Source organism: Hyperolius riggenbachi, chromosome 4, assembly GCF_040937935.1.
Source record: "Hyperolius riggenbachi isolate aHypRig1 chromosome 4, aHypRig1.pri, whole genome shotgun sequence".
Classification (NCBI taxonomy): Eukaryota; Metazoa; Chordata; class Amphibia; order Anura; family Hyperoliidae; genus Hyperolius; species Hyperolius riggenbachi.
Window position 1 is genome coordinate 146,209,595 of NC_090649.1, and position 144,179 is coordinate 146,353,773.

Below are 144,179 nucleotides of genomic sequence, written 5' to 3' on the forward strand. Positions count from 1 at the left end.
CGAGATTTGCATTCGGTGAAATGGGTACCAATGAAAGGAAGGGACAATCTCACAAAGGGAGAGAGAGAAGCTTTAGAAAAATTAAAACAGAGGGAAGATATCGTCATAAGGGGGAGTGATAAGGGTGGTAATGTAGTAATCCTGACCGCTCAGTACTATGAAAGCGAATGTCTGAGGTTGCTGAGTGATCGGGATACATATCAAAAATTACAGGAAAATCCCTTTTTGATGATCAAACAAAAAATTAATGCACTGATAAAAGAAGGAAAAGCATTAGGAATCCTTACCAAGGAGGAGGCTGCATTCTGTGAGGTCAACACATTTCGTATACCAATTTTTTATGTCATCCCCAAAGTCCACAAGAACCTTGAACGCCCCCCAGGACGCCCGATTGTTTCGGGCATAGGGGGACCAATGGAGAACCTAGGTAAGTTTCTCGATGAGAAACTTAAAGGGATGGTGGAGGAACTCCCATCATTTGTAAAAGATACTGGAGAAGTGCTGTTGGCACTTGATGGGTTCACCATCACTGATGATGATTTATGAAGCAGATAAAGATAGTCCGTTGGGACAACACTTTAAGGACTTCCATGGTGGAAAACCAAAGGGATTACGTTTTAAGGGAATATTGAAGCAAAAGATTCCCAATAGGGGGGGTGACATTGAGAACGAACTATACAAAATAGAGACCACCTGGATCTATAGACTGGGCACGAGAATTCCGTATGGACTCAATACAGATCTGAATCTAGTCTATTTCTTGCAATAAGGTCTAATACACAACAAGGAGAATGAAGTGCACTGTGGACAGAAATAACGAAACTGAGTTTGAACCAGTTTGGTATGACTTTTTATTGAGATATGATAGAAAATGAGAAAGTGATAGAACCATGATTCAAGAGCTATACTGCAAAGATTGAAAAAGATTGGAAGAAGAATTGATATAGATTGACTCAGGAAAAGGAATTTGTATCCGTGTAAATACAAGGGGGAGTTTCTGATCAATATGAAAGAATGTTTTATGCATGAGGAGGTGGACCGATGCTCGGCCCGCCCAGCCATTTGTTAAGATAAGAAGGCCGTCACTGCACTATCCCACAACCCTCCACTGCTTTGAGAAAGCCCCGGTGGGAGGGGCGAAACGCGTCAGCAGGGGGGAGGAACAGGAGTGAGCGCTCACGTGACCCCAAGCCGGCTGGAGACACGAACGCATGCGCAAGAGCAACAAGTTACCGAGGGAGCCCCGCGGACCAGTAAGGACAAAGTCTGGACGCCAGCACAGCCGAGATGGTGATGGCAGAAGCTCGCTGTATCAAGCTTGAGCACTGCTGAAAGCTGGGATACATCAGCCGAACCTTGGAGCGGGAGGCTCCTTCCCTGGAACCGAAGGTCTCAATACAAACGGGAGCAGTGAGTAAATGTATGACAGCTTGGCGTCAGCCATACACGCTAAATCTATCTCCCAGCTACAGCCCCAACGCAATGCATTGGTTACCTTATTGAGCAATACTTCAACATCATAGACCTAGACTGTTAGAGTTGTTGATACACGGAATCCGTATTATCCGGAATTGAGAGACAGTTTGGTATCACTCCTGCACACAGGTCTTATACACGGAATATGCCCACTAGTAACTATGCACAAAGTGTTCATCAACTGCTGATAACTACATCATTTTGAGTACCTACGTTTTTGTTGCAGCTGCTTTTTGAGGCCTCTGAGGTGTGCGTCGGTGGCGGGTCCACACATGGTCAGACCAGGACGGTGGCAGACACCATATGCATAAGCTGAGGCTGGGCGATGGTGTTGTGCATTGACTGCATGGTGACCAGTGGAACATTGTAAGGGAGCGCTCCCTCCTGTTCTTATGTGGTTTTAATGTGTTTTAATGGAGTTTACCCAGCTGTGGATTGATCCATCCTTTTGTACCAATAAAGATTGTTATATGCACATGTAGGACTCTCTGGATTTATATATTTTTGAGTATGATTAACCTCCCAGAGAAGTCCTCCTCGATTGAGTAGTGCAGTTGTAAAGAGGATTAGCTCGCAACTTTATTTCCACTAAAATGAAAGTCTATAGACTTTAATTTCACCTTGGGTAACGCAAACTTTACCCGTTGCGTTGAAACGCAGAGAATCTGCCCTAATGTGAAAGAGCCCTTACACCATTATTCTCTATGAGACAGTAGTTTCTTTCTGATCCGCTCAGAAAAGCGGTGCATGGGCCATTTTTTAGGAGATTTTGCCTCAATGGCGGGTATAGGAAAAACGCTTACAAAATTGCTTTGTGCAGCGAGTGCGTTCGCCGCTTTAAGAATCCGTATTATCCGGAATTGAGAGACAGTTTGGTATCACTCCTGCACACAGGTCTTATACACGGAATATGCCCACTAGTAACTATGCACAAAGTGTTCATCAACTGCTGATAACTACATCATTTTGAGTACCTACGTTTTAGTTGCAGCTGCTTTTTGAGGCCTCTGAGGTGTGCGTCGGTGGCGGGTCCACACATGGTCAGACCAGGGAATCGGAAATAAAAATCGCCTAAAAAAAGCCAAACGCGGACACAGGAATGTGAATAAGGCCTAAAGCTGTCCATACATCTACCGATATTGTGGCCCGATTGACCATCTGATTCGATTATTTTATTAAATCGGATGAAAATTGGTGCCGCAACAAGCATGCCTAATCAACAACATCAGGCCAAAATTGCTCAAATGTATCGATTGAGCAAGCTGCAAAATCTCGATCTGACTTGGTTGATCAGGTGGGCGGCCGTAACGACGTGTGATATTGTGGTGACCGATTAACGCAATGCCTGTATGTTGTAAAAATCGCTGTCCAGCTGTGACGACTTTCGGGCTCCTCCACCATCTTCCCCAACGGCTGCCAGGTGACATTAGACATACATGCCACGTGGTATGTGTGGGGGGAAGGGGCGGGATTGGGAGACCTAACATTTTGGGGCCAGTTTCTGAGAGATTTCAAGCTGAAATTGATTGGGACTCGGCCTGCAGTGTATGGGCAGCCAACAGATCTCTCTCTGATCAGATTAGATCAGAGAGAGAACTGTATATATATATATATATATATATATATATATATATATATATATATATATATATATATTCAGAAACCAAGTGCGGCACTGAAATGTGCGCAATCTACACAGAAGTCCTTTGCAATCTACGGGTAGATCACTATTTACACAATAAGCACCCATGATGTACACAAAAAAATACTGGATTTGTGTAATGTGACAGAAATAAAGGCCACCCACCCTCTGTTTGCAGTCAGGTGACACATGCAGAAGAAAAAGGATTAATCATCATTGGAAAGTTTGACTAATTTCTACCTGGAGTATTGAGCAGCAACAGGTCAGACAAGTCCTGCTGCTTTTATCACAGTGGAGAATGAGAACTCATGCCCCACAGATGCACTAAGGGTTTTATGACAGGAAAGAAATACAACACGTCATACAGATTTAAAGGGACTCCGAGCAGTGCAGAAACTATGGAAAGATGCATATCATTTTAAAGCTCCCTTTCTCCTCTTTTCAATGCTGAATGGAGCTGCTGACTTTGAGAAAAAGTCGCCCTGTGTAATACAATGTAACTATGGAAACATGGATATCATTTTAAAGCTCTCTTTCTCCTCTTTCTGACGACCTAAATCATTGCCCTACGCCTTTTCGTTTTCTTTATTTTCGCAATCAAAATCGCAACTGCGGCAATTTCAATCCCAAAAATAGCGAAAACTAAAAGGCGTAGGGCGGCAGTTTATATATCATTGGAAAGAGGAGAAAGAGAGCGTTAAAATGATATGCATCTTTCCATAGTTTCTGCACTGCTCGGAGTCCCTTTAAAGAGGTATTTTTTGTTTTGTTTTTTAAGATATAAATGGAGGGAATGGAGGAATTGTAAGTAAACATTAGCAAGATGTATTACAGCAGCACTGAAAACTTTACATCTCCCCTCTCCTTTGGAACTCTTTCCCACAGCCTATCCGTCTTGCTACAAGCCTGAAAATTTTCAAACGCACCCTTAAAGGGAACTTTAACTGAGAGGGATATGGATGTTTCCTTTTAAATAATACCAGCTGCCTGGCAATCCTGCTGATCTCTTTAGCTGCAGTAGTGGCTGAATCACAGACCTGAAACAAGCATGCAGCTAATCAGGGCCGTGCAGAGGGTCCTTAAGTGGGGGGTGCTCAAATTTAAAAAAGGGGCCTGGCAATGCCTTCCCCCGCATGCCCCCCCCCTCTTTGTTTCTGGCTAGAGGGGTATTGATTGTCATGCTGCTGAATGCAGATGCTGGGTGCCATGTGGATTCTGGGTGTGAGTACAGAGTGCAATGTGGGTTCTGGCTGTGGTTGGGTATAGAGTGTCATGCGGGTGTTGATTGCAAGAACTTAGTGCCATGTAAGATCTGGGTGCATGTACTGGATGTCATGTGGGTGCTGGGTGCAGGTACCGGGTGCGACATGGGTGCGAATGCTTGGCGACATGGCTGTGCTGGGTGCTGGCTATGGGTAGGCTTTGGGCATCACATGGGTTTTGAATGCAGGTACTTTGGGTGCGGGTACGGGTTAAGTGGATACTTGGTGCAGATAGTGGGTGCCATGTGGAAGCTGTGTGCAGGTGTGAGTACTGGGTGCAATTTTAGGCCTGGGTGCAGGTACTTGGTGGCATGTGAGTGTGAGTACTAGGTGCCAGCTATGAGGGGAAGGGGTGGATGCTGGGAAAAGTAGAGGTCAGTGTGGGTGCTGCAGGAAGGGGCAGGGCCATGCAGAGGATCTTCAAGGGTGTGGTGCTCAAATTTGAAATCGATAAATCGTGCTAAATTGTGTATATAAATAACCCCTCTCCAGAAAGCATAAGGCAGTCTTAACCCCCCCCCCCCCACACACACACACACACACACACACACACACACGCACACCTTTATAGCAGTATCAGGCAGACTTTGTGTCTCCTTCCAACTCTTTTGGTGCTACCACCCTCAAATCAGCAGTGATTGGTGCCCACTGTTAGTGGGTTAGAGTGGGCACAGTGGAGCCCACTGTGGAGGCACAAACTCACCTTTCATTACTGGGACTTCTGTCCCTCTTGATCAGCACCCAAGCCTCTTTTCAGGCAAAAAAGTGGTTACCAATATGCAGTGGTTGCTAAGCATTAGTAGATGCAAAACTGCAGTAAGTGCCAAGGTGCAGTGGGTGCCCAGATGCAGTAGATGGTAAGACGCAAAGGTTCACTTTGTGGTAAGTTGCAGTGGGTGCCGAGATGCCAAAGTAAAGTCTGTGTCAAGCTGCTTTGGGTACCAAGGTCCAGTTTGTATTGGGTGTTTATTTGCAGTGGGTGCTATGCAGTATTGGGTACTGAATGAGTAGCAGATGGTGATAAACAATAGTGGGTGCCATGTGAGTGCTAATTGGTACAGGGAGCCATGTGAGTGTTGGACATGAGTGAGTAGGGAGTGCCATGTGTGGTCTGGATGTGTGCCATGGGAGAGTACTGTGTCTCATATGGGTTCGGACCAAGCATGGGTAGTGGGTGCTATTTGGGTGCTGGCCATGGACGGGTACTAGGAGTATATAATGGCTTTGGAACTTGGTGACGCGTGAGTACTGTGCCATGTGGGTGTTGATTATGGGGGTATGTGGGTCTTATGTGCAAATACTGAGTGCCAAGTGGGTACTGGAAGTGAGTACATGGTGACAAATGGGTGACGGGTGCTGGCTAGTGGAGTATTTGTTGTCATGTGGGTGCTAAAGGCCCATGCTGGGTGCCATGTGGGTTCTGGGTGCTGGCACAGGGTGTCGTGGATTCTGGCTGTATGGGTATGTATCAACCATCATGTAGGTGTTGATTGCAGGTACTCAGTCCCTTTTGAGTTCTGGGTGCAAGTACTGGATGTCATGTGTGAGTGCTTGGTGTGGGTGCTGGGCACCAAATGGAGGCTTAGTGCAACTGGAACTACTGCAGATTAAACATGTGGGTGTTGGGTGCAGGTACTGGGTATCACATAGGTGCAAATACTTGGTGCCATGCCTGCACTGGGTGCTAGCTCTGGGTGGGTGTTGTGTGTCACGTTGGTTCTGAGTGCAGGTACTTCGGGTGCTAGTACTGGTTATGTGAGTGGGTGCCATGTGGAGGCTGTGTGCAGGTGTGAGTAGTGGGTGCCATGTCGGGGCTGGGTGCAAGTACTGTGCCATGTAGGTGTGAGTACTGGGTGCCAGCTATAGGGTGAAGGGGTGCAGGTATTGGGTGTCATGTGGCTGTTTGATGCAAGTAGTAAGTGCCATATTGAGGCCGGATGTGAGTATTGGGTGCAGAGTGCTTGGTGCAAGTACTGGGTGCTTGCTATAGTGGGGGTTACTGGTTGAGTGTAATGAGGGTGCTGAATATTGGTGGGATTGCTGTGGGTGCAGGGGGTGGGAGGTCACTGTGGGTACTACTATCAATGGCATAGTTGCTGCTAGGGGAGGTTGAGGTCAGTGTGGTTGATGGGGGAAGGGTAGGTCACTGTGGGTGCTGCGGGAAGCAGTAACTGTGGGTGCTGTGGAAAGTAGAGGTCAGTATGGATGCTGGAGGAAAGGGAGGTCACTGTGGGTCCTTTGGGGGAGGTCACTGTGGGTCTCGGAAGGTAGAGGTCATTGTGGGTGCAGGGGGTGGGAGGTCACTATGGGTGCTGCTATAATTGGCATAGTTGCTGCTAAGGGAGGTAGAGGTCAGTGTGGGTGCTGGAGGAAGGGTAGGCCACTGTGGGTGCTGAGAGAAGTCAGTGTGGTTACTGGAGGAGGGAGTGGATGCTGGGTGTTGGGAGAAGCCACTGTGGGTGCTGGCAATGGGAGAGGTCACTGTAGGTGCTGCTTTTGGGATGGGAGGACCCTGTGGGTGCTGCAGGGGACAGGAGGGTAGCCACTGGGGGAGGGAAAAATCACTGTGGGTGCTGGGGGAGGTATAGGTCAGTGTGGATGCTAGGGTAGGCAGGATTACTGCTAGAGCTGGGGAGGGAGAGGTCACTGTGGGTGCTAGGTGGAGAGAGAGATCACTATGGGTCCTAGGTGGAGGGAGAGATCACTGTGGGGGCTAGGTGGAGGGAGAGGTCACTGTGGGTGCTGGGGGAGGGAGAGGTCACTGTGGGTGCTGGGGAGGGAGAGGTCACTATGGGTGCTGGGGGAGGGAGAGGTCACTGTGGGTGCTGGGCAGGGAGAGGTCACTATGGGTCCCAGGTGGAGGGAGAGGTCACTGTGGGTGCTAGGTGGAGGGAGAGGTCACTATGGGTGCTGGGTAAGAGAGAGGTCACTGTGGGTGCTAGGTGGAGGGAGAGGTCACTGTGAGTGCTAGGGGAGGGAGTGGTCACTATGGGTGCTGGGTAAGAGAGAGGTCACTGTGGGTGCTAGGTGGAGGGAGAGGTCACTGTGAGTGCTAGGGGAGGGAGTGGTCACTGGGTACTAGGTGGAGGGAGAGGTCACTATGGGTCCCAGCACCCATAGTGACCCCCAGCGGAGGTAGAGGTCAGTATGGGTCCTAGGTGGAGGGAGAGGTCAGCATGCCACACTAGGATTCCTGTCTGGGCCTCTTCACTTGAAAGTGTCCCAGTCGGGGGCGGAGCTTCCCGCGGGTGGGCGGGGCTTATCACAGTCGGGGGCGGAGCTTATTTTGCGCGGTGAGAGGGGCCTTTTTTGAAGATTTTAAAAAGGGGGGTGCCTGGGCACCCAGAGCACCCCCCTGTGCACGTGCCTGCAGCTAATCCAGTCTGACTTCAGTCAGAGCACCTGATATTCATGCTTGTCCAGGGGCTGTAGCTAATGCTGGGAATACACGGGTCGATTATGCGCCGGAATCGAGCCAGCGGGTCGATGCCGGCGCGTCCCCGCGGCCGCCCGGGTGGATTCTCGCTTGTCCCCGCAGGCATTTCTTATCTCCCATACGTTTATTCTTTTGTTCTCCCCGCCGGTATGGAGCGCGGAATCGATCCGGCGGGGTATTGGACAGGTCGGAAATTATCAATCGAGCCATCAGCGGCTCGATTGATAATTTCTAACGAACCGTGTATTCCCAGCATAAAAGTATAATGCTGGGAATACACCATACAATTTTTTGTTATGCTGACTACACACGGTGTGTTCCCGCACTCGATGCGCCGCTCAATTCCCATTGATTCGTTTATTTTTGGCATGTCCGATTTGCGTTTCGATGGATCGTTAGGTCGATTTGCTATACTTTACATGGCAATTAACCTAAAAATCATCGAAATGCGTTCGGAAATGCTAGGAAATTAAGGAATCAATGGGAATCGAGCGCCGCATTCGATGCGGGAACGCACCGTGTGTAGCCAGCATTAGATTTACCTGCCAGATAGATAAAGTCCAACCTGTTGGAAATGTATCTATCTTACCATCTATCTGCCTAGCAATTAAGCTGGCCATACACTGGCCCGATTTCCCGCCGATCGACAGCAGATTCAATCACTGGGATCGAATCTGCTGTCAAATAGTTCGCGCTAAACGCACCCGACCGATTGATTTCCTCCGGATCTGCAGATCATCATACACACATGATTTAACGGACATTCATCTGCAGATCAAGCAATCATCTGCAGATCTGAAAATCCATCCTGGTGGATCTGATCTGCAGATGAATGTCAGTTAAATCATGTGTGTATGATGATCTGCAGATCTCATAGACTATCATTGCAATTTGCAGGAATGGATTTTTGGCAGGAACAGATCTTTTGCAGATACTGATCTTTTGTGTCTGTACAGCAGCTGTGTGTGCAGCATCTTGCAAAGATTTTTTTCTGATGTGGAGTTCAGCTCCATAGAAAAGACTGTGTAGAGTATGGCTCTCATACTACATGAAGGGTGGTAAGATTGGTCTGTGATCTTTCAGTTTCCAAAGACTATAGTCTGATGTGTGTATGCACCTTTAGACACACGTGTTCAAACAAGCCTATAATTTGTCATAGGTATTATTTAAACAATGATGCTGGCAAGCTTCCCTGCTCGCTATACAGTTTTTTGGCAGTTGGACAGAGCAACTGCCACTCACTAAGTGCTTTTGAAAATAAATAAAACCCTATGAAGAGATAGACTAGTTCAACACCAGCCGCTTCTGTCAGATTTGCACATAATTTAAATTTTAAATTTTTTTTGCCATAGTGTCCCTTTAAAGAGACTCTGAAGCGTGAATAAATCTCACTTCAGAGCTCATAGTTAGCAGGGGCATGTGTGCCCCTGCTATCTCGCGGCTAAATGGGGGTCCCTTACCCCCCGAAATCCCCTCCGTGGTGCCCGGGGATCTCTTCCTGATCGAGGCAGGGCTAACCACCGCAGCCCTGACCCACGCGCGTCTGTTAGCACATATCTCCGCCTCTCCCCCGCCCCTCTCAGTCTTCCTTTGCTGAGAGGGGCGGGGGAGAGGCGGCGATGCGCCTCTGATAGACACGACTGGAGGCAGGGCTGCAGCCATTAGCCCTGCCTCTAGGAGCAGCAAAATCTACGACCAATTTGGTCGTTGATTTTGCAGGGGGGGGGGGGTGTTTGGGGGTGAAGGGTCCCCGTTTAGCCGCGGGATAGCGGCGTTTTAGCTGGGGCACACGTGCCTGTGATAACTATGAGCTCTGAAGCGAGAATTATTCTCGCTTCAGTGTCTCTTTAAAGGGAATCTGAAGCGAGAAGTATATGGAGGCTACTATATTTATTTCCTTTTAAACAATACCATTTGCCTGTGCCTGGCAGCCCTGCTGATCTATTTGGATGCAGTAGTGTTTGAATCACACCAGAAACAAGCATGCAGCTAATCTTGTCAGATTTGACAATGTCAAACACCTGATCTGCTGCATGCTTGTTCAGGTCTATAGCTAAAAGTATTCGGCCTGGTGCACACCGAGCGGTTTTAGCAGCGATCCGCCAACCGCATCTGCCTGTGAAAACGCTTGGCTAATGTATTTCAATAGGCTGGTGCACACCGGCGGTTTGAGGTTTTTAGCAAACTGCAAACGTGCCTCCTGCTGCACGTTTGCGGTTTGCAGAAGTGTTTCTGCCTCAATGTAAAGTATAGGAAAGTGAAAAACACTAGATCAGAGCGGTTTTCCAGGCGTTTTTGTTACAGAAGCTGTTCAGTAACAGCTTTACTGTAACAATATATGAAGTCTGCTACACAAAAATGCTCCAAAAAAACCTCTCTAAACATGCCTAGAATCGCTCTGAAATCTGCTCCAAAAACCTCTAGGGCTTGATTCACAAAGCGGTGCTAACCTACTTAGCACGTCTAAAGTCTTTAGACGTGCTAACCAGGGTGCTAAGTAGGTTAGCACCGGATTTCTCGATCACATCGCGCGCTAACTTTGCGCGCGCAAAGTCCTATGCGCGCTAAGTCCCATAGGCTTTAATGGGCACTTTGCACGGAGCGCCCTGTGCAGTGTGCACGCAAAACTTTATGCGCATAAACCCGTCCACCAAACCTCCCCTAACTTGGGAATGGGGCATCGCATTGACTCGGGACCCAGTGCAAAGGAAACCAGGGACTTTCAGCTTTCCAAAAATGGTTACCGTAGATCTGGCTACGGGATCAAACAGAACTTTAACAAAAAGCTGCCAAACTTTCCAGACGGGATACTACATAAGTACCGAAATAAATTTGGTAGCCTCCACATAGTTTTCACATCAGGTTCCCTTTAAAGCTCACTGCCTCATGCACTTACCCCTTCGTCTACAACCCCTTTGTCTACTCCACCCCACTATGCCATAAAGACGCGACACTGGAAGTGGCGTTAACCCATGCTTATCGCCGGCTCGCGACTCTGCAGGGAGGGAGAGTGGGAAGAGAGGAATCTGTCCACCTAGCAATTCAAAGCGCATGCAGGTCGAATAGGGCCCACGGGCCGTCCTTTACCCAGCGCTGATCTAGATTGTATTCTTGCAAGGGCAGGGACTTCTCCCTTGTGGTTTCTGTTTCTGTGCATTTTATCTAATGAACATATATCACTATTGGTGATGTTTTTCAAACTAGATTTCAATTGTATGTATCAGGAGAGTAAAGCTGGGTCTACACGTGCCGATGTATCTTATCATTCCCTGCGAGCAGACAATAGCGGGTAATCGAGCGGAAAATAAGCAGCGCCGTCGGGGACGAGCGGGTATCGAATCCGACGCACGCGCGGACGAGAGGGGACGCGGCAGGTACACACGGGGATGGGGAAGAGTCGATCCGGCGGCTAATCGAGCCGCCGGATCACTCCGTGTAGATTAGGCTTTAGGGACAAAACAATGTACTCTGTACAGCGCTGTGGAAGATGTCAGTGCTCTATAAATATTAAATAATAATTCATTATTGCCAATTCCAAGCTGACTTAAAGGGGTTCACTGGGGGGGGGGGTGTTGAAAATAAAAACAGACACTTACCTGGGGCTTCTACCGGCCCCCTGCAGCTGTAATGTCCCACGCCATCCTCCAATGATCCCCCGTTCCCCGCCGCCGGTCTAACGGCTGCATGCGTGCGTGCGTGCGTGCGTGCTTGCTCCCACGCGCGTAATCAGAAGCTTCCAGCACAGGTGCAGTACAAGAAAACACCGGACTGCGCCGTAAATTCCCAATAACGCAAGCGGGAGCATTCATCTTGTTAGACGAATAATTGCCCAGTGCCGGCAGCAGGGAAGGGTGATCGCAGGACGACAGAGCAGGACATGACAGCTACAGGGGGCTGAAGCCTCAGGTACGTGTCAGATTTTATTTTCAACCCTCCCAGAGAACCCCTTTAAAGAGAACCCGAGGTGGGTTTGAAGAATATTATCTGCATACAGAGGCTAGATCTGCCTATACAGCCCAGCCTCTGTTGCTATCCCAAACCCCCCTAAGGTCCCCCTGCACTCTGCAATCCCTCATAAATCACAGCCATGCTGCTGACAAATAGCTTGTCAGAGCTGGCTGTGTTTATCTCTATAGTGTCAGTCTGCTGCTCTCCCCGCCTCCTGAAGAACTCCAGTCCCCGCCTGCATCCCTTCCCTCCCTGCTGATTGGAGGGAAGGGATGGGGGCAGGGACCGGAGCTATGCAGGAGGCGGGGGAGCAGCTGAGACTGACACTACAGATGTAAACAGAGCCTCACAGCACGGCTGTGATTTATGAGGGATTGCAGAGTGCAGGGGGACCTTAGTGGGGTTTGGGATAGCAACAGAGGCTGGGCTGTATAGGCAAATCCAGCCTCTGTATGCAGATAACATTTTTTAAACACACCTCGGGTTCTCTTTAAATCTGCATGCAAGATGGAATTATTTGAATGACACCATCTCTACAACCTGAACAGAGGCAAATTCCTGCAGCTCATAAGATCCGAATATTCCTGGCAAAATCTTGCTGGATCCATAACACGAGTGGAAGTTATTCCTCTACTTCTCAGGGCTATTTAATCTCCCTGCCAGGAATGTGGAGCTTGCATAATCCTGTATAGCAGAGGGGGCCTCAGGCTATTCATAAGATGCTGCAGCCCTCCCCCACCCATCGCACGCAAGCACTTCATACAAGGCTCCCACTTTGCTTTCATGTCATGGATCGAATTCCAGGATTTCTCCTTCCCACTTCCCAATACAAGGAGCGCCCGCTGCTATTGACGGATGCCCTACCCATAAATCCTCCCCCACCGCTCGGCAGCTCTTCATGTTTCTATTTTGATTGTTCTCTCCTCCTCCAAGTGACGTGCGGACTCCTCCCGGCTCTAACCTGCAGCTCACACATGCCTGGCTATTTACTATAGGACCAGAGACAGAAGAGAGCGATCATCTGAGCTGCGCACCAGGACAGGTGAGTGATGAGCTGAGGCTGGGCTGTCGGTAGCGGAGGATATACCTGCAGGCACATGGCTCTCATTATTCTGCATCCCATGTGATTGCAGCGGGCTCATTACATCGCTGCTGGATTAGCAGGTGGAGGAGCTTCTGTGATTACTCGGGGGCATCTCATATGCACAAGGCTCTTGTGTCTCTCTGAGCTACTCGGCGTGAAGACCTGTTGCTGCTTTCCTGTGATCAGGTCTGTGCAGTGATGGGCTGCCACTGATGCAAGAATTGACTTTAGCAACCGCTTTGGAATTACCTGGAAACTGTTAGTCTGTGGGGTGTGTGTTTTTTTTTTTTTTTTTTTTTTTTTACTATCTTCAGGTCCGCTCTAAGAACTCCAGAAAATCCTATATAATAATCCTCGTGTGTCCCTGTGTCCATGGGTTTTGGCTACTGCGCATGTGTAGCTGTTGGGACAGGAGGAGATAGGGGCCAAAGCGGGTGGCGGTGAGCGAGGTCGTGCAAGCGTGCGGCGGGGAGTGCGGCCGTGCGCCCTGGGATTGCGTCATAACCCTAGTACCCGTTATTTAACGGGCAGGCTAAGAAGCTAGTAATGTAATAAAGTGCTTAATTTTTACAATAATTATGTATAAATGATTTAGTCAGCATCTTCCCATTGTAAAATCTTTCCTCTCCCTGATTTACATTGTGACATTTTAACTGCTGGCAGGTGATGTCACTGGAAGGAGATGCTGCGCTTTTTTTTTTTTTTTTTTTTTTTTTTTTGGCAGTTGGAAACCGCTGTTATTTCCCACACTGGGCATAATTCACAAAGCTTTTTCACCTGTTTTTTTCACCTTCTCTGTTAGGCCTCCTTTCCACAAACTGTTTAGTTGTGTGCTCATCAAGCAGTTACCAGGCAGCAACAAGCAGTACTAGGCAGCAGTGAGCAGTTGAGAGAGTTTGAGAGGCATTTCACTGCCTGTCAGCGGTCCGTGGAAAGGAGGCCTTACTTTTTTAATCTCCCAAAGAGCATAAATATAATATAATTAAGGAATGAAAAGTAATATTGAAATTAAGTTAATCAGAAACAACTTACTTTGAGTGATTATTTTGCTTGTGCTGAAAGGTTATTTTTTATCAAATAGGTGATAAGTCATTTATGAGAAGTTTTGTGAATAGAGCCCAATGCAACAAGGGTCCCACAGTGTGATGTCAGTAGTTCAGTGCTGTGAGGTGCTGACATCACATTGGGCTCTATTCTCAAAGAGCCAAGAGTACCGCAAAATTTTACCGCTAAATTCCCGCCAGCGGTAAACTCCGCATTTTTTCAGCATTCACTAACATTTTCCGCATGTTTGCCGCATGCGGGAAAAAAGATGCGGAAACAGCCATTATTCATGCGGGAATGATGCGATAAAAAGGTCGCATGAAAAAGTGTTTAAAAAAAAAAAGTTAGTCCAGCAAGCACAGCCCTTAAAGGGAAGGTTCAGGGACTATCCAAAAAAAATAAAAATCCCCATCCACTTACCTGGGGCTTCCTCCAGCCCGTGGCAGGCAGGAGGTGCCCTCGGCGCCGCTCTGCAGGCTCCCGGTGGTCTCCGGTGGCGCGCCCGACCTGGCCAGGCCGGCGGCCAGGTCGGGCTCTTCTGCGCTCCAAGGCCCGGCACTTCTGCGTCCCACGCCGGCGCTCTGACGTCATCGGACGTACAGCCCGGAGGACGTCCGATGACGTCAGCGCGCCGGCGTGGGACGCAGAAGAGCCCGACCTGGCCGCCGGCCTGGCCAGGTCGGGCGCGCGACCGGAGACCACCGGGAGCCTGCGGAGCGGCGCCGAGGGCACCTCCTGCCTGCCACGGGCTGGAGGAAGCCCCAGGTAAGTGGATGGGGATTTTTATTTTTTTCGTATAGTCCCTGAACCTTCCCTTTAAGCCTCCACACTTCATTAAAGTCAATGGGATGCGGAATATATCACCTACTACTTGTAGGTGATAAAAAATCGGTAATTAACGACGAAATGATGCGCCTGAACAATTTTGAGAATTGATCTTTTATTGCGGAAAATACCGACTTTTGCGGAAAGTTTTCCGCATGAATCCCGCACTTTTATCACACTTTTTCCACATGCGGAAAAAACATGCGGAACATTTTGATAATTCCAACTTGACGGTATTTTGGGTGCAAACTTTCCGCATGTACTTTACAGCATGCGGGAAGTCTTTGAGAATAGAGCCCTTTGTGGGAGGTCTTTTACCACAAAATCAGCCATGCAGCACCTCCTGATGATCTGTTTGAGCAAAAGAATCGATTTCTCATGTAAAAGGGGTATCAGCTACTGATTGGGATGAAGTTAAATTCTTGGTTACAGTTTCTCTTTAAACAATACCAGTTGCCTGGCAGCCCTGCTGATCTCATTGGCTGCATGAGTGTCTGAATAACACACCTGGAACAACCATGCAGCTAATCGATTTGACAGGTGTCAAACACCTGATCTGCTGCATGCTTGTTTTTTCCTTAGTGAATTGTGATTTTGAGAAAAAATAACGAATACCTATCGCCTATTTATCGCAGGAATTTCTACCTGTCGGTATTTAACCCTATACTTCTGTGGTATCTCAAAATAGCAATTCTCCAGGAGGTAAATTTGCTATTAGGGCTCTTTCACATTAGGGCAGATTTTCTGCGTTTCAACGCAACGGGTAAAGTTTGCGTTACCCAAGGTAAAATGAAAGTCCATAGACTTTCATTTTAGCTTTCACATATAACGCTGCGTTTTTGTGCGTTGCGTTACACTGCACCCAGGCACAGTTTTTCGGCCCGACGCTAGCTTTATGCGTTACAATGTTAGTCAATGTAAAACGCACACTATGCGCGTTTTTAAACCGTTAAACGCAGGCAATCAGTCCCAGAATGCAATAGAGGAACAATGTAGAAAGTTGAAAACTAAAAGAAAAAAAATTACCTGCGTTTTCCTATGTGCTGTAACGCATTAAAAACGCACACTCACTGCAGTGCACTGCATATTAAAACGCATACAACAAAACATGTGCTTTGAGCGTTCTCCAACGCAAGCTCTGATGTGAAAGAGCCCTTAACAAAACCCAACATGCACTGTAAATGGCATGAAGGCAACAGGAACATTTTGTATCTGCAGTGACTGCGGTCTGTTATGATTGTAATTGTGGCTGAAGGCTGCTTCTATTACAATGCTGATTTCCTGGATTGCAAAGGGTGGAGCTCTTTGTGTTTTGTAGTGATTACATCTCTGTGCTGGGTGGAGCTCCTGTGTGTGGAATTTATTTTAATTGAGTGATTTAGGCCAGATGTGTCTGTGCCTCAACCCCTTTGTAAATGTGCAAGGAATGTAATCAAACTGGCGTAGGTGGGGGAATACTGTAATGCAGTGTTCTGTTAGTGTTTTCTAGCTAGTATATCACTATCAAGTGTGAATAAGTAGACTAGGGAATAAAATAACTTACTAGTTCTCAAACCAGATCCTTTTTTTTTTTTTTTTTTTTTTTTTTTTTTTGTGAGGACAAGTATCAGAACATCTGTGGGATTTATTCCACACTAATATTTCTCCCTTCCTGCCCTTTGTGTCTCTGCAACTGGCACAGGAAACGTGGGACAACTTAATTACATAATTATGAAGTGTAAACCGATGTTACAGGTTTTCTGTTGGAGAGATTTCTATCTAAAGGCCGCCTTCTCTAACCCCCCCCCCCCCCCCCTCTAACCCTTCAGTAACCCCCCCCCCTTCATCCCAGCTGGCAACAGTACTCTCACCTGTCCAGCTGGCGCGTGTCCTCCTGGGTCCGGCGCATTAACTTCATGTGGCGGGTCTTCTCGGGGACTAAACCTGCTGTATAATGATAGTCAAATCTACTAGTGTATGGTCTGCTTTATTGTAACATAAGCATGCTGGAGGTGTTCTTCATCACAAGCTAAACCAGAAATGAAAACCTCACAGGTCTCCTGTTTGTGTGTTTCTCCCAGTAGCTCTAGTTTCGTGCTGCAGCCTCCCATTTCATATATGCAGTTATTAATGGTATATATTTTAACACTACACATGTAGACAGGTGTGTCCATGGTCTACCCAACTACCTCTCAGTGAGAGTTTTTTAGAGCCGGTTTATGCTGGCGACTGCTATGCGTCCCGCAGCATCTTGATCAAATGCTTTTCTGCAAGTGTGCAGAAAAGCATTTGGTGGCTGTCTACAGTATTTCTGTTTTTTACCCCCGCAGGGGAACATGGAGATATAGTGCTAAATGACTCTTGAAGTTGCATGTTGCTTCCAGGGTTGGCTGAAACGATGGGAAAAATCGGGATTGAAACGTGGTGTTCACACGAATGATGGTAAAAAGTATGAAACAAGCACTACCGTTAACTTGAATAGGCAGCGCGTAACTAATGAACACCATGGAAAACGACTATCAATCACCCCTGTGAACCAGCCCTACAAAAGAGGTACCCGAGGTGAAGGACCTGGAGGCTGCTAGATTTCTTTTTAACCTCCTTAGCAGTATGCCTGACAATGTCGCTCAAGAGGTTTTACTGGTCTCAGGAGTCTCCGCCCGCTAAAACTAATAGGTTATCTGGCTGTATAAGATGCACTAGGCTAGCTAGTACATGTGGTCGGCACCCCCCCCCCCCCCCCCCCCCGATTGCCCGTAGTACATGTGGTCGGCACCCCCCCCCCCCCCCCGATTGCCCGTGATCCCCTCGGTCAGTCCGCTTATACTTTACTCAGCCAGGCTCCAGCGATCGCCGCAGCTTCCTGTCACAGCTCCGGCCTTCTCAATGGGGAGGATCCGGTCTGCGCATGACGTCATGTATGATCCTCCCCATAGAGAAGACCAGAGCTTACCGGGGAGGCTGCGGCAATCGCTGGATAAAGTATAAGCGGACTGATTGAGGGGATCGGAGGCTATCTGGTTAGGGGGCGGGGTGCTGGCCACGTGTACAAGCTAGCATAATGCTAGCTATGATCTTATACAGCCGGATAACCTATTCCTTTAGTGGGGCAGACTCAGGCGTTCGGGAGGGTAAAAATGCCTGGCTGTCCTTTTCATCTTTCTGGTCAGTAGAATCGCACACCTAAAACAAGCATGCAGCCAATTTGCCCAGACTGCAAAGCCTTATCTATATGCTTCAGTTTCCTCCCCAGAAATTGTGGCATGAAAAAGTAGCCGGATGGGGCACGATGGAATGCAGGGCTGGTGCAACTCTGCTTACAGCATAGTAGGAGGTGAGCCGATGTCAGCCAGGTGGTCACCAAAATTAGCTGGGTGGAGCACCCGGTTAAAAGACCCTGGGGAGAACACTGGGCATGGTCTATGGCTAAAGGCGGCCATACACTGATAGATCTGCAGTAGATTCGACCATCAGATTTCTGTCAGATCAAATCTGACAGGATTCTATCTGATGTATGCCCCACAATTGCAGAATTAAATCTATTGAAAATCGATCTAAATGCATTATTGCACCATTAGATCCAACGCATCTCCACGGGCCATCGATCTGCTGCCAGCAGCAGATCGACCTAAATTTTCCATCCTGTCAGATCAAATCGACCGGCCATCGATTTCTGATCGATTCGATCTATGGCTGAAATTGACCAGTGTATGGCCCCCTTAACCTCCCTGGCGTTCTATTAAGATCGCCAGGGAGGCTGCGGGAGGTTTTTTTTTTTTTGTTTTGTTTTTTTTTTAATAAAAAAAGAAACTATTTCATGCAGCCAACTGAAAGTTAGCTGCATGAAAGCCCACTAGAGGGCGCTCCGGAGGCGTTCTTCCGATCGCCTCCGGCGGCCAGAAGTAACACGGAAGGCCGCAATGAGCGGCCTTCCGTGTTTCGCTTACCTCATCGCCATGGCGACGAGCGGAGTGACGTCATGGACGTCAGCTGACGTCAGCCACCTCCGATCCAGCCCTTAGCGCTGGCCGGAACTTTTTGTTCCGGCTACGCTGGGCTCAGGCGGCTGGGGGGACCCTCTTTCGCCGCTGCATGCGGCAGATCGCCGCGCTGCAGTGGCGATCAGGTAGCACACGCGGCTGGCAAAGTGCCGGCTGCGTGTGCTGCTTTTTATTTGAGCCAAATCGGCCCAGCAGGGCCTGAGCGGCAGGCTCCGGCGGTACTGGACGAGCTGAGCTCGTCCAGACCGCTCAGCAGGTTAAGTGTTAAGGTAGCTATACATCTACCGATTCTTATTCAGTTGACAAAGCGATCAACCTTATTAAGGAATCGGCTTCAGTATGGTTGATCGAAAGTCAATCGACAAGTCGCCCATACACTACAGGCAATATCCTATGCACCTTTACTAATTGATGTATGCTGGACTTGAACATGTTCTCACTGTAATATTAGCAGTGAGCACATGTACAAGTCCTACATACAGCTGACTGGAGATTTACTGTACTTAAAATGAGCTCTGCCTGTCATCAGCCCATAATCCTATCATATTTGTAGATTGTGAACTTTACTGCTGAGATCCCAGAACTTTGCATTTACTTTGATTATTGAAACTCCGCTGCTGCATTTCCTACCATCGGCTTTATACGCAGGTCATTCATTCCCCCCCCCCCCCCTAATTTGTGAAGGAAAATGTACCTCGGGTTATACGTCGGTCGCTTTATAAGCGAGTATATACAGTAATGGAAAGTGTGGTCCCATTTTCCACTAAAGCAGTTTGATTTAGCTGCAAATGTTGTGCATGTTGCATTTTATGTAGTTTTTGCATTAGTCAATGGGGGGTGCAAGAAAATCACCTTGTCTTGTTTTATTTTGACTTGTCTATTAACACACACGTGGTTACAAACGCTCCCATTTACATTTTATAGAGCAACCAGAAGTGCTCACTCCTGGCAGCTGGGCGAATTATTGGCAACTCCCCATTTTGATGTCCATCCGAATGAGTCCTATTGGCACACTAAAAATAAGCAACTCCAATCGATCACAAAATGCTCAGAAAAGTGCTTCTAGTGTGAATAGACCTTTAGGGCTTGTTCACACCACAAGAGCTTTTCTGAGCGCTTGTGACTTTTTTTTTTTTTAAACTCTTGCTAATGTTATCCTATGTGAGTGTTCACACTGGAGCAATGTGATTTTGTAAAAATCCCCCATAGGATTGCATTAGCAAGAGCTTTTAAAATCTCTTGACGTCTAAAAAGCTCTCGTAGTGTGCATGCATGAAAAAGGGCGCCTGTGGGGGGGAAAAAAAGGGGTGGGGGGGAAAAAAAAGGGGGGGGGGGGGGCCCGGCTGGATAACGAAATAGCGCCGGTGGATAACAAAATCTGGTAAAGATAACCATTGTTGTCAAACTTGGTTAACGATAAACACCATTGTTGAAACAGACAGGAAATAACGAAAAGATATTAACGTTAATCATTCCGTAATTTCACAGTACAGCTTAACCCAACCCTACTCTCACACAGAACCCTCCCCTGGTGGCGCCTAACCCCCCTGGTGGTACCTAAAACTAACCACCGCCTGGGTGGTGCCTAACCACTCCCCCTGGCGTTGCCTAACCCTAACTACTCTCTGCAGAAACACCCCTTTCTACATAGAAACGATAATATCTTTGATAACATAAAATTTGTACATACAAACAAAATATGCTAAAAACTACTACAAGCTTCTAAAACGATAACCTACTTCAAAAACTTTAATGTTCTAACGTCATTTATCGTGGCTTTTTTTTTTTTTTTTTTTCCCCTGCTACCTGTAGTGTACCAGAGCTAAAAAAACAAAAAAATATTTATACATACCTGGGGTTTGCTCCAGCCCCATCTGCTCGGATCACTCCCACGCCGTCCTCCGCTACCCGCAGCTACGGGAACCGGGTCCCGTCACTTGCTTCAGTCAACGCAGCAGAAGTGCGCCCTCACAAGTGACGGGTCCCGGTTCCTGTAACTGCGGGTAGCAGAGGACGGCGGCGTGGGAGCGATCCGAGCGGGTGGCGCTGGAGGAAGCCCCGTGTATGTATAAATCTTTTTTTGAGCTCTGAGTCCCTTTTTAAGTGGCATTTTGCAATCGCTGGTGATATAAAATGTGCTAGGCATATTAAAGTCAATGGAGCAGAGCCCACAGAGTGATTTACTGAAATCTCAATAACATTTCCTGCAAAATTCCAGGATGATTTTTGGAGTGTCAGTAGTGTTTGCACAGCCAAAGGGGTATTTTGGCCTCTACTGTATTTACTCTTTAGAGCCTGGGCTGAATTTGAGTGCCTTATTTGCATAGATGAAAGCACTTTTACAGCAGAAAACCTCAATTATTTGTAGAAATAGGACTAAAAGTACCCGTGTTTAGGTAGCCGTACTTCTAGCGATGGTAAGCAGATTCGACCAAGAGACAAATCTCTATCGAATCTGATTGGAAAGAGTTCTGTCGGCTGCCCATACACCGCAAACCCATTCTGATCAATTTCATGCTGAAATCGATCAGGAATTGGCCTTGTGACGCCACATCCACTGAACACCCCCACAATTCCAACGTGCTCAGTTGTTTACATGTCTGACTCCGTGCACCCAAATTGCATTGGTGGGTGGCAGAAGGGATGCTGAACAGCTGGGAAATGCGTTATTCAGCATCCTGTCTGAAAGAGATCTAAGCATGGCTCGAGCACTGAGGAACAAGCGCCACCCAGTTGCTGCTCAATGCAAGAGAATGGCAGTTTATAAAAACACTTGTGGCAGCGGTTGGCACTAAATGGTTGCTGCATGGTTGGTAATCGCATGTAATGTCTGGCAGATGGCTGCCCTTTGCTCAGATGCAAAATGCATGGATCTAATGCTGCATACACACTTGAGATAAAAGTCTTTGGAAAATGAAAGATCACAGACCAATTTTACCCCCTTACATGTAGTATGAGAGCCATACTCTACAGTCTATTCTATTAAGCTGCACTCCCCATCAGATACAATCTTTGCAAGATGCTGCACACAAAGATGCCCGTACACACTCAAAAGATCAGTATCTAAAAAAGATCTCTTCCTGCAATAGATCCACTCCTGCAAAATGCATTCATAGTCTATGAGATCTGCAGATCCTCATATACACCTTGTTTAACAGACTTCATCTGCATATCTGGCAATCATCTGCAGATCTGAAAATCCATCCTGGTGGATCTGATCTGCAGATGATTGCCTGTTAAACAAGTTGTGTATGATGATCTGCAGATCTCATAGACTATGAATGCATTTTGCAGGAGTGGATCTATTGCAGGAACAGATCTTTTTTTAGATAATGATCTTTTGAATGTGTACTGGCATCTTTGTGTGCAGCATCTGGCAAAGATTTTATCTGATGGGGAGTGCAGCTCCATAGAATAGACTGTGTAGAGTGTGTCTCTCATACTACATGGAAGGGGGTAAAATTGGTCTGTGATCTTGCCTTTTCCAAAGACTTTTATCTCAAGTGTGTATGCAGCATTAAGTGTACAAATTTCAGACTCCATGAGTTGCCTCTAATAACTTAAAGGACCACTATCGAGAAAATCGTAAAATAATGTAAATCCATACAAATAAGTGTTTCTTCCAGAGTAAAATGAGAAATAAATTACTTTTTCTCCTTTATTGCTGTCCCTTAGTCGGTAGTACAAATCAGACAGAACTGACAGATTTTGGATAAGCCCAGCTCCTTATGGGGGATTCTCAGGGTTTTCTTTTATTTTCAAAGCAGTGAATGGCAGTTGCTCTACTAAAACTGCCAAAAAAGTGTGCAAACATAAAGACCATGCTAGGAATCCCCACGAATTGATGTACTTGTCCATAACCTGTCTGTTACAGCTTACTGTAAGTGACAGCAAAATAGGAGAAAAGTAATTTATGGCTCATTTTTACTCTGCAAGAAGCACACTTCTTACTTCTATGTGTTTTTTACATGTATTTAAAATTTTCGTGATAATGGTCCTTTAAAAAAACAAAAAACAAAAAAAAAAACTAAAAACTAAGGGTAAGAAAAAACTCTCCTGGGGATACTTTGAGAGGTGGAAGCCTTTGGATATTAACCACTTAAATACCAGCGGGCTCTGCCCCCTTAACCACCTTAGCGGTATGGACGAGCTCAGCTCGTCCATTACCGCCAGAGGGTGCCGCTCAGGCCCTGCTGGGCCGATTTGGATCAAATAAAGAGCAGCACACGCAGCCGGGACTTTGCCAGCCGCGTGTGCTGCCTGATCGCCGCCGCGCTGCGGCGATCCGTCGCGAGCAGCGGCGAAAGAGGGTCCCCCCAGCCGCCTGAGCCCTGCGCAGCCGGAACAAATAGTTCCGGCCAGCGCTAAGGGCTGGATCGGAGGCGGCTGACGTCAGGACGTCGGCTGACGTCCATGACGTCACTCCGCTCGTCGCCATGGCGACAGGAGAAGCCAAACACGAAAGGCTGCTCATTGCGGCCTTCCGTGTTACTTTTGGCCGCCGGAGGCGATCAGAAGAACGCCTCCGGAGCGCCATCTAGTGGGCTTTCATGCAGCCAACTTTCAGTTGGCTGCATGAAATAGTTTTGTTTTTTTTTATTTACAAAAAACCCTCATGCAGCCGCCCTGGCGATCTTAATAGAACGCCAGGGTGGTTAAGGACCAGAGACTGCTGGTACAATACCGACGGAATCACGACGAATTGCTGCGCATACCAGCCACAACCGCCGCACGCCGGGAACCTCCTGACATAGACTCTGCCGTCTCTGTGATCCCAGAGTCGGGAGCCGGCCAGGAGCCGCTTTCATTGGCTCCTGACCATGTCTATCAATGTAAGCCAATGGGAGCGGCTGACCGACTCACACGTCATAGACAGACAGCTAGTGAGCTGCAGCGAGACGTCAGGTTTGAACAGCGCGATCGGCGGGGAACGACGGAAACGGCAATCGTGTGTCATGCAGCGGTGATTGAAATCTACGCCCTGCCAGCAAGGAGCCCACTAACACAGGGCGTAGATTTCAATCACCGCGGTCCTAAAGTAGTTAAAGCTTCCCTGTCCCAGTGATCTCCCGCACCCAACAATCCCCCCCCCCCCCCCCTCCACCCCCAAATTTTTCCAGTTGGGTGGAGAGCCAGGTAAGGTAAATATTGCAGGGGTTACTGAGCCACAGCTGACATCCTAGTTGGCTGTGATTTCAGGGGCTTCCAGCACTGGGTCGCTGGGACGGAGGAGGATGTGGGAAACTTTATTAGGATCTAAAGGTCTTACCTTCCCGCGGTAAGGTGTTGGTTTTTGTTACCTTACGGATGTAAAGGAGTTATCAGGCAAATTTAGTAAAATAAGGTTTACTCACCTGGGGCTTTCTCCAGCCCCTTGCAGCAGACTGTCCCTGCGTGAGCCGCCGCTGTCAATCATCGGCACGTGGTCCACTGCGCACTGTGGGACAGTCTGTTGCAAGAGGCTGGAGAGAGCCCCAGGTGAGTAAACCTCATTTTGCTAAATTTGCCTAACTCCTTTTTAAAAAGAATCTGTACTCTCTAAATGCTTACAATGAAAAGCATACCATTCTATTCATTATGTTCTTCTTGGACCCTCTTTGGCGGTTTCCGCTGCTCCCCGCCACGATCCTGGCTTTTAATCGCCAGTTTTTAGGCAGTGTTTACAAACAAACATGGCCACTAACCAGGAAGTGATGTATGTATCTCCTACTACAAGTTTTTATTACATAGAGCATTCTCTGCACTCCAGTCTGGGATTCTCACAGTTCTCAGCATGTGACAGGCAGCTCCCTCCCCCCCCCCCCCCCCCTTCAGAGAGCTCTGTCTGTGAGGCGTAAACAAAGCACACAGAGCCTGGAGGGGGCATGCATAACTTCTCCATATCGCAGCAGAAGCAACACATTCCTCTGTGTCGACAAACCTTGACAAAGAAAAGATTAGATATGTTACATATACTAGAAAAGGCTGCAGTAATCCAGGCCACATTAGAACAGGTATAGGAACTTATAGGATAGAAGAAATAAGACTGAAAATGTTGTTACATTACAAACAAAATGGTGTCTCTATTCTAATACAAGCTTGCATGTAGTGCAGATTGCATGTATCCTATTTTGGTGATGCAAATCAGATTTATCATGGCCTTTGTAAAACCATAGGGATGGGCTATGTCCATACTCTTATGTATAAATTATTTAGTTGGTGTTTTCCCATTGTAAAATCTTACCTCTCCCTGATTTACATTCTGACATCATATGGTAATATGACATTTTTACTGCTGGCAGGTGATGTCAGTGAAAGGAGATGCTGCTTGCTTTTATTATTATTATTATTTTTTTTCCCTTTGCCAGTTGTAAACAGCTGTTCTTTCCCACAGTGCAACAAGTTCTGACATCAAACTGTGGGAGGGGTTTCACCACAATATCAGCCATACAAAGCCCCTTGATGATCAGTTTTGTGAAAAGGAATAGATTTCTCATGGTAAAGTGGGTATCAGCTACTGATTGGGATGAAGGTCAATTCTTGGTAACGACGGCTGTATGACTTCTAATGACTATGGAATGGTCTGCAGTGCAGCCTCGAGTGTGATGTGTGGTATAGGGTGGGACATTTTAGGGTTAACAGCAGTGTGTTTTTGTTTTTTCTCTCAAGGAAAATTACATTCATACAGTACACTTAAGCGTTTACAGATGAGGTCTTGCTGAGAGGCCCTCAATCAACATGTGTGCTGGAAAGGCAATACAGCAGTGACTGACACTATACATTCATACAGAGCTAGGTAAATGAAGTCATTGGCCTAAATAAACACTAGCCTATCTGTACACAGTCGCGGTTACTTGCCTGGCTGTAGCTCCTCAGATTGTTTCACACGTAAAGGTAGCCATACACTGGTCGATTTGCTATTAGATCGACCAGCTGACAGATCCCTATCTGATCGAATCTGATCAGAGAGGGATCGTATGGCTGCCTTTACTGCAAACAGATTGTGAATCGATTTCAGCCTGAAACCGATCACAATCTGGCGCTGCCGCCTGTCTCACCCCCCCCCCCCCCCCCCCCGCACATACATTACCTGACGCTGGCTCCTGGGCATCTTCTCCACATCTTCTCCGCGCTGCACCAGCTCAATCCCGGTGCTTCCTGTGTCACTCCGTGACCAGGAAGTTCAAATAGAGCGCCATCTATTTGAACTTCCTGGTCACTGCCGTGACAGGAAGCGCCGGGATGGAGCGAGTGCAGCGCGGAGAATACGCCCGGGAGCCAGCGTCAGGTAATGTATACCGGATCGGCCGCCGCTAGCGACGCGCTCCCTACCCGCGGGCGATCGAGCGTGAACGATTAGCAGCAGATTCGATCCCAGGATCGAATCTGCTGTCGACGGCCGCGAATCGGGCCAGTGTATGGCCACCTTTACTGCTACAGTGTACTAGGGCTACTTCACACGGGATCATGACTGGGTGGCTCATTTGGGCCTCTTTCATGGACTGTTGAACTGTGTGCTCAGCAAGCAGTTACCAGGCAGCAACAAGCAATTACCAGGCAGTTGTGAGGGCTTTTTCACATTAGAGCCCTTTTCCTGCGTTTCGACGCAAAGTTGAAACTTTGCATTAACCAAGGTAAAATGAAAGTCCATAGACTTTCATTTTACCTTTACCATCCGACGCTGTGTTACGGTGTGTTGCGGTTCAACGCACCAGGGAGTGTTGAACTGCCGGGAACTGGCATTTTCCCATCGGGTTAATTACTACCGCCGCTAATCAGTGTCGCACCGCTACATCCCACCGACACGCCACAGGCTAGACAACGTGTGCAGGAAACTGCTGCTGCACGCGTTGTGTAATGTGAAAGAGCCCTAAGGGCCCGGTTCCACTAGCGCGGAAACCGGGACGAATTCGGAGAGTTACCCCGCGGGGAAACTTTCCCATAGGAAACTATGGTGCCGCTGGCCGAATTGCTTAAACTAGCGATTCGGCCGACACTGGCCACAGTTTTCGCGTGGGAGGCTGCAAATCCCATAGCTGTGCATTTTTTGTTTTTTTTATATATGTAGCTGGATTTGTTGAATGGGGCACCTTTCTTGTGCTTACAGCATTTCTCTGAATTGCACAACACTAATGGCCGTTTCCACTTGTGCCGCACGCGTCAGTACTTCCGGGTCTGCGGGATTGCAGGCGAATCCCAGAAGCCGTTCCATGCACGGCTATGAGATTCACAGCCTCCCGCACGAAAACTGTGGGCAGTGTCGGCCGAATCGCTAGGGTAAGTGATTCGGCTGGTGGCGCCATAGTTTCCTATGGCAGTTTCCCTGCCCAATTTGCTTGCGGGGAAACTCTGCGGATTCAGAGCGGTTTCCGCTCCAGTGGAAACTGGCCCTAAAAATGTGCCACACCTGTTCTAATGCCTTTTTAAGAAAAAAGTGAAAATCTGATTCATCGTAAGCACTTATCCACTTCTGCTTATAATTTTGAAAGCCTTTCGAACCTAAATGACAGAATTTAACAAACTAATTTGTCATGCAGTTGTGCTTTAACTACCGGTGCCATGTTTTCACATAATATCCTAGAGCAGCAGTGGAGCCCAGCCTTTTTCAAGTCATGACACGCCAAAAGGCTACTGTGGATAGTGGTGAGATACTGGAATAGTCAGTGTTTTGCAGATGGCAAACTCTACAGCAGCCTGTATCTGCATACACGTGGATTGTTACTTGGTTTAAGTGCGCTTTGAAAGACCAATTTTTTTATTTTTTTTTGTGTCAATAAATGCCTAACAGTTTTACACTATGAGAGGCCTTTTTATTGAGGGTCTGGGAGACGAATAACCCATACAAGGAAGATAATCAACCAGTTGGTGAGCGAGACAAGTGCGATCTAGTTATATGCCTGAGAGGTGGGGGACGACCCGGTAACGGTCCCAAGGCGTTATTAGACCTGTGTGAGGGTCTCAGCAGACGGTGAGTCTGGCACAAAGGGTGTGGTGGAGGCCATCTACCCATAGGAGAATGAAGTATTGAAGATATTGCAATCAAGCTGCCATTAGAGACTGTTGTCATATTGTATTGGACATTTTTCAGATAGTGATGTGTATTCTGAATCCCTAGTTTACACAGCTGAGCCGATGGTTCTTCTTTGCTGCTGCAGGATTGTACTTCATCTGAGTGCAGGAACTGTACAACATCACATTTTCACCAAATCCCCCAAATGGGAAAATGCAACTCACTCGCTCTATCTTATTATATTTGTGTGCATATGTATTACAAAAACTCATGCACCCAGACCTCCACCCCTCCCCGAAAACAAAAAAATAAAGCGGTGTGAAAAAGCCCTACGTAAGTGCGACATAATCAATTGCAGAGAACTCTGTAGTGTCGCTCAACCAATACAACTTAATTAGCCTGTTTTTACTTGTCAGGAAAACTGAGCGTTTTTCTGTGCAGGAAAAATCCGCAGAGCATTCAGAATTCGCACACCGCAAGGCGGTATGCTATTTGCATACAATGTAATTAATAGGAAATTTGTGTGCGTTTTCGGATGCAAATTTTACTGCAAATTCGCGTACGTTTTCGCCTAAAATCAATGTAAAAGCTTACAGGCACTGACATGGTTAAATTTGCATACTCAAAAAAGCTAAAGGGTATGCGAATTGGCGGTAAAATTTGCATCCACATGCAAATTCGTTTTCCTCGTTTTACGCAACAAATTTGCACGGCACAAGTGTAAACGGGCCCTTATTGTTACAAAGTCTTGGTTATAAAGCCAAAATGGGGCGTTTTTTTTTTTATTTTTTATTTAAATGCTCTCATGTTAGACCAGGCATGGGCAAACTTGGCCCTCCAGCTGTTAAGGAACTACAAGTCCCACAATGCATTTGCCTTTGAGTCATGACTGTGGCTGTAAGACTCCTGCAATGCATTGTGGGACTTGTAGTTCCTTAACAGCTGGAGGGCCAAGTTTGCCCATGCCTGTGTTGGACCTACCATCTCTGTTTTTATCTAGCAGTTTCTCCATTATGAAGAATGCTGGACGGGTAGTATTATGAATGGTATACAATAGTGCAGTATTAGGATATTTTTTTTTTTTTTTTTTTTTTTACTTTTTCATGACTAGACAAGACACAGAACATTTATGTTGCGCTTTTCTCCCGGTGGACTCAAAGCACCAGAGCTGCAGCCACTGGGACGCGCTCTATTGCCAACGGCAGTGTTTTGGCCAGGGACTCCTACTGAATAGGTGCTGGTATACTGAACAAGGAAGAGCCGAGATCCCTTGTCTCCTGTGTCAGAGGCAGAGACCTTAACCAGTAAACTATCCAGCAGTCCAAGTGAATGTGACCATTGGTGGATTACAAACCTCAAGTCATTGCACACAGTTTAAAGTGGACCTGAACTCTTGCACAAGACAGAAGGAAAACACAGAGAAATGCACTCTGTATTTATTTAGAGAGTTTAGCCCAGCGTTGGCGAACCTATGGCACGCGTGCCCGACCCGGCACGTGTAGTCGAATCTGCTGGCACGCCAACGATGCTGCGCTATGAACTGGCCGCCGAGCCAGTTCATAGCCCGCAGCCCCGCTCCAGCCCGCAGTCTCCCGGGAGGCAGAGCAGGGCTACGGGAAGATGGCGTCTGAAGCCCTGTACTGGAGACTATTTGTGTCTCCAGTACAGGGCTTTGGGCGCCATCTTCCCGTAGCCCTGCTATTGCATTCAGCGTGGGAGATATGCGGGAGGCTTGTCCGTGTGGTTTTTTTTTTTTTTTTTTTTTTTTTTTTTTTTGCAGGTGAAATGTTGCCCATTGGGCTCTATTCATAAAAGGTTACCGCAAGTTTTCCGCTCAAAACAGCGGATTTTCCCGTCCATTTAGCAAAGTGGGCATTCATAAAAGCTGTTCCCGCATGAAAATCTACAATCCCCCAGCAGAGCGAGAAATTTCTGCCCTCTCCAGTGTTTTTCTAGATTTATCTAGAAAAAAGTAACAAAATGGCCATTCATAAAGTTTAGAGGAAGCGGTATGTGGACGGGAAATACTGCTTCCTCTGATTTTGCGGATTACATACAAGTGAATGGGACAGACCTCCCAGAGAGAGCAGTGCACGGAGGGACTCTGCCGGCTGAAGTGTTTCCGCATGCCTTCCGACAGCTTACCGCCAGCCTTCAGCGGGAGATCTCCGCACTTGCATCGCAGCTGGCAACATTTTTTTGAATGACCACCCAGAAGTCTAAAATACCACTGTGGTATTTTCCCTCCAGGAGTTTTTTTCGCCACAACTTTATGAATAGAGCCCAATGTGTTTTCTGGTGAAATGTGGCCCACTGTGTCTATTTTCTGCTGATATGTTGCCCACATTGCGTGATTTTCTGCTGATATGTTGCCCACATTGCGTCTATTTTCTGGTGTCTGGGGAAACTGTTGCTGCATTTATTTAATGGTCATAGTTGGCTATATTTGCTGCTTTGGGGTTACGGCGGTCTCTGCACACCCATGATGCGAATCCTCGTTTCACCACATCATGGCGGAAACGCTGCTTTCTTATGCCTCACTGTTGCATCATTGTTGGCTCCGCCCATGCAATGTCATAGCCACGCCCATTTTTCGGCATGGCGCCAACACCCCCCATTGGCACTCAGTGATAAATAAGTCTGTTAGGTCGCAGTTTGGGCACTCGGCCTCTGAAAGGTTAGCCATCACTGGTTTAGCCTGTCTAATTAACCCTCATTGTTACCATTACACTCATTCATCGCTTCTACCCATGCATGCACCCGATTCACCACCCGCCCAAGATTTCCCAGCGCTTCCGGACTAAAATAGGTCAAATCCAAAATGGTCAAATGTTTAGACTGGTCACACTTGCCAAAACTAGTGAGCATTTTTGCAATGTGAAAAGGCTTATCATAACACAATTGCAGTGCGGTATTCATTTTCCAGCTGCAATGGGGGAAAAAAATACCAGCTCTACTGCACCCTTTTTTTTTTTTTTCGTCGAATGTCGCATGCGATTCCCTATTACCGACAGTTGGCTGCTGTTGGCCAGCAATACAGATTCGTCCCATCAACTCATGTGGACCCTACCTAAGCGCTGGAACCCACTAGAGTGATTTTGTGAGCGTTTAGGGAAGCGATTCAAACCGCTAGAGATTTTCCCTAAATGCTCAGCTAATGGGCCAAATTCCACTGGCGCGATTGCGATTTACCAAATCGCAAAACGCAGGACATGCAGCATTTTAGCGGTTAGCGTTTCTGCAATGTAAAATATATAAACGCTGGCATAATCGCTCGTCAAAACCTACACAGAGCGATTTGCTAGCGCTTTTACATTACTGCACACTGTAACAAAGTTACACTTAAGGACCAGTCAGAATTAAAAATGCTAAACGCTTACACTTTTTAAAGGAAGCTACCACAATCGCTTACAAACCGCTCATACAAATCGATAGCGATTTGTAGTGGGTTCCAGGCCTCGGGGCTCGTTTCCCTTTGGGGTGATTCGCAGCGATTTTGCCACACACTAATCCTAAAGCCTGGTACACCCATCCAGTTTTTCCACTTCATGTACTGAGAGCTTACCTACAGTGTGTTCATAGGATTCAAATTCTGTTGGCCCTCATACTACTTGGAGGTGGAATAAAAATTGGACATATATACATATGGGGAATCGTAGCCCATTGAAATCTATGGGCTGCTTCTGAATCTAAGAAACTAACACTAGTACAAAGGGAAAACTTGCCCTTAAAGGAGAACTGAGGAGAGAGGTATATGGAGGCTGCCATGTTTATTTCATTTTAAGCAATACCAGTTGCCTGGCAGCCCTGCTGATCCTCTGCCTCTAATACTGTTAGCCATAGCCCCTGAACAAGCATGCAGCAGATCAGGTGTTTCAGACTTTAAAGTCAGATCTGACAAGATTAGCTGCATGCTTGTTTCTGGTGTTATTCAGATACTACTGCAGAGAAGTAGACCAGCAGGGTTGCCAGGCAACTGGTGTTGATTAAAAGGAAATGAATATGGCAGCCTCTGTATACCTCTTTCTTCAGTTCCCCTTTAATGCGTGACTCGCATGTACGCCCGTCCCTCGCTGCTGTCCGAAATCTGGCCGCGTGGTGTGCGCCAGGCACAATGGAAACAGGAGGGGGCAGGGCTTTTATTATATTGGATTAAGATGGCCATACACATAAATTATACACATACATTTTCTAATTTGATTCATTTGCTAGGACTCTATTCCCCAAATCATCAGATCAATTGATTTTTGATCATATTTTTTTTTTTTTTAAACAAAAATGGATAAATTGATTGAAAGAATCGATCAGAACAGATGAAAAATGTATAACAATTGGAGGCATTGGCAGATCGATAGCTTTGCACTGCATCGAACAGTGCAACTCTGTAGTTGATGGTTTTGTGTGGTGTGTTTTTTTTTTTTTTTTTTTTTTTTTTTTTTCAATAAATTCGCTGCGGGAATCTATTGGAAATTTAAAGTGCAATGTGTGGAAGGAATCCATTCTTATCGGAAAGGAGTCGCTCGTTTTGGAAGATTGGGTGGGAAATTGGTGTATGCCAGCTGAAGCAGCTTTAAGCTTTTTTTTTTTTTTTTTTTTTTTTTTTAGCACAGAAATACGTTGTACCTTTTTAAGTGCAGTCGTAATAGATTAGGTCTGAAATACTCCAGTCTGCCATCAGACAATGGCATTGTTTTACTATAGAACAAATGTCTAAATTGGATGTGATTGGAAGTACAATGAGATCTGCAGTGTGGCCTGCTAACCTTCCCATATAACCTGACATTTAGCTGGAAAGGCCATGTGTAACCTCCCTGCCCTCTGGCTGTAACCCAAGCATACAAATGTGTATTGGTGACACACGGCTTATGGATGATGAGTGGCCATCTGTGCTTTCCTGGTATAGCATATCAATCAGTGCATTGCAGGAGAAGATTGCTAGGAAGAAGAATGGGGGGGGGAAGGGTTGGGCTGTCCTGTTGTCTTGTTTAAAAAAAAAAGTGGGTGTGTGTGTATCATACCTGTATCTTAATTTACAGCATGTGTAGGCAGCAAAAAGTCCGTGTTTTTTTTTTTTTTTTTTTTTTTTTTTTTTTTTTTTTTTTATATATACAGTGGCCCTGTAATGGTAACCGCCTCCCTGCTTGTGATGACAGCTTGCTGACTGCTGCTATACATACTTACTGCCAAGCTACCTATCCATCATGGCACTGTAATGGGTGGCTTGGAATGTCAAGGCAACTCTCAAAACAGGGAAACATCCTTTTGTTAACCCCTTCAAAGCCCTGGCAGCATGCATGTGACTACCAAAACTGATACAAAAGGTAGGTATTCACTAACCTTGCACAGTAGATTTATTTATTTTTGTAATCCAGATCTTGGCTAAAGAGCACTCTCAATCCAGGAAAAAAGATCCCAGCCTTGTGGAGATATTTATAAAGCGCCAACATATTCCGTGGCGCTATATAGATATAGGGATGTATGATGTCGCCATCTTCTCCATTGAGTACTCGCACAGTATTGCATTTATTTGCCCCAGGCAGTGTCATTGTGCGTATGCTTGCTGCAATGCATTCAGGGAGAGGTGCATGCAGTAAATGGCGCAGGGGAAAAAATGGTGCACTGTTCCACCGATAAATGTATCATAAAACGCTATTTACCGTTTTAATGTGAATACTTTAAAATGGTAAATGGCGTTTCAAGATACATTTATCGGGGGATTGGTGCGCCATTAGAAAAAGCAGAGGGGTTTCACTACAGCTACATTCTCACGTTTCCGGGAATCCTTGCTAGCGTCCAAATCCATGGCAACAGAGAGGAATCCGAGGCAGCCTCTGCTAGATGTTTCCCCAGTCTGGCCAATGAGCACAAAGGAGGAGGGCAGCAGAGACGTTCCACAGACACTCCCTACTACAGACACCAGTACGTAAAGGACCACTATCGCGAAAAAAAGTAGGCAGGTAAAAAATTTGACAGATGACAGGTTTTGGGCCAGTCCATCTTTTTAAGGGGGATTTTCAGGGCTTTCTTTTTCAACAGCATTTCCTGAACAGTTGCAAAATCTAACTGACATAATAGTGTGCAAGTAATTAGGGAGGCCGGCTGGTATCTTGCTATTTTGGCAGTTAAACTGCTGTTCAGGAAATGCTGTTGAAAACAAAGAAAGCCCCCAAAGCCTGTCAACTGTCACGTTTAACTGCCTACTTTTTTCGCGATAGTGGTCCTTTACGTACTGGTGTCTGTAGTAGGGAGTGTCTGTGGAACGTCTCTGCTGCCCTCCTCCTTTGTGCTCATTGGCCAGACTGGGGAAACATCTAGCAGAGGCTGCCTCGGATTCCTCTCTGTTGCCATGGATTTGGACGCTAGCAAGGATTTGATGCTGCGCAACTTACCGTAATGCCCCGTTATCGTCTCATACAGGCAATGAACAGTATGCTTCCAAGTCATTACTGAGCATGTGCAAACAGTCTAGCGCAGCTAATAACGTGTATAACGCACAGTATGCAGTACTTTCACTTAACGTGCAGCGTTCGACACCAACGCAATGTGTGCACTGTGAACAGGGCATTGAATTTTTCATTGCAGTGAGTTATTTTGCGCTAAATGTTTTAACATCGCACTGTGAAAGAGACCTTAAGGAGGAAAAGGCTTGCTATACGATGACTATTGCTGCATTTATCTACTAATTCCTATATATGGTCTAATTTGCGAACGATGCACACAAATGATACTAACTTTTTACATGCTGCTACCTCTGTGGAATTATTCAATTTCTCATAGCCAATTGATTTTTTTTTTTTTTTTTTTTTTTTTTCCTTCCCTGAATCCTTAGATACATGGACTTAGGTGATACCACCTGTTCTATTCATTGAGGTCAGGTTGCATGCAGAGTGTATGCGTGTGGAGTGCTTTGATTAGATTAAGCTGGCCAGCTATGTGTAATATGAAGCGCTGCTGCTTGCTCTTGCGTTTAACATATTTTATGGTCGTATTAGTAATAAAGTTTTTTTGTGCAGGCTCTTTGGGGAAAATGGTCCTCCATATGGACAAGAGAGTAAAAAATGGCGCCAGGGGAAAAAATGGCGCATGGTTCTGAAGCATAATGCTGATAAAACGATATTTAGCGTTTTAATGTGATTGTGTTCCAAACGCAATTTTTCGTTTTGAGTGTTGCTAAAGGTTTTTTTTTTTTTTTTTTTTTTCAGAAGATACAGCGACAGTCTCCCCAGGCTGCCTGTGGTGTGGTGGAGTGGGAGAGTGCATTGCCCGGCTGCCTGCCGTGGGGCATGAGGAGGCAATAGCTGCCCGGGAAAAAGTGTAGCAGATGTGCGCAGGGAGTGGGGGCCAACTCCTACCCTCTGTTCCTCACCTCGGGAGCCCCCTCCTTTTAATGAGTCAGCGCAGCGGAAGATGCAGCTGATCAATCACCTCCCCAGTATGCAGCTCCGGTCTTCAGCAAACGTTAGAGCTGCAGGTCTACGCTGTTTCTTGTAATCGCCATCGATGCCACCTGAAAACGGTAAATTACGTTTTCCATACATTTGAATGGCGCGCCAGAAAGTAGCTGCGGAGCTATGCGCCAGATTTTCCTGCTTCCACAGGAACAGCCCCGCATAGGTAATATCGCTCATTGCAATCCTTGTGCACGTTCCCTCAACTGCACACTCCATTAAAGAGAAACCGTGACTAAGGATTGAATCAGTAGCTGATATCCCATTTCCCATGAGAAATCTACTCCTTTTCTCAAACGAATCATCAGGGTGCTCCGTATGGCTGATTTTGTAGTGAAACCCCTCCCACAGTGTGATGTCAGCACCTCACAGCACTGAGGTACTGACATCACACTGTGGGAGGCTTGTTGCAGTGTGGTCAATAACAGCTGTTTTCCACTACCAAAAATGCAAGTAACCTCTCCTTCCAGTGACCTCACCTTTCATCAGTAAAAATGTCACAATGTGATAAATGTCAGAATGTAAATCAGGGAGAGGAAAGATTTTACAATGAACAAACACTGACTAAATCATTTATACATAATTTTTATAAAAATTAAGCACCATTTTGACATTATTTTCACTGGAGTTCCTCTAAGAGTGTGCCCAGATGCCTTTACACCAAAAATAATAGAGCATTCCAAGAAAAGTCTTAGTATTTTTTTTCTGATACAGTTGATTATAACCTTATTTTCTATTCAAGTTTACTGTAAGTTGACTGGATGGCATTAGTGAGATGTGCTGAAACTCTAACAAAAACAGGACCTCAAACCTGATGTGGTAGGGCCCTTTTCCATTGAAAATCGCAATGGCAGCGCTGAGATGCAATCACCATTTTCTTCATGTAAAATATGCTGATTTAGCAGCACTTGCGATTGGCTGCTTATGGCTGTCAAGCCTATGAAAAATGCAGCAAGCCGTATTTTAAAAAGTTGCAAAGTTAAATTTGCACTGGTGGAAAACCACTTCCACAATTACCATTAAAATCTGGTTACCATTGGGATCGCAGAATCAAAAGCGTTTGCATAAAGGCAACACAGCTGATAAAGGACCTTAATGCAGTACATATGATATGCTTATTAGGATCAATTAATTGAAATGTACATAAAGGGAGAGGAGGATACAATGATGCATATAGCAGACACACACACACACACACACACACACACACACACACACACACACACACACACACACACACACACACACACACACACACACACACACACACACACACACACACACACACACACACACACACACACACACACACACACACACACACACACACACACACACACACACACACACACACACACACACACACACACACACACACACACACACACACACACACACTAAACTGATTTCCAGTACAATTTTTGAATGTACTTATTGCATTTTTTGTTAGCTAAAAGAAATACCTGAACATGGGCTATAAAGAGGGTGGTTTTTAAAAAGAGGAAAAAAGTTGGCTGCTAGACGCAGCTGTCGCCACATGACTGATGGAATTACAGTCTGGCATGCCACACAACCTGTCTCCCAACTCCTCCAACTCCTTACTGGCTACAGTACACAGTTATCCTCCTTGCCTGATTTTTGACCGAGTAATGTCATTTGTTTGATGATACTCTGGGTCCTCCCTCCCCCATCACAGCAGCATGTGTGGAAGTTGATCTGTTCTGTAGTAAAATGTAAATCTGAGAGAAGCAGTTTCATTGCTAAACATTCTTTTCAATGACTATTTCCCTGGCAGCCTGAAGAAATCGATGAGCTCAGTGCAGATAACGCAAGTATTGTACAGACATTAAGGCCTCTTTTTCGCAGTGGGAAATTGCGTTCTGGTGCGACGTTAAAGTCGCACCGCAAACATGCGTCACGGCCAAAAAGTCGCAACATAGCGTTACCAACGCATACAGCATATACAGTAGAAAATAGAGGCGATGAATAGTATGTCTCAAAGTCATTACTGAGCATGTGCAAACAGTCTAACACAGCTAACGTGTATAACGCACTGCATGCAGCACTTTTACTTAACGTGCAGCGTTAGACACCAAAGCAACGTGTGCACTGTGAATGGGGCATTGATTTTTCATTGTAGTGAGTTATTCTGCGTGAAATATTGTTTTAACGTGCGACTTAAACGTCGCACTGTGAAAGAGGCCTAAATGGAGGCTTAAGTCTAAATTATAAAAAAAAATAAAAAAAGTTGAACTTACCTGAGGCCTCTTGCAGCCACTTGGAGTCCTCCTGTGCCCACAACGCAGGTGCAAGTCCATCCGGTCAGCAACTGTGACCCCCTGCTAAGCTGGCCGATCGCTGCAAATCGGCTGCCACGCCCACACTAATCGCACTCCCATGGACAGGAGAGCTCTGTGCAGAATATTGGCCGCCGGAGTACAATAAGGATGTGCATGGCCGGTCAGCTTAGCAGGGGTTGCCGCTGCTGGCTGGAGGGGCTTATACCAGCATCCTGGGCACAGGAGAACTGGAGGCTGCAAGAAGCCCCCGGGTAAGTGTAATTAAAAAAAAAAAAAATAATTAAAATGGTGGTGTTGTAGTACAAAGCCTGCATACAGCGAGTTAGAATAATGTGATCAGTTATGCCCAGTGCACACCAAAACCGCGAGCAGATCTGCAAAACGCTAGCGGTTTTGGGAGCAGATTTCAGAGCGATTCTAGGCATGTTTAGAGCGGATTTCTAAACATGCCTAGCGGTTTTGGCTGCGTTTTTGTGTAGCAGATTACACAAATTGTTACAGTAAAAGCTGTACTGAACAACTTCTGTAACAAAAACGCCTGGCAAACTGCTCTGAAGTACCGTTTCAGAGCGGTTTGCATTTTCCCTATCCTTTACATTGAGGCAGAAACGCTTCTGCAAACCGCAAACTTGCAGCAGGAGGCACTTTGCGGTTTGCTACAAACCTCAAACCGCCGGTGTGCACCATCTCATTGAGATGCATTAACCGAGTGGTTTGACAGGCGGATGCGGCCGGCGGATTGCATCCACAGCCGCTCTGTGTGCACTGGGCCTTAGAACTTGCTGTGAACAGGTCCGTAGAATTGTATAGGCAGAGAATTTTTCTGCATTGCAACTGACAATTGTGAACATGGCCTCAAGGTGCACATACACTAACCTGCGGGCCATCGGCAAGTTCTGCTGTCCCATCGCTACAGGCCATTGATCTACCGCCATGCCCCTAACACAACCTGATCAGGCTGCCACGTTTGGGTATCCATTTATGCCAGATTTGATCAGTGATATATCTGCTCGGGAAAATCGACTGGTGTATGGGCATCTTTAATATCTTGTGGCACAGGGAACAAAAGAAAACGGGAACAAGTGTGCTTGTTTAGCAATCTGCCATGAGGACATGGGGCAGCTGTACACAAGCTAGATTCTTCGTACAGGTGGCTAAGAATAATCATTTCTTTAACCTCCTCCCTAACGCCGATCGGTCTGGAGAGGGTGGCAGCCCCAGGACAGCGGGGTTTTGCAGGACATCTCACGTGCCGATGCGCGCATCTCTGCTTGAATGACGGCGCTCCGCTCTGTCAACAGTCTCCCAGCGCCGATCTCCGCTAGGAGACTGTAAATCGATGGCGGTTTCACCATCTAACAATGTACAGCGATGCGATCTATGGCAGTGCTGCACTGCAGACAGCTGTGGCACTCAGCTGTCCCCTAGAGAGGCTCAGCAGCGATCAGCTCTCCTAGGCTGATACCTATGACAGCTGATCGCTGTCATTGGCTGGGAGAGGGAGGGAGGGCAGGGAAAATACATTTAAAAAAAATAGGGAATTTTATTTAAAAATAAACAACCCTGCAGCGATCTGAGCCCACCAACTGAAAGCTCTGTGGGTGGGCAGAAAAGGGGGTAGGGGTCTGGGGATTCATTTGTGTGCTCGGTTGTGTGGCTCTGCATCAAGCCATTAAAGCTGCCCCTTATATTGTGTTCAGGGCTTAGAAGGAAATAAACTAACATACATTATACTGAAATTGATATAAAAGCATTAATCTTTGAAGAAAATGCATATAGTGGGACTAGGTCCTTATTATGGTGTGGCTAATGTAATAAAGCAGATGGGGGAATTCCGACTCTTTTGATGTAACGCTGCTTTGGGTATGGCAAGCTTCTCTCCCTCCCCCTCATCCCAAGCAGAACGCTCAATCAGCAGGCAAGAGCATTGCTTCCCATTCTGATACTGTTATCTAATGTTGCAGTTCTCAGAACTAGGAGCAAATTGTATCTGGCTAGAATACATTTCTACACAGCTACAAGACTGCTACACATAAGCTTGCATGGAATAATTTGTAACAGTGTTCCTTGAATAGTATAGAGATCACCTACAGAGTTCTGTTTTCCATAAGGAAATAGTGTCTCAAATTTCAGTTAAATGTTCAAGGGCCTTCTGGAAAGAAAACAGTGTCTGCTGTTACCTGCCACACCAGGTATTCACATGCATCTGTTGGGTTTAGCCTCTTCTCTTCCCACACCACTTGTCACATCAATGCAGAATGCTGGTAACAGTTTGTTCAGCACCCTTAACATAAAGCCCCCTACTCCGTGTTATACATTTCTCCTACCTCTAGGTGAGAGTCTGATGCAAATACAACAAAGAGATTGATTGGAAAAAAAAGTATACACTATAAAAGAGTTGATTGTGTCACATGAGCTGTTTACTCAATTGATAAATGGCTATTATCCAGGGCTGGATTTACCATGAGGCACTGTAGGCACATGTCTACAGGTGCCTGATGATGGAATGGGGGCTCACTCCTCTCCCAGAGCGCCTCCCTCCATCCCTATGCAGAGTCCTGAGAGTGTAAATCCGTGTTAAGGCTCGTACACACGCCGTCACCTCCCGCCCGGCGGATCGTTCAGAAACAGCCTTATCAGTCCGCCAACAGACTGTACACACGCTGTACTGTCTGCTGAAAACCCGCCCAGCAGGAGGTGACGACGGACCAGTCGTTGCCTTTAGTACGGCGTGTGTACGAGCCTTTACTCACCCAGCTTTCGCCATATCAATTGAGTAACCTTTACATTATGCATCACTCTTAAGCCCCATACACACGCTCAATAGCGATCTTTTATGCAGCACAATTGAACAACTTTTGTTGTGAAACAGCTAAAGTATTTTGCTATTGTTCAAAAAGCTGATAAGACTGGTAAGGACACAAATGGAGAAACTCACTCCTAAATAGTTCTCTGCTGCTTTATAAAGCCTGCAGGCTGCTTATAATGCTTCATACACACTTGAGATAAAAGTCTTTGGAAAATGCAAGATCACAGACCAATTTTACCCCCTTCCATGTAGTATGAAAGCCATACTCTACACAGGCTATTCTATGGAGCTGAAGTCCCCATCAGATAAAAATCTTTGCAAGATGCTGCACACAAAGATGCCCGTACACACTCAAAAGATTATCTGCAAAAGATCTGTTCCTGCAAAAAATCCATTCCTGCAAAATGCATTCATAGTCTGAGATCTGCAGATCCTCATACACACTTGGTTTAACAGACATTCATCTGCAGATCAGATCCACCAGGATGGATCTTCAGATCTGCAGATGATTGCCAGATATGCAGATGAAGTCTGTTAAACCAAGTGTGTATGAGGATCTGCAGATCTCATAGACTATGAATGCATTTTGCAGGAATGGATTTTTTGCAGGAACAGATCTTTTGCAGATAATCATCTTTTGAGTGTGTACGGGCATCTTTGTGTGCAGCATCTTGCAAAGATTTTTATCTGATGGGGACTTCAGCTCCATAGAATAGACTGTGTAGAGTATGGCTTTCATACTACATGGAAGGGGGTAAAATTGGTCTGTGATCTTGCATTTTCCAAAGACTTTTATCTCAAGTGTGTATGAAGCATAAGCCAATGAGAAGTGCACACATGTTACACTTAGCTTGCAGTGATTAATCAAACAGAAGCTGAGCAAGTCAGCAAGTCGTTGGAGAGGGCTTCAGTTGCATATAGACAATGGCTATATGACCAGCAGGGGGCACCAGCGTGCAGGATATTCCCTCTCATCTGCCCCCCTCCTAAGTAAACTGCATGGGATACTACAATAAAATTAAAAACAATGGTGCATGAGCCAGCCTGGGGCCCCGGGAACTCTTACTGCCCGGGGCCCCAGAACCAGCATCTAACACCATATGTGAGCACAGCCAAACCCTTGGAGCTGCCACCCCCAAGGCCTGTCTCCAACTGCTCTAAAACTTACCAAACACACAAATGGAGAAACTCACTCCCAAACAGTTCTCTGCTGCTTTATAAAGCCTGCAGGCTGCTTATAAGCCAATGAGAAGTGCACACATATGTTACACCTAGCTTGCAGTGATTAATTTAAAAGAAGCTGAGCAAGTCAGGGGGTGGCAGCTCCAAGGGTTTGGCTTGGAGCTGCCACCATTGGTGGACACAATCGATTATGAACGAGTGAAAAGTCGCCCGAATGAATTTTCGTCAAATGATCTTGGTTGTGATAGGAAGCAAAGATTGGTTAGTTGATGGTGTAGTGAACGTTTTTTCGTCTGATCAGAATTTCTGATCGCTCAAACGATTTTTTGCTAGAAATTGGACAGTTAGTGGCCACCTTTAGTGTACATTTATTCCCCTGGTAAATGACTGAAGCAATGCAGCATTGAGCCTGTCTCGAATTGAATATGGCTTAGCCAAAGCTACATATACCCTAGAGTGGTCACCTGACATGATTGTTCCTCTTTGTGGGTGGCATTTTTAGGAGTGAGTGTTGTACTGATTGTTTGGCCTCCTGCTGGCATCGTATACTAATCCTATAGAGATGAGCAATGAGCAGAACTCTGCTGCTGGACCTTCTATTGGTGTCCCTTGCTTATGTGGAAACGTCAGTCTGTCCCACCAGATTGCTGAAGAGAAGTCCACTTATACCAGGAGGCACCTATATACCCTTTCATTAGGGACAATAGTTTTGCTCAGGAAAGTGTAAAACGTGTATTAGCTGTTGTGTTTTTTTTTTTTATTATTATTTCTAAGCCATCCCCTTTGTGTCCACCCTGGGCATGCCTCCTTCTGCCCCACCCCACTGTGAAGCAGTCTTTGGTGATCTCATCTGCTGGTTTTGTTGTGATAGTTGATGCAAGCTGCATGTACAGGGTTTTTTTTTTTTTTTTGGAGGGAGAGGAGATGCAGGAAACTTGCTGTGTGGTTTACCAGTGCAGGAAACAGCTCACTGAGGTTGTAAACTGTGCTTTCTATCTTGTGATCAAACTCCTCCAAAAGTAAGAAGGCACTCCACAGGCTTCAAACTTCCGTTTGTTTTATTGTAGCAAAGGACACATACAGGTTACGGCTCACCTGACCCTTCCTCAAGTGTGATCAAACTCCCCCTGTTGGTGCTCACAGGCATGAAACGCATAATGGACAACATGATAGCCCATCTAGCTTGACTACTGCTGTCTCCCTGACACTGGTGGCCTCCTCTTCAGCAATGTTAAGTGTTGAATAATAATTGGCCAACTGCATAGCTCACAACTGTCCCTCTTTTGGAGCCCTGTCCCTCTTTCCTCCTCATTTGCCCCTCTTTCCTCCTCATTTGCCCCTCTTTCCTCCTCATTTGCCCCTCTTTCCTCCTCATTTGCCCCTCTTTCCATGTAAATCTATATATAAAATCGTGTATGTGTGTTAGTGCAGCAATCACTCAATCGGCTTGACCGATTTGAACGAAACTTGGTATACAGATCTTACTACCTGGAATAATATGTTCTGGGGGTATCGCGTCCCCCCCCCCCCCTTGCACACCTGGGTGGAGCTACAAACAGCAAATGAAGTTTCCCCCATTCATGTCAATGAAAAAAAAATGTAAAAGGCTGCCATTCTCACAGTAAACAAGCCAGAGTCCCCACACTTGGCACAGTTGGTCACTTGGTGACCAAGGTTACAAATCCAGGAAAAGTGGGCGGAGCATAAAACAGCCAATCAAATTTCAGCCATTCATTTTAAATGGGAAAATGTAAACTGCAGCTATTCTTACACTGTTAAAGTGAACCGAGCACCTTTTTAGCACTCAGGACATTTCTATAGCACATGAAAAATGCATGCCAACAATCTGTTTCATTATTAAAATAAACGTTCATTTACCTTTGTATTTTACAATCAAAGTAGTATTTTTAGCCTGTTTCAGCAGACCTGACCGTCCGCAGAGCTCTCAGGACGCTAATTCTTTTTTATTGCGCTAATTACCCAAAAGGACTGTTTCTTCAAAGACATAGTATGTGTCAAACAGTCCTAATTACCCACCCCCTTTGTTGAGAGAGAAGCTATTGTTTACTTATGGGTAATTGGCTCAATAAAAGAATTAGCGTCCTGAGAGCTCTGCGGATGGTCAGGTCTGCTGAAACAGGCTAATACTACTACTTTGTAAAATACAAGGTAAATGAAAGTTTATTTTAATAATGAAACAGATTGTTGGCATGCATTTTTCATGTGCTATAGAAATGTCCTGAGTGCTAAAAAGGTGCTCGGTTCACTTTAATCGGAGGGTTCTCAAACTTGGCACACTTGGTCATTGGGTGAATGAGATTAAGATTCAAGAAAGTCGGTGGAGCCTACATCAGCCAATAAAAATTCGCCTATTGATTTTCAAGGGGAATATTTAAAGTGCTGCTATTCTTACACTGTTAATGACAGAGGCTTCAAACTTGCTACAGCCGGTCATTGGGTGACTGGGGTCCAAATTCACTAAAGGGGCGGGGCCACATACAGCCAATCAGATTTCCTTGGTGGATAAACTGCTTCCATTCACACATTCACTTGAAAGCTCACAAACTTGGTCATTGAGTGACTGTGTCCAGGTTACAAACAGTGGGCGGAGCCAAAAACCAATTGTACTGGGAAAATATAAACTGCAGCTATTACTGTTAATAGCAGGGTTCTCAAACTTTGCACAGTTGGTCACTGGGTGAATGAGATTAATATTTTGGAAGGTGGGTGGAGCCTACAACAACCAATCAAAATTCACCTATTGATTTTCAAGGGGAATATTTACATTGCTACCATTCTTACACTGTTAATGGCAGAGGCCTCAAATCTGGTACAGTCAGTCACTGGGAGACTGGGTTTTAAATTCTTAAAAGGGAGCGGGCCAAAAAACAGCCAATCAGATTTGTTTAGTTTCAATGGTAAAATGCAACTTATTTATGCCTAAGACCCCACAGCTCATAAAATCAGTCATTGAGTGACTGTATGTCAAGGTTAGAAATAGTGGGTGGAGCCAAAAACCTCTAACTTTATACAGGGGAAAATATAAACTGCAGCCATTCTTACACTGTTAATGGCAGGGTTCTCAAACTTGACACAGTTGGTCACTGGGTGACTAGGATTAATATTCGGAAAAGTAGGTGGAACCTACAAGAGCCAATCAAAATTCACCTATTGATTTTCAAGGGGAATATTTAAACTGCTGTCATTCTTACACTGTTAATGGCAGAGGCCTCAAACCTGCTACAGTCGGTCATTAAGTGACTGGGGTTCAAATTCACTGAAGGGGCGGAGCCACAAACAGCCAATCGGATTTCTTTGCTGAATAAACTGCTTCCATTAGCACAATTTTGATGCTAGGGACCCAAAAGCTCACAATCTTGGTCATTGAGTGACTGTGTTAAGGTTACAAAAAGTGGGTGGAGTCAAACAGATTTTTGCAGGGTTCTCAAACTTTGCACAGTTGGTTACTGGGTGACAGGGATTAATAATCAGAAAAGTGGGTGGTGCCTAAAAAAGCCAATCAAAAATCACATGGTGCTTTTCAAGGGGAATATTAAAAGTGCTGCCATTCTTGCACTATTAATGGCACAAGCCTCAAACCTGGTACAGTTGGTCATTGGGTAACTGGGGTTCAAATTCAGAAAAGGGGACAGAGCCGCAAACAATTAATCAGATGTATTTCATTTCATGGAAAAATACAAATTATTGATGCCAAGGACCGCAAAGCTCACAAAATTGGTCATTGAGTAGTGACTCTGTGTCCAGGTTACAAAAAGTGGACTGAGCCAAAAACAAATTTCACTGGGAAAATGTAAACTGCAGCCATTCTTACGCTGTTAATGGCAGGGTTCCCAAACTTTGCCCAGATGGTCACTGTTGATTTTCAAGAGAAATATTTAAATTGCTGCCAATTTTACACTGTTAATATCAGAGAAAAACTTGTCCAGTGTTCAAATAATTGAATCAGCGCAAGCCACAAGTAGTTATCCGCTCCAGTGGAATTTGGTCCATCCATTAACATTAGCTGAGTGTTTAGGGAAATCGCTAGCATTTTGAATCGCTCCCTAAACGTTCAAAAAATCGCTCTAGTGGGTTTCTCTCCTCAGGCTGGATTCACAGTGGTCAGTTGCATAACACGCCTTTAAAATGAGTGTGAACTGCAATGGAGACTGTACATAGACTTTGATGCATAGCCTGCATGCAGCAAGTTAAAATAATGTGAACAGACCCATAGAATTGTATGGGCAGTGAGTTGCCATGCAGATTTTTTTTCTGCAATGCAACTGAGCACTTTGAACCTAGCCTAAGGCTGGATTCACAGTGGTCAGTTGCATAACAAATGTTTTATGACTGATCTGCAATGGAGACTGGCCGTAGCCTTTTTTTTTTTTTTTATTAATTTATTTATTTTTTATTTATATATTTTTTTTTTATACAAAGCGTGCATGCAGCGAGATAGAAAAACGCAATCAGTTACTGTGAACAGGCCCATAGAACTATATGGGCAGTGAGTTGACATGCTAAATTTTTCTGCAAAGTAACTGAGCACTGTGAACCTAGCCTTAGGGTTAGTTCAGTTCTCGGTTGCATTAACTCGGGCCCCGTGCACAACGAGCGGTTTTGGATGCGATCCACCGGCCGCATCCGCCTGTAAAAACGCTTGGCTAATGTATTTCAATTAGATGGTGCACACCGGCGGTTTGAGGTTTGTAGCAAACCGCAAAAGTGCCTCCTGCTGCACGTTTACATTGAGGCAGAAACGCTTCTGCAAACCGCAAAGTATAGGAAAAACGCAAACCACTCTGAAAAACGCTACATCAGAACGGTTTACCAGGCGTTTTTTTGTTACAGAAGCTGTCCAGTAACAGCTTTTACTGTAACAATGTGTAATCTGCTACCCAAAAAATGCACCTAAAACCGCTAGGCAAATTTAGAAAACCTCTCTAAACATGCCTAGAATCGCTCTGAAATCAGCTCCAAAAACTGCTAGCGTTTTGTGGATCTGCAAGCGGTTTTGGTGTGCACTGGGCCTCAGGGCCGTGCAGAGGGTCCTTAAGTGGGGGGTGCTCAAATTTAAAAAAGGGGGCCTTGAAACGCCTTCCCCTGCATGCCCCCCCCCCCCCCCCTCATTTCTGGCTAGGGGGGTTTTGGTTTTCATGTGGGTGCTGAATGCAGATGCTGGATGCCATGTAGGTTCTATGTGTAAGTACTGAGTGTCATGTGGGTTCTGGCTATGGTTGGGTACTGAGTGTCATGCGGGTGTTGGCTGCAAGTACTTAGTGCCATGTAAGATCTGGGTGCATGTACTGGATGTGACATGGGTGCGAATACTTGGCGCCATGCCTGTACTGGGTGCTAGCTATGGGTGCGCTTTGGGCATCACATGGGTTTTGAATGTTCCCTATATGCACCGTGGGGTTGTCATGAAAGTAATTTCGTTGTGTTACACAATGACAATAAAGTGAATTGAATTGAATTGAATGCAGGTACTTTGGGTGCGGGTACGGGTTAAGTGGGTGCTTGGTGCAGATAGTTGGGGCCATGTGGAAGCTGTGTGCAGGTGTGAGTACTGGGTGCAATTTTAGGCCTGGGTGCAGGTACTTGGTGTCATGTGAGTGTGAGTACTGGGTGCCAGGTATGAGGGGAAGGGGTGGATGCTGGGAAAAGTAGAGGTCAGTGTGGGTGCTGCAGGAAGGGGCAGGGCCGTGCCGAGGATCCTCAATGGGGTGGTGCTCAAATTTGAAATCAATATATCGTGCTATACTGTGTATGTAATACCCCCTCTCCAGAAAGCATAAGGCAGTCTTAATCCCCTAATTGGTACAGGGAGCCATGTGAGTGCTGGACATGAGTGAGTAGGGAGTGCCATGAGTGGTCTGGATGTGTGCCATGGGAGATTAGAGTCTCATATGGGTTCGGACCAAGGATGGGTACTGGATGCTATTTGAGTAACTGTGGGTGCTGTGGAAGGTAGAGGTCAGTATGGGTGCTGGAGGAAAGGGAGGTCACTGTGGGTCCTTTGGGGGAGGTCACTGTGGGTCTTTGGGGAGGTAGATGTCATTGTGGGTGCTGGAGGAAGGGGAGGTCACTATGGGTGCTGCTGTGAATGGCATAGTTGCTGCTAAGGGAGGTAGAGGTCAGTGTGGGTGCTGGGGGAAGGGTAGGTCACTGTGGGTGCTGGGAGAAGTCAGTGTGGTTACTGGAGGAGGGAGTGGATGCTGGGTGTTGGGAGAGGCCATTGTGGGCGCTGGCAATGGGAGAGGTCACTGTAGGTGCTGCTTTTGGGATAGGAGGTCTCTGTGGGTGCTGCAGGGAACAGGAGGGTAGCCAATGGAGGAGGGAGAGGTCACTGGGTGCTGGGGGAGGGAGAGGTCACTGGGTGCTGGGGGAGGGAGAGGTCACTGTGGGTGCTAGATGGAGGGAAATTCTAAAGGCTTATACACCCATCAGACTATAGTCTTTGGAAAATGAAAGATCACAGACCAATCTTACCACCCTTCATGTGTGTGTATAAGCCTTAACTCACAGCATGCAGGCTTGGTGTTAAACTCTGTCCAGTTTCCATTGCAGTTCACACTCCTTACAATTATGTGCGTTATGCAGCTGACCTCTGTGAACCAAGCCGTGTCCGGCTGAATGTTCAATTCCCATATATGCATGACACGAATGGTCTTCCATGTACACCAGTCAGACTTCAGGCTATGTTCACAGTGGTCAGTTGCGTTGCAGAAATATTCTCCATGTCAACTCACTGCCCATACAATTCTATGGGCCTGTTCACAGTAAATGATCCCGTTACTTTTACTTGCTGCATGCAGGCTTTGCAATAAAGTCTATGCCCAGTCTCCATTGCAGTTCACACACCTTTTAAGGTTTTCAATATGCAACTGACCACTGTGAATCCAGCCTTAAATATTAAGTATGAATTAAAACCGGCCTTTTTTTTTTCTTTGCTTGTGCACATTTATTTATTTATTTTTCTGGGCTTAAATGTGTAATTTCCAGCATGTTGTGGTGTGCTTTGGATGTAAAATGCATGTGTCCTGAATTTCTACATGTGCCATCAATTAGCCTGTGGAAGATGTGAGTGCTAGAGTGGAGACCACATCTAAATTACAGGAAGTGTTTTTGTTTTTTTAAATGCATTTTTGTGTAAGACTGAGGGGTTTACTTGTGGGTAGTGTTCATGTTCTAGTGGGGTGAGGCTGGCAAAGTGTTCATCTGCTGGAAATGTAGCTGGTCTTGTAGGTTTCGGATGCCACAGCTGCAGATGCTCTGATCCTCTGATCCCTCAGCAGATGCTTGATTTCATTTTCTCATAAACGAAACTTATACTCTGTGATCAGAGGCAAGCTGTGAGAGCAGTGCGTGTGTCTGTGTTGCATATTAACATCTCCTCTATATAATCTGAATCTTCATGGGACTGGCCATTGGTAAGTAACGGTTCCCTTCTTGAATACATTCTGCACTGTTGCTTGGCTATTTTCTGTGCAAGTTTGCGACCCGAATCTTTTTTTTTTTTTTTTTTTTTTTCCGCCCTATTCTGCACTCGATCCTCTTATCTTCATTTTGTTTTTCTTATCTTTTTATTCACTGCTATTAGAAATCAAGCGCAGAAACGATTGGGAGCAATATCGGACATGACTGATCCATGTATTGCACAGAAAATCGTACTGTGTGTATTAAGCATAATGCCAGGCATACACGGCTCGTTTATTACGCCGGATCGAGCCAGCGGCTCGATGCAGCCGCATCCCCGCTCGTGTGCACGGATCGATTGCCGCTCGTCCCCACCGGCGCTTCCTTATCACCGCTCGATTCCCTGCCATTGTCCGTCGGCGGGAATCGTGCAGGAGCGGGTCGAGCGGCATGATCGGGCCAGCTGAATATGATCAGCTGGTCGATACACGGTACAGAAACGTATTGTGTATCCCCAGCATAAGGGGGAAATGTCAGGATTGGAGACAAGATGGTCAGAATGGAAAATGCCAAGAAGGATTTTCTATTTTTCTTACTATAGAAAAATCACTAAAATCAAAATTTGTGTGTGTGTCTGTGTGTGTGTCTGTGTGTGTGTCTGTGTGTGTGTCTGTGTGTGTGTCTGTGTGTGTGTCTGTGTGTGTGTCTGTGTGTGTGTCTGTGTGTGTGTCTGTGTGTGTGTCTGTGTGTGTGTCTGTGTGTGTGTCTGTGTGTGTGTCTGTGTGTGTGTCTGTGTGTGTGTCTGTGTGTGTGTCTGTGTGTGTGTCTGTGTGTGTGTCTGTGTGTGTGTCTGTGTGTGTGTCTGTGTGTGTGTGTCTGTGTGTGTGTCTGTGTGTGTGTCTGTGTGTGTGTCTGTGTGTGTGTCTGTGTGTGTGTCTGTGTGTGTGTCTGTGTGTGTGTCTGTGTGTGTGTCTGTGTGTGTGTCTGTGTGTGTGTCTGTGTGTGTGTCTGTGTGTGTGTCTGTGTGTGTGTCTGTGTGTGTGTCTGTGTGTGTGTCTGTGTGTGTGTGTCTGTGTGTGTGTCTGTGTGTGTGTCTGTGTGTGTGTCTGTGTGTGTGTCTGTGTGTGTGTCTGTGTGTGTGTCTGTGTGTGTGTCTGTGTGTGTGTCTGTGTGTGTGTGTCTGTGTGTGTGTGTGTCTGTGTGTGTGTGTCTGTGTGTGTGTGTGTCTGTGTGTGTGTGTGTCTGTGTGTGTGTGTGTCTGTGTGTGTGTGTGTCTGTGTGTGTGTGTGTCTGTGTGTGTGTGTGTCTGTGTGTGTGTGTGTCTGTGTGTGTGTGTGTGTCTGTGTGTGTGTGTGTCTGTGTGTGTGTGTGTGTGTGTGTGTGTCTGTGTGTGTGTGTGTGTGTGTGTGTGTGTGTCTGTGTGTGTGTCTGTGTGTGTGTCTGTGTGTGTGTCTGTGTGTGTGTGTCTGTGTGTGTGTGTGTGTGTGTCTGTGTGTGTGTGTCTGTGTGTGTGTGTCTGTGTGTGTGTGTCTGTGTGTGTGTGTGTCTGTGTGTGTGTGTCTGTGTGTGTGTGTCTGTGTGTGTGTGTCTGTGTGTGTGTGTCTGTGTGTGTGTGTCTGTGTGTGTCTGTGTGTGTGTGTCTGTGTGTGTGTGTCTGTGTGTGTGTGTCTGTGTGTGTCTGTGTGTGTGTGTCTGTGTGTGTCTGTGTGTGTGTGTCTGTGTGTGTCTGTGTGTGTGTGTCTGTGTGTGTGTGTGTTATATAAGTAGATCAAGTATTTATCTACTTATATGCATGGTGTTTTGTTTTTCTGAGATAGTATGACTGACAGTTCCTCTTTAGTATTCAGTTTTGAGCAGGCAAAGTTGTGTTTATGGGTTATGGTAGTCTGGTGGATAGATATTAGTGATCTCTTGGTAAATAAAAACCTTTTTTGCAGTGTACCAGCAAACGTGACTTCCCATTGATCTATAAAGTACAGCTTTGTACCTTTCTTTGCCTTGATATTTGAAACCTACACACACCTGTAAAGAACAGGTAGGCTTCCATATACATCAGAAAAGGAGCAGCTGGCCGTAATCCAATTGGTACCGTATGTAATGACTTGTATGTCATCAAATGAGGAAATTGTTTGTGTGCAATACGCTGAGATGTTTGCTTTTTTTTTTATACACTTACCTAAAGGATTATTAGGAACCTGTTAAATTTCTCATTAGTGAAATTATCTAATCAACCAATCACGTGGCAGTTGCTGCAATGCATTTAGGGGAGTGGTCCTAGTCAAGACAATCTCCTGAACTCCAAACTGAATGTCACAATGGGAAGGAAAGGTGATTTAAGCAATTTTGATGGCATGGTTGTTGGTGCCAGATGGGCCAGTCTGAGTTTTTCACAATCTGCTCAGTTACTGGGATTTTCACGCACAACCATTTCTAGGGTTTACAAAAATTGGTGTGAAAAGGGAAAAACATCCAGTATGCAGCAGTCCTGTGGGTGAAAAATGCCTTGTTGATGCTAGAGGTCAGAGGAGAATAGGCCGACTGATTCAAGCTGATAGAAGAGCTGAAATAACCACTCGTTACAACCGAGGTATGCAGCAAAGCATTTGTGTAGCCACAACACACACAACCTTGAGGCACATGGGCTAGAACAGCAGAAGACCCCAAAGGGTACCACTTATCTCCACTATAAATAGGAAAAAGGTGCTACAATTTGCGCAAGCTCGCCAAAATTAGAAAGTTAGACTGGAAAAATGTTGCCTGGTCTGAGTCTCGATAGTGAAAATTTGATGTAGACAGAATGAGAACATGGATCCATCATGCCTTGTTACCACTGTGCAGGCTGGTGGTGTAATGTGGATGTTTTCTTGGCACACTTTAGGCCCCTTGGTGCCAATTGGGCATAATTTAAATGTCACGGCTATCTGAGCATTTTCTGACTATGTCCACAAAACCTGTCCAACCTACATTTCCGATCTTACTCACCTACACCTAGCAGCTCACTGCGCTCCTCCAATGAACTTCGCCTGACTGCCCCCCGCATCACCCAGTCCCATGCATGCCTCCAGGACTTCTCAAGAGCTGCTCCAACACTATGGAACTCCCTACCTCCACCCATTAGGGCAGCCCCCTCCTTCAACATCTTCAAGAAGGCCCTAAAAACTCACCTTTTTCACTCTGGCCTACCCGCCCTTACAAGTGCTCTAAACCTGCAGCTGAACTCTGGTCCCCTACCTTTTGTGTCCCTACCTCTCCCTCTAGATTGTAAGCCTTTGGGCAGGGTCCTCCTCCTTTTGTGTCCTACCTGATCATGCACCTCCATTACTGTGCACCCATACTATGCATTTGAATGAACTCAACTTGCCTAATCTCCATGCTCCCATCCAATGACTAAGTATTACCTTGTACTCATACTGTGCTGCGTGATCTGGTATTTCTTGTATTCGTGTATTGTCATATTGCTGTTGCATAGTTATTTAGGTTGAAAGACACATACACACATACCTCCATCGAGTTCAACCAGAGCTGTATGTCACACCTAACTATTGTCTGTAACCTAAACGAATGTCCAGCCCTGTGTAATATGTTGCTTTATAAATACAATAAACAAATACTGGTGCTTTTTATATCACCAATGTGGACAGGGAGTTGCCTGAGTGAATGACAGTACAACATAATGACTTCTAGGGCTTCTTATGTGCTTCGTAATGGAAACTAGCAGAGCTAACGGGTGGGTTGGAGCAGGAGCCAGATGTCTCTGGTCACATTGGTATATTCTGATGTTCCCCTATTGCCTCTGGCCTCCTAAGAACCTCAATGACAATACTATGGTGTAAACCTTGCTTTTAGAAAGTCATGGAAGAGTTACATTCTACATGGCTGTTCCTACACATCTTACCATGCACTCTGCATTACAGTGTATTCCTTGTATTACCTTTCTTTGAATCACAATTCCTAGTTATATGGATGTGGGACTAGGAAATCATACTAGCATCCCCACCCACACAGCCTGCCCGTTGGCTCCTTCAACAGAGGTGATATTCAGATCATAAGAGCTTATTTTTAAAATTGGGTTTTCTGGCTCCAAAAAACATGATTTGACAAAGGAAACAGTTCCTCTGCTGAGCATTCAAATTATAACTGCATGGTAGCTGGGGTCCCCCCACCACCACCACGTGAAATTGCGGAAAAATCACACCCGCAGAATGCTGATAATAATTGCTGGCGTTTTGTGCTTCTAAGTGTGAATCGGGCCTCTTTCACATGGGAGGTTGAACTTTGCATTTGACCCTCAGCCTACCATGTGAAAGGGCTGGTGCACAATTAAAATCAGTAGTGCATCAATATTTTTGGCTACCAGAGTGATGTTTTTTTTGTTTTCCTCAAATGCGGGTTGTGCAGCATTTTGGAGGGGAGTACGCCTCAATGTAAAGTATAGGAAAACTGGAAAATTGCTCTAAAAAGCACTATAGGAGTGTGTTTGCTATTACGCTGGGGGGAGGGGGGGGTGCGTTAGCCCAAAAAAGGCCTAAAGGTGCTAAAGATAGCTGTTAATATAAGACTGGAGAAATGTCTAAACACAAATATTCACCTGTCATATTTTAGTAGAAAGTGCTGTTTCGTATAGGAGGCTGCCAAGTCTTTTTTACCGTTAGGAAGGTGTCACGTAGTGCTGACTGTAGCTTGGCAAAACAAAGATGTACTCTGAGAAGTCTCTTGGTGTCGCCTTTCAGCGCACCATTGTTCATCCCTGAAAATGTCATAGGTAATTATCATGTGATACAGGGAAGGTTGGGCAATCCATAATCCCTTTCCAGTTATAATGCACACAGTTGCACAAACAGCAGTAATGATGTTTAATGGGAATCAATTGTTAGTTAACTGTTGTTGGGAAACTTCTGGGAAAAAGAGCCCTTTTTTATCTGTCATAGCAAAATTTGTATTATTTGAACTTCAATACATTCCTACCACATAAACCCTAAACCATTACAACATGAACAAGACCTATTGGAAAACATTTTGAGTTATAATTTTCTTGCCCTGGGAAGATTTACAAACCTGCTTTCTTTATTTTGTCTCCTTTTATAGACTGACTTGTTTGTGGCATCATGGAAATGAAAGGTAAGAAGCTATTCATGTTTCAAGACTTAATCGATCATATGTCACAAGTAAAACCTCTTAAAATAATGGATATCCAAGCCTTTGGCTCGCATTAGCGTAATGAAATTAATTCTAGAAAATTCTTGTGTGCCAGCATTCATGTTGTCTTAGCTCAGACTTCTGAGGTTAAGGTCTCTGATTGTTCACTTTGAGCAACTGCTTCCCTTTTGTACCAGTTCTGCTTGCACTAGGTTTGAGAAATCTGTACCATTGTCAGTATATAACTAGTGTTCTGCCTGAGATGACTTCAAATCAGCTGCATGTTTGAGATTGAGGCTAGGTTCACAGTGGGGCGTTGCGTTGTGATGCTGTGCAAAGGATGATGGGATTTCTGATGATCTCATTGCCTAGCAACTGGGAGGGGTGATCACGACACTGGACAGTTGGAACTGTGTCTCATGCTCCCTGTCACCTCCTTTCAACCAAAAAGATGGCTGCCCTCATGAAATCACAAACATTGGCCTGTTCTTTTAAAACAGGGTGGGTAAGAGATTATATTACCTATCTATTTTAATTTACATAACTAATGTAACTTAATGACAATATGTATGTTTAGGCTGAAGTTCCTCTTTAAGATTTTCTAAAAGGTCTATGCAACCACCTGTTAGGGCTTCTTTCCACTAGACTTGTGGTTGTTTCCGCTGCGACATGCGTTCTGCTATGCAGCTTTAGCTGGAATCGCTATGCCATGCACTTCTATAGGGATTCGACTGCAGCATGCAGTCCACGTTCACACTGCAGTTTGATCTGGACAGCAAGCAACTAGATGGGCAGTGGTTCCAGTGCAGCTCATATGCAGGGAAATGCAGCAGATTTGGCCCAGAATCATACATTTGCTGCTAGCAATGTGTATTTGCAAGCTAAATGCCCATTCAGTATGTAGGCAATCTTTAGTTAAAGGTGTCATCAGGGAAACTTGGATAAAATAAGTGCTACTTACCGGGGGCTTCCTCCAGCCCCAAGCTCCCAGCATGTCCCTTGCCGCGGCTCTCCCCGCAGCCGCTCACCGCAGTTCGCTCCCGGTCCCCGGCGATGACGTCAGGCTGACCTACAGTCTGCTCCGGCCCACGTGGCGGTGATTGATAGCGTCACTCGCGCAGTACAGGCCGACCTGGAGGTCGGCCTGACTTAATCGCCGGGGACCTGGAGCGAGCTGCGGGGAGAGCTGCGGCGAGGGACATGCTGGGAGCTTGGGGCTAGAGGAAGCCCCTGGTAAGTGTAACTTATTTTATCCAGGTTTCCCTGATGACTCCTTTAAGGGATGCAGCATGGATGAGAAATCTCTGTGGGGGCGGCTACTGCAGTGTGTAGCTTACTGATGCCCCATCATAGTCAGTCCTTTGTGGATATATGACCTAAAAGTGAATTGGCAAAAAGATTTACTGAAATTGTACAGACCTTGTGTAGCCAAACTGCATAGATTGTGGGTTTATAAACCCTGGTAATATTGGAGGTACAAGCATGCACTACATGTCAGCCAGTTCACTAAAAAACATCAATTTTATTTGCCGTTCCTTAAGTGCATTCAAATGAATACATTAAAATGTTCCATTTCGGGAGATACAGTAGTTTTTATACCTTTAGCCAGGTACAGATTGTGGCACACACATCCCCCCCACTGAGCTCTCACCCTGCAATGACAAACGCTTGTTAAATATTTTAGTGTGGGGGTGCCATTGCTGTTTGACAGATCTGGTAACTCCAAGGAAAAGGAAAGGGAAAAAGGATCTGGTAACTCCATCACTTTGTGGTTATCGGGTTATTAAAAAAAACAAACTTGTAGATGTCCCTCATGCACATTTCACAGCATAAGTAGCTTCCTCAGAGTAACAAGTACCGGTAATTTGGTTTTCTATTATAGAATTATGAAACCAATTACAAGTACTGTATATAATCCAGGTAGATACTGGTGATGGTGCTCTATGAACATCAGATTCATAGTAAAATTACACACGAGTACCTCACACACCTCAGATGTTTATCTCCCATGCTGGGAATACACGGGTCGATCCGGCGGCCGATTAGCTGCCGGATCGACCCCCCCCCCCCCCCCCCCCCGCCACGTCCCCGCGGATCGATTACCGCTCGTCCCTCATCAGCTGCTCGATTCCCTGCCATTGTCCGCCGGCGGGGATCCAACTGGTGGGGGTCGAGCAGCGTGATCGGACCAGCTGAATATTATCAGCTGGCCAGATCAGCTGCTCGATACACGGTACAGAAACGTACCGTGTATTCCCAGCATTACAGCTGGTACGATTGGTTCACTCCTCTATACTATAAAAACAATAGACCCACAAGATGTAGCGCAACACAAAGTCCCAAAGAACACTGTATTGTTTAGGCCTGAATGATTTTAGGAAACAATTGAATTGCACAATTTTCTGTCAGAAATAGCGATTTTGATTCACGGTTTTCTTTAACTCAAGATTTAGCACTATTCACCATGTACATTTACAAACACACATCAACAGAAAATGAAATTGTACTATCAATTTGTGGTGATTATTCAGGATTGCAGCTCTGTGAATGAGTGCAGTACAGACCTGCTATGAAAAGGAGAAAAGTAATTTATGGCTCCTTTTACTTTGGAAGAAACATACTTCTTATTTGTATCTGTTTACATGTATTTAAAATTTTAAGATTTTCGTGAAATAGGTCCTTTAAAGATCCAACGTGCATGCTAGATCTTAAAAGGGGCACAATATCAAAACTAAAATAAAAATACTATTTTTGATAATTTGATTCTAACTTTATTTACATTATTGGCCATAATGTTAATATTATCGGGAACAACTCTTCCTGATGTGCTTTTGGAGCATTATGTTAATTAACAGGAAGTGATAAAATCAGTAGTTTGTAGCAGCAGTTATTCCTCTCTGATGCTGTGGAAGGTACGTTGGAGCGTTCCAATGAAACAGCCCCCTTTCCACTAAACTGTGCTGCCCCCTACAGCAGCATAGCAACTCTATGATCTCCACAAATAGTTTATGGGGTCCGCCACAGCCAACTGTGAAATCTGACGCTTACTGCGCATGTCAGAAGTCGGCACCTGTGCCGTATGCATCAGATTTAAGAGGAATATTTACACGTTTGAGATTCAAATTTGTCTTGGAATTAAGTTTACGGAGTACACAAATTCCTGTGCAAGTGTAACTTTAAGCATGGTATTTGTAATTTCACCTTTCTGAAGGTTTTTTTTTTTTTTTCCCCGAAGGTTTTACACTAGCCCCCAACCCTCATGGGTGTATGTATGCTCTGGTTCCTTAATTCCTTTTCAAAAGTGCTTCCTGGCAAAGATCTATATAAAGATGGCAACTAGCCTTTCCACTCACCTGTATACTATTCGGGCAGCTGTACTGTACCACAGTCTTTCAGAATACCTGTGTAAATGGAGCTTTGAAGATGAGCCGTGAGGAAATGTACCTGTCCAAAACCTGTCAGAGCTTCAATTTTGAGCTTCATGGCAAAGAAGGCTGTGAATACTTGATGTTTTGGCAGATTTATTAAATATAAAAAAATCCCATGTACACAAGTAAACTTTCACCACCTCCCCAAACCCCCATATGCCATTATGGGGTGTTTTGTATCAAAGTAGTTTCTTACATATACAGTAGATCTTACATGGAAAAAGTAGAAACATTTGGTCATTTTGTGTAAATCCAGTGATTTCAACTTTTTTTTTTTTTTTTTTTTAATTTTATCCTGTTAGATGGATATAACCCTAATGCTGGACCAAATTACCAAGGCGGTGGTCCAGGGAATCCTGGATATGGTCCTGCTCCTGGCTATCCACCGCCAGGAATGGCTCCAGGATATGGATATCCACAACCTCCTCCAGGCGCATATCAAGGTAGGTGTTGATGAAAGAGTGGTTAAAGGCCTGCACACACGCTTGATTAGTTGGCTGAGGTAGCCTCAGCCAATAATTAGACACATGTACGTGGCCCCCGACCCCCTGCCATAGAAGCGTTAAAGCCCAGTGGATCTACTCACCCGATGGGCAGCCAACCACTTTGAAGAGTCCGTCCTTCCATCATAGCAGAAAGTGTTGTCAGCTACACAGCTAATGCGCATATGTACAGGTCTGGTCAGCAATGTTGGCTGAGGGGATTGGGTCCTGACCCCCGACGGGTGACATAAATCAATCGGTTGTACGCACCTTTAGAGTAAAGAAAACCAACACATGTTGGGAGTAATTTGCTTGGCTAGCCAGTCTGAAGACTCTTCATTGGATGCTTCAAGTCTGTTCCTTCTTATATCAGGCCAAGATGAATATCCTGTTTTTGTTTTACATATACTAAGCTGAAAGACTCCAGTTGCACCGTGTGGTGACCACACTGTGGTTTATGCGTATCTCACTTCAGAAGACCCGTGCTTGCATCCCTTATTATTTTCTTGACTGTTTATTAATAGCTGTACAAATGCGCTTGTCTAGATACTACACCTGCCGTCTTCAACTTTTATTGGCCCAAGTACTTCCCTGTTTGATTCCCTGTTCCAAAAATGTTTCTGGCGCAAAAATGGGTATCGGCTACTGATTGGGATAAAGTTCAATTTTTGGTCGGAGTTTCTCTTTAAAGTGAACCTCCGGACTAAAAATCTACTCAGCAGAACTGAAGACATGGTGTTTCACAGCATCAGAACATTGTTTTTCTTACCAAAGCATCATTTTTAGCTGCATTTTTAGCTAAGCTCCACCCATCAAAGAAAAAAGCCCGGGCTTTTTTTCCCTGATGCTGTGCAGAGCATGATGGGATTTCCTATCTTTTTCATGTTGCCTAGCAACTGGGAGAGGTGCTCAGGACAGTTGGGCTGTGTCTCATGCTCCCTGTCACCTCCTTTCAACCAAAAAGATGGCTGCCATCATGAAATCAAACATTTGCCTGTTCTTTTAAAACAGTGTGGGTAAGAGATTATATTACCTATCCATTTTAATTAACATAACTAATGTAACTTAATGACAGTATGTTTTAGACTGGAGTTCCTCTTTAGATCTAAATTTCCATGGTTTTTGTATATACTGTAATTCCTGATCTGTTAAAACTTGTTGCGTTTGGTTTTACCTGATAAAACTACACTGCTGGTGTTTGTAACAGCTGAACGCTTGTATCACATTTCATGATGTAACGTTGAAATCCTTTCAGTCTTTGCTTTCATCTGGTGGCAGTAGGACTTCAAGGTTTATCGTGATCATCCTGCTTCCTTTCCCAAACAGAAGCAATTTCCTGCAGCTTTGTTTCTTTCAGTATATGGTTTAGATGCATCTTACAGCATTGCAAATCCTGTGAGACTTTGTGCTACACTTGTATGCGTTTACTCTAGGTCTGCTCCATAATGACATGTTTACATGCAAGCTGTATATCTTCCTCTGTCATGCACACTGACAGTTGCCGTGTTCTGTGTTCTGTGCTCTGTGGCTGTGAATGTACAGAACATTCCAGGATGAGCAGTGTGGTGGAGTAACGGTAATCTTATCTATTTTGACTGAGTGCACTGTGCATTTACTAGCTAATGACTTTAATGTCCAAATTGGAAAGTGCCATAATTGGTAGCTATCCTTTCAAAGAGAGGCTTGTAATGGATGTAGACAGCACTGTCATTAAAGAACCACTCCGGGTTGCTAGAAAATGTTCGTATTCCTGATTCTCGTCTCTGATTAGGTTTACTCTCAAACTGTAAAAAAGAGAAACACATTTAGCATAGATATTTTAATGTAGGATTTTTCTTGATGGTATAATCTTTTAACCCATTAGTAGCTTCAATAGTTATCTCGTTTGAGAAAAGTGCAGTGCTTTTGACTTCAGTCGGACGAACTCGTTATGCTGTAAATTCTTGGAATACTTCTCTCTTTCGCACACTCGCTCACTAACTCACTCTGAAAGCAGAAGTTCTGTTGTTGTCCCACTGCCCCCTAGTGACAAGTGGTCATAAATGCACATTACAGCAGTACTAATTGGAAGCAGGGAACTGTAACAATTAAGAAATTAAAGTGCTAAATTGGCTTGGAGCACTTGCAATTCTCTAAATTGACAGCTAAAGGGTTAAGATGGCCATGCATCTTGCGACTTGGCAGCCGATCGATTATCCAATTCGTAAGTGTTATATCCAGGGCTGTGGAGTCGGTACAAAAATCTTCCGACTCCTCAGTTTATGAAACCACGACTCCGACTCCGGGTAACCAAAATGACTCCGACTCCACAGCCGGTGTTATATGGCCGAAAATCGATGCTGCCACAAGCATTCCTTGATAAACTATTCAACTGATTGTGGGCCAAATTGGTCAAAGACGATGATCACGATGGAACCCCTTTCCGATATCCCTCAATTTTTTATTTTTTTTTTGTTCATTGAAATACTTGTCACTGTGTCCGCTGAATATCTGCTGTATTTCCACAATTGGGTCCCACGTGACTACTGGCATATAGCACTGGGGTATGTGACACCACACTTGCACCACATGCTAGAATTCTGGCAGCCACGTAGATTGCCGGTGCGGAAGTACAGTGGACACATAGGACAGCAGAGTGGCAAAGTATTTTAATGCATGGGGCCCCGGGGACACAAACAATTTGGGGAAGGCAGCGTTAAGGCAGATTCCCAAAGATTTCAGCATGAAATTAATCAGGAATCAGCCTGCGGTGTATGGGTAGCCAAAAGATCTCTCTGATCAGATTTGATCTGAGATCTCTCTTGTTTGAATCTGATCATTATTCGCTGTATGGGCACCTTTAGCCCCACTGCACTGGCCTATTAGTGGGCAATTGATCGGCTTGTAGTGTACGGGCAGAATTGCCAAGAGACAAATTTATCTCTAATCAAATTCGATTACAAATAAAAAATTTTCGAATCTGCTCATAATCTTTAGGTCTATGGGAACTTTTAGAATTGTTAGCGACTCATTCACACGTCTTCAGCCCCCCCCCCCCCCCCCTTCCTTGCAAATGTGACTATACTTGAACAAGGACCACATCAAGATGGCCACCAGGTTCACAGAGGATCACAGAAGCCCATCATGCGTGAGAGGTCGATGCTGCTGTGTAATCTGACTGTACTGCTCTGTGTAATCCTCTGTTGATCGCCACCAGAGCTGTATAAAATCCGCTTTTCTTGTGGTGCTGTAGCCAAACAGATTTTTAGTTTTTGATTTTTACTTCTTTCAGTGGTAAATCTTTCTTTTCACCAGGTCAGCCTAACTACGGTCAATATGGTGGTCCTCCTCCCGTACAGAACCAGCCAATGGGGCCCGGTGGACAGGCACAGTGGATGCCGACTCCTCCAACAATCCCAAATTGTCCACCAGGCTTAGAATATTTGTCCCAGGTTAGTGGTCACTATATGCACAAGAAGTCCTCTGTTAAGCTCCTTGTTATATTTTGCTTTATATATTCTTTATCTGTATTTGTAAGACCTTAATTTGTATTTTCATATTCTGTTACAGATAGATCAGGTACTTATCCATCAACAAGTAGAACTTTTGGAAGGTATGTATTTAGTTTGGTTTGTTTGTCATTTTTACAGTTCCTATATTGTGTACTTATTTGGAAAATGCTTTTTATGGGACTCTGATTAAGAATGCTGAATATTTCCAATGAGAGCTTTTAGTACAGTTTTTAAGATACTGGCATGTTTCCTTCAGTACCGTATGTAGAGTCAAAGCTATTGCTCTGTGCATATACTAATTGTCATTTCCCTGCAGTATTTGTAGCAATGCCTCTAAAATATTCCCCAATTGCCCTTTTTATATACAATATATTCTCACATCCCTGTTTTCAAAGAGGAACTGAAGTTAAAATAACATGAATAAAATTTGCTACTGTTTGCAGTATTTATAGATTTAGTCAGTGTTTGCCCATCGTAAAATTGTTCCTCATCCTGATTTACGTTCTGAAATTTCTTTGGTGGTGACCTTGGTTCTGCCAGGTGATCTGTGCAGAATGTTCATTTATTGAGTTCTATGCAGAGGGAGATATTGCTTGCTTGGAAAAAGCCGTTATTTTCCACAATGCGATGAGGTTTAGACATCACTGTCAGGACCTTGGTCATGACCTCACACTGTGGGAGGGGTTTCACCACCATATCAGCCATAAAGACCCACACCCTTGATCTATCTGAGAAAAAGATAAAGATTTCTCGTGGGAACGGGAGTATCTGTTACTGATTGGAATGAAGTTCAGTCCTTGGGTAAAGTTACTATTCTTTAAAGGAGAAGGAAAAACTGAAATCGCTTGTACCCCCTGCTAGCTACAAGAGTATTAGTGTAACATTTTTCCCTCTCACCACTTACTTTAGGTGTCCTTTTTAAAAGCTCATACACACGTCCATTATGCATAAAACCACACAACCACCATGATAAACCACGGAACCTGACGAACCACATGACCTGTATGTCCACATGCCTAGACGCCTAAACCTTCAACTCAGTTAACATACTGTGCATGCAAGAGGAATGACATACATTCAAAACAAGTACAAGACTTTCAAACAACTTGTACACACGCACCAAGTGCATGATCAGACCTACATAGATCCGACAGTTGGGTCTGGCAAATCACCTGTTCATAGTTGCTCATCAATTGTTTGCATGCAAGCACATGCCTAATTATTGTCTAACAGACTAAAGTCAGATGATGATTAGGCTGCAGGTTGGTCTGTGTGTACTTAGCTTAAAGCCTCATGCACATCAGGGTTGGGAAAACATTATTCCGGTGTGGAATGCCTTCCTCTCATCCCTCCTTGCAGAGTTGTGAGCGGTGTGTAATGATGGGCTTATTTCGCCCAATTGCACCTTCCAGCGGTGATCTCCATGGCTACAGTAGCGTCATGTGACTCGCAGGCACATACTAACAGGTCACTTGACACACAATGGAGATTAAGGCTGCGATTGGGTGAGTTATTAAGGACTGCATGCAACTCTGCACAGGAGAAGCATCCGGCGTTCTATCGGCAAGCAAGATTAAAAACACTAACTGGCCCAATACAGCCCTCGGGCTGTACTTGGCCCCAGTCAAGTGACAACCATCTAGTGCAGACAGGGCAACCACTGCCAGGAATCTACTATGTACAGTGACCCCGATCTTCCATGTATTGCCAAGATGTGGAGCGTTCTGTATCAAGTCCTGATCTCTGTGGGCTTATGGTCATGTGTAAAGGAAGTGCTTATCTTAACATTTTTATTGACCTCAGCTTCACTATAAGACTTTCACATGAAGGTAATGTACAGCCTCGGTTACATGGGAAGCTGAACTACACGATTGTCAGGCTGCTCAGCCTGCCAGCCACCAAGCGCCTTTCGGCTGCAGTTTTACACCGTGTGGTTACTTGCACAAATAATCCCCTATAGAGGCCTTTGGCTGCTTTATTCTGGTGAAATGTACGGTTTCTTGGCAACAGAATATGAAGCATTGAAAACTGGAAGCAGTTTGTGAATTCTAGTTTGCAAATGATAGTGTAATGGTTAAGGGCTCTGCCTCTGACACAGGAGACCAGGGTTCGAATCTCGGCTCTGCCTGTTCAGTAAGCCAGCACCTATTCAGTAGGAGACCTTAGGCAAGTCTCCCTAACGCTGCTACTGCCTATAGAGCGCGTCCTAGTGGCTGCAGCTCTGGCGCTTTGAGTCCGCCAGGAGAAAAGCGCAATATAAATGTTTTGTCTTGTCAAATTAGTTTTTTTTTTTTTCTCAGTTTGAACCATGTTTGTACACTAGCCTTTCTGCCTAATTCAAATCTTAAGGCAGGATTGCCATTAAATTTTCTCTGTGCTCCAATGGATTCGCTTCTAGGGAATTTTCTGGCAACTATAACCACACTTTACCATGTGGTGGTTTATACATTTGTCTTTATTTTATTTTTTTTTAGCTCTGATTGGTTATGAAAGTAACAATAAATATGAAATCAAGAACAGCATGGGTCAGAGGGTGTATTTTGCTGCTGAACAAAATGATTGCTGCACTCGCAACTTCTGTGGTCCTGCCCGGTCTTTTGTCATTACAATTGTTGATAACATGGGGCGTGAAGTAATCAGGCTTTCCCGACCGTACAGATGCTCTGCTTGCTGTTTTCCCTGCTGTCTGCAAAAGGTAAGATCTCTCCAGTCTGGATTTTATTAGACCATTGGTGGTCAGTTGATCCACACAATAGCTGTAACCCTACACCTTACAGGCAGTAGGTGACATTTTTTTTTTATTTATTTTTTTTATGTTGGGAATACACGGTTCCCTTTTTTTTTTTTTTTTTTTTTTCCTAGAAGGGAAGTTATATCTTGTCTGTATTAGGTTTTAAGATTAACAATTCGAGAGGCGTATATAAGCATATTATGGATGTATGTTCTTGTGTACACAAACTCTAATCCAATAATTAATAAATGCTTAAAGAGGATTATCGCTGAGGATTTTAGCATGTGCCACTTTTAAATGTCCACCCTCTAGGGCCTGGTGCACACCAAAAACCGCTAGCAGATCCGCAAAATGCTAGCAGATTTTGAAATGCTTTTTCTTTTTCTGTAGCGTTTCACCTAGCATTTTGCGGTTTTGTGAAGAGTTTTTGGTGTAGTAGATTTCATGTTTTGTTACAGTAAAGCTTACTGAACAGCTACTGTAACAAAAACGCCTGGCAAACCGCTCTGAAGTGCCGTTTTTCAGAGCGGTTTGCGTTTTTCCTATACTTAACATTGAGGCAGAAACGCATCCGCAATCCAAAATCTGCAGCAGCCCGGGAGTATGTGTTTCTGCAAAACGCCTCCCGCTCTGGTGTGCACCAGCCCATTGAAATACATTACCCTAGCGGATCAGCACCCACAAGCGGATCGCAAACCGCAGCCGAACCGCTCTGGTGTGCACTAGGCCTAGGAAACTGATCCTTGTTTCAAAGGGACAACATTAAAAATTGTTTGCTGCAGTATAAGTTCTCTTTAACATCTTGGGGTTAATATTGTTGAACCTGTTGGATGTTGGGTTTGAGCATTATATTCAGGTACCCAAAGCTGTTAACTTCTGTCAAGTTTTGCTCATATAAAAAAAAATTGTTGGCTTTCATACAGATTAAAACCTGTATTTGTTGTGCCTTTTGTCATTGTAAGCATGTTTCTGAAGCAAAACGTGTTCCCTTTCAATGTTTCTACATGTAGCTGCAAGTGGAAGCTCCTCCTGGCACAGTAATTGGCCACATAAAACAGAACTGGCACCCATGTTTACCAAGGTTTACCATCATGAATGAAAGGGAGGAAGAAGTCATGAAGATCCATGGTCCCTGCGTACCATGTAGCTGTTGCAGTGATGTCAATTTTGAGGTATAGTTGAGTCTGTTTTAGGTTTAATCAACAGCTTGCCCAGCTAATGTTACACTGAATTAGTGTCTAAAGCTGCGTTTTATTGGCGATTGAGAAATTTTCTTGATGGGCAAATCTCCTCCACTAAATGATGAAAGCATAAAATTGAGGCAATACAGGATCTCTAGCTGATAATTAACCATCTGCTAGGTAAACGACTTGAAGCTGCTGGTTTTGCCTTCCTTTCTTTCCTGGGGCACTAGAAATAAGCACTTCAGTAGAATGTTTCTCAGCCCTCATTATATGGCTACCATGCATACGGATAGGTTTTTCTACCTTCTTTAGTAAATGTTTACATTCAGATCAGTGGAGTCAGAGTGCACAGGAGAACATATCAGTCATCCGTGCTCTTTCACAACCTAGTATTAGCGACCACAATGGTAACTGACCTTACCAGGGAACAGCAGTGGTAATGAGACCAATGGGTGAACCAGTGTGGTGGGTGGAGTAAGGGCTGGTTCACATGCATGTTTTCCTTTGGCCTCGAAGCTCATCAAAATGCTGCTCATTTAAGTGAATGGGCAGCACCTGTAATGTCTGTGCGAACATTCAATCCCCTTATTTCCCATAATTTTAGCTGACCCTGGAAGATCCTTGCTTACTGCATCGTCTCCATGTCACCCTGCAGCAGTGAAAAACGACGGACGCTGTAAAATATTTTTCTTGCAAAAATAAGGATGAAGTGTGGCGAGTGCACTCAGTAAATGAAGCCGTGAACCATATACAAAACAGATGGTGCAACATCCAGAATCAAAATAAGGAAGTCCATTCAATAGCAGCAAGATAATCAAAGCAATCCAGGAGCAACCCATCAAATATAAAACTTGAACTTTTAATGAACTTCTTTATAAAAGGCATTCAATGGTAACACACGGCTAAACGACTTCACCTCCGCACCTCTATTACCTGCAAAGGCCTGCTAAGTATCAATTTTTGTGTTTTAGCCGTGTGTTACCATTGAATGCCTTTTATAAAGAAGTTCATTAAAAGTTCAAGTTTTAAATTTGATGCAGGGGCGTAGCAATAGGGGGTGCAGAGGTAGCTACCGCATCGGGGCCCTTGGGCTAGAGGGGCCCCGAAGGGCCCTCCCTCAACTACAGTATTAGCTCTCTATTGGTCCTGTGCGCCTAATAATCACTTCTATAGATACTTTGAATAGTGGTAATCAGTAACAAACTGTTCCCCATCCCCTTCTTGCACCTCTGACACTGTAGTTGCCATTGGCAGTTGGTGCGCCGCATCAATTGTTAGGTATAGAGTGCTTGGGGGGGCCCCACTGTAAAACTTGCATCGGGGCCCACAGCTCCTTAGCTACGCCACTGATTTGATGGGTTGCTCCTGGATTGCTTTGAGTCTCTTGCTGCTGTAAAATATTTTTCTGCCCGCTTGCAGAAAAGCATTTTACAGACACACCAGCAGAAGCCTGTGTGAAGCTGCCCTAGGGGTCCCATTCTTTTTATCTCAACTTATATAAATTATCTCTAGGAATACTATCGATTCACATATTTTTTTTCAATTGACACAGGAATTGTTTGGGAAGTGCTGCTAAGTACTGGTGTATACATTTTAGTAGCAACTTCTTTGTTTACTGTTATCAAAATACATTCAAACTTTACTGAAGCCAAAACTGAGCTGACTGAGCCATGAGGAGAGGGGAGATGCCCCTCACACTTGATCAGTTAACTCTATGTGTAGCTCTGTGTGTGACAGAGAGAGAGCTCCCAACAGCTGCAGCTCATGTGTCCTGTGTTTCTGACTGAAGTGTCTGAAGAGAGCAGAGGAAATGTAACTAATTGCCACAGCTTTTTCATACTGTTTTTGCTTTTAGAGTTTGATATGTTTGATATTTGCTTTCTGTAGTCTGATATGCAACTCTGGCTGTGCATTGAAGCAGACACCCCTTCTGCAATTGCTTTGTCCCCATATAGCTAAATCATACCCTCCAATAAATTACAGCTTTTGCCTCTGATATTTAACATGAAAAGTATGAAAAGTAGGAAAGGGTTTACACAGCTACTTGGACATTATTTGCTATTTGCACACTGTCATTTTAGAACACTTGGGTATCGATAGTATTCCTTTTAATATACCCTTTTTTTTCTATTTTTTTTTTTTGGGGGGGGGAACCTCCTCTTTGCTGTTCCCATAATTTTCTTAGACATCAGCTCTTGTTGCCATTGGCTGCTGCAAAGTTACTATACTACATAACTTAGGAAATGACATGGTCTTTGCCTGGGCACCCTCATGCACTGAAAGTCCAGGCTGACTGTTTGCATCAGATGTATCAAATGATGAGATAATATGCCTCAATGTTCTAGGTCTTGTAATTCCTGTAATTCCCTTGTCTCTCTTTTCTACTCAGTTGAAGTCCCTTAATGAATCCGATATTGGCAGAATTTCTAAGCAGTGGACGGGTCTTGTTAAAGAAACCTTTACAGATGCCGACAACTTCGGAGTTCAGTTTCCGATGGATCTAGATGTGAAAATGAAAGCTGTCGTTCTTGGTGCCTGTTTCCTAATTGTAAGTATCCTCTTTCTTCTAAACCCGTTAAATAAGCTTAGAGGTAGGTCTTATTGGCTTCTATTTAAAGGACTTACGAGGCCAACTATGTAAAAAAAGTTAATTACTTGCCTCTCCGTTTCAGGCACGGAGGACGCCGTCCGCGCCCTCCGTGCCGTAGCGTGGATCAGAGGGGTTGACCCTAGAGCTGCGCAGCCGCATTTGCGGCCAGGCGGACTGCGCAGCTGCGGCCAGAGGAAACGGCCATCTTTGGAGGGAAAGGAGAGCCCGACCCGGGCCGTGGGGTCGGGAGCCGGCCCGGGGGGGAAATGAGCGGGGAGACCCGGCGGAGCGGCACGGAGGGCGCGGACGGCGTCCTCCGTGCCTGAAACGGAGAGGCAAGTAATTAACTTTTTTTACACAGTTGGCCTCATAAGTCCTTTAACCACTTCACCCCCCCAGTGCTAAATTTCTCCGTCCCTCTGCGCACCGCTTCACCCCCAGGGACGGAGAAAGGCGCACTTGTTTATTTACTTGCTGGGAGTGGGCGGGGAACTCTCGCGCGCACTCCAGCCAGCCCGCACAGCAGGTGACTAATTGGATGTTAGGAACGAGCGTTCCTAAATCCAATTAGCCTCGCCGATTGCGAGTAGAATGAAGACGGCTTTAAACAAAAGCCGTCTTCATTCAAAACAATGTAATGTAAACCAATGTGCAGCGCGCGATCGCGCGCCCCCGCGACCCGCGCGCGCACACACACCCCGGCTCTGCAGTACAATGATTGGTTATGGAGACTCTCCAGTCCCCAATAACCAATCATAGTACATAAATACTACAATGGAGGCAGCGCTGAAAGGTAAAAATAGCGCTGGTGTTTCAGGGGTAAAACCCCTCAGTTGTGAAATGGTTAAGCACTGTACAATATTTGTAACTTTATTTAGATTTATATGTAGTAAAGTAAATCTCAAATTAATGTAGACCACATTAGTTTTCAAGTGGTTTTAAACTTACATTATTTAGAGTTGGTTCAGAGCCCCGCTGATGCACTGGGGCTGGAACAAGTAAATGTTTACATGAAATAGCACATTTTCATGAGTAAACTTCTTTTAGGCTCTTTCCACTTTTTTTTTTTTTTTTTTTTTTTTTTTTTTTTTCAGTGGCTGAGGTGGCCAGTTTTGCCCACCATAACCCATGTGATCACCTACCCAGGGCAGAGGCGAGAGAGGCTCCAGCCTCAGGGCGCAGTGTAGGAGGGGGCGCACAACTCACTCAGCTATCATTCCCCTATTGTGTTTGAAGCAGAGAGAAATTAGGAAAGGGGCTACAGTGGAGGAAATAATTATTTGACCCCTCACTGATTTTGTAAGTTTGTCCAATGACAAAGAAATGAAAAGTCTCAGAACAGTATCATTTCAATGGTAGGTGTATTTTAACAGTGGCAGATAGCACATCAAAAGGAAAATCGAAAAAATAACCTTAAATAAAAGATAGCAACTGATTTGCATTTCATTGAGTGAAATAAGTTTTTGAACCCTCTAACAATAAAAGACTTAATACTTAGTGGAAAAACCCTTGTTTGCAACCACAGAGGTCAAACGTTTGTTGTAATTGATGACCAAGTTTGCACACATTTTAGGAGGAATGTTGGTCCACTCCTCTTTGCAGATCATCTCTAAATACCTAAGGTTTCGAGGCTGTCTCTGTGCAACTCTGAGCTTGAGCTCCCTCCATAGGTTTTCTATTAGATTAAGGTCTGGAGACTGACTAGGCCACTCCATGACCTTAATGTGCTTCTTCTTGAGCCACTCCTTTGTTGCCTTTGCTGTATGTTTTGGGTCATTGTCGTGCTGGAACACCCATCCACAACCCATTTTCAGTTTCCTGGCAGAGGGAAGGAGGTTGTCGTTCAGGATTTCACGATACATGGCTCCGTCCATTTTCCCGTTAATGCGATTAAGTTGTCCTGTGCCCTTAGCAGAAAAACACCCCCAAAGCAAAATGTTTTCACCCCCATGCTTGACGGTGGGGGACGGTGTTTTGGGGGTCATAGGCAGCATTTTTCTTCCTCCAAACACAGCGAGTTGAGTTAATGCCAAAGAGCTCTATTTTGGTCTCATCAGACCACAGCACCTTCTCCCAGTCACTCACAGAATCATTCAGGTGTTCATTGGCAAACTTCAGACGGGCCTGCACATGTGCCTTCTTGAGCAGGGGTACCTTGCGAGCCCTGCAGGATTTTAATCCATTGCGGTGTAATGTGTTGCCAATGGTTTTCTTGGTGACTGTGGTCCCTGCTAATTTGAGGTCATTCACTAACTCCTCCCGTGTAGTTCTAGGATGCTTTTTCACCTTACTCAGAACCATTGACACCCCACGAGGTGAGATCTTGCGTGGAGCCCCAGAGCGAGGTTGATTGATGGTCATTTTGTGCTCCTTCCATTTTCGAACAATCGCACCAACAGTTGTCACCTTTTCTCCCAGCTTCTTGCTAATGGTTTTGTAGCCCATTCCAGCCTTGTGCAGGTCTACAATTTTGTCTCTGACATCCTTGGACAGCTCTTTGGTCTTTCCCATGTTGGAGAGTTTGGAGTCTGCTTGATTGATTGATTCTGTGGACAGGTGTCTTTTATACAGGTGACTAGTTAAGACAGGTGTCCTTAATGAGGGTGACTAATTGAGTAGAAGTGTCTAACCACTCTGTGGGAGCCAGAACTCTTAATGGTTGGTAGGGGTTCAAAAACTTATTTCACTCAATGAAATGCAAATCAGTTGCTATCTTTTATTTAAGGTTATTTTTTTCGATTTTCCTTTTGATGTGCTATCTGCCACTGTTAAAATAAACCTACCATTGAAATGATACTGTTCTGAGACTTTTCATTTCTTTGTCATTGGACAAACTTACAAAATCAGTGAGGGGTCAAATAATTATTTCCTCCACTGTACATGGCAGTGACTGCAAGCCAGATAACTAGAGATTAAGGTGGGGGCCTTGGGGCGCCTCTTAGTCTAATAACAATCAGTGTGTGAATGCTGGGATGGAGGGGGGAGCACTTTGATGTCTCAGCCTTGGGTGCTGGAGGACCTTGTCCCGGCTCTGCACCTACCTTGCCATTTTCTCTTTCCCTTATGTCATTGGTCCCTACCGACCTTCTTGGAGGAGAGTGTGGTCAAAAAAGCTTCTAAGAAGGCAGGAAGCCCCAGAGGTGTAATAAGTATGCACATGACAACCTTATGCATGCAGAGGTACAAGTAGGGCGGTCTACAAGGTAATTGGTAAGGCAATATGAGACAGTAACTGCAGTCTTCCTATATATTTTTTTTTTTTTTTGCCAATCACATTTTAGCTTCTAGTCCTCAGTTGTAGCATCAAAGTTTGCTCATTACAGTGTAGTAAAATGGCCTACTTGGATTGGAGGCATATTGCTTGTATGTGAATGATAGACATGGAAAGTAATGAGGTGTGTTCACAATGTGAAACCTGTTACTTAGAACTACAGTTACCCGTTTCTCAATGCACAGAATTTTGTATCCATTGTAAATGTCTGTTACTGTTTAGCAACCAGTTAGAGACTAACCACAAAGTTGTGTATCAAACAGCTGTGTGGCAAGATACTGATGCTCCCCTTTAGCGTGTTAGTATGTCCCGTTGCCACGTGAGGAAAGGAGGAATGTTGTATAATTTTTATGTTGCTGTTAAAAAAAAAATGTACACTTTAAAAAAAAAAAAAAATTATTTGTGTTGCTGGCAAATAATGTTAGACTTAGACGGGTTTGCTTCTGGTTTTATGCATGGTGTAGGACTAAAAATCGCCATCTTTGAACAAATATATTATGAGTAATTTTGAGCATGAGCTCAGGCTTTTAATTAGTAGCTCCTATCCTATGCCTCTTCAAATCATTTAAAATGTTTTTTTTTAAATTGTTCAAAGTGTGTACTGTGGCATAGGCAACATACAGCCATACTGTAAGGAAATCTGTTTCTTTTGTGGGTTTGCAGATTGTTGAGCTAGGGAGTATTTATCAGCTGGTAAGGCATATGTTGTAGTGGGTATACCGGGACTGTGTACAGTATTATGTACAGTTTGCTGGATACTGCTTCAGTGGAATAAAAGTGATAATTAACTTTCCTCATAAATTGCATAAAAAATTTGTTTACAAAAAAGTGTGTTTTTGTTTTCTATGCCTTTTTATTTCTATGCACAACATCATGGATCCACAGTGTAGCAAGCACAGTCCTGTCCCTGTAGAGGTTTCCCAAGTGGTGACAACAAATGCTTCTATACGTGTGTTGTGATCTAATGATTACATCTGGGATTTTTACGTCTGCCGTTGTGGACACACCGCTATCACACAACAAAGTGTTGGCATGGAGGTGATACAGTTCGTTAGCTAACCAAATGTCAGGTTACAAGCTTTTGAGAGCACTCACTCGGCCATGCATTATGACTGAAGAACGGAGGAGTCTCTTCTCAACCGCTTCCAACAAAATTATTCAGTCAGTACAGGCAGGCTATTGCTTTTATTTTTGCTTTTATTCTGGGCTCTGTCAATTTGTGCCCAATACCAGTGCAGAGTAATACTTTTTATTTTCCTTTAGCCCTGCTGATTCTGTGCCTCTAATACTTTTAGCCATAGACCCTGAAAAAGCATGTAACAGATCAGGTGTATCTGACATTGGTCACATGCTTATTTCTGGTGTCAGACACCACTGCAGCCAAATAGAGCAGCAGGGCTGCCAGGCAACTGGGACATATGAGAGCTGAAAAAAGGACGCACAGTGTAAAATGGGCAAACCCTTACTAAAGCCTTGTTCCAAGTTGTGTGCAGCTTGCAACACAAGGGTATATATATATGTGTGTGTATATATATATATATATATATATATATATATATATATATATATATATATATATATATATATCTCTATCTCTATCTCTATCTCTATCTCTATCTCTATCTCTATCTCTATCTCTATCTCTATCTCTATCTCTATCTCTATCTCTATCTCTATCTCTATCTCTATCTCTATCTCTATCTCTATCTCTATCTCTATCTCTATCTCTATCTCTATCTCTATCTCTATCTCTATCTCTATCTCTATCTCTATCTCTATCTCTATCTCTATCTCTATCTCTATCTCTATCTCTATCTCTATCTCTATCTCTATCTCTATCTCTATCTCTATCTCTATCTCTATCTCTATCTCTATCTCTATCTCTATCTCTATCTCTATCTCTATCTCTATCTCTATCTCTATCTCTATCTCTATCTCTATCTCTATCTCTATCTCTATCTCTATCTCTATCTCTATCTCTATCTCTATCTCTATCTCTATCTCTATCTCTATCTCTATCTCTATCTCTATCTCTATCTCTATCTCTATCTCTATCTCTATCTCTATCTCTATCTCTATCTCTATCTCTATCTCTATCTCTATCTCTATCTCTATCTCTATCTCTATCTCTATCTCTATCTCTATCTCTATCTCTATCTCTATCTCTATCTCTATCTCTATCTCTATCTCTATCTCTATCTCTATCTCTATCTCTATCTCTATCTCTATCTCTATCTCTATCTCTATCTCTATCTCTATCTCTATCTCTATCTCTATCTCTATCTCTATCTCTATCTCTATCTCTATCTCTATCTCTATCTCTATCTCTATCTCTATCTCTATCTCTATCTCTATCTCTATCTCTATCTCTATCTCTATCTCTATCTCTATCTCTATCTCTATCTCTATCTCTATCTCTATCTCTATCTCTATCTCTATCTCTATCTCTATCTCTATCTCTATCTCTATCTCTATCTCTATCTCTATCTCTATCTCTATCTCTATCTCTATCTCTATCTCTATCTCTATCTCTATCTCTATCTCTATCTCTATCTCTATCTCTATCTCTATCTCTATCTCTATCTCTATCTCTATCTCTATCTCTATCCTCAATCTCTATCTCTATCCTCAATCTCTATCTCTATCCTCAATCTCTATCTCTATCTCTATCCTCAATCTCTATCTCTATCTCTATCCTCAATCTCTATCTCTATCTCTATCCTCAATCTCTATCTCTATCTCTATCCTCAATCTCTATCTCTATCTCTATCCTCAATCTCTATCTCTATCTCTATCCTCAATCTCTATCTCTATCTCTATCCTCAATCTCTATCTCTATCTCTATCCTCAATCTCTATCTCTATCTCTATCCTCAATCTCTATCTCTATCTCTATCTCTATCCTCAATCTCTATCTCTATCTCTATCCTCAATCTCTATCTCTATCTCTATCCTCAATCTCTATCTCTATCTCTATCCTCAATCTCTATCTCTATCTCTATCCTCAATCTCTATCTCTATCTCTATCCTCAATCTCTATCTCTATCTCTATCCTCAATCTCTATCTCTATCCTCAATCTCTATCTCTATCCTCAATCTCTATCTCTATCCTCAATCTCTATCTCTATCCTCAATCTCTTATCTCTAATCTCTAATCTCTAATTGATCCCAATGCTGTGCAAGTTCCATTAATTGGGAATGTGCTGCAATATTTTTTTTTATTTTTTTTGTATTGCTTTCAGAAATATAGATTGTTATCAATTTGCAAAGTGACCAAGCAAAAGTTAAATCTTATCTGTTTGGTGTTACTACCTTTTTTTTTTTTTTTTTTTTTTTTTGCCTTCAAACCAGCATCAACTCTTCAGAGGTTTTCTAGGACTATAGTCAGGTGTATGACAAACCAATTACACCAAATGAGTGCTAATGATCATGTCACGCATGGGTTGAAACGGTCATTAACTGAAACAGAAACTGCTTAAAGGGCCACTGTAGGGGGGTCAGAGGAAAATGAGTTGAAGTTACCCCGGGCTTCTAATGGTCCCCCACAGACATCCTGTGCCCACGCAGCCACTCACCAATGCTTCGGCCCCGCCTCCGGTTCACTTCTGGAATTTCAGACTTTGAAGTCTGAAAACCACTGCGCCTGCGTTGCCGTGTCCTCGCTTCACCTGATGTCACCAGGAGGGCATGGCACAGGCACAGACCATACTGGGCCTGCACAGTACGCTCCTGGTGCCATCAGCGGGAGTGAGGACACTGCAACGCAGGCACAGTGTTTTTCAGACTTCAAAGTCTGAAATTCCAGAAGTGAACCGGAGGCGGGGCCGAAGCATTGGTGAGTGGCTGCGTGGGCACAGGATGTCTGTGGGGGACCATTAGTAGCCCAGGGTAACTTCAACTCATTTTCCTCTGCCCCCCCCCCTACAGTGGCCCTTTAAAACTGGGTAAACAATAGCCAATCTCTGCTACCAAACTGAGGTTGTGGAAGACCGTTACATTTCATGGCAAGATTTAGCGCTGCAACAAGACACAAGGAAGCTATACTGCATCAGGAAGGTCTCTCCCAGGTCTCTCCCAGATAAACATTTCAAAGTAGACTGGGGTTTCAAGATGTGCTGGTCAAACTCTTTTTTTGAAGCTCAAAGAATCAGGCAACGCTGAGGATTGTTGATGCAGTGGTCGGCCAAGGAAACTTAGTGCTGCAGATGAAGGACACCCAGCTTATTCTCAAAAAAAATAATCTGAAGGTGTCCAGCCGTGCCATCAGCTCTGAAATGTCAGAAACCAATGGGAGCCAGGTGAACCAGTCTACTGTCCGGAGAAGTCTGGCCAGAAGTGGCCCTCATGGAAGAGTTGCAGCCAAAAATCCATACTTCTGACATGGAAACAAGGCCAAGCAACTCAAGTATGCATGAAAACCTAGGAACGGGGGTGCTGAAAAATGGCAGCAGGTGCTCCTGGACTGAGTCAAAATGAGATATATTTGGCTGTAGCAGAGGAAAGTTTGTGCGTCGAAGGGCTGAAGAGTGTCCGCTGGCAGCAGTGAAGCATAATGGAGGTTCCTTGAATGTTTAGGTCTGCATTTCTGCAAATGGAGTTGGAGATTTGGTCAGGATTAATGGTGTTCTCAATGAGAAGTACTAGCAGAAGTACTTCTCCATCAGGGAGGTGTATGATTGGCCCCAAATTTATTCTGCAGTAGGATGTCGACTCCAAACATACAGCCATAGAACTATCTTCAGCGTAAAGTCGTCATCCTGGAAGTCATGGTATGGCTCCTGATTTCAACGTCAGTGTGTCTGGGATTACATGAAGGGACAGAAGGATGTGAGGAAGCCTACATCCACAGAAGATCTGTGGTTTTCTTCCAAGAGGTTTGAAACCACCTACTAGGAGTTCCTTCAAATATTGTGTGCTTGTGTACCTAGAAGAATGGGTGTTTTTTTTTTAAAGGGAAAGGGTTAATGTCTGTTTTGTTTATTCACTGCATTTTGTTGCAGACAATAAATGAACACTTTTTTTTTTTTTTGGAAGAGTTTATGGCATTTTTTCACACCTGCCTAAAACGTTTGCACTGTGGTGTTTGTAAAACATTTTTAAAAGTCTGCCACTCTCATACTAATAAAGGGAAGTCTACAAACTTGGTACAGTTGGTCCTTTGGTGACCGGGGTGAAAAATTCAGGGAAAGTGGGCAGCAGCTGATCAAATTTGACCGATTTAATTTTTTTAGGGGAATATTTAAATTGCTGCTATTCTTACACGGTTAGTCCTGGTTTACATCTGCGTTTGCCAATGGAACCGGCCGTACGGTTCCTCGATCAATTCCGCTGAACGGACAAAAAAATGCAGCAGGACCCAATTTTCCGGACCGTTTCGCTCAGCGGAACAAACGGAAGGTTTTGCAGCTACATAGGAACAAATAGAACACTGTCAGTTTTTACAGCCAGTGTGCTGTAAACTTTCAAAGGGCCAATCAGATTTGTTTGCTTGATGTCAGTGGGAAAATGTAAACTGCTTCCGTTCTCATATTGATACCAAGGACCCCAAAACTCACATAGTTGGTCATTTGAGTGACTGTGACAAGGTTAGAAAAACTGGTCAGACCCAGCAACAACCAAATACATACCCAGGCAATGCCAGGTCTCCAGCTAGTTAATTATATATGTGGTGATTAGTTGTCAAAACATAGCCTATGTTGAAAAGGCCTTTCATTCTAGGTACACACTATGCAATTTCCTGTCAAGATTGACAGGGTAATCTGATGGGGAGTTGCAACTTGTGTACAAGTCCAAACTGCTCCCAATCGATAACGAGATTGATTTTCAGCTGATTAATTCACAAAATCAATCCAGTTATCAATCAGGAGCCAATCGGACAAGTTGGAAATGATCTGTGCGACCCGTCAATCTGATAGGAAGTTGCACTGTGTATCAAGCATGAAGGCTTGTAAACACGCTTAACTAAAGTCCACTGAGGTGGCTGGTTACTACCACCTCAGTTGATAATCATGTACGGCAAAACCCAACCTGGGAGCGATCTGCCTGGCGAAGCAACTCGATGGACGGACAACTCCTTTAAAGATGCTGCTACCCTGCGTGACTGCACGCACCACTCTGTCATCCCTCTGCCCCACATAGCAACAGTAGCTGTCATTGGCTACACTGCTGACACACGTCTGTACTAGCTGGTAAGCCCAGCAAAGTCACCCTAGGTGATTGGGCCCCAATACCTGACAAAAAGATGTGTACACACCTTACAGCTAGGTACACAACGACAAAAAAGTGACAGCGCTCAAGGATGCACCTGAAGCAAGCCTACAGAGGCAATGCAGAGCCCCTCTGAAACTAAATACATGCCTTGAATACAAAACAGATGCAAATTATGTGCTAATTCTAATTTTTTTTTTTTTAAAGTGGATGTGAAGCAGTGAATGCACTGCTTCACATCCACTTTCAAATTTTTTTTTTTTTTTTTTTACATTTTACATACATTGCTTTGCCGGCGCGACTCCCCAGGTCTCTGCTGTCTTCTTCTCTGCTCTGGTCTGGTCTCTGGCATGCTTCACTTCTTCCTGCCCAGCAGGAAGTTCAAACAGTAGAGTGCCCTCTCCTGTTTAAACTTCCTGCCGGGCAGGAAGAAGTGAAGCATGCCGGAGACCAGACCAGAGTGGAGAAGACAGCGGGGACTCGTGCCGGCCGGAGCAGGTAATGTATACCCGCTGTATTGCGTCGGTTGTCGGGCATTCGAACGCCGCTATAGACGCACTCCCGACCCGCCGGCGATCAAGAAAAATCTTCTGCACGGACGGATTGTCGGGAATCGACGGGAACGATCGATTTCGGACGGAAATCTATCTGTCAGCGGTGTGCGCGGCGATTTCACAGACGATTCGGCTGATCGAATCGGCCATATTTCGACGAGAAAATAGTTAGGTGTATAGGCTCTTTACTGGTGTGTGTGCACCATATAGGGGCAATGTTAGTTATGCGTGATACAGCCACTATTCCTTCAGCTCCTTGGCATGATTATACTCTGCTACCTCATCCAAGCAGGGGGAAAGGAGGAGACTATGCAGACTGAGATAAGGGGAACTGCTGGCAAGTAAATGATCACTTCTGCCTTCAGATAAGACTATTGTCACAATGTGAACTGATCAGCACAGGAACATTGGGTCAAAGAACTAGTGCCTGTTGACAGCCGCTAACAGACATGTAAGGTATCTGGCAAATGGTATTTCTAATGCATGATGAGATTTTCTGGCTGATTTACTGTCTGATCGATTTTTCTAATAGATTTTCCATATAAGTGAAGGGAAGATCAATTGGAAATCAGATCGGACATATTGGAAATAATCGATCTGACAGGAAATTTGCCAAAAAAATCTCATTGTGTACCTAACATTTTGCTGGATACACACCATGCAATTTCCCCTCATGGGTTGAATAGATAATTTCCGACAGGTCAGATCTGATTTTCAATTGTTTTTCTGATTGATTTTGTATAGAAGTGATTTGAAAACAGATCAGAAAAACGATCGTAATTTGATTGGTCCTGACGGACATTATCTATTCGACTTGTCTGCAGGAAATTGCATGGTGTGTACAGGCATAACACACATGGAAACCTTTATACCAGGATGCTGCATAGCTCCACACTGCAGCAAGCAATCTGATTGGAAGTTCATCATTGTACAGCTGTCTTTGCAGCCTAATGCACAACACTGCAGTTATAAGAAGTTTGGGGGCTTTCCTCCAGCGATGGTCAATGAGCAGCAAATAACTGACCTGCATGCAGATTTCATATTAATTGTATGCACTTTTTGAAATTGGAGCAATCCTTTTCAACCAGACATAAATCTAGTCCAGTTTCAAGCTGCATGAAGTTGGTATGCAAGTTGAAGGTTGCATCTTCTCTCGACTGTGTATTGAATTTCAATGCAGTCAGTTGAATCTGCCGTGATTTTAACAGGACAATAGGTCTATGGTTACAAGGTGGTGGTTGTTGTTTTTGGGGGATGGACAGACTCATACCTGGCCACACGCTGAAGTGGGAAGGTATTTAATACCTTGACTTGCTAAAACACTTGTGTACTAGGTTCATAGGAAATATTTTGCAAGAATAGAATTTTTCCCTTTTTACTATTGTCAGGGACTCCATAACCTGGATTTCAAAATAAAGTAAGGTCTCTTTCACACTAGGAGCTGATCCGTGCACGTTGTAATGCATCTGGGAGCTTTGGAATGTCCAGCCGCTGCGTTTTCCCATCGGGTGAATTAGAACTACCGCGGCTAATTAGCGTTGCACCTCGGAATCAGTTCATGCACATGTTCTGTGATGTGAAAGAGCCCTCAAGAAGAGGGACCAGAGTCCGAATACTGGCTAGTATCAGTAAGGAGTCCAAGGGAAGACTCCCTAACACTGCAGGGTGGCCTCTTGAGCGCATCCCAGTGGCTGCAGCTCTTCAGCGATTTGCGTTCGACAGGAGAAAAGCGCTATACAAATGTCCAGATTACTTATTTTATTAAGGAATGACCCAGAATAGTTTTTTCACCAATATTTTTTAGAAGCAAGGATGCTTATTGTACATGTACTGTATAGTCTGCACACATTCTGTTAATGATCACCATTCAGTATGACCAGTAACAAAAATAACAATACAAATACAGTTCTGTAGTACAAAAGTGCCATTAATTAGGAAGTCTCTGTGATTTGCTGGCAGAGAGGAGTCCACAGCTTTTGTAAAGCAGATGGAACCAAAACCAGTGTAGTAAGTAGATTTATGCTGCAATGTTGCCCTCTGCTGGCTGCATGCCGTCTTCACACCACTTGTCTATTTGGCAAAAAACAATGTAACAAATACAATAACTTATTGCCAACCACTGCAGCAGCTGACCTTCAATGTTCTGGCTGCAGCAGGGCCGGGACAACGCGAGAGAGGCTCCAGCCTCAGGGCGCACTGTAGAATGGTGCGGACAACTCACTCAGCTATTATTCCCCTATTGTGTTAGAAGCCGAGAGAAATAAGAAAAGGGGATGCATGGTAGTGAAAGCAAGCCAGACAACTAGAGATTAAGGTGTTAGGGGCACTGGGGGGGCCACTTAGTCTAATTGCAATCAGTGTGTGACGGCTGAGGTGGGAGGGATGGAGGGGCGCACATTGGTGTCTCAGCCTTGGGTGCTGGAGGACCTTGTTCTGGCTCTGGGCTGCAGTATGCTGATAAAATAGGAGCGTTGATGTTCATATTCATATATGATGTGTCATATTGCCTTCTATATAATGAAAGCTGAATGATGTGGTAGATTGGATTTTGTTAAATCAATCTTGTGCGGAGGAGCCCAGCTTATTTTACTTTTAGTGGTAAAAAGTAGCAGATTCTGGTGTAACTTTTTTTTTTTTCTTTTTTCCTTACAGGATTTCATGTTTTTCGAACATACTGACAAAAAATAGGATGTCCGCAATGGAACGAGAAAATCATCAACCTTTGCAGATTTGGCCTTGTTTTGTAATCTTTTGCTCACTTTCTCCCTTTTTTATATCAATTTTTAAACGTGTTAAATGTTCACAATTTATGATTTAACATCACAATATAGATATAATAGATTTTATAAAGTTCCCCCCCCCCTCCCCCCTTTGTTCTGAGGTTTTTATATAAAATCACACTTGCCGTTGCCATTGCTGCAGTGTCTGGTCTGTCATACACAATGTAATGTACCAAAATGCCACTGAGAGTATCTGGGATTTTCATCTTTTATTCGTCCATAAAAGTGAAGGAGGACTTTCAAAAGATAGGACTGACACATTCACATCTGTGCTTTGTGATCCATCTTCTCCATATAAACTGTTTCATGTGCATTTTACATTGAAAGCAATGGTTTATGCACTTTAGATACAAGCATATGTGAAATGCTAGAAGTCCAAAGGGACCCTAAACATATATATTCTCGATAATCCAGCTGTCTTCGCTCTCACCGAGGAAAAAAAAAAATCAAATCTTGAGTAATTTTTAACACGCTTCATTACATGACCTGTGATTGTTTCCATAGTCTCTGCTCTGAAGCTCTGCTTGTTTCACAGTGAAAGCATCGGTCTCTATGGTTACTGGCACTGCTGGCTGTGACTGTGGGGGAGGCATTGGTATCAATACTTGGCTCTGTGTCATTCATTGTGGGGCTTGATGGGTGCTGTGGCTGTAATGGAGAATTTATTTTTGGGCCCTTGCACACTATTTCCGTTACATTACAGAATAGTTCTGCATGACAGCTCGCCACCCATACAGTTCCATGGGCCTGTTCGCACTTCTGTGCTGTAACAGTTTGCGTTATTCTAACTCGCTGCATGCAGGCGTTGAATTAAAGCCCATGTCGGTCTTCATTGCAGTTCACATATTTATAAAACGTGTTGTAGTATACACCTCTGTTTAGAGCAGTAATGGTTGTTTCAGATACAGGACATTAAAACACTTGACACTGTTCTCTCCCAGAAGCTATTGTGCTAGACATGAATGTGTCCCATAGTGGCATATTAATTTTTTAAAGAGTAGTCACAAGGCTTGGCCTATACACCAGCAATGACCAGTCATTACTAATGGCTGTCAACCAAGCTTGCCACACAGGGTTTCTGATTTTGGACAGTACAGTCAATTTTATTAACTACCACATATGTGCACCAGCCAGACCATTAAAGCGGATTTGAACTCCAAACTCCTCTCTGCTCTAAAAGATACACAACCAGCATAATAACCTATAGAAAAAAAAACTGTATTTGTTACAGCTGATACAAATCCTGAAATACATTTGCACAGCTTCTACTTCCCAATTCATGGAAGCAGACATGTTTACAGCCTATGCTTTCAAAAGGGCTTTTCTGCTTAACTGCCATAGGCAGTAATGTGACATAGGGGAGAGATCAAATTACAGCTTGTGATTAGACACTCTCTAAATACATACAGGGTTCATTTCTCTACATTTTTCCTTCTGTCTTGTGCAAGAATTTAGGTCCACTTTAATAAGAGGCATCTAAATAATGCATTTTACAGCTAGATTCAGGCATTGCCTGCAGCTTTTAGCTGAGGCTCTGTATGGAAAGGAATGGCTGCTGCAGCTGTTGTGCTGTCTGCTGATGGTGAATGGGAGCCAGGGTAACCAGAAACTGCAGAGGTTCAGAGAAAGTCCACTGCCCTATAGCAGTGATGGCTAACCTTGGCACTCCAGCTGTGACAAAACTACAAATCCAATCATGCCTCTGCCTCCCTGAGTTATACTTGGAGCTGACATAGTATTGCAATGCCTCATGGGACTTGTAGTTCCACCACAGCTCTAGTGCCAAGTTTAGCCATCACTGCTCTATGGGGATACTTCTACAGCAGCAAAAATTAATCAGGTGAACCAACAGGTGCTTCAGCTGCAGGCATTACCTATTTATCTAGGTACAAGTGGTGCCTGCAATAGTTTTTAGATTGGTTTAATTCCATTTACAGTGCCTCAGTTGCTTTCTGACTTTTTTTATAAAGAAATTGGTCACAGAAAATCTTACTGTGTTGGCTAACTTTAGAATGGTGCTGGGGCGTGACCAAGATGGCGGAGTGAACAGACGTGCCTCCCGAGTCTCCGCTGTAGAATTCTGTTATATCATCCTGGATAGCTCTAAATACTCTTTCCACACGTCACCCTGCTTGAGTGAGACCCAGCGGACACCCCTGTATGTCACCGGGAAAGAAAAAAAAGGAGTCCGGAGACCCCGTGGCTATAACAGCAACTCCACGCCCGGCGCCTGCTGCCAAGAAACGCAGCAAAGCAATACAAACTATGGCGGCGGAGGTCGAAGATGGTCATCCCTCCCTCCTAGAGGTCCTGGCCAAGCTAGATGAGAAGCTCTCTGCCAAAATTGACCAGGTCCATTCGGATACGGGACTGATACGGCAAGACCTAGTCCAGATCCGGGGCCGCCTGACGGAAGTGGAGGTGAGGGTCGGGGCCACGGAAACGGCCACAGCCTCGAATACGGCCGACGTTCAATCTCTCCTGAAAAGAGTCCGTACACTGGAGTCTAGAGCGGAGGACTCGGAGAACAGGTGCCGCCGCAACAACCTCCGGATCGTGGGACTGCCGGAGGGCGCTGAAGGGGAGGACACCACGACTTTCACTGAGGCCCTACTCAGGAAACTGCTCCCAGAGGCGGAATTCTCCCGGCAGTTTGTGGTCGAGCGTGCCCACCGCATACCAGCTAAACGGCCCCCACCCGGTGCAAGGCCGAGGCCTTTCATCTTTCGCCTCCTCAATTTTCGAGACCGGGATCTGGTTCTAAGAGAGGCTCGCCGGGTCGGAGACCTCGAATACGAAAATGTGACCCTCCTTATCTTTCCCGACTTTACCGCCGAGACTCAACGTCTCCGAAAGTCCTTCGAAGCCGTCCGGAAAACCTTAAGGGATAAGGAAATAAAATACGCCACAATCTTCCCGGCGAAGCTGCGGGTGGAACATGAAGGGATCGTCCGCCTTTTCTCTACCCCAAAGGAGGTCGCTGACTGGGTGGAAACCTTACCAGGATAAGTACTGTTTTTGTTTACCTACCTGTTATACGTTAATCCGCCTGGTCGGATAGACTATAGATAGACGGGCCTGTATTCCTTGTTTTGGCTGGAGCTGCCGCTCTGAGAGGTGACTAAGAAAGTATTTACAATAACCTGCTGGAATATTCTCTTACGAGACTCTGGAACTCCTTATTTTTTATTTCTCCATTTTTTACTTTTCCTGGCTCCTCTCCTTTTTTCTTTTTCATAAAATATTAACTGCTGGCGGACTCTGCCTAGAATCACCCTGAGGTGTCGTACCAGACACCCGCTTCTATTTTTACTAGGCCCCGTCTCTCTAAAATGGCGGACATACCTATATGGCGCCCTGGACTGGCCGGCGCTTGGATCCCATACTGCGTAAGCTTAGGTAGGAGGGGTACCCAGGTCTCCTGCATGACCCGGTGGATGCACTCTGTCCCCCCTGTATTGGACTGGTGTCCCACAATTTTTTCTTATTAAGCATTGGTTATTTGCTTTGAGCTATCGGTTCTTGCTAACATATAGGTTAATGTCTACGGTGTTGAGACAGAAGATCAAGATTTTTGTCATGCAACTGGTTGTATGGGGTTACGGGTACAAAGTATTCTCATTGTTGGGGGGGAATACAGGGTGGGTGCTTAAGGGGTTACTTCGGTGCATCGTGTCATTCAATCTTAGTCTGCCACGGGGGTCCACCCCCTTTATGAATATATCTCTCCAAACATATACTAATGGCTGACACCCAGCGGCTTTCTATCCTCACGTGGAATGTTCGAGGCCTTAACAATAAGATTAAGCGTTCTCTTATCTTTAACTATCTGAAGCAGCATAAACCCCACGTGTGCCTGCTTCAGGAGACGCATTTTCAGGGCAGTCGAGTCCTCACGGCTAAGAAGCCTTGGGTTGCAGCGCATTACCATGCAACCTACTCCACATATTCCAGAGGGGTTTGCATACTAATTAACAAAAGCCTGGTATTTGAGACCCTCTCACTCAAAATTGACCCCCATGGCAGATTTGTGCTCCTTCATGCAAACTTACAGAGGATGGAATATGTGATTGTGTCCGTGTATCTTCCTCCTCCTGCCGACTCCACTATCCTACACGATCTCATGTCACAAATAGCCCAATATCCGTCCGCTAGAGTAATCATAGCCGGGGATTTTAACTTAACCATGTCAGCAACTGACAGAATACCAGCGACGGGTAGATACTCACCAGAATTGTGTAACTGGGCAGATGCCTTTGCCCTCACAGATGTGTGGAGGTGGAAGCACCCATCGGCGCAAGGATTCACATGTCATTCTTCCTCGCACAATACTATGTCCAGGTTAGACCATTTCTTTGTCTCCCAGGACGTCCTCCGGGTGGTTGGGGACATTGATCGCCTCCCTTGGGCCATCTCTGACCACGCACCTGTTATGCTATCTCTTACCACGGGGAGTGCGCGGTCTCTGGCCGCCTGGAGGGTGTCTGCGTATTGGATACAGGACGAGGAGGTAGGGGGGGGGGGGGAGATACACGCTGAACTGCTTAACTACTGGAGTATCAACAAGGATACCTCTTCTAAAAATATGGTCTGGGACGCTTCGAAAGCTTACATTAGAGGGATTTACAAGTCGACAATTAAAAAAACCAGGGAGGGGAGGAAACTCTTACTCACCCAGGCTGAGGAATCCGCAAAATCCGAGGAGATGACCTTTGCCCGCAGCCCCTCATCGGCTTCATTTAAGCGATGGAGATCTGCTCAGGTGAAAGTGAATCTGCTGGAGGTGGACCTCACTAAAAAATTCCTCCTTAGACAAACCCACTGCATTTTCGAGCAGGGTAATAAGTGTGGTAGCCTGCTGGCTTGGTTGGCTAGAGAGGAGACGTCCAAAGTCAATATCCCCCTTATCACTGATGATACAGGTGTAACCCATAGTCTGCCCCCGGAGATCAACACGGTCTTCCGTAACTACTATCTCAATCTCTACACCTCCAGAGCCCACTACACCCTGCCTGAGCTGTTAGAATACCTTGGTGGGATCCCCCTCCCACAGTTGGAAGCGGAACAAAGAGAGCTTTTAGACGCTGAAATCTCAGAAGAGGAGGTAGCCATGGCCATTACCAGTATGCAATCAGGTAAAACACCCGGTCTAGATGGTATTCCCACCGAATATTATAAACTGTATAAAGAGGATCTTGCCTCCACCTTGGCTGATTTATATAACTCTATGCAACTGGAAAGGAGTCTCCCAGATTCTATGAGAACTGCCCTTATAGTGGTAATCCCGAAGAAGGACAAGGACCCAAGATACTGTGCCTCCTATCGACCGATCTCCCTCCTGAATGTCGATATCAAAATATTGGCCAAAATTCTGGCTAGAGGACTGTCCCAAGTCATTGAAACCCTGATTCACCCAGACCAGACTGGCTTTATGCCTGGCAGAGGTACGGACATCAACTTGAGGAGACTCTTTACTAATCTTGCTACTACCCATGATAACCCGGGTTCCAGAGTCTTAGTTACCCTTGACGCTGAAAAAGCGTTCGACTCAGTTGAATGGCCGTACCTCTGGGAACTCCTCCAGCTGTATGGGATTGGGGACAAATTTATCGCATGGGTTAAACTGATGTATCACTCCCCAGTGGCCAGAATTAAAACTAATGATGAGGTTTCAGACCCCTTTCCCCTTCGCAGAGGCACCCGTCAGGGCTGCCCTCTCTCCCCCCTCCTGTTTGCTTTGGCGATTGAGCCAGCAGCCATACAAATCAGGTCCTCTGACGAGGTTGCAGGACTTCGGGTAGGGGGATTGGTCGAAAAGGTGGCACTCTATGCTGACGATATGATCCTTTTCTTGGGCGACCCAGGACCATCTCTGAATGCAGCACTGCATATTCTTAGCTCTTTTGGCACGTTCTCAGGTATCTGCATAAATTGGAATAAGTCCCTGATATATCCAATTGATAAACATACTACCCCTTCGGCCTCCCATTCCCAATTAAAATGGGTTCACAATTTCAAATATCTGGGCATAGTGGTGGACGACTCCTTGGACAGTTTTATTACCCTGAATCTACAGCCAGTCATCGATCACTACTCCCGAAAAGCTCAGATTTGGAGGGCCCTTCCGCTTTCAGTTGTGGGACGGGTAAATCTTTTCAAGATGCTGTTTCTCCCCAGGTTCATATACATACTCAGACAGTCCCCTGTCTGGATACCACAATCGGTATTTAAAAAAGTTGACTCTATTACGTCCAGTTTTATTTGGGGTGAGGCTGCTCCACGCCTCTCACTTGCCACTTTGCAGCTTCCTATTGATGGGGGAGGTCTGGCGCTTCCAGACCTACGTAAATACTTTTTAGCCTCAATGCTTGTCTCCATACGTTGGTGGTTCTCCCAGGATGCGCGGAACACAGCAGTTGTACTGGAGGCCGCTATTGCAGGCTCATTCGAGTCACTGTTGAACCTCCCTTTTAGGGGGATCAACAGATACTCCTTTATTACGACTCCCATGAGGACCACCATTAAAGCGTGGGAGACTAGCAGAGCTGGCATGAGAAAACCCAATACTCTCTCCCCCTACACTCCACTTTGGGGGAATCCCAGACTTCCGCACTTCATATCCATACCGGACCCCCAGGTGTGGGCATCCAGGGGAATTAAACAAGTAGCCCAATTGGCTCCCTCTGGCATGCTGCTCTCATTCTCCCAACTTAAAGATAGCTTTGGGTTACCAAATAGTATGCTGTTTCGCTATTTCCAAATTCGGCATGCCTGGCAGTGCCAGTTCCCTGGCCACTGGACCTGGAAATCAGACTGTTTGGAAGCACCGCTTATCAGGCAACAGCTGGAGAGACCTCTCTCTGAGATCTATTCCAGACTGATCCCTCCAACTACTCCTAGACTAGACAGGGCCAGGTTGAAATGGGAGGTAGACGTAGGCCCTTTAACAGACATTGAATGGGGAGATGCCCTGTCCAACATGGAGGGGGTCACAATTTCAGCTACCGACAAGTTCATGCACCTTAAATTAATATATAGGACGTACCGCACACCGACACAGCTGAGGACCCTTTTTCCAGACAGGTCAGACATATGCCCTAAATGTCAGAGGGAGGTGGGGACCTTCTTCCATATGATCTGGTCTTGTGATATCCTTCAAACCTTCTGGAATATGATAGCTAAAACACTTACCAAGGTCATGGGGGAGAGAATTGTATTGGATCCTAAAGTTCTTCTGCTAGGTCTATACGATGATGTTACTCTTTCCAGCCACCAGACCACTCTGCTTAAAATCCTATGCCTGTATGCCCGCAGGGAACTATTCTCCAAATGGATGTCGGATCAACCTCCCTTGAAAAGCTCCTGGGTTACGAGAACAAACAAGGTCATGACATGGTACAAGCTAACATACCTAAATAGGAAATGCCCACAGAAATTTGAAAAAATATGGTTGCAGTGGTCTGAATATATCGCATCACACCCTGGCTCCTAAATATGAACACCCTCCTATAACTTCCGTAGCTCCTTGTTGCCTGTTCTCCTGAACTTGCGGATCTGCCGGACCTATGCCTTCTGCACTCTGATGAGACTTATTGTTGTGCCCTTTTATATGCCTAGAATGGCCGCTTAAACTACCCTTATCTCCAGAAGTGGTGGGGTGGCTCCTTATAATGTCCTGTTTTAACCCCTTTTTGATGACACGATGCACCTAGGGGTGGGGGGAGGGGGGGGGGGTTTGGGATTATTGTATGCTATGTATTTTGTACTAAAAATCAATAAAAAATTTGACTTTAAAAAAAAAAAAAAAAGAATGGTGCTCAGCATTCAATGCAGAACAGAAGAGGTTTCTCTGGATCACTCTGCCAGGTACATATATATTAACATTCAAGACTGATAGTACCACTTTCATGGGCAAACTGGAGATGACCGTAGGGCCTTGCATAGTACATAAGTGCATGCTCAGCCAAACTGCATATAACGTGCTATGGTGGGAGAGGAGCAGGATGACATTCTACAGCGGGCTACAAAAGCTCCTTGGCCAACCGTCATCAGTGCCATTGGCAATGCAGCCATGGGGAACTGGGAACATCTATACGGGCATCCAACTGTCACCTTATCAAACCGGTTGGTTTGGGAAACCACATCTCTGCAAGATTTTAGAGATTCCCCAGTGTGGCCATTCACTGGTTATGTATCCAACTTTACTGGTTGAAACTTCATCATATTGCGCAAAGCCAGCCATGCTGCTTGTCGGGGACTTTTTAGTGTTGTGCATTTATAAATTGTATTTGATTTTTTTTTTCCATATAAAGCTGTCACTTTTTCTAAATGTTCATAGCTGGTTTTCGGCCTCTTGGGCTTTCACTTTTTCCCTCCGATGAAAAAAATTGACGTTTTTTCTTCTGTAACCTGATCTGGGATCTTCTTTATACTGTTCACTTTCTAGCGATTTGTACTTCGGCCACCATATCACACTATGCAGTCTCCTGGATTGGTGGCGATATGGGGAATTACAGAATTCACTACTTGTGTGTGTTATAAATCTGTTATTGGTGGCTGTAATGTATATTGAGTTGTCTTGTACTGTATGGCCGGCATTATCGGAGTCTCTTATATTACTAAATTGTGCATGCAAACTAACCGCTTACCTCAATGCATTCTGCTCTTTTCTAACTACTAAAGAATGTATATTGAAATTTCCTATTCTTCTATAAAGTATTCTAACTGCTAACGCTCTACTAAAGTATATAGTGTATATGAAAATAGTATATCTCCTTAGAGCAAGCCGTTATATGCTTGCCAGGGTTTTAAAAGTAAATGTCAGTCTTGTGTATAGTGTTTGACTGGTGATCACTTTTTAAAGCGGATCCGAGATGAACAACTAACTATAACAAGTAACTTGTCCTATATATGTTACGTAAAGTTTAGATAGTTTACACAGCAAATCTAGCTGCAAACAGCTTTAATAGAATATGATGATTTCTTCCTGTGATACGCTGACAGCAGCCATGTTGTTTGTAAACATTACACAGAGGCAGGCTTATCTGCATCTTGAGCAAAAAAAAACTAATCCCCCCCCCCCTCCTCCTCCTCCCCTCTGCCTCTGAAATCTCTGGCTAGGAATGCCTCCCCCTCCTCCTGCCCAGACTGAGCTCCCATGAGCCCTTGCTACTGTCTGAAAGTGCCTTGGCTCTCTGAAAACCTGTGTGCTTGAGTATTTGGCTTGAGGAATGCCCTATAAACAATAGGAAAGGAACACAATTATGCAATGAGTAAAAGTTCATCTCTGATCCACTTTAAGGTGCCCATTAACGGGACAATTTTTTCACCAAATGCGATATTCAATGTGATTTGAATGATCTAATTGCATAGATTTGCCGGTTATGAAGGCAATCGATAAGAAACTATTCTTTGGTCGGTTGATAGGATAAAAATCGATCAAAAGTTGGATTTTATGATCGGATTTGAAGAGAATCGTTCACTAAATGTGAACAATCGATAATTACCTTCAGATTCGTTTTGAGCATTCAAATCACATTGAAAGATTGCATTTGGTGAAAAAATTGTACCGTTAATGGGCACCTTTTTAAACTTTAACTGATCTATAGGTTTGAAGGTTGCACGCTTGTCTTAATGTTTCAAAGTGTTTAGTCTGTATGAATCTCTTGACCTCTGCTATTAGGGCTGGGTTCACAGTGGTCAGTTGCATAATGCACGCATTAAAATGAACTGCAATGAAGACTTGACATAGACATTAATGCAAAGCCAGCATGCAGCGAGTTAGAATAACGCAATCAGATAGGCCCGGTTCACATTAGCGGTGGCTATCCGGAATAGCCATGCCGGAGCCGCACCGCATGCTGGCCGGACGAAACGGACGCACGGCATAGCAATGTAAGTCTATGCCAGGGTTCACATGTGTCCGTTTCGTCCGGACCGGAGCCGGACCGGATCCGGACTCCGGTGTCCGTTCCAACATGCGCTATTTTTTGGTCCGGCTCCTCCGGCAGCCGTATCCGGGGCGGAGCCGGACTGCACCATCCGGCCAATGGAAACCAATGAGAACCGGAGAGCGCACAACACACTGGCAAAAAATCCGGATGTTCTACCCCACTTCCTATGCGGATTTTTGCGGCGATATTGGCTGGGGACACATGGGCAAGCATTTTGGAGTGGAGCAGCACAGCTGGATCCGGATCCGGAGATGTTGGCAGCATGTCGGAGGTGGAGGTGAGTGCTAAACAGCAGAGGGCCTGATTCCACAGGTCCCCCTTCTGCTGACCTCCCAGACCCCAACATTTTTTTTTGTTTATACAGGTTGTTACTATCCGGATCCGGACCGCAACCGTGTTCATACCGCACGGAAACCGTATGCAACCGGACCGGATCCGGACAGGAACCGTACGGTTCAGGTCCGATCCGGCTCCGGTGCGGTCCGGACATCCGGTGCGGTTTTTGCAAAACCGCAAGTGTGAACCGGCCCTTACTGTGAACAGGCCCACAGAATTGTGTGGGCAGTGAGTTGACATGCAGAATTATTCTGCAACCCAACTTGCCACTGTGAACAAAGCCTGAGGCAAATTTTATGAAGTGAGAATATAAAGGTTGCCATCTAATTTTACAAATGCCATGCTAGTTTGTTTTCCTCTACAAAACCCAATTGCGGTTTTGATGTGATTTTCGCTGGATGCTAGGAACATGATCAGAAAATTCTGAAAAATGCAGGACTTTAGCAATCAGGCAAAATTGCATCATAATCAAATTGTAGCAAAATCGTGTGTGTGTGTGTGTGTGTGTGTGTGTGTGTGTGTGTATATAGTGTAGAAGAGCCCATATAACATCTCATTTGCTTACAACACTGGGTCGGTGATTTCCAGAATCAGTGCAACAGTAAGGAAAATGGCACCATTTAAAATAGTCAGCACTGAACTTTCTCTCACTCGAGCATTTTACTGGCAGATAAACAAGGCTGCAATTAGGGATGGTCAATGAGATGCAAATAATTCTGAGTGGATGGGGCCAAGATGGCTGCCTCTGTAGCTCTCCTACAACTGTAATGGGTCTGTCACTCTTGCCCTAGCTTTCCCACATGTATAAATCTGTTTTTTTTTTTTCTTTGAGTATGCTTCTTCACAATTAACTGAAAAACTGCATATATTTTTTTTTTCCTGTAGCAGTAGGGTATTGTACTGTGTTATCCATCAGTAAAAGCAAGACGTTTGGAATCGGGATGATACCATTTATTGAAGCTCCAGTAGTAGAACCGCGCACCAAATGTGTGAATGCTGGTGCTGGACTCTCAGGCTGCTCAGTACAAAGTTATGAAGGAGTCCACACACAGACTTGAACAAAAGCCCAAATTTATTGTCCCATTACATATATGTGCAATCAAATGTCAGACCTGCAAGGCCAACTATCGTTTCGGGGCCACTAAGGGTCCCCTTTGTCAAAGCAGAAGCAAAAAGACCCAAAAACTGGTTCTGCCTTGGCAAAGGAGACCCTCAGTGGCCCCGAAACGATCGTCGGCCTTGCAGGTCTGACATTTGATTTCACATATATGTGATGGGACAATAAATTTGGGCATTTGGATGGATAACACAGTACAATACCCTACTGCTACAGGAAAAAAAATATATGCAGTTTATACATACATTTATAATACAATACATTTGGGCATTTGTTCCTCAAGTCTGTGTGTGGACTCCTCCTTCATAACTATTTATTGAGGCCTTAAAAATCACACAAGTCCTGCGATTTTTCACGTACGCAATCGCGTTGCTTTTTACACGATTTTTTCCACGATTTTAAGGAAAGTTGATGAGAAATTTTTAAAAAGTGCTCAGTAAGCGCTAATCAATCACAAAGCGCTCAAATCTCTTATAGTGTGGATCTGGACGTACTCTTATGGTTTTAAGTTAGCCAATAAATGGTATCATCCTGATTCAAAACTTCTCACTCATAATTTTTTTTTGTTTTCTGCATTCCCACAGACTTGCACAAATCGCACACAAAAAAGCAGATCTGCTGTCCGGATTTAAAATGCAGAAAAATTGCAAATCGCATACAAATGCTCAACTGCAACTCCATTGAAAAGAAAATGCATCACATGCAGCAATCGCATATCGTTTTTGGAGACTTTTTCAGAGACACCCCCCCCCCCCCTCTTCTTAAAGGTATAGCACTTGGAACAAGGATAGGGTGTTTCATTCTCATTTGTATGCAAATTCATGAATCTTGAACACGAACCAATCAAATCCTGCTGAGATAAAATGTGGCCCATTTTCAAGCTGAATAAACTTGCATACAAAATTTGCAAATCCTGCATCAACCTGAAATTATTTGCATCTCAATAATTGAACTTGAACTGCTTACCTGTTCCAAGGCAGTGTTCATAGACTATAGCCAGAAATCCATATTGCAGCCCAGTAAGTAGTCTTACATTTCATCACGTTTAACTTTGTTCAGATTACTTTTTACTTTTTCCACTCAGAAAACAGAAGTGTGCAGCTCTGAAGTGTTCAGCCTCCTCTTCTCATCTGTTTGCAAATGCTGTACAAATTATTTTTAATGCAGCTTATTTTTTTTTAAATCTATTTTTGACATCTAATAGAATGTGTTTTGTGTTTATTAAAATGACTCCTAATATGAATAGTACTGTATTTTATTGTAAGCCTCTCCCTTCCCCAGGTAACACTATACTTAGTGCTGTGTCCTTCTCTACATTAGTATAGTGGGCTATTGGCACAGCTGCCATAACTTGACCTGGATGAAGATTCCACAGCCGGATCAGTACATTTTGGGCGCAGCGCCAGGCTGCTGTCGAGTTTGCAGTGATGGCCGCGCCAACATGATACTTTGGGTGCCAAAGTTCAACAGAACAGTTGGCAGCAGTGATTTGCGCTCGAGTTCAACTAATATGTAGCAGAGCTCTGGTTAACCTCCCTGGTGGTATGACTATTTCCGGATTTTAGGGTCTTTTCTAAAATGTTTCAGAAAAAAATCATGCTGGCACTGTAACTCTAGTGAGATTGATGACAGCGATCTCACCAGGGTGATTCGGAGCCTCTGAGGAGAGAAAGAATGGCTGCTTGCATCTCGATTCCCTGGGAGGTGAGTAAAAATGCATGCTGCGTGCCATTGCTCTGCATTGAGCTTCCGGCGGCTAGCTCGATCGTAGCGCGGGGTTACCGCCTGGGAGATTAATGGCAGTAGCTTGTGATGGAGTCTGGATACCAGCAGTAGCTAGGGGGTCATATTTGGGGTTAGTAGTGAAGCTGGAAAACATGTAAATATTTTGTTTTGCACAGAGCTTGACATCGGGGAATATTCCTCTTTGCTATCCCAGATGAGCCCTGTTAGCAAAGTACAGTTGGTCTACATGGGGACGAGCTTACTTTACAGTTTACTCACTACAGGGTAGTAAGTTGGCTATAAATTCTAGAGGCTCAGTACGCATCCTTTGTATTTGCATAATCAAACTATAATGTGAGTTATAACCGCAGTAGAGTATAGTTTATAAACTTAACTTGGACTTTTGTGTGTTTGGGTTTTTGTTTTTTTTCTTTTTATACGCAAGTGCCTACTTAAATGCCAGTGTACTGACATGTACTTGTAAATGTTCAACTCTGCATCTGTTCGACTAATTATTTGGCTTGTAGATTTATCTAACATATGCAAATTTTTGTTTTGTATGAAGATTTAAATAAACTCCTGTTTTGACACTTGTCTTTCTCCGTCTTTTGTTTTAAATTTGTACTGAGAATTCTCATCTGCAAAATAATGTATCCATATGTAATGCTGTTTCATTATAAATGTCGACATACGTGACATCCGGAAGCACATGCCCTGTGCATACAGTAAAAGATGTGCCCACTGTTATATACTTAATTGCTACTGGTACCATCAAACTATCTGTGGCTGGTTCGCCACTGGCACCCAAATGAAAGCTTTTACTTCTTCTGAAGCTTGCTTCTATTTTATTCTCATCCCCACATGTAGCAATGGGACAGACTATAGAGTTTCGGTGATAAAACATTACAAGATTTGTGCTTTAAGTCTGCTTCAAGAACAAGACATAGGCCCAGTACACACCAAAAACCTCTAGCAGATCTGCAAAACGCTAGAGGTTTTTGAATCAGATTTCAGAGTGATTCTAGGCATGTTTTCTAAACATGCCTAGCGTTTTTGTGTAACACATTTCATTACAGCTCCTGTACCAAACGCCTGGAAAACCGCTCTGATTTAGCGGTTTTCCACTTTCCTTTACCCTAACATTGAGGCAGAAACGCCTCAGATCTACAAAATGCTACAGTCCCTGAGTTTGCATTTGTGGAAAAAAATGACCCGCTCTGGTGTGCACCATCCCATTCATTTTCATTAGCCAAGCGGTTTTCCCCCTGCTAACGTTTTAAAAAACGCTCCAGAACTGCTCTGGTGTGCACCAGCCCATACACTGGAAAAACCGGCAGTGAGTGTGTGGGGATGGTCAATGAGATGCAAATAATTCCGTGATGATACAGAATTATGCAGCTTGAAAATTGACCAATTGAATCTCAATAGGGTGGAATTAGTCATCCATTTTTAAAGAGACTCTGAAGCGAGAATAAATCTCGCTTCAGAGCTCATAGTTAGCAGGGGCATGTGTGCCCCTGCTAAAACGCTGCTATCCTGCGGCTTAACGGGGGTCCCTTCACCCCCAAACCCACCCCCGCAAAAGTTGGTCGCAAACTTGGTCGTAAAATTCTCTTCCTGGAGGCAGGGCTAATGGCTGCAGCCCTGCCTCTCAGCGCTGTCTTTCAGACTCGCATCTCCGCCTCTCCCTGCCCCTCTCAGTGAAGGAAGACAGAGGGGTGGGGGAGAGGCGGAGATACACGGCTGACAGACACGCGTGGGGCAGGGCTGCGGCGGTTAGCCCTGCCCCAATGCGGAAGCGCTCCCCCGCTGTACGGAGGGGATTTGGAGGTGAAGGGACCCCCGTTAAGCCGCGGGATAGCGGCGTTTTAGCAGGGGCACACAAGCCCCTGCTATCTATGAGGTCTGAAGCGAGATTTATTCTCATAGTTACATAGTTATTTTGGTTGAAAAAAGACATACGTCCATCGAGTTCAACCAGTATAAAGTACAACACCAGCCTGCTCCCTCACATATCCCTGTTGATCCAGAGGAAGGCGAAAAAACCCTTACAAGGCATGGTCCAATTAGCCCCTAAAGGGAAAAATTCCTTCCCGATTCCAGATGGCAATCAGATAAAATCCCTGGATCAACAGGGACTCTCTTTAAGCTGTAAAAGCCCTGAACCCACTAGGGCATTTTTGGTAGCGTTTTTGAATTCTCAAAACCACTTTGCTAATAAGTGAGGGAAACACATTAGCGCGATTGCGATTAGGGGTTGTTGCAGGACATGCAGCATTTTGAGTGCGTTAGCACTCAATGCAAAGTATATAAACACTGCATAAATCGCTTATCGAAGCTATTATGGAGCACTTTAAGGGCCAAGCGATCACGCTTTGAGTAAAGCTTTACTTACCTGGTTTTTTGATTTCCTTCTTCCGTCTGGAGCTCTGCCCCTAAAGGAAGAGGTCACAGGCACTTCTCTGACTGGTCCTAGAGAAGCACCTATGGCCTCTTCCTGTAGGCTGCTTTCACAGTGGGACGTTACAGGCGCACCTTAGAGCAGCCTGTAACGCAGCCCAACTCACAGTAATGAAAAATCAATGGGCTGTTCACATTGTAACGCTGCACGTTCTGGGAAAGTGCAGCATGCTGTGCGTTATACTGGGCTTTAGCTGCGTTAGACTGCTTGCACATGCTCAGTGACTAGCCACATGGCTAATATTCACTGCACTGTGGTGACCTAACCTGGACTCCTAGTGTTGTCCGGATTATGAATGAATCGTTCATTTGAACCGGATCTTTTTTGTGAGTCGAATCATCCGGATCATCACAATGAAAGATTCGGTTCACAGTGGATGGATGTCTGGAAGAAACAGGAACATACAGGTTGTACAGTGCAGGGAAAGGCCTGTCCTGCTAGTCATTTCACCCCCAGTCTGCTTCCCTAATAAAATGATTCAAATCATTTGGTTCAAAGATCCAGATCTTTTCAATGATCCGATTCAAATCATCCGAATCCTTGAAAAGATCCGGACTTCCCATCACTATCCTGGAGCGGCTGTTCTATCAGTATAGATAGAACGAAAACAGCGCACCAAGAGCCACATAACGCGGCTCAATCTGACGTCCAACTTCAACACCACCATGCGTTGCGTTAGGGGCACATTATGCGATCTTAACGTCCCCTAAAACGCAACGTGTGAAAGAGGCCTTAGGGAGCGGGGCTATGGACAGAGGAAGGGCGCCAGGTAAGAATGCTAAAGTTTTATTGAAAAGAAAAAAAGAATCCAAGCACTGTACAATTTCCTGTACAGCGCTTCCAAGCAATGGGGAATCTGCATCTACACACAGCGCTACAGCTATTTTAAAGTTCTGCAGTAATTCCTAGTCTGCTCCAAGTCTAAATTTGTTTAATCCTGCATCGGCTTTGAATTCTTTGCATCTCCTTGACCAATCCCTATTGGGGAGCAGCCAGACTTTAGACAACTGTACAGAGACATTTAAAACTCAAAAGTAGAGATGGTCAAAGACGCGCATATTTTTCTGACTAACGTGTACGTTATAAATTTTGTTTGGCTTGGAACTAGCAAATTAACACTTCCCACTTTTTTTTGGGGGGGGGGGGGGGGATTGGTACAATTTCATGCGGCATACAAGATGTATGGAACATTTAACATTCCTGACCATTTGGACAGTGGCTTCAATTCATCAAAGGGTGTTCGATAACAAAACCCCAGTCCTTAAAATACCGCATTCGGTATTTTACACTTCACTGTGCTAATTCATCAATATTTTCCCATGTGTGGTAGAGGTTCGTTAAGTTACCGAACTACTAGGCTTCAATTCATCAAAGGCTGTTCGATAACAGCAGAGTGGTGCAGAGCAGCTTGGAATGTCCCTGTGTTGTTACAAGCTGATAACAATAGAAGGCATCCAGACATCCCTTTAGATGTAAAGGTGTTATAGTTACTGTTATTTATACTGCCTCTCCTGCTCTGAATCTGTCGATCAGTGTTTCTTAACATTTTACTTATTTGCCACAACGTAGATGAACTTCCTGGAGACATTACAAATGCCATGCTTGGTGATTTCACCACCAGCATCTTTGCATTATCAAACAGGGCCTGAAAGGGTTACACCACCGAAGGGAATCTGGGGATATATTTTGACCCGTTCTCTCTGCTCACTGCCTGGGGGGTCTGAAAGCTTGTGTGGAGAAGCATGTGTGACCTATCAGCAGCACTTGCAGGAGAACAGGGGCTGTTTCTATTGGCTGCCTGCTCCTGCTAATCATGAAAACATTCACACAGAAGGCTTTCGAAGCCTGTAACGACAGGGGAGAGCTTGAGATAAACACCGAATGTGTTAGCGAATGTGGGAACCTTGATGAATTAACATTTGTTGAGCACATGTCGGTAATTTATCTCATTGCTGTGTCATTTCAGCTTCTCATTCGGTAACAGCTTTGATGAATTAACATTTTCTAAAGTGCTTCGTTAAGTCAGCTGTTTTCAGCATTACCGAATGCGGTAATGCTTGATAAATTGAAGCCATTATTTCTTTTGTTTGCTCTTCTAGAACTAGCTTTTCAGCTGACTTCCAATTAATTTTACTTTCAGCAGACTGAAGTGCATTTTCATGAAAACCATGTAAATCCAAATCCAACAATTTCACACACATCCACCCAGCATGTGACCTGCTGTATGCTGACCAATTCAGTCTGTAGTAATCGTTTGTCCTGTATTTACAGAACACCAACTAATTATTATTATTATTATTTATTGTATTTATAAAGCGCCAACATATTACGCAGCGCTGGACAATAAATATATACAATGATACAAGGATGACATACATAGGGTTATACACATAGAACAAAGTTATACATACAAATTGTACAAAATACATGATCATGCAATATGGGCTGGTTAGGTAGGCCCAGTAATACAAGTACAGGCTGTCATAGGACAGGAGCACATGATCCTGTAGATTACACTAGGGAGTGGAGGACCCTGCCAGAGGCTTACAATCTAAAGGGAGGGGTGGAAACACTAGGGGGGGCTGTTAAATATTCCTTAGAGAGTTACTGTGTGGTAGGAGGTGGGTAGGCCATCATAAAGAGGTGGGTTTTGAGGGCTTGCTTGAATGTGTTGAAAGAGGGAGCAAGTCTGATGGGTGGTGGAAGGGCATTCCAGAGGGTGGGGGCAGCTCTTGAGAAATCCTGGAGGCGGGCATGGGAGTGTGAAATGCGCGGGGTGGTGAGGCGAAGGTCGTTGGAGGAACGGAGGGGGCGACCTGGTGTATACTTGTGAACAAGCTGCGAGATGTAGGTAGGGCATGTTTTGTGCACAGATTTATACGCCAGGCATAGAATCTTGAAACTTATCCTGAGACGGATAGGGAGCCAGTGCAGGGATTCACAAAGGGGAGATGTGGATGCAGAGCGGTGCGAAGAATGGATGAGTCTTGCAGCCGCGTTCATCACTGATTGAAGGGGGGCAGTGCGTTTCAGGGGGAGGCCAGAAAGGAGTGAGTTACAGTAATCAAGGCGGGAGATGATGAGGGCATGGATGAGCACCAACTAATTGCATGGAACATTGGCTTATGTAACGTGCTGTCCTTCTTCAAAGGGGCTTACAAGATTGCATTGTCACAGCAATGAAAATTGTGAACCTATGCAGTGTTGGGATTCCCAAAAGAGGAGGAGACATGGAAAAGCTACTTTTGCAGAGGGAGGCTAGAATTATTGCTGAGACTAATGCTATGGGAAATTTAGGATTAAATGAGAAGAACGAATTAAGCTGTTTTCTGGAAAAATACTGAATCGGTCTGGTTGCCCGAGAGTTGCATAGAATTAATATGCTGACTAACAAATTGATATGCTTACATCTGTATTTGCATGCCTGGCCAGATAGATTATAGATCGATATGGTACTGAGCATCTGGGCGTTCTGGGTTCTTTTCTCTTCCTCTCCCTTTTCCAGCTATTGGTGAATCTACATGTAGTGTTTCTCCAATTTTTGCTGGGTATGTCTTTCTATTTCACCTCTTTTCACCTATGTGCAGTGTAATGTATGTTTTATATAGGATTTATTATGCATTTTGTGCCCGCACTCCGGCCTTCTATGCCTGTTTTTTATGCGCGGCGGATTTCCTCCTCCTAGTGCTTAACTTGTTGCTGCAGGTTGCTATGGTCACGGGGGGAGGAGAGAATTGGGGATATACACAGGCTGGCATTAGCATCACTCGTGAATGGGGGGATGTGATTGGCCAGCCTGTGTCCCGCCCACCTCTAGGTTAGACGCATGCTTCGGCGGCACATGTAATATTGTATGTGCGTGATTGGAGGGGAAAGTCTGCCGCGCACGGTGGGAGGAGTGGCAGGTGACGTCAGACGCAATGCTCAGATACAAGACGGAGCGCGAATATGGAGCAGTCACCGGCCTTTCTGCACCCCCGCTTAGTCTCTGAGGAAACATCCGTTGTGAAACAGCTGTAAGGTAGGGGGGAGCGCTCTCCATCGGGGGCCTCCTCTGGTTTACCATCTGATGCCAATTAAAGCTTTTATGGTATACTAACTTCGGTGCCCGCCATCCCTCTTTTCTTCACATTATCTGGAAGTTTTGTGTCGGCAGAGGCACGCTGTATGTGGAGCCATAGAACTGTGCTTACATCCTGTTCATTTTTCCTTTGCTGATGTGCTGGTCATTTCTCTACACCTTGTACTATGCCTTGGGGATTTGGTGAAACCTATAAATACTGTGCAAATTATGTCTCTTGGAGGATCAAACCTGGGACTCTAGTACTGGGTCTACCCATGTCTGCATGGGTTTTCTCTAGGCACTCTAGAGACCTCCCACATTCCAAAATACAGACTATGTTGCACAAATAAATATGATGGGGGTTTGAGATTGTGAGCTCCCCTGAGGGACAATTAGTGAAGCTATACTCTACAGTGCTGCGGAAGATGTTGGTGCAATATAAATACTATACTGCTGCATTTCACTCCCTAATCTGCACATTTTGGTGCCAAAAGGCTGATTTATGCAATTTTGAGTATTGCCCCATCCCCGCATATCTACCCTTTGTTTTCTTAGGCTTCATTCTTACACCTAAAAACGAAAGCGCAAGTTTTTTGTCATTTTTGTGTTGTTTTTTTTTTCCACTCCTGGCGCTCCACTGCGTGCTGTATTTTTGGAAATGGCTCTTTTTTTTTAAGTGCTTTGGCTGAGTGGTTTTGAGATTCACTGCCTGACGCAAGTCAGGAAGTGAAATCTTTGACCCAGAAAATAATAATTACATTGTATTTATTCTTAAAACCGTGAATGCAATCGCTGCATAAAGCAGTTTTGTGAGTTTAGCGTTCTTCCTATACCTTCCATTATACAAAAATCTCCCCAAAAAATGGTACAGGCACTGCTTTGCTGAACGCACAGCGCACAAACGCCGCTGATATGAACCTTTTCATAGAGATTCATTGCACAAGCTTTTTGTGGGCGATTTTAAAAATTGCCTGCGCTTGAAGAAAGGCCGAAAATGCCCCCTAGTCTTAACAAGGCTTTTTCTCTTGCTAGTGATCCCCATAACTAGTAAAATCCTTACAAAATAGTGTTTATACATACTGTATGTTGGACTGGTTTGCATCTATGTTGATCTAAACACAGGGAAAAATACAGTACCGGTATAATTCCTTACAGCCACACCTCCCAACTATTTAAGATGAGAAAGGAGGGATTCCTTTTTAGAAATCAAATATTTCGGTAAAACCTCTCCATCTATCCCTGTCATATGTTCATGGATACCAAATAAAATGCTTATTTATGTTTTTAAGTTGCTAGATATTGGATTTAAAGTATTTATAAATGTAGAATAGTTTATTAGATGTATATACTGTAATGTAAATCTGTACATTTGATTTATATAAATCTGTACATCAGACTAGAAAGTGGAACAATAAAGGAATAAGCAGTCTTCTGCTCCAAAACAGGGATAGTCCTTCCAAAAGAGGCACAGTTGAGAGCTCTGTACAAATAAACTAAAATATACACCTATACCGAAGAGTAAACATAAGAAAGTTATACTGATTTGTTCCACATGGTGGCAATGTGTTCAGCTGCTGTGTAAGTGATCAGTCTTTTGAAAGAACAGGACATTTGCTGCAGTCTCTCAACCTATGCTCCTTTGTTCTTTGTTGCGATTACCAGGACCACTTGCAGTTGCTACTCACACTTGAATTTTAGATATTTAACTATTAACGAAAGTCTTCAAGAACAAGTCTCTGCCTGCAAACTTTATAACTACTGATTAATCAACATGAGGTAAACAAACCTCTCAGAGGCCAGTCAGTCGTGCAGCATTATAATACATCAAGCATGGTAGTTTGAAAAATGATGCCTTTCATAAAATGAGTCTGTCCTTGAATTATGGAATTTAAATTTTATAAATTTAGACAGTGTTTGTCCATCGTACAGCTGGCAGGGTGAACCGCTGGATTTTTCACCCTCTTAAAGGGATGCTGTAGGGGGGTCAGGGGAAAATGAGTTGAACTTACCCGGGGCTTCTAACGGTCCCCCGCAGACATCCTGTGTTGGCGCAGCCACTCACCGATGCTTCGGCCCCGCCTCCGGTTCACTTCTGGAATTTCAGACTTTAAAGTCTGAAAACCACTGTGCCTGCGTTGCCGTGTTCTCGCTTGCCCTGATGTCATCAAGAGCGCACAGCGCAGGCCCAGTATGATCTGTGTCTGCGCAGTACACTCCTGGTGACATCAGCGGGAGCGAGGACACGGGCGTGCAGGCGCAGTAGTTTTCTGACTTTAAAGTCAGAAATTCCAGAAGTGAACTGGAGGCGGGGCCGGAGCATCGGTGAGTGGCTGCGCCAACACAGGATGTCTGCGGGGGACCATTAGAAGCCCCGGGTAAGTTCAGCTCATTTTCCCCCGACCCCCCCCCTACAGTATCCCTTTAAGTGGGCAGGAGTATCACATGATCTCCCAGAGTGCTCTGCAGACACTGATTGAAGCTAGAGGGGGAAGCCCCAGGTGAGGGGGGAGGGGACTGCCCTCATCCCGCCGATGTGTGGCCAAGCTCTCCCCTCATGCTGCGACCCCTCCTGCACCCCAAAACAGCCCTGAGCAGGCCCCATTCACATTTTTGCATAAGGGCCCAGTGATTTCTAGTTACGTCACTGTAGATCGAAACAAATTAAATTTCTTCCCGAGGAGGACAACTTACTGGTCAGATCATTGTGCCCATAAGTAGCCCAAGCAACAAATGCTAATTTTTTTTTTTTTTGCTCATGCTCCCTTCTCCCTAAACATCAGAGGGGCCCACCGCTGGTGCAGGAGTTGCAGCCACTGCAGATCTATAGGTTTGAGCCTTGGTGGGAACAAGCATCACTATAGCATCCTTGCTAAAACCAGCATGGTCATAACCCCTTTTCTATAACAAGTGCCACCATAACATGACCTAGAGCAAGCACAACCAGAATGTCTTTCCTCAACAAGCATCACCATAACCTCCCTCCTATGACTAGTGCTGCCATAATGTACTCTATGACATCTGTGGATGGTCAATAAGATACAAATAATTGAGATTACGCTAATTGCATATACATTTGTGCAGCTTTAAAACCAGTCATAAGACACAGGATGTGATTGGCGATTGGTCCAATATCAAGCTGCATACATTTGCTTAAGATTAGAGCTAGTCCACACTAGGTCCGGAAACGTATCCGTGGCTGCGTTTTTCAAACCTGATGAAAAACGGAGTCCCGGATACTAATGTTGAAAATAGCAGCCAGCCTCACCCAAGTAAAAAAACGGATCCGTCTGCGTTTTCGGGGATCCGTTTTCAAAACCTGAACGGAAGGTCCGGATCTGCTGCATTTTCACGCAACGGATCAGGACCACGGATACACGCAGGGGGTAGTGAAAGCAATGAGAAAACGCATCTCCAGCTCCACAGGCAAAAAACGGATGTTAAAACGGATAGCCTGAGCTTTATGATTGGCCCAAAAAAATCCTCCCACTCCTCCCTAATGATGGAGACGTTTTCTGTCAGGGAAAAACCTGAACGGAAACTGATGCAAAACTGATGCACTTTCATCAGTTTGCAGTACGGTGGGTACTTCCCCTGATCCGGACTGCAGTGTCCGTCCTGCAACCGGGTCTAGTGTGAACCTAGCCTTAGTGTGGAAATTTTACATCAACAAAGAATTATTTGCATTTTATTGATCCCTGAGGGCTCTTTCCACTAGTGGTTGTGTTGCCATGTTATTACGATATCTATTGGATCGCAAAACACTAGCTACTCAAAGTGTACCTGTAGGGGAAAAAGTTCCCAATTTAGATACCTCAGTAGGTGCCTCTGGATAATACAAAGACTTTGCCCTTTTACTTCACCATTCCAGCACTGCGATCACCCAAACCTCATCGACAAGAGGTTGTCAACGGAGCATGGCCGTGCTGCACGGGTGTGATCAGGCTCAGCTTTGTTTTACTGTGCAGTTACGAGCTGCCCTGTACCTGCACAGTACGGTCACACTCATACATGCACCGAACTGCGGCCGCAAGCTTTCAAAGGGTCCTGTGAAGCAGTTATCTGGAGGAGGACTTGGGAAGCCTCTGGATTCCCCTACCGGAGTAAGTTTCTAGTGCTTTGCTCAATTAGGCTGAATTCATAGTGGTGCGTTGTATAACACACGATAACACGCGTTCTAGTGAATTGCACTGGAGACTGGACATTAGACTCAGGGCTTGTTCACACCTAGGGGGTTTTGCGCTTTTTTTTTTTTTTGAGTGTCGGTGAAATTGAAAAACACCCTAAAATACCTTGTCCAATAAATCCTTATGGGATAGTTCTTAGCTCGTTTCGTCTGCTTTCCATTGACAAATGCGCTGCATGGACCATTTTCATGGCGATTTTGCAACAATGGAAGGTATAGGAAAAACGCAAAATTCTCACAATTTTTTTTTCTTTTTTTAATACGGAGATTGCGTTCGTGTTTTTAAGAATAAATACATTGTATTTGTTTTTTCCCGGGTCAAAGTGTTCCCTTCCTGACGGAAGTGTTTTTTTCCTTTCCAGTGCACGCTGTAGTTTTGTGCAAAGCGCTTACAAAAGTGCTTTGCACAAAACTACAGCGTGCAGTGGAAAGGAAAAAAACACTCCAAAAAATTGAAAATCGCTGCTGTCAGCAATTTCGATTTTAGATGTGAACAAAGCCTCAAAGTAATACTGAAATGGAAAAAAAACCCTCACCTATGGAGAGGGAAGGCTCTGGGTCCAATAGAGCCTTCCCATTCCTCTCATGGTCCTTTGTTCCAGCGCTGTGACCCCCGTTAGTATTCGACCAATGGGCCGAATACTGGTCTGTGATGCTTTAGAATGCTTCAGGAGCTTGAGTGGCTTCCAAAGACGGGTGGCTACATACTGTGGACTTGAGCCTGTGCAGCACAGAGCCGCCCATCGTTGGTAAGCACACTCAGGCTCCCGAAGCCTCCAGTGGTGGCAGATTCATATAGGAGTTACAGGGCTGGAAGAAGAGACTGTGAGAGGAACAGGAAGGCTCTATACGATCCAAAGCCTCTCCATAGGTAATTATCCAGAGTTTTTGTATTTATTTATTCAATTAAGTATGGCTTTGATTTCAAAGCCTGCATGCAGAGAGTTAGAATAATGCGTACTGTTAAAACAGTACTGTGAACAGACCCATAGGATTGTATGGGGGGTACATACAGAATTGTTCTGCAATGCAACAGAGCGCTATGACCAAAATTCACAGATTTCCTTTAACGCAAACTGCACAGGTATGTTTTCATTTGTGATACACTAACGATGTCTTTTTTTTTTTTTTTTCTTTCCCGGTCGCAATAATGCCTGCTGCATTTTTCAAGAATTTTAGATTGCGAGTTCCTCTGGGGGACAGTTAAGTGACAAAACAATATACTCTGTACATAACTGCGGAAGATGTCGGCACCATATAAATACTAAATAATGTCCCTTTTAAAACTTGTGCTACTATAATGTCCCTCCTATATATCTGCCTATAATAAGCACCATCGTAACACCACAGTCATAGTGTATTCTGTAACGAACACTGCCATAATTCTCATCTGTAACAAATACCATCATAATGCCCTTCCTATAACAAGCACAAGCATAACATACTTCACATAAAAGCAGCCTTATCCTCCTTCCTATCACACAAACCGTCTTCATGTCCCTTGTATAACGTGCTACCATGACATTCTACCTATGTCAAGTTGCACTACACTGGCCCTTCTCTATGGTCTGCAATAAGAGTTATCAGGAATGATGTCACTCCCATGCAGGCTGGTGGAGCCAGGATGACTGAGTCCACCTGCGTGGGGCTCTGCCTTACTAGCCATACTAGCCCACATGATATAGGATTATTTTGAGTAGTTGTTTGCTTGTTGGTGGTTTAAAAGGCATTTTATTGACAAGTTTGAAAATATTACCTATGAGAAAACTCAGGTGAACAACGGAATTGCATATTGCCCATGTGTTTCAGTTCACTTCACAAAGAAAAAAAAAAAAAAAAAACTTTGATTCTACTTGCCATCAGTAAAGAGTGGAGCGGGGTGCGCGCATGTGTGGTGACACTGCGGCGGAGAGTGGGAGGGGAGGAGAGGGGAGGTGGGAGGGGAGTGGAGGAGAGGGGATGGGGTTTTGATACAAACCTAGAGCCCGTTTTTAAACGGGCTTAGGTCACCTAGTCTCTGATTAATGTAAAGAAAACCTCAAGTGAGAGGAACGAAGAGGCTGCTATTGCTTGAATGTCATACTGAGCTTTGAGGGCCCTTTTACACTATGGCATTGCGGTAAGCAATTTTCCGGAAGGATGCTTAAAGAGAACCAGAGACCAAGATAAAGATGTTATACATACCAGGGGCTCTGTCCGCCGGTACTGGGTCCCGTCATTTTGGCCAGTCGACGCAAGCGCAGTGCGCTCCCTCCGTACTGCGAGGCGCATGCGTACAGAGCCGAAGGGAGCCCCTGGGCATGTGGAAGACTGGTCGCGTCCGGCGGAAGTGACGGGACCCGGTACCGGCGATAGAAACAGCAGAGGATGGCGGCGTGGGAGCGATCCAGGCTTATGGGGCTGGAGGAAGCCCCAGGTATGTATGACATCTTTTTTCATTTTCTCTGGTTCCCTTTAATCAACAAAAGTTTATAGAGGCTTTTGTGCTGCAACAGAATGAATTTGTTGCAATCCTGTCACAAAGTCATCCGTACGTTTCCACATGATCCATGCCTACCACACTGACTATGCACTAATGCAAGTTTATGGCGACACAGTGATTGTGAACAACAGAGAGTGGGAATCCCAGTGACCCATTTCCTGTCCAGCAGGGAGTACGTCTTTGAACTGGGGCGCCCTGTTGGCGCTGCCTGCAGCAGGGTAATGTGAAATGGGCTGTGTGTGGCAGGTCAATGCGGGTCTCTTGCAGCAGGCTCTCCCCTGTGGAAGAATCGCACCGCACAAGTGTAAAAAAAAACCACCACTATAGGCATTGCAACAAGGAGGTAGTAGTAAACACCGGGGCCCATATGCAATTCTCTTTTTTTTGCGTTTTCTTTAACCATCTAAGGACAACAGGTTTAAACCCCCAAATGACCTGGCGATTTTTTTACAATTTAGCACTGAGCAGCTTTAACAGTTTACTGCTCACTCATACAACTTAGCAGACTGTCAAAAACCTGAGCGGTTTTTGCCTTTTTCATGATTGCTAACTCAGTAAAGGACCAGACCTTAAAGCGTTGCTATCATATAAATCCGGCATAGTGGGGTCTAAACCCTCTATAACAGTAATTATAGATTGACGGTATACCTTGAAATGAATCAGAGCACTCAGTATATGATTTTATATAAAAAATTGTATTTGCTTATCATACAGCATATATACAAAATATGAACAGTTCCAAGTAGTGTTTCCTTATAACAGTATTCCATCTTATCAAGGCTTTAGAGCCAAGCAATTATCAATCTTCTAAGTACATTCAAAAAGTAATATAACGGTTGTGTTATGTAGAATAAGATCAAAAGTAGTCTCATCTGTATCAATAGCTATGTATCTAGTAGCTGTGTAAAACTTGTAGTAATCTTCTTAAAGAAATAGCATAAAAAATAGCTTCTAAAAAAACTTCTTGCTAACATCTTAACAAAACTTAATGCTGAAAAATTAATAAAGTAAATCACCAGAATATTAAGCATATTACCCCTTCTCTGTCATCTCTTCAGCATCTAGAACCACGTGTGGGAAGGTAGTTTCTGCCTCATGTGTCTTCTCAGGAGATTGTTGGGCTTCTGCAAACTATGAGCTTTCAGCTTCTACTTTTATAGGGGTTGGAGGCAATATGGCTGCCTAATCTGGACTTTCCCTGGATCCCAGGTTCTGATTGGCTAAAGCTTTCGTACGTCAATGCTTTATCATGTTGTGATTACCTAAGTCATAATATTATTGTTTATAAATTTTTAATTACCTTATCTTGTGGGAATTTACGTCATTTGGAGTGCTTGACATTTTGTTTAGGTCATTTCTGACGCACGTAATTAAAAATGGACGTCAACAGCCATCTTGTCTGTTGGCTGACCCAGACATGGAGACTAAACAATGTCATTCATGACGCATTTCTGATAAAGTGTTCCCTGTTAATTATGTTGGAATGTCTTGGTACTTTCCCAGGTCAGATTGACACTAACACAGACCTGCAAGAGCCTTCAGCAATTTAAGGCTTATTAAAACATACAGGGCTTCTAATATACTTATTTAAATATAAAGCTAATTATATAATTCTTCTTAAAACAATGAATCATATAAGGAATAATTACATATTAAATCTTAAAAATATAAAATCCTTTTCCATATATTTGTCTTACTTATAAAATAAATATAATTTCCACCGGCAGAGGTCAGCATTTCATAACAAATAACAATCAATTAATAATGTTGATTTCATAAGAATATGAGACCACTAGGTGGCATCATTGTCATTTTTAACTAATTGGGAAAACACCTTCTTTGTTTAATATTTATATAACTTGTTCCCAAAACATGTGTTATCAGTTTCTGAGACTAGAGCACGTCAACAATTCTTCCAGAACCATAACAATCTCACGAGAATGTCTTACTGTCTCATATTTCACGGGTAGAATACAGCTTACATGTTTCAAAGTAATAGATTCTATTATATAGGGTTTAACAATAACTATTCCTTTCTTTAGAAGGACTGTATTGATCATTAATATTTAGATTAATAATATCTGTGTGTAATAATTATGTACATTTATAATTACTGCAGTAATGTAAGTTTAACTTGCTTTTCTGTCTTCACACAGAAGCCTCTTTAACTATCAAGGCCACGCACTAGCATAAACAATAATGCTCTGGCTTTTTGTAACCATTACGTCTATTATCTGCCAGCTTGCAAATTAAAATAATCTCATAAGCTTTACAGCCTAAAATATGCTCAGATGTCACATAGCAATATTTTAAAGAAGTAACCCACCTTTACAGTTTACAAGGAAATTTTGCATAGAACATTAAAACGTAACACATATACATATGACATCTTTTCCTGCATAAATAAAACCGCTAGAATTCTGACATCCCCCCCTTGCAGGAAAATGCTGGCAGATGATTAGCGATCTCCGTAGTTGTTATATTTCTCCAGAAAAAAAAAAAATTCTATAATCAAAATTAAAAGTAATGCAATCTTTCATTCATGCAAAACCTTGCTCATTAAGTAGCGTTGTCAGCTGTGTTGCCTGCCTGACAATAGACTCAATAGTAAGATTAATATCTTCTCCAATAAACATATTTTGCTGGTCTAGATATGGCTATAGTCTTTGTATATAACATATGTATGGATTCACCCTTGAATTTGTAGTTTCTATCACTGTGGTAGCTAGGCAATATTTGTCACCCATTTTAAGACATGTGGTAGAACTTAAAGTTCAAAATGTATAAATAGGAATTATACCGTTCATGTGGTCCCTAGGTTATTTTGAACACAATACATTCAACATTTTATTGTTAGCTTACAACAGGTTAATTAGTTAGTTGGTTAGTATTTTGTATTAATACAGTTAATTACACCTTTCTTATACCACAAGGTTTCTTTCACAAATGGTATGTAGTAAAATAAATTATGTGTAGTTTACCAGCAGAATCCCATAAAATATCATTTTTCTATTTAAATATAGATATCATATCAAAAATGTAGGCATGGAAAAGTTCTTTAGCAATTCAAATTGCAAGCTAACTAGTTGCAGTAGCTGTTTTCAAATATAGTCTCAATAAAACATATATATTAACATCTCATTGTTGAAGTTGCTTCTCCACTTCATGTTTTCAATATTTAGGAGTAATTCTCTCTCTTGAATTAATTAGGATCTTTACTGTTGAATTAAAAGTCTCTTGAAACTTATGTTGTAGACTGTCAGCATTCTTGTATGTAAATCTTGGCATGTTTACTTCCGCAAAAAGTCAAATGTGATAAATTATCTTGTAGATAAAGTGTGATATACGATTATTTTCTTGTTAAGCACAGTCTCTTCTCATGGCAATATTTAATGTAGTTACACGCTTGATCCTGGATATGTCATGTGTAGATCTTCTCTCTGATTGAAGTAGTTCTCCGCACTAATCATTCATTAGTATTGGAATCAGTAGTCATTCAGAATTTTCTTTTCTGGAAACTTCTTTAACAGGTATCATATGTTTCATATAGCTTTCAGTCAAGTGTTTGTAATTCTTGTATACAACATGCAGTTCTCATGATAACATGATAGGATCCCCCCTTGTGCCGCTTTATAGAAATCTAGTGCCAGTCCAATGTTTTACTAGCAGTTAAGTCTGCCACTTTAACGCATTATTGACAGTTCAGGTTGTTTAGAACATTTCATCTGTAATATTATCAAATAGTCTCGCAAATACCTCTGTTTTCTGAGTTGACTATGGCTAGTCATCTTGCATCTTTACGTCTAGTGTGTAGGACAGTCTTTGCACACCATGGCACTTAAAGGCGTTTCACTCTCTTAGTTTCTTCAGCACTTCTCTTGTATATATAGGGATTAGGTATTTAATTGATATTTGAACTGTTCTTGCTCTTTAGGTCATGTAGCGGGTGTTCCTCTTGTTATGGTGCATCTTCTTTTTCCACCATCACGCAATACTAGAACCAGTCATAGGGCAATTTTATTTGTCCCAGGATGCTTTCTTGAAACTTGAAAAGGATGAGTAACAACAGTCATCTACAAGTTGTATTTTAAACGGAACGTCGTATTGTTTTCCTTATCAGTCGGGTTGCAATTTAGTTCAGTTGCCATTCACTATGCAGAGCTGTGTGCAGATTTACGATAGTCCCTTGCTGAACATATCTTTTCTTCATTTAGGATATTTTCATCTCTCTTGGAATTCAAACAAATATTAAACTGTCCTTTATTCTTGTGAATTGGATTTTCTCTTTTAATTGTCCATGTATTGCATATTTGAACGTTTCTGAAGAATATTCTTCTTAACTTCATGTGAACAGCGCAGTGGTGTAGGGGTTAGTGCTCTCGCCTTGCAGCGCTGGGTCTGAAAGGAGTTTGTATGTGCTCTCTGTGTCTGTGTGGGTTTCCTCCGGACACTCTGGTTTCCAACTCTTCAGATAGTACTGGAAGGGCTAGGTTGGGCATCCTCTTCAAGGATAAAGCTGTATGAGCAAATCCAGCAGTCACTCTTGTTCAGGCGCTGGGCATACTGTTGATGCATCAAGTTCAATTTATTTTGAAGTCTTCCTTGTAGTTGCAAAGTTCAGATTTTGTAGTCATCAAATGTATCAGGTACAGCAAACCCCATTTGTATGGGTATTTTTGCGGATAATTAGTATTATTCTCAGCACCTATGAGAAAAATAAAAAGGAAGAGGAGAGAAGGGGAAAACACAAAAAAGTAATATGCAACATTCTGGTGAATTTTCAGCATAAAAATCTAAACTAACTACTACTACTACCTTCCCACTTGTGGTTCAAAAAGAAAAATATTATTGATGCTATATGGTGCTGGGTGCATTCTTACTAGTTTGCTCTAGTGTTTAAACTTATAACAGCAGGTTCCTTTTCTTCTTGCTTATCTTTTCTTAAGTTCATCTTAGTTTGTCTTGTAAAAATCAAAGTAGTATTATCCATTTTCTGTAAATGTTGAGATATGTCTTCTCTTTGAAAAGTGTTCATTTTCTTCTTCTGAAATAAAAAAAACTTTCACGTTTAAGCTGTGCATAAAAATCCATTGATAGCATATCATACATGTCTTCATTGGTTGCTTCATGTGTGTCGTGGCTTTTATCATAGCTTGACATCAGTAAGTCCTTGTCCATGTACAAAAACATTTTCTCTTTTTATCTGTTCATCACTTTAGTTAACTTGTCCTCAGCGTAACACTTCTTGAATAGAGTATCATCTTGAAACTGTTCTTCTTGAACTTCATCAGTAGATTACCTAAGGCATGGATTTCTCTTCCAGTCTCTTTGTGTACATAACTTCTTTTCTCCTTCATGTATTTAAAAGTCTTCATCAATCTAGGCTTCATTCTTCACACTAGGCCTTTAATCATCTTGTACATATAATGTCGTTTAGTGCAGTCTTCTGTAGTACCAGCTTGATTGCGGTGTGTAATTATTGTGAACAGTTATCTCCTTGTTCCTCCTGTAGTATGGCTTTCTTCCTGTAACTTCTCATAAGTCTTTATTGCATCTGCTTCTGTATTTGTAGCATGTCAGTATATCGCTGCATAGGTAGAAAAATCTATATCTTCCACATCTTCTTCATATATGGAATCAAAAATAGAATATCTATGTATATTTATCAGTCTTTTTCAAAAACTTTACATTGGCTGTCTTCTTCTAAAACTGGGTGATCTTGACATCTTAGTCTTGATATCTTGATATGATGTTACAGTCTCTATTGTAGTTTCAAATGTCCATCAAAACCTTCTTTCACTCAACTTCTGGTATTTTCTATGTCAAAAATCTTGTCCTCTTCTAGTTCATCAGATTTATCTGTAAAAACTGAATATCTCCATCTTGTAATGCTCTCTTCACCCACCTGATAATCTCATTTATCTTTTAACCTGATGTATTCTTCTGTCTGGTCTTCTTTTCTTGTATTCCTTCAGGCCCACTTTTCTCTTAGTTTTGTCTCGATCTTCTCTCAGCTGGTGCGTCAACCAGTGGTTGGAGTTGTTAAAGAAGTAAAAGTACGGCTTAGTCCTCACACTTCTCTGGTTACTCCAGTTCCAATTGTTTCTTCTTCAGCTGTTTTCAGATCAGAGCTTCTTATAACATATCCTCATTCAATGGCTTGTCTTCATGTTGATATCTTTGCATAGTCTTCTAGCATGTAGCTTTCATCGCTTTATCTTAGCGGGTTTCTTCTGGGTGCCTGCAAGGAATGCTTGTTTGGAGTCTTCTTTGGTTCAGACAAAAGAGATTATCTTGTGAGACTTCCAAGCTTCAATAACAACATTTTCAATTCTTCTTTAGTGAAACCTTCTTAGTATAATGTAGTCACAAAAATAGAGTCTTTTGATGCTTCTTAATAAGATCTAGTCTCAAAAATGAGTAGAGATTTCCCCCCTTGAGGCTAGGACTATAAAAATTAAAAATCTTCTTTAACGGTCACTTCTGTATGTTCATCCGTTACATCTCAACATGGCAGCTGCTATATATGAGTCTTCATCACTCTTTTAGCTTCTCATGATAAAAAAATAAAAACCCAAAAAACACTTCAATCTTCACTACTTGAATCTTCACTAGTGTGTTCTTCTTTTACTTATTGGCATAATAGCTTATTAATGTCTGTCTAAAAAGACTGTAGTAGGCTTTTTTTTTTCTCTTCAACCAAAAAACTGAGATCAGCAGTCATAAAAAAAAATCTTTCATTTGTAGTCTTGAGAGAGAAAAAAAAATCAAGTGTCATATCTCTTTAAGTCTATCTCTGAATGCATGTTGTGTTGCTGCCATTTGGAGGATTGTCTTGTCTTCTCCTGTGTCGGCATCTGGTAGTGCTGGCCACACACTAAAGATTCTTGTTCTCATATAAATACAAAAATAAAAATAAACATTTCTTCTTACATCTCATTTATGTCTGCTGTAACTTGTCTTGTATCTGTAGTCTTCTACTTTTAAAGAGCCATACCTCTTTAAAACAGGATTTTTCCTTTTCTTTAAAAAAAAAAATAGTTATAGGAGCTTTTGCTTTCATCACAAAGTCTGTTCAATTCTCTATTATAAAAAAAACAATGTTAATTCTCTTGATAGCAGAATCTCTTCATATATATATAAAAAATGTTCTTTGTTTGACAAAAACTGCTCTCTCATTTTTTTTTTCACTGAGCTTGTCTCAAAAAGTTTTCTGCACTTCTAAGGTAGCCATTTTCATAACATATAGCTATATACTCTTCTGCTTCAGTATGCTGCTGCAATATAATCTGCTTCATTTTGTCAGAAAAATACATGTAGCGCTATTCCTTTTCTCAGGTTCAATAGGCCAAATTATTTATTCTCTCTTCTAAGTCTTTTCATAGACCATAACTGAGTGTGCTCATTAGTCATTTTCTTCTATGAGATTTTAAAGCATAAGAATATCTTCCTTCTTTGCTTCAGATTTTTGGATGCTTCATATGCATATCCAACTCTATATTTGAGTATATAAGTACTTTTTTATTCTCTTATCGCGATAGAAAACTATGGTCTATATTTCCACCATAGAAAGTATACTTCAAGATAACAATCAAGATAACCATCAACTGTTGGGCGCCAACTGTCAAAAACCTGAGCGGTTTTTGCCTTTTTCATGATTGCTAACTCAGTAAAGGACCAGCCCTTAAAGCGTTGCTATCATATAAATCCGGCATAGTGGGGTCTAAACCCTCTATAACAGTAATTATAGATTGACGGTATACCTTGAAATGAATCAGAGCACTCAGTATATGATTTTATATAAAAAATTGTATTTGCTTATCATACAGCATATATACAAAATATGAACAGTTCCAAGTAGTGTTTCCTTATATTCACAGTATTCCATCTTATCAAGGCTTTAGAGCCAAGCAATTATCAATCTTCTAAGTACATTCAAAAAGTAATATAACGGTTGTGTTATGTAGAATAAGATCAAAAGTAGTCTCATCTGTATCAATAGCTATGTATCTAGTAGCTGTGTAAAACTTGTAGTAATCTTCTTAAAGAAATAGCATAAAAAATAGCTTCTAAAAAAACTTCTTGCTAACATCTTAACAAAACCTAATGCTGAAAAATTAATAAAGTAAATCACCAGAATATTAAGCATATTACCCCTTCTCTGTCATCTCTTCAGCATCTAGAACCACGTGTGGGAAGGTAGCTTCTGCCTCATGTGTCTTCTCAGGAGATTGTTGGGCTTCTGCAAACTATGAGCTTTCAGCTTCTACTTTTATAGGGGTTGGAGGCAATATGGCTGCCTAATCTGGACTTTCCCTGGATCCCAGGTTCTGATTGGCTAAAGCTTTCGTACGTCAATGCTTTATCATGTTTTGATTACCTAAGTCATAATATTATTGTTTATAAATTCTTAATAACCTTATCTTGTGGGAATTTACGTCATTTGGAGTGCTTGACATTTTGTTTAGGTCATTTCTGAGACTAAACAATGTCATTCATGACACATTTCTGATAAAGTGTTCCCTGTTAATTATGTTGGAATGTCTTGGTACTTTCCCAGGTCAGATTGACACTAACACAGACCTGCAAGAGCCTTCAGCAATTTAAGGCTTATTAAAACATACAGGGCTTCTAATATACTTATTTAAATATAAAGCTTATTATATAATTCTTCTTAAAACAATGAATCATATAAGGAATAATTACATATTAAATCTTAATAATATAAAATCCTTTTCCATATATTTGTCTTTCTTATAAAATAAATATAATGTCCACCGGCAGAGGTCAGCATTTCATAACAAATAACAATCTATTAATAATGTTGATTTCATAAGAATATGAGACCACTAGGTGGCATCATTGTCATCTTTAACTAATTGGGAAAACACCTTCTTTGTTTAATATTTATATAACTTGTTCCCAAAACATGTGTTATCAGCTTTCTGAGACTAGAGCACGTCAACAATTCTTCCAGAACCATAACAATCTCACGAGAATGTCTTACTGTCTCATCTTTCACGGGTAGAATACAGCTTACATGTTTCAAAGTAATAGATTCTATTATATAGGGTTTAACAATAACTATTCCTTTCTTTAGAAGGACTGTATTGATCATTAATATTTAGATTAATAATATCTGTGTGTAATAATTATGTACATTTATAATTACTGCAGTAATGTAAGTTTAACTTGCTTTTCTGTCTTCACACAGAAGCCTCTTTAACTATCAAGGCCACGCACTAGCATAAACAATAATGCTCTGGCTTTTTGTAACCATTACGTCTATTATCTGCCAGCTTGCAAATTAAAATAATCTCATAAGCTTTACAGCCTAAAATATGCTCAGATGTCACATAGCAATATTTTAAAGAAGTAACCCAACTTTACAGTTTACAAGGAAATTTTGCATAGAACATTAAAACGTAACACATATACATATGACATCTTTTCCTGCATAAATAAAACCGCTATAATTCTGACAAGCCAAGTGAATCTTACCTACTTTTCCTGCAATGAACAGGGCTTTATACTGATGGCATCTGATCGTTCCTGCGATCTTTAGTTTTTTTTTTTTTTTTTTTTTATTAATTTTTAAAAAGTCCAATTTAATTTAATCCCCCCTCCCCCCCTAAATTGTCCCTGGACATCGATCGGTATACAGTTCTCAGAGCTTAGATTGTGAGGCCACCCAAGGGAGATCTACATCACTGTTTACATGTGTATCTCCCCCTGAAGCTAAAATCAACAGTGTGCCAGCCACGATCGTGGGCTGGCATACTGATTACTGTGGCCTCCTCTCTCCTCCTGCAAAGAACAGATGCTAATCGATCGTTCGTTCCCTGCTAATCGCACCTATCGCGAGATGACCCAATCCTGGGTTAGGCGGCCCTAGCAGAGCCACTCTGCGGCCGCAAGTGCGGGTTAGGCGGTCGCAGAGTGGTTAAGGAGATGATTTGTCATCTGCTCTTTAAAATAACTTTTCAGTATTTGCAATTATATTGAGTATTTTCTTGCTTGCTGGTGGTTTAAAAGATATGGATAAGATGTGAAAATATCACCTAAAAGAAAATTTAGGAGAAAAAGTGAATTGTAAATGGACCACGGTGTCAGTGATATGAAAGAGGCTTTAAAGCGGATCCGAGATGAAAAACAAACTATAACGAGTAACTTGTCATTGGCCTCAATTCACTAAGATCATGCTGGAGATAATAAGGCAAGAGAAAACTTGCCACCACACAGTGAGAGAGTTATCTTATCTCTTCATTCCTTAAGTTACCTCCTCTGTAGTTATTTTACCTCCTCTGTAGTTAATTTACCTCCTCTGTAGTTATTTTCACATGCAGCTAATTAACAGCCTGTCTTTAATTTTGGAGTTATTTTAAGGATTGGAGAGTTAACTTAAAGACAGAAGAGTTAACTTTAGGCTTGCCTGAGGTAAAATGTTTCCTGAATACGACATGCCTTATCACCATGGTAACAACTCTAGAAGAGTTATTAAAGACAGGAGATAAGCTTAGTGAATTGAGGCCTATATATCTTATCTAAAGTTTAGATCAACAGTATATGATTATTTATTCCAGTGATACAATGAGAGCGGCCATGTTCTGTTTGTCACATTACAGTCCTGCCCAAAAGTTTTGAGACTGTCAAAAATATTGGAAATGAGAAAAGTTGGTGCTTAAGTTTTTATAATGGCAATTTGCATTTACTCCAGAATGTCATGATGAGTGTTCAGATGAATTGCATAGTCCTTCTTCGCCATGAAAATTAACTGAATCCCAAAAAAACCTTTCCAATGCATTTCATTTCTGTCATTGAGGCTGCTTACACACTAAGACGTTACAGGCGCACGTTAGTGCAGCCTGTAACACTCCCCCAACGCACAGCAATGTAACACAAGTGGGCTGTTCACACAGCCCACGTTGCGTTACATGTAACGCTGCACGTTCTGCCGAAAGTGCAGCATACCACAGCGTTACAGCAGCTTAAGCCACGTTAGACTGTTTGCACATGCTCAGTCATGTTGGGGAGGAGCGGAGAGCGGGCAGGCACATGGCTAATTAATATTCACTGCACGTTGTGACGTGCAGTGTTTACTTCCTGGTGCGGCCGCTCTGTGCGGCGATTGGCCGGCGGGACCACGTGATGCCGCGTGCATCCAAGAGTACGCATCACGGCATTACGGACGCCAGAGTGAGCTGCACAACGCGGCTCACTCTGACGTCCACATCGAAGAGCACCAGGCCTTGCGTTAGGTGCACGTTATGCGACCTTAACGTAGCACCTAACGCAACGTCTTGGTGTGCAAGTAGCCTAAAGGACCTGCTGAGATCATTTCAGTAATCAGCTTGTTAACTCAGCTGAGAATGTTGACGAGCACAAGGCTGGAGATCATTATGTCAGGCTGATTGGGTTAGAATGGCAGACTTGACATGTTAAAAGGAGGGTGATGCTTGAAATCATTGATCTTTCATTGTTAACCATGGTGACCAGCAAAGAAACGCATGCAGCCATCATTGCGTTGCATAAAAATGGCTTCACAGGCAAGGATATTGTGGCTACTAAGATTGCACCTAAATCAACAATTTATAGGATCATCAAGAACTTCAAGAAAAGAGGTTCAATTCTTGTTAAGAAGGCTTCAGGGCGTCCAAGAAAGTCCAGCAAGCACCAGGATCGTCTCATAAACAGGCTTCAGCTGCGGGATCGGAGTACAACCAGTGCAGAGATTGCTCAGGAATTGCAGCAGGCAGGTGTGAGCGCATCTGCATACACAGTGAGGCGAAGACTTTTGGAAGATGGCCTGGTGTCAAGAAGAGCAGCAAAGAAGCCACTTCTCTCCCCAAAAAAAACATCAATGGACAGATTGATCTTCTGCAGAAAGTATGGTCAATGGACTGCTGAGGACTGGGGCAAAGTCATATTCTCCGAAGCCCCTTTCCGATTGTTTGGGGCATCTGGAAAAAGGCTTGTCAGGAGAAGAAAAGGTGAGCGCTACCATCAGTCCTTTGTCATGCCAACAGTAGACCATTCATGTGTGGGGCTGCTTCTCATCCAAGGGAGTGGGCTCACTCACAATTTTGCCAAAAAAACACAGCCATGAATAAAGAATGGTACCAAAACACCCTCCAACAACAACTTCTTCCAACAATAGTTTAGTGAAGAACAATGCATTTTTCAGCACGACGGAGCACCGTGTCATAAGGCAAATGTGATAACTAAGTGGCTCGGGGACCAAAACGTTGACATTTTGGGTCCATGGCCTCAGAGCCGGATTATCCACCAGGCAACAGAGGCAGTTGCTTTGATATAGTGAAAGGTCAGGGGCCCCGGCAGCCCCAATAAAGATATATTGCCCCTGTTCATGTAACTCTTTATGGTCTGTTAAAAACAAAGTCTTCAGGATCAGGAATGCTCTCTGATGATGATGCTATCATGGAAGAAAAATTAACTACAGATGTACCTGTAGCCTTGGCCCTGGCTAGCAAGCAGCTTCTGATGTTTGTTTTCAAAACATTTTTATTAGTGGAGAACGCTGGACAGAGATCACACAAGTAACATTAGTCATTCCAGACCCCAGCCTGTGTCTGACAGCTAAACTAAGGAGGGAAGGGGGGCGACCAGGAGGGAGCGAAACACTGTCTGTATGTGTCTTATTAATATCTACAACCTGCTCTGCTAAAAAGCCTTTGGCTGGGAGAACACTTGTCTGTCAGTTTTCTGTGTGCGCTTTTCTGAGGATCTGCAGATATCATAGACTATGAATGCATTTTGCAGGAATGGATCTTTTGCAGGAACAGATCTTTTGCAGATAATGATCTTTTGAATGTGTACAGTATCTCCGTGTGCAGCATCTTGCAAAGATTTGTATCTGATGGGGAGTTCAGCTCAATAGAATAGACTGTGTAGAGTATGGCTCTCATACTATATGGAAGGGGGTAAAATTGGTCTGATATCTTTCATTTATCTTTCAAGTGTGTACACACCATAACCCTAGCAAGTCTGACTTTGCAAATCTGGCCTAATTGGCTATTCATGAGGCAATACTCATGCAAATATGCATTTGCTTTCGCATTCCAAACTATGCAGGGTCAAAAAAACAATACCGCAAAGCGGTCACCCTGCGGGAATTAGTTCATGCTACATTAGCACTATCCAGGAGCGCCACGGGGAGGCTTCCTAATGCCCCCATACAACCGGAGGGACCGCGGGGTCCCAGGCTCTCTCACTGCCTGGGAACCACAGCGGCACCTCCCCGTGGCGCTCCTGGATAGTGCTAATGTAGCATGAACTAATTCCCGCAGGGCGACCGCTTTACAGTATTGTTTTTTTGACCCTGCATAGTTTGGCATGCGAAAGCAAATGCATATTCGCATGAGCATTGCCTCATGAATAGCCAATTAGGCCAGATTTGCAAAGCCAGCCTTGTTAAGGTTAAACTTGGTGTTTAAGCACGCATAAATTTTCTCATGGAAAGCATGATGCAGAGCTTGCCTGGAGGGTCTGTGGGAAAATATCTGTCTGGTCACTCTCTCCCCATTGTTATAATGACTGCATGTGTGGATAAGGTGTTAAACAAGTTGAAAAGTTTTTGACAGTCCCTAGACTCCAGGAGGGCTGCTTTCTGACTTGTGTGTGAGACTGGCAGGGACAGGAGTCCTATTACAGGCAAGTAGCCTCTGTGTATTGTGGGTCTGCAATACAGATAAGCTCTCTGCTCCATCTCAGGCTATTCTCAATTTCTCTCCACTCCTCTGCGCTAGTGCACGCCAAAATCGCAATAGCAATTGCTAGCAATTTGCAAGTGCGATTTTGTGAAGCGATTTTCACAGTGATTTTTGAATGAATTGCTCCAAAAAATGCTACATGCAGCGTGTTTGCGATTTTGAAAAAATTACAACACTGCTGTGGGAACACCCTCATAGAGTAACATTAGCCAATCACTTTTCAAATCACTCTTGGTGTGCACCAGCCTTCCCTCTTCCCCTAGTGCTGGCTGTAGCTTTTTGTGTCATACAGGAAAGCTAAATAAAAGTGCAATCCTAGTGAGGCAAATACCTTTTTTCCTCTCTATCAGCTTTTCTCTTCCACTGTATTTCCCTGTCTCTGCATAAGTGCTTAGACACACTATAAGCACTTTTCTGAGCGATTTTACCGCAATTGCGATTTTTATTGCGATTTTACCTCCTGCTGCTGCTGCTTTAACCTCCTTCTGTCTGTCTATGCTCCCACCACCAGGGTCCACAGAGTTATGCGCCACTAGCTATTATGCCACTACAATAGCTTTCTTTTGTTGTAAAAAAAAAAAAAATTCTGAGGTGTCTGGGTTGAAAACTGTGCTGTCCCAGTTGTGTATTGGACACAATGTGGGCTTCACGACTGCTGTCCGGAACCTCCTGCTGTATGGTGTTTATTACAGCCGTGGTACCAACGCTAGGTGCCATGGCCTACTACATTGTATGCTGCCTGCCACACGTTATTCCTCCTCCTCCTGCTGCTGCTGCTACTTTAACCTCCTGCTGTTTGTGCTCCCACCGCCAGGGTCCACAGAATTATGCGCTGCTGCCATGCGCCACTAGCTATTACGCCACAAATTTAGCTATGCTGTTGAAGAAACATTTTTTAAAACTATTCTGTAAGGGAAAAAACATTAAGTTTGGTACAAGAGGAAGAATATGAACAAAAAAAATTAAGAAGAAGATGGTGACGAAGAAGAAGAATAACCAGGTGAAGAAGAAGAAGAGGAAGAAGTAGAACCAGGTGAAGAAGAAGAAGAACCAGAAGAAGAAGAAGAAGAAGAAGAACCAGGTGAAGAAGAAGAACCAGATGATGAAGAAGAAGAACCAGGTGAAGAAGAAGAAGAACCAGGTAAAGAAGAAACAGGTAAAGAAGAAGATGAAAAACCAAGTGAAGATGAACCAGAAGAAGAAGAAGAACCAGGTGAAAAAGAACAAGGTGGTGAAGAAGAAGATGGTGAAGATGATGGTGAGAAAGAAGATGGTGAAAAAGAAGATGGTGAAAAAGAAAAAGAAGACGGGGAAGAAAAAGAAGAAGGTGAAGAAGAATAAACAAACAAATACAGAAAAAAGTTTTCCATACATTTTTTTAATTACATCTCCACATATATTTAATTGTGGTTTCCCTTTAAAAAAACAAGATGCTTTAAGGCCATTCGTGATCACGACCAGAGATGCTCGGATGTGCCTTATCCACGAATTCGGAAATCCGCGTGGTTGCAAAAAAAAAATCCGCATTCGGCCCCGCCGCATGCGGATTTTCGTCCGCGTCCACGCAACCACGCGGATTTTTTCCCGTGAATGGCGTAATCACGCGCGGATTCACGCCCGGAGGCGGATTTTCTTTTAACATTAATAACAAAGCCCCCATACATGCTACAGTCCCCCAAATAGCATGGATTATCGAGGTGATAAGGGGCAACATAACTTCAACATAAAAAATTCCCCCAAACAAATTTTTTCTCGAGAAAATGGATTTTAAAGTGAAATCAACACTTTAAATGGGGCTATTAATTGGTAATAAGTGGTTTTAAAAAGGGATATACGCGTTAAGCAGTCAAAGAGGTGAAGGCGAGTTCCAATGGCACTTGGCGGCGAAGGATACCGCTGGAGGAGGATGAGTGGCTGACGGCAAAAAGGCTCCAGAGAGGTTTTTGTAATTTATTTTTTTTTTTTTTGCAGCAATTAGCAATGACATCGCAGCAGAGTTGTCAGTGGACACGGGCAGTGTGAACGCAGAGTGCAGTGGTGGTAGCGACTGAGTCAGGAGAAGGACTATGCGGGCGGTCAGTTCAGCAGCACAGAAGGACCACGGCAACATACTGGTGGTAGTAGTAGCAGCACAGCGTCATAGTGCTGGCCAAAAAATTAAATGCACCCGGTGACCCGGGCAGTGTGAACGCAGAGTGTAGTAGCGACTGAGTCAGGAGGACAAAGCGGGCGGTCAGTTCAGCAGCAGCAGCACAGTAGTAGTAGCACAGCGTCATAGTGCTGGCCAAAAAATTAAATGCACCCGGCGACCCGGGCAGTGTGAACGCAGAGTGTAGTAGCGACTGAGTCAGGAGGACAAAGCGGGCGGTCAGTTCAGCAGCAGCAGCACAGTAGTAGTAGCACAGCGTCATAGTGCTGGCCAAAAAATTAAATGCACCCGGTGACCCGGGCAGTGTGAACGCAGAGTGTAGTAGCGACTGAGTCAGGAGGACAAAGCGGGCGGTCAGTTCAGCAGCAGCAGCACAGTAGAAGTAGCACAGCGTCATAGTGCTGGCCAAAAAATTAAATGCACCCGGCGACCCGGGCAGTGTGAACGCAGAGTGTAGTAGCGACTGAGTCAGGAGGACAAAGCGGGCGGTCAGTTCAGCAGCTCAGAAGGAGGACCATGGCAACTTACTGGTAGTAGTACCATAACACCAAAAAATTAACCAAGGTAGGCACTAGGCAGGTAGTAAATGTCTTTATAAAGGCAGGCATAGTTAACAACAGCACATGCAGCAGCCACTTCATGTCCCCCTGTGTCCGACAATAGGGGCCAGGAACTCACCTTCCACCCAAGCCTGGTTGATTTTCAGGAAGGTGAGTTTGTCCACAGAGGCGTGGAAGAGCCGAGAGCGCTTCTCTGTGACCACGCCACCGGCCGCACTAAAGCATCTCTCTGAGAGGACACTGGAAGGAGGGCAGGATAGGAGTTCCAGGGCGTACTGGGAAAGCTCGCTCCAGATGTCCAGTCTCTTGACCCAGTACTCCAAGGGGTCCACGGGGCTGTCGGTGTCATTGAGCCCGCTGGATGACCCCATATAGTCAGACACCATGGTGGTCAGTCGTTGCTTGTGCTGGTTGGTGGTGGATGCTGTGGCGGGCACCTCTGTTCTGGGCTGCTGCACTGCATACAGGCTCTTGCTTAGGCTCTTCAGGTCTCCGGGGCGCCAGTTGCTGCTGCTGGTGGTTGTTGTTGTGCTGCTAGTGGCAATGGCAGGCACCTCTTGCTGGCTTGGCAGAGCAGTTACAGTGGGGGTGGAATGCTGGGGGAATGCTTCCAGTAGTCTGCGCACAAGGGCCTCCTTCAACTCCCTTGTGCGTTGCTCGGTGGTGGATGGCGTCATTAAGTCTCCCAGCTTCCCCTTCAGACGGGGATCAAGCATCAAGGTAATCCAGATGTCCTCCCTTGAACGCATCTGGATCACCCGGGGGTCCCTGCGAAGGCAGCGCAACATGTGCACAGCCATGGGAAACAAGTGGGCCCTGCCAGCAAGATCTTCCTCGTCCTCGCCATTGTCCCATAACGCATGCCTGTCCTCTTCCTGTGCCATGTCGTTGTCCTCCTCAAACCGCCATCCACGTACAACGCCTGCTGCACTCTGCTCCTCCTCCTCCTCCTCATTCAGGTTAGGGACCTCCAACTCTTCCACTACCTGCTGTGAGCCCTCCTCTGAGCTGGGCTGTGCTGCCATCTGCTCCTGTTCTTCCAACTGCCTCAGGGCTTCATCCCCACGCTCAATTAAATTGTCCATTGCCTGCTCCAGTAGACAAACCAAGGGCACCCACTGGCACACAGAGGCCCGCTCCTCACTGACCATCTTGGTTGCCTCCAGGAAGGGACTCAGCACCAGGCATACTTGCTGCATCAGTGTCCACTGAGTGGCAGTAATCATGGGGACTTGCTGGTTGCTGGGGACACTTGGGTCTAGCATGTAGGCCCTAAGAGCCAGCCTGTGCTGACACAGCCGCTCCAACATGGCCAGAGTCGAATTCCAGCGAACTGGCATGTCGATGATCATCCGGTGTTGTGGCCTTCCATACTGCTGCTGTAAGGTGGACAAGAGTGCAGAGGCAGTGGCTGACAGGCGGAAAAAGCGTACCACCGCCCGGGCATCCTGCAGCAGCTCGCTCATCCCCTGGTAGGTGCGCAAGAAGCGCTGCACCACAAGATTGAGCACGTGGGCCAAGCAGGGGATGTGCTGGAGGTTTCCCTGCTGCACTGCTGCCACCAGGTTGGCCCCGTTATCGGCTGCCACATACCCCACTTCCAGGCCTCTGGGGGTCAGCCACCTCCGCTCCTGCTTCCTGAGGGCGGCCAGGACGTTGGTGGCCGTAAGCCTCTCCTTCCCCAGGGTCACCAATTTTAAAAGGGCTTGGCAGTGCCGAGGCTTGGCGCTGCTGCTGCCGAGGCGGGCTTGCTTTCCGGGTGCTGAGGGAGTGTCGTGACAGGACCCTTCTGCATCCCCCCTGATCCCGCGTGGTGGCACCACTAGCTGGGCTGATGCGCTCTTGTCCTCCCTCCCTTCCATCAGTGTCACCCAGTGGGCCGTAAAGGACAGGTAGCGACCTGTCCCAAATCTGCTACTCCACGAGTCCATGGTCACGTGGACCCGCTTGCCCACAGAGTAGTCCAGGGAACGGGCCACGTTTTCCACCGCAATCTTGTGGAGTGCTGGGATCGCGCTCCTGCTGAAATAGTGGCGACTGGGGACTTGCCACTCGGGGATGCCAAATTGAAGCAGCGTCCGCATGGCGCTCCCCTCCTGCACCAGGGAGTAGGGAAGCAGCTGTGATGCCATGGCCCGGGCCAGCAAGCCATTTAGTTTGCGGATCCGCCTGTGGCTTGGAGGCAGAGGCTTGGTCAGACCCTGAAAGGTGTCGCTCAGCAGGGTCTGACGACGCTGGGATGCAGGGGAGGCAGAGGAGAGAGACGAACACTGGCTGCCAGCCTCAATGTCTGTGTCCTGAGCAGCCGAGGTGGAAGAGCGCTTGCGTGCTACTACTGCTGCTGCTGTGGGGGATTCACGACCCTGAGGGAGGGAGGATGCTGCTGCGCTGGTGGGCCTTCTGCTCTCAGGAACCCCTGCCAGCAGTGCCTGCTTCCTCTTAAAGTCCGCATACTCGCGGCAGTGGCGGCTTCTCAGGTGGCCCTGGAGGGATGAGGTACCCATCTTGCTCAGACTTTTCCCACGGCTCAATCTTTTGCTGCATAACCTGCACACCGCATACCTTTTGTCATCAGTACATTCCTCAAAGCAATCCCACACTGGTGACTTTAATTTACTGCGGCCCCCACTAGCAGAGGGTGCAGCGGAGCAATGTGTGGTAGTAGTTGCCGGGGGTTGCATGGTGGTGGTGCCGGCTGAAGCAGTGTCCTGTCTACTTCCTCCACGCCCACTGCTGCCAATGCCCCTGCCCCTGCCTGACATATGGCGATATCCTTGCCTAGGCCGAGGTGACTCGTCATCCTGCTCTGACCATTCTTCCACGGACTCAGCAGGCTGCACATAGTTAGGGTCCACAACGTCATCAGCAGCATCATCATAATCCAGCTCTTCCTCTGACTCCCCCGCCTCCTCTTCTGTCCCTACATCCCCAGACACAGACCCCTCTTCTTCATCACCAGAACTCAACAACGCTTGTGATTGTGGCCCGATCTCAATCTCTGCCACATCAGTCCCCAGTAAGTCCTGTGCTTCTTGCATCAGCAGGTTCCCAGATGCCGGACTGAGGGACAGAACGCTGTCATCCTGGGAGGGCTGCTGACCAGTGGGTGCTGGGGTGGATGTCACAACAAGCGTGGGATGTTGGCTGCTGCTGCTACTGCTTGGAGTGGTGCTCACAGTAGAGGTCTGGGAGGAAGTCATGATGTCCATGAGTACGTCAGGTTCCATTTGCTCAACCACCACACGGGGACCAGAAACTTTAAAATATTTGGACAATGGCGTCCGCTGACTCGGCCCAGGCTTTGCTGCCCCCTTTTCTGCTGCATCACGACCACGTACAGCTGGGCGTCCTCTCCCTGGACGTGGAGCAGTCCCAGAAGTGGCTGAGGCAATTGAACTCCCTTTCCTCTCACCCCGCGAAACCCTGCCAGACATGTTGCTAGTAATGAATCACTGGATGCAGTGGGCACAGTACAAGGTCACTGAAGGATGCAGTGGGCACAGCACAAGGTCACTGAAGGATGCAGTGGGCACAGTACAAGGTCACTGAAGGATGCAGTGGGCACTGGATATACAACTAGGTCACTGAAGGATGCAGTGGCCACAGTACAAGGTCACTGAAGGATGCAGTGGGCACTGGATATACAACTAGGTCACTGAAGGATGCAGTGGGCACACAAGGATGTCACACTGTGTAATGAGATGCTCATATGCCAGCGAGCGAGCGAGCAGTGGGCACTGGGCACGGCACAAGGTCACTGACAGAATGAATGAACAGCGCTGGCAGAGAGTGGCGGCGCCGGCGGTGTGACTGGCTGCCTGCAAATAGTACAAGTGTATAACTGTCACTGGAATATACAAGTGAACACTGCAGCTGCACTAACCTGCCTGCCTGCACTCTACACACAGATAATCCCCACTCCCACTACACTGCAGCACTGAACCTGCCTGCACAGCACTACACACAGTTAAATAATCACTAGACTCCCACACTCCCACTACACTACACTGACTACAACTAACTACAGCAATCACTCACTGACTAGCTAACTGTGTACAGTATAAGAGCAGTGTTAGCAAAAAAAACGCTTTGTTTTTAACACAATAAATGCACTTGCTCAAACAACAATGGCCTGGAGATAATCCTCTCAGCACCACAGTCTAGTAGCAAGGACAGAGCTTTTCCATCATGGCCGCCGCTTTATATTCAGGAGGGGAGGGCATAGCTCCCCTCCTGTGATTGGTTGCTAGGGCCTGGCTGGGGCACTCTGATTGGCCTGCAATGTGTCACTTCCGCATAGTTTGACGCATTTCCGCAAACCACGACTTCAGCCCCGGGTTTCACGAGCGTGAATGCGGATTTCTGTCCGCATTCACGCGAAGCCGAAGTAGATTTTCGTGGTTGAAAATCTATTCACGGCTTAGCGTGTCCGAGGCGGAATGCGTCAAAATGGTCGTGAATCCACGCGTAAGCGTGATCACGACCTGGCGGTGAGCACCACTGATCACGACTCGTGATCCGGATTCAATTCGTGATCACGGCTTGAATTAGAATCAAATTCTATGGTCGTGATCACGGCCGAATCTGGATTTGACCCTAATTCGAATGCACTCAAATCCAATTTGGGTGCATTCGAGCAACACTGCTCGTTCAAACTAGAGGCGTTTTTTGATTTTTTTAAGCGCTGGTAATTTTTTAAAATCGCCCTGAAAGCGCTTACACCATTATTCTCTATGAGACAGTTCACATCTGAGCAGTTTGTTTCCGCTACGCTCAGAAAAGCGGTGCATGGGCCATTTTTTAGGCGATTTTGCCTCAATGGCGGGTATAGGAAAGATGCAAAAGCTCACAAAATTGCTTTGTGCAGAGATTTGCATTCACGTTTTTAAGAATAAATACATTGTTTTCTGGGTTAAAGAGTTCACTTCCTGACTGACTTCAGGAAGTGTGAAAACGCAATCGCTTGGCTAAACCTTAGAAAAGAGGTTCACAATAAAAAAACATCCTGCAGGTAATCGCCGGGAATCGGAAATAAGATTCGCCTCAAAAAAAGCCAAATGCGGACACGGGAACGGAACGCAATGTGAACAAGGCATTGTTCACATTGCTGTCCATACATCTACCGATATTGTGGTCCGATTGACCATCTGATTTGTTAATTTTTTTAATTCGATGAAAAACGGTGCCGCAACAAGCATGCCTAATCAACAATATCAGTCCGAAATCGCTCAAATGTAATCGATCGAGCAAGCTGGAAAAGCTCGATCCAACGTGGTTGATCAGGTGGGCGGCCATAACGACGTGCGATGTGGTAACGATTAACGCGACGCCTGTACGTTGTAAAAATCACTGTCCAGCTGTGACGACTTTCCAGGCTCCTCCACCATCTTCCCCAAGGGCTGCCAGGTGACATTAGACATACATGCCACGTGGTATGTGCGGGAGGAAGGGGCGGGATTGGGAGACCTAACATTTTGGGGCCAGTTTCTGAGAGATTTCAAGCTGAAGTTGATTGGGAATCGGCCTGCAGTGTATGGGCAGCCAACAGATCTCACTCTGACCAGATTAGTAGGGATGCTCAAATATGAATTCGGGTGAAACCCGGATAGTTGCTATCCGGATTTCACCCAGATACCTGTGCGGGCTGGGTGGGGGGTCAAGCTTACCTATCTGACGTCTTCTTCGGTCCATCCCTCTGCGCCTCCCACGATGCGGTCCACGCGGTGGTCACGTGAGTACAAACACTTTCTCCTTCCGGGTTGAAGGACGAAGTGTTTGTAATCACGTGACGCGCGTGGAACGCATCGTGGGAGGTGCCGAGGTAGGGACCGAAGAAGACGTCAGATAGATAAGCTTGAACCCCCCGCCCAGCCCGCACATGTATCTGGGTGAAATACAGATAGCAACTATCCCGGTTTCACCCGAATTCGGATTTGAGCATCCCTACAGAGTCAATCAGAGAGTGATCTGTCTTTTGCTCGATCTGCTCATACATCATTAGATATAGATATATATATATATATATATATAGATAGATAGATAGATAGATAGATAGATAGATAGATAGAGATATTTCAGAAACCACGTGCAGCACTTAAATGTGCACAATCTACACAAAGGTCCTTTGCAATCTACTGGTAGATCACTATTTACCCATGATGTACACAAAAAATACTGGATTTGTGAAATGTGACAGAAATAAAGGCCACCCACCCTCTGTTTGCAGTCAGGTGACACATGCAGAAGACAAAGAATGAATCATCACTGGAAAGTTTGACTAATTTCTACCTGGAGTATTGAGCAGCAACAGGTCAGACAAGTCCTGCTGCTTTTATCACAGTGGAGAATGAGAACTCATGCCCCACAGATGCACTAAGGGTTTTATGACAGGAAAGAAATACAGTACTACAGATTCATACAGATTTAAAGAGGTCTCATTTTTTTGTGTTTTTTAAGATATAAAAATGTCAGCTTAAACAGGGAATGGAGGAATTGTAAGTAAACATTAGCAAGATGTATTACAGCATCACTGAAAACTTTACATCTCCCCCGCTCTACTTGTTCGACAGAAAATGTGCGTGCTTAATTATGCTTTCAATCAATTAACTGTCTGAAATCAATCATCCATTTATTGTTCATTCATAAAGGGTTTAATAGATCATTTTAGATTAAGGCTTCTTGCACACCAAGACGTTGCATTAGGTGGCACGTTAAGGTCGCATAACGTGCACCTAACACAACGTATGGTGCTGCAAGAGCCGACGGTAGAGTGAGCCGCGTTAGGCGGCTCGAGTCCTATAATGTCTCCCAGAGTGGCGCTGATTGGCCAGTGGGACCACGTGATGCGGAGTGAGACACTCCGCATCACGTGGTCCCGCCGGCCAATCAGCGCCCGCCAGTGCAGTGAATATTAAGTAGCCATGTGCGCGGCTACTGTAGCTGGCTCTCCCCGCCTCCTCCGCCCCCCACTGCGCATGTGCAAACAGTCTAACGCGGCTATAGCCGCTCCAACGCCGTAGCATGCTGCACTTTGCACAGAACGTGCAGCGTTACATGTAACGCAACGTGGGCTGTGTGAACAGCCCACTTGTGTTACATTTCTGTGCGTTGGGGGAGCGTTACAGGCGCACTAACGTGCGCCTGTAACGTCTTGGCGTGCAAGCAGCCTAAATCAAAGTAATTCACCTCCTCTCACTCTCACATCCTAATGAGTGTCACCTCTCCCACAGTCTGTCCGTCTTGCTACAAGCCTAAAAATGTTCAAACGCACCCTTAAAGGACACCCAAGGTGAAGATAAACTAATGAAATAAACGATTGGATCTATCTTCCTTCTCCTAAAAATAACTTTTTAAGTTATTCCACAGTTTTATTTTATGTTTAAATCTACTTTTGAAGTTTTAACTGTTTTATTGTTTTTGCTCAATGACACATTCATTGAAGTATGACAGAGCTAAAATCTATGAACTACTGATCCTTTTTATCTCTTTCCTGATCTCAGAGGCAATTTTCTGCTAGGAAAGTGTTTTATAGTTGGAATTTCTTATCAGATCAGTGAGGATCACATTGTAGTCACTGCCTGTCTGAGTCAGAACTGAGTCAGCCACTTACATACCTGATATTTACCTCATTCAGGCAGAGAAAGAAAAAAAGGAACACAGCATAGTTATTTGTGTGCTAGGCACTGTAAATACACATGTCTATCTCATCATGTCACATCACCTCGGGTATCCTTTAAGACACACGTGTTCAAACAAGCCTATAATTTGTCATAGGTATTATGTAAATGAAATCTGAAGTGAGAAATACATGGAGGCTGCCATATTTATTTCCTTTTAAACAATACCAGTTGCCTGGCAGCCCTGCTGATCTATTTGGATGCAGCAGGGTTTGAATCACACCAGAAACAAGCATGCTGCTAATCTTGTCAGATTTGACAATAACATCTGATCTACTGCATGCTTGTTCAGGGTCTATGGCTATAAGTATTAGAGGCAGAGGATAACCAGGTAACTGGTATTGTTTAAAAGGAAATAAATATGGTAGCCTCCATATCGCTCTCACATCAGGTTCCCTTTAAAGGGGGTCTGTGGGGTGTTGAATAAATCAAAAACTGACACTTACCTGGGGCTTCTATCAGCCCCCTGTAGCTGTCATGTCCTCCGCCATCCTGCTACAATCACCCGTTACCCGCCACCGGCAGCGTTCAATTATTTGTCTGACAAATAGTGTGCGCTCCCACTCGCGTTTCCGGGAGCTTACTGCACAGACGCAGTACGAAGTTTTCACATACTGTGCAGTAAGTTCCTGGAGACGCGAGCGGGAGCGAGCACGTGCACAGCCGCGCAGCCGCAGTCTCGTTAGAGGAATCATTAAACCGGGAACAGATAATCGTAGGACAGAGGTCAGTTTGTGTTTTGTTCAGCACTTCACAGAACCCCTTTAAACCTCACTGCCTCATCCGCTTACCCCTTCATCTACTCCACCCCACTATGCCATAAAGACACGACACTGGAAGTGGCAATTAGGTGAGTGTTAACCCATGCTTATCACCTGCTCGCGACTCTGCAGGGAGGGAGAGTGGGAAGAGAGGAATCTGTCCACCTAGCAATTTACAGTGCATGCAGGCCGGATAGGGCCCACGGGCCGTCGTTTGCCCAGCGCTGATCTAGATTGTACTTATACTTGTAAGGGCAGAGACCTCTTCCTTGTGTTTTCTATTTCTGTGCATTTTATCAAATGAACATCTATTGGTATTGGTGATGTTTTTCAAACTAGACTTCAATTGTATGTATCTGGACAGTTACAGTTAGCGACAAAACAATATACAATATAGATGTCAGTGCTCTATAAATACTAAATAATAATTAATGATTGGCCAATTCCAAGCTGAATTAAAGAGACTCTGTAACAAAAATTTCATCCTGTTTTCTACCATCCTACAAGTTCCTAAACCTATTCTAATGTGCTCTGGCTTACTGCAGCACTTTCTACTATCACCGTCTCTGTAATAAATCAATGTATCTTTCCCCTGTCGGACTTGTCGCCCTGTGTCTGGAAGGCTGCCAACTCTTCAGTGTTGATCTGCTATGCACGCCCCCCTCCAGGCCCCTCTACCCACACTCCCATGTGTGTGTGTTATTTACATTAGCCAGCTTTTCTCTGCTCTCTTATCTTTTACAAGCTGGATGAATCCTCTGTTGAGAAAGGAGTCACATGCTGAGGAATTACAGACACGGGCAGAGCTGTCTGCAGGAAGAAACAATCAGCCTGTAACTCTTCAGTGGGTGAGAGCTGCAGGGGGAAAGAAACACACAAATGATCTCTTGAGATTCAAAAGGAAAGCCTTATACAGCCTGCTTGAGTATGGATGTATTTTCTATTTGTGGACATACTGTACATCAACCTACTTCCTGTTTTGGTGGCCATTTTGTTTGTGTATAAACAAACTTTTTAAAACTGTTTTTGACTACTTTTAATGCGGCGAGGAGCGGCGAAATTGTGACAGAGGGGAAGAGTTTACTTTTGTGCGATTTTAACAATACAGATTCGCTCGCCACTCTTCGGCAGGGAACACACTTGTCTTTCAGTTTTCTGCATACTTTTTCTGCTCACCAAGTGTGTTTCTATGCAGGAAAACGTGCACGTTTTTTCACAGCAGCTAAAGTAATTGATAGAGAAAACTGACAAAATGTGCTGAGTCATCATGCAGAATGTTTTCTTTCTGCGTGCGAACAACAAATTAAAGTGAACCTCCGGACTAAAAATCTACTCAGCAGAACTGAAAAGGCTTGATGTTTCTTTAACAGTTTCATAGCATCAGAACTTTGTTTTTCTTAGCAAAGCATCATTTTTAGCTGCATTTTTAGCTAAGCTCCACCCATCATAGAAAACTGCCCGGGCTTTTTTTCCCTGATGCTGTGCAAAGCATGATAGGATTTCCTATGCTGTTATTCACGTTGCCTAGCAACTGGGAGAGGTGATCAGCACACAGGACAGTTGGAACTGTGTCTCATGCTCCCTTTCACCTCCTTTCAACCAAAAAGATGGCTGCCCTCATGAAATCAAACATTTTCCTGTTCTTTTAAAACAGGGTGGGTAAGAGATTATATTACCTATCTATTTTAATTAACATAACTAATGCAACTTAATGACAGTATGTTTGTTTAGGCTGAGGTTCCTCTTTAAGTGTGAACTAGCCCATTGATTAACATGAGTTCTCAGTTTTTCTGTGCAGAAATCGTGCATGGAGACAGTCAAGTGTGTTCCCTACCTTCATGTTTCTATTTTGATTGTTCTCTCCTCCTCCAAGTGACGTGCGGACTCCTCTCGGCTCTAACCTGCAGCTCACACATGCCTGGCTATTTACTGTAGTACTAGACAGAGGAGAGCGATCATCTGAGCTGCGCACCGGGACAGGTGAGTGATGAGCTGAGGCTGGGCTGTCGGTAGCAGAAGATATACCTGCAGGCATATGGCTCTCATTATGCTGCATCCCATGTGATTGCAGCTGGCTCATTACATCGCTGCTGGATTAGCAGGTGGAGGAGCATTTGTGATTACTCGGCGTGCTTCTCTGGCATAGAATATATGCAAGGCTCTTGTGTCTCTCTGAGCTACTCGGACCTGTTGCTGCTGTTTTCCTGTGATCAGGTCTGTGCAGTGATGGGTTTCCACTAATGCAAGAATTGACCTTAGCAACCGCTTTGGAATTACCTGGAGACTGTTTTGTCACTTTTTTTTTTTTTTTTTTTATTCTTACAATTTTTAGGTTCCGCTTTAAACCATACCGGTTGTCTGGCAGCCCTGCTGATCGCTTTGGCTGCAGTAGTGTCTGAATCACACACCTGGAACAAGCATGCAGCTAATATTGTCAGATTTGACAAGTGTCAAACACCTGATCTGCTGCATGCTTGTTCAGGGTCTATGGCTTAAAGTATTAAAGGACACATCCAAGCAATTTAAAAATAAAAAAAATCCACTTACTTGGGGCTTCCTCCAGCCCCTGCTAGCCATTCTGTGCCCTCGCTGCAGCTCTGCTCACTGCTGGTGGTCCTGGGTCCCCTCCCGCGCAGGATTCCTACTGCGCCTGCGCAAGCGGCTCAGAGTCACGCTGACGTCATCTGGACTGTACAGCACAGGAGCAGAACTGTCCAGATGACGTCAGCGCGACCAGTGAACTGCACGCTGGAGTGCAGAGGAAGTCGAAGCAGAAGCCGACCTGGCAAGGTCAGATTCTCCACCGGGAGCCATTGGAGCTTAGCGGCCTGGGCACAGGACGGATGCCAGGGGCTGGAAGAAGCCCCAGGTAAGTGGATTTTTTTTATTTTTAAATACCTCTGACCTTCCCTTTAAGCCTGGTACACACTATCAATTATGATTGGCTAATCACTGACCAATTTTCCCACCTCCCTGTAGTATGAGGGTCATCGTATATTCAATGCTATGAAAAGACTGTGTAGGTAAACCCTCATACTACTATGGGGAGGTGGTAAAATTGGTAATTGATTGGTCAATTATAATTGTTTGTACCAAACTTCAGAGACAGAGGGTCAGCAGGATAGCCAGGCAACTGGTATTGCCTAAAAGGAAATACATATGGCAACCACATATCACTTTCACTTCAGGGGTCATTTAAGGCTTGTTTCCATAGTACCCGCTTTGCTACTTTCTGCGTCTCTTTGCAAAATGAAAAACATGGATGCCAGCAGTTATGTAAATCGTGGTAGCGTTTCTATTAGTGGGTTTTGATTCAGGTCCAAACTCCATGTCTGGTGCATTCTTATCACTGTGTTTGGGTTAAAGTCAATGGGAAAGTTATTGGGTACCAATGTGGTGATTGACACACACACACTCACACACTCACACACACACACACACTCTCTCTCTCACACACACACACACACTCTCTCTCACACACACTCACACACTCTCTCTCACACACAAACACACTCTCTCTCTCACACACACACACTCTCTCTCACACACACACACTCTCTCTCACACTCACACACACACAAACTGTGCCAAAACACATGGAAAACGGCTAGTTGTGCACAAGATTTGGAATTGCTGTGTCCACTGAAAAATAAACCAGATAGGTGTGTCGCAGAGATTACTACCTGCTATGTGTCTGTATTGTTTGTAGGGAGGAATAACCTGACTTTCAGTGCATCAGAGGTGTGCTAAATCAATCTGTTGCTAACAAAATGTAAGTTTGACAGTTTACAGTGAAGATCCTACTGCTAAGATCACTTGTGGGCCTGAAATTTGGTTTAGTGAAAACTGAAGGAGTTGCCTAGGTCTACCGTAAGGTAACCAAACCTGATTGGTTTCTCTGGGAAACGATTATATTTTTTTTCGTCTTAACTTTAATCTGCCCTAGTGGCCTAAATGGTTAAAAAAAGGTTGCTATTGACAACAAAACCCAACATGCACTGTAAATGGCATGAAGGCAACAGGAACATTTTGTATCTGCAGTGACTGCGGTCTGTTATGATCGTAATTGTGGCTGAAGGCTGCTTCTATTTCAATGCTGGTTTCCTGGATTGCAAAGGGTGGAGCTCTTTGTGTTTTGTAGTGATTACATCTCTGTGCTGGGTGGAGCTCCTGTGTGTGGAATTTAGTGTAGTTGGGTGATTTAAGCCAGATGTGTCTGTGCCTCATCCCCCTTGTAAATGTGCAAGGAATGTAATCAAACTGGTGTAGGTGGGGGTAGGGTTGCCACCTTTTGACGGGGAAAATACTGGTTTGGGGGTGTAGCCTGGAGGGTGTGGCCTAAAAGTGGGAGGGGTTTGCTACGACCCTTTTTTAAAAATAGCACAAGAAAAATTAAACATTACAAAAGTAAACACCTTTTGTTAAATAGTTAAAAATTGCCCATGGTTGGTACTTACCTCGGGAAAGGGAAGCTTCTGAATCCTAATGACGCTTCCTCCGTCCTCCTTGGTCAGCCTGATACTATGCTGGGACCCCCGCTGCCACTGCGCGCAGTAGCAGCTTTCCACTTGGGCTCTAGTGAAAATAGCCGAGCCCGATCAGGTCTGCTCTACTGCGCAGTCACCTGCAAAACAGGTCAGACCCAATTGGGCTCGGCTATTTCTGGCAAAACCTGAGCGGGAAGCCACTAGTGCACGTGCCAACAAGGAGATCTTGGGGGGGTCACAGTGCTGAATCCCCTCTACTGCGGAGGATAGGGGAAGCCTCTTTAATATCCAAAGGCTTATTCCCTCCCGAGGAAAGTCCCCCCTAGGGGCAATTTTTTTTCTAAGGTACACTTTAAAGGTGTTCACTTTAAAGGTGTTCATTAATGATACATTTATATGACTGATCATTTCCAATCAATGCGGTAATTGATCTGATGTAATTGGCCCTGCCCCATTAATGACTGAATAACTGAACTGAATAACTGGTAGCCAAGTTGATCAGTTTTGGAATGATCCTATCGAATTTGCTAATGGGAATTTGTCCTTTAATGGGTATGACCAATCGTTTCTGCCTGATTATCACAGAAACGATCAGACGCAGAACTGTATCATTAATGGGCACTTTACGAGTTTGGAAGGGAAGATGGGGCTGATGGAGGGTTGGGGGGGACAGGGCGGGGGCAAGAGAGAGAGAGAGGGGGAGAATAGAGAGGGGGGGGAGAGGGAGGGGGGTGAGAGAGAGAGAGGGGGGGGAAGAGAGAGACAGGGGATCAGGGCCGGGACGAGGCAGAGACTGGGCAGGCTGCAGCCTCTGAGCGCTTCCCCTAGAGGGCGCACTCCTCTGCACTCGCCCTCCCATTCTGTACCATTCCTTTGGGCGCTCCCCATCTGCCCTGCGCTGTGATCTCTCTCATCAAACTACCCTCTCCAGTCCACACCTGTTCTATCTATCTGGCCCTTCTGTCCGGAGCTGTAACAGCCGCGCTGTCATCAGAGAGATGATAGGCAAGGCTATGGCATTGGGTTGCTAGGCAACAGCAGGAAGACGGCTTCCGCAGGAACAGAATTGGTGTCGGCTTCCTGCAGAGTTGCCTATGGACAAAAACACTGCACGTGTTATGTGAGATGCTGCTGGACTGAACAGGAGAACGACCCCCTGCTAGCATTAAAGGAAAACTTAAGTCAAATAAAAAAAAATGACATTTACTCACCTGGGGCATCCCTCAGCACCCCGAAGCTGGATGGTGCCCTCGCAGCCCCGCTCCGATCGTCCTGTCCCCGCCGGCGGCTACTTCCGGTTCGGCGACAGCCGCCGACAGGCTGGGAACGCGGCTGATTTTCCGCGTTCCCAGCCGCTGCTATCACCCTCTATGCTGCTATAGCGTATATATAGACGCTATAGCAGCATAGAGGGTGATAGCAGCGGCTGGGAACGCGGAAAATCAGCCGCGTTCCCAGCCTGTCGGCGGCTGTCGCCGAACCGGAAGTAGCCGCCGGCGGGGACAGGACGATCGGAGCGGGGCTGCGAGGGCACCATCCAGCTTCGGGGTGCTGAGGGATGCCCCAGGTGAGTAAATGTCATTTTTTTTTTTTTGACTTAAGTTTTCCTTTAAGTGAATGCCAGACCCTGCCCACAGATGACTGGACAGCGCAAAGGGAAGGCCGAGACCAGCTGTTGTCATGTAGATGCCTGAAAGGAAGCAGGCATGGTGGGGGGGAAGGGGGCTTTAAAGGGACAGACAGAGAGAATCACAGACAGACACACATCACATCAAATAGCTGCCTATTACTAGATGTGTTCTCAATACAGCAGTGCCCTCAATCTAACTCTCCATTTTGTGAAGTGAGTTTAGATTGAGTGCACTGCAGTATTGAGTACACGTCTAGTCGGGGGGGGGGGGGGGGGGCACTTTGGAATCTCTGCCTCTGGTGCTGGGAAGCCTTGTCCCAGCACTGCAGGGGATAGAGAGAGAAGGGTTGAGATAGAGGGGGAGAGAGACACTTCTGTGTGTATTCTGCTACCTGTGTGTATTCTGCTACCTGCTTCCTCACAGCACTTCAGCTGTGACAAGTCATCTGGGGGACCTCTCTCCTCTCTTGACACTGCTGGCTGCTGCCTGGGGGCTGGGCTGGCTCATTGCTGTTTTTCACTGCACAGAGTCAGTCAGAGTCCTCTCCTACACATTCCAGCTCACACAGACAGCAGCACATTAATTATGTGCTGGCTCTGCTGAAGACGTTTCTTTGCCTTCTCAGCTGAACTCTTCCGTTCCTCTGTCTGGCCCAGTGCACACCAAAACCGCTAGCAGATCCGCAATATGCTAGCGGTTTTGGGAGCTGATTTCAGAGCGATTCTAGGTATGCTTAGAGAGGTTTTCTAAACATACCTAGCGGTCCTGGGTGCGTTTTTTGTGTAGCAGATTACACATATTGTTACAGTAAAAGCTGTTACTGAACAGCTTCTGTAACAAAAACGCCTGGCAAACCGCTCTGAAGTAGCGTTTTTCAGAGCGGTTTGCGTTTTTCCTATACTTTACATTGAGGACGAAACGCTTCTGCAAACCGCATGCGTGCAGCAGGAGGCACGTTTGCGGCTGGGCAAAAACCTCAAACCGCCGGTGTGCACCATCCCATTGCAATACATTAGCCAAGCATTTTTACAGGCGGATGCGGCCGGCGGATCGCTCCAAAAACCGCTCGGTGTGCACTAGGCCTTAGTTTGTTTCTCTCCCTCTGCACAGTGTAGTGTGAGCCTGTGACTGTGAGCTGAGCAGCTGACTCACGTAATTAGGCCAGGAGGACAACTCAGAAGACTCATGCTGTTCAGAGAAGTCCAGCTCACACAGACTTTCTCTTACTCGCTAGGCTCCCCCTTCTTCCCCAGAATCCTCACTGGTGATTAGCTGGCAGTGCCTGGCCAGCCAATTCAAGGAGAGGAGAGGGAGATCTGTCTGCAGGTTGCACAGCTGGGAGCCTGCTTGGGCTAATTTTACCGGCAGATGACGTGCCGGTGAAACTTTTATTCCGGTGCCGGATTTTAAATGTTTTTTCTGGCCGGGCCGGCCAGATTCCGGCTGGGTGGCAACCCTAGGTGGGGGAATACTGTAATGCAGTGTTTTGGTTAGAGATATACGAGCTAGAAAACACTAACAAGTGTGAATAACTGTAGAGTATAAAAAAAAACTTATCAGATCCATTTTTTTTAGTGTGGGCAAGTATAAGAACTTCTGTGGGATTTATTTCATACTACCGTAATATTTCTCCCTTGCTGCCCTTTGCCTCACTGCAACTGGCACAGGAAAACGTGAGGGCAACTGAATTACATAATTATAAAATGTAAACAGATGTTTAGAGGTTTTCTGTTGGAGAGATATGTATCTTAACCACTTTATTCACCACTACAGTATATCTACATCCTCTGTGACTTCATCTAAGCTTCGAGTCAGTAGATATATGTCTTGTAGCAGAAGCATAGCTGTGCAGGATTGGGCTTGCGCCTGTGCACATTTCTGGCACTATCTGATGCAGCACTAATTGGTGAATGGGAATATAGGTTTCCTGAGCTAATGAGATTGATTTGTATCATTAAAAATACTTTTATTTTCTCAGTTCATAGTGAAAAATACACTCTGTAGCATTATTTCAGAATCCAATATCTTCACCATAAATTGTGACAGAAACATAATCTAAGTTTTGTGATGAGCGGTAAGAATAGCCAAACAAAATTTGTGTTCATCTAGAGTAGCACTTTTTATTTTTAAACTGGAATTGGTAAAACTGAGAAATACATTTTTTTTGTTTTTGTTTTTTTCTATTTTTCTTCCTTTTATTACCGTTGAAATTCCCAGAAAACAAAATTGTTGAAGGGAAAAATGGCATACAATGAAAGCCTAGTTTGTCTTGAAAAAAAACAATATATATTTCATTTCTGTGTCATAAGTAGGTATACAGTTATTGCTGATGAAATAAGGACATAGCTAAACTGTCAAAACTGCTCTGGTCCATAAGTGGGAATCAAGGTCTGGATGTGAAGTGGTTAAGGGGCACATACACTGTTCGATTTCAGCGATCGATCTATTCTATAGAATCGATTAATCAGAAATCTATTCTTTCAAATCAGCAAATCAATAGATTTGCAGGCAATTTCTATTGATTTGATCTATCTGACAGGATGGAAAATCTAGGTCGATCTGCTGCTGGCAACAGATCGATGGCCCATAGAGCTCAACTCGATCTAATGGTGCAATAATGCATTTAGATCGATTTTTCAATAGATTTCCAATATATTTAATTCTGAAATCTATTGGAAATCTGTTCCTAGTGTGTGTGGCACACATCAGAAAGATTCATCAGATACATTCGACTTGACAGAAATCTGACGGTTGAATCTGCTGCAAATCTATAAGTGTATGGCCTCTTTTCCACGGACAGTTGATAAGCGGTGAAATGCCTCTCAAACTCGCACTACTGCTTGGCAACTGCTCACTACTGCTTGCTAAGCACAAAGTTCAACTGTTCATGGAGAAGAGGCCATAGGGCTGGTGCACACCAAGAGCGGTTCTGAGCGTTTTTTAAAACGCTTTTGGGGGGGGTGGGGGGGAATGCTTGGCTAATGTATTGCAATGGGCTGGTGCACACCACAGCGACTCGGGTCCTGCAGCATTTTTAAGATTTCTGAGGTGTTTCTGCCTCAATGTTAAGTATAGTAAAGTGGAAAACCTCTATAAACAAAACGCTAGGTCAGAGTGGTTTTCCAAGCAGTTTTGTTACAGAAGCTGTTCAGTAACAAAATATAGAAGCTGCTACACAAAAACGCTCCAAAAAACGCTAGGCTTGTTTAGAAAATCTCTCTAAACATGCCTAGAATCACTTTGAAAAGCAAATTGCTAGCGTTTGCTGATCCGCTGGCGGTTTTTGGTGTGCACTGGCCCTAACTGTTACCGTATTTTTCGGAATATAAGACTCACTTTTTCTCCCCCAAAAATGGGGAGAAAAAGTTCCTGCGTCTTATATTCCAAAGGCAGGGAATCCCTGACTTCAGAACGCCCTGCCGATAGGAGCCGCCGCATTGTCGGGGACTCCCTGCCTTGTCCCCCTGTGTGGTCCACCTGCCCCCAGCATGTCTCTGCTCCCCCTTGGCAACAATGACGGCAGAGCAATTCACCTTCCTATGGATTCCAGCGCTGTGTGGTCCTCCATCTCCAGCATGTCAGCGCTACACCTGTAAAAGAAAAGTTAGTGGCAGAGCGGCTCACCTACCCAGCGGCAGTGATCTGCAGACATCTCGCGTACCGGGCAGCTTCCAGTAGTGACGGCTCCTGTTAATGTTTATTGAGTCATGGGAAATGACTCATTGAATCATTAACAGGAGTCTGTTAATGATTCAGTGAGTCATTCCCCATCACTTAACGAGTCATTAACAGGAGCCGTCACTAGGGGAAGCCGCACGGTACGCGAGATGTCTACAGATCACTGCCGCTGGGTAGGTGAGCCGCTCTGCCACTAACTTTTCTTTTACAGGTGTAGCGATGTCATGCTGGAGATGGAGGACCACACAGCGCTGGAATCCATAGGAAGGTGAGTTGCTCGGCCGTAATTTCTGTTAAGGGGGAGCGGACACATGGGGGGGGGGGGGGGAACCACACATGCGACTGGAGGACCACACGGGGGTGAAGGGGGGACACTGAAACACACACAAGGGGGACACAGACACACACACACACACAGGGGGACAGGAGTGGACGCAAGGGGACTGGAGGACCACATGAGGGGGCTGGAGGACACCCACAGGACAGGAGGGGACACATGGTGCAGGAGGACCACACAAGGTGGCAGGAAGGGATGACACACACAGGAGGACAGGAAGGGACACATAGTGGACACAGGAGGACAATGGGGGAGAACATGTACAAGACGCTCCTGGAACATGGACGCACCAGGTTTAGTATATACTGTATACATTTTTTCCCCTGATTTTTTTCCCTCTAACCCTATGTGCGTCTTATATTCCGAAAAATCTTATTTGAGACAGTCAATGAGATGCTAATATGTCTGGCCTGCATGTAGACCTCATGCAAATTGTACGTGGTTTGGAATAGGGCCAATCAAATTCATCAGGAAGTGTATTTAGCTCCATTTAATCTGCATACAAGGCAGGATTACTAACCTCTTGGTCATCTAAAGCCTGGTACACACATGCAATTTTGATTTGGACAATTTTGCCACTTCCATGTAGTATGAAGTCCAACAGTTTTTGAATACTGTGAACAGAACATATATAACAACAAGATGGCGCCTGGGTAGGACGCCTCGGCACGCAGGGCTCCGGCTCTCCAAACTCTTTTCCCCCCTTCCCTTTGTGGCTCACCTGCGCCGGAGGTCAGGGAAGTTCCCCCTGCTCTCCTCGTCCTGGAGAGCCTGGGCATGCTATGCTCCGGGTCCTGGACCACCCGGATCCGCAGCCATACCATCGCAACAGCCCCTCCACGATCCGACCAGTCCGCAATGCCCAGATCTCCAGTGCAAAACCAGCCATCAGGACACTAATCGGCCAGGTCACACTGTAATTCGAAGGGGACTCCTTCTCACTGTTCTTTTTTCACCTTCTTTCTTCACTCGCCTCTCTCTCTCTCTCTTCCCAGGTCGGACCCGGGCATCCGATTCAAAGTATCGCTGCAGAAGCGTTTTGAGTGCCATGTACGGCAGCGGATTACCCCCTGGTCCTTCTCCTGGTCTATCCCTTATGTATCCCTCTCTATCTATGCTTTATATTTTTATGCCTGCATAAGCACTGAACCTACTGTATGTATCAGTATGCACTTTATGTATATACTGTATATCTACTGTATGTATTTCTACTGTACCACCACCGACCCTGTTGTGCCAAAATCAATTCCGGGTATAACTCTGTTGTACTTGGCGAAATAAATTCTGATTCTGATTCTGAATACTGTGAACAGATTGTGCAGGTACGCTCTTATACTGCATGCAGGTGGTAAAAATGGGGAGTAATTGCCCCCCCCCCCTCCATCCCAGCTGGCAACAGTACGCTCACCTGTCCGGCTGGCACGTATCATCCGGGGTATTAACTTCATGCGGCGGGTCTCCTCCTCACAGTGATTGAACCTGCTGTACAACGATGGTCAAATCTACTAGTGTATGGTCTGCTTTATCGTAACATAAGGCACACAGTAAATTTGTTATGTAGCACGCTGGAGGTGTTCTTCAACCAGGAATAAAAACCTCACAGAAGGTCTCCTGTTTGTGTGTTTCTCCCAGTAGCTCTAGTTTCCTGCTGCAGCCTCCCATTTCATATATGCAGTTATGAATGGTATATATTTTGCACATGTAGACAGGTGTGTCCATGGTCTACCCGACTACCTTTCTGTGGGAGTTTTAGGGCCGGTTCATGCTGGCGACTGCTGTGCGCCCCGCAGCATCTTGATCAAATGCTTTTCTGCAAGTGTGCAGAAAAGCATTTGGTGGCTGTCTGCAGTGTTTCTGTTCACCCCCGCAGGGGAACATGGAGATGCAGTGCTAAATGACTCTTGAAGTTGCATGTTGCTTCCAGGGTTGGCTGAAACAATGGGAAAATCGGGATCAAAATGTGGTGTTCACGCGAATGATGGTAAAAAGTATGAAACAAGCACTACCATTCACTTGAATAGGCAGCGCTTAACTAATGAACATGCTGCTCAAGAGGGTTTATTAGCCTCAGGCGACTACATGTACTAGCTAGCCTAGTGCTAACTATGATCTTATACAGCCGGATAACCTATTAGTTTTAGTGGGGCAGACTT

The 144,179-nt window shown here is 44.6% G+C and overlaps 2 protein-coding genes across 5 annotated transcripts in view; both read left to right on the forward strand.

Moving 5' to 3' along the window:
* Nucleotides 1-12,562: 12,562 nt before the first annotated feature.
* Nucleotides 12,563-80,827, forward strand: LOC137571527 (phospholipid scramblase 2-like). Of its 3 annotated transcripts, none has more exons than XM_068280756.1 (9): nt 12,563-12,806; nt 53,930-53,962; nt 57,711-57,851; nt 61,185-61,321; nt 61,440-61,482; nt 63,856-64,076; nt 65,123-65,284; nt 67,686-67,844; nt 80,570-80,827. In XM_068280756.1, the coding sequence occupies exons 2-9, from the start codon at nt 53,950-53,952 to the stop codon at nt 80,603-80,605; spliced, it is 912 nt and encodes a 303-aa protein (XP_068136857.1). In that variant the 5' UTR covers nt 12,563-12,806; nt 53,930-53,949; the 3' UTR covers nt 80,606-80,827. The 3 variants fall into 3 exon arrangements, with proteins under 3 accessions (XP_068136857.1, XP_068136858.1, XP_068136859.1); XM_068280757.1 differs by lacking the exon at nt 12,563-12,806 and adding an exon at nt 34,922-35,202; XM_068280758.1 differs by lacking the exon at nt 12,563-12,806 and adding an exon at nt 48,838-48,858.
* Nucleotides 80,828-133,816: 52,989 nt separating this feature from the next.
* The window catches only part of LOC137570549 (phospholipid scramblase 2-like), a 154,966-nt gene continuing 144,603 nt past the window's right edge, over nt 133,817-144,179 (forward strand). Inside the window, exon 1 of one of the 2 annotated variants that reach the window (XM_068279245.1) lies at nt 133,817-133,873. The gene's annotated coding sequence lies outside the window, so the exon portion shown is untranslated. The remainder of the gene's footprint in view (nt 133,874-144,179) is intronic. The other variant, XM_068279246.1, reaches the window with a different exon arrangement.

Coding starts and splice junctions, on each gene's coding strand:
- LOC137571527 (XM_068280756.1), top strand. Junction 61,483..63,855: donor ACAAGTAGAACTTTTGGAAG/GTATGTATTTAG, acceptor ATTTTTTTTTAG/CTCTGATTGGTTATGAAAGT. Junction 65,285..67,685: donor GCAGTGATGTCAATTTTGAG/GTATAGTTGAGT, acceptor TTTTCTACTCAG/TTGAAGTCCCTTAATGAATC.